The sequence below is a fragment of the Odocoileus virginianus genome, chromosome 11 (genome assembly GCF_023699985.2).
Source record: "Odocoileus virginianus isolate 20LAN1187 ecotype Illinois chromosome 11, Ovbor_1.2, whole genome shotgun sequence".
In the NCBI taxonomy this organism is placed as follows: domain Eukaryota; kingdom Metazoa; phylum Chordata; class Mammalia; order Artiodactyla; family Cervidae; genus Odocoileus; species Odocoileus virginianus.
In genome coordinates this window covers 27154537-27264767 of record NC_069684.1, presented here as the reverse complement: position 1 = coordinate 27264767, position 110231 = coordinate 27154537, and the positions used below count along the sequence as shown (strand labels likewise).

General features: G+C 46.6%; 1 protein-coding gene and 1 pseudogene across 2 annotated transcripts; both read right to left on the bottom strand.

Annotated features, from left to right (window-relative positions):
• Positions 1 to 13241: 13241 nt before the first annotated feature.
• Positions 13242 to 68709, bottom strand: TMEM51 (transmembrane protein 51). Of its 2 annotated transcripts, XM_070474082.1 has the most exons (4): positions 68490 to 68709; positions 23386 to 23453; positions 17431 to 17956; positions 13242 to 14388 (listed from the first exon to the last, which is right to left on the bottom strand). In XM_070474082.1, exons 3-4 carry the CDS (start codon positions 17766 to 17768, stop codon positions 13980 to 13982), a joined length of 747 nt encoding a protein of 248 aa, XP_070330183.1. In that variant the 5' UTR covers positions 17769 to 17956; positions 23386 to 23453; positions 68490 to 68709; the 3' UTR covers positions 13242 to 13979. The 2 variants fall into 2 exon arrangements, with proteins under 2 accessions (XP_070330183.1, XP_020729420.2); XM_020873761.2 differs by lacking the exons at positions 23386 to 23453; positions 68490 to 68709 and having other exon boundaries at positions 17431 to 18001.
• Positions 21431 to 21489, bottom strand: LOC139037573 (U6 spliceosomal RNA; annotated as a pseudogene).
• Positions 68710 to 110231: the final 41522 nt, after the last annotated feature.

The following is a 110231-nucleotide window of genomic DNA, read 5'->3' as shown; positions in this document are numbered from 1 at the left end:
AATTCAGGAAAAAAAAATTTTTTTAAGCTTTCCTCTTGCCAGGTGTATAGCATCTTTGAGGGTGCCAACTTAATATGGGAATCATAGACTTGGCTAACTCACTTTGCATAGGCCCCAAGCTTAATCTCCTGCTTCCTGCACTTATTTTTTTTTAAAGATATTTTATTTCTATTTATTTATTTAACTGCTCTGGGTCTTAGTTGTATCACATTGGACCTAATTTTCCAACCGTGCACTGAAGCCATGAAGTCTTAGCCACTACCACTTAGGGAAGGGGCTGGTGGTCACTCCCTCCCACACTTATTAACCCCTCAAATTGGCAGAGGCATTTTTTTCTCAGGAAGCCGTGGCTTCTTCATTTTCTTCTGCGTTGGTTGGAGCTCACTCTATTTGTTTTGTGTCTCTGTCTGTTCCTTTGAGATTGCCTGCGTAAAAATTGTTTTTTATTATGGGATTTTGGAAATACATACAAAACTAGAGAAGAGTGCAATTAACTTCATGGATTCATTATCCAGCTTCAACATTTTCCCAATCTTCTTTCATTTCTATTTTCTTCATTTTTGATTTTTTTTTTTCTAAAAGGTAAGAACCATTTCAGGTTCAACCTCTTCCACACAACTCTTCTGTAGCCTCCTATTGAACAAGTTTTTTTTTTTTCCAATCACCTTCTAGCATGTAGAAAGTACTGAGTCTGTTGGAGATGAATTGTGTTGTACATCATTTTTAATTTTTTTCTAGATTAATTTTAAGCAACTTGTGTCATTTCACCCATTTGTTGTTGTTCAGTTGCTAAGTCGTGTCTGACTCTGAGACTCACCAGGCTTCTTTGCCTGTGGACTGGCTCCTTTGTCCTCCACTATCTCCCAGAGTTTGCTCAAACTCATGTCCATTGAGTCGGTGATGCTGGCTAACCATCTCATCTTCTGCTGCCTCCTTCTCCTCCTGCCTTCAGTCTTTCCCAGCATCAGGGTCTTTTCCAACGAGTCAGCTCTTTGCATCAGGTGGCAGCTTCAGCATCAGTCCTTCCAATGAATATTCAGGGTTGATCACCCATAGAGCTTGCCTAACAGAAAAGAGGGATTTTTTTTTTTCCCTTTTGTATTATCCACACTTCAACAGCATCACAGCTAAAAATATAATCATTCCTGAATACCATCCAATATTCTGTCCATGCTCACATTTCCTTGATTCTCTCAGAGATATCTTTTTAACCGTTGGTTAGAGTCAGGATCCAGACAGGATCCACATGCTACATTTGGTTGTTTTGTCTCTGAAATGTCTTTTAATCTATAACAGCAACTCCTTGTCCCTGACCTTTTTGTCCCCCAGCCACTGATGTGTTGGAGAAACTGGTTCCTTTGTTCTGTAGAACATTCACACCCTGGATTTGGCTGATCGCTTCCTGTTGGTTTCCATTAACTTGTTCTTCTTTTCCCCTTGTTTCCTGTTAACTAATAGTTAGATCTAGAAGTCTGATTAGATCAAATTTCACTTAGCTTAATGTCCTCAAGTTTCATTCATGTTGTAGCATGTGTCAGAATTTCCTTCCTTTTGAGGTTTAATAGGGTCTTCCCTCATAGCTCAGTTGGTAAAGAATCCGCCTGCAATGCAGGAGACCCCGGTTCGATTCCTGGGTTGGAAAGATCCCCTGGAGAAGGGCTAGGCTACCCACTCCAGTATTCTGGCCTGGGGAATTCCATGGACTTAGGGCTTCCCTCGTGGCTCAGATGGTAAAGCGTCTGTCTGCAATGCAGGAGATCTGGGTTTGATCCCTGGGTTGGGAAGATCCCCTGGAGAAGGAAATGGCAACCCAATCCAGTACTTTTGCCTGGAAAATTCCATGGACTGAGGAGCCTGGTAGGCTACAGTCCATGGGGTCTCAAAAGAGTCAGACACGACTGAGCGACTTCACTTTCCCTTTCCCTTTCCCTAAGGCTTAATAATATCACTGTTTCTACGCTGTGTGTAGACATCTTATTTTGTTTATCCATTCACCCATCAGTGGGCACTTGAGCTCATCAACGTTTTACCTAATAATTTTAGCATCCTTTGAGGACTATTCCTTGGATCTGTTATTTCTTTTGAGGTCACAAACTTGTGATTTTTTTTTCTGATTGTTATTCCTTTGGTAATTATTAGCTAAAGTCCTTCATCAACCATTTGTTTATCATAAAATAAGATTGGTTCAAGAAAGGCAGGCTAAGAGATTGGTTCTTTCCTTTTATGTGTCAATATGCAAAGTAAGAAGCAACTGCCAAAGTGAGCAGTGAGTTTTTCAAAAACATCATTAGGAATCTTTGATTTAAAAAGGTGTTGATGTGCTTCAATCCACTGAAGTCATTGTTTGGTTTGAGGCTCACACTACGCTACCTCAGGGGTTGATGCAGGTTGGCTCCTGTGTTTTTTGTTTTTCCATGTGGAAGCCACATGGTAATGAATTGTAACCACCTATGTTTGTATTGCATTGATGTGTACTTTAGACAAACAACTCTGTGTCTTGGTTTTCCTTCCCGGTACAAGGAAGTTGGACAAAATAAGCTCTCGCACCATTCCCACTCAAAACTCCATTTTATAGCATTTTCACCACATATAACATTATAGTTTAGTCACATGTGTATCCAGTCATGTCTGATCTTTTGCGACCCCATGGACTGTAGCCGGCCAGGCTCCTCTGCCCATGGAATTTTCCAGGCCAGAATACTGGAGTGGTAGCTATTTCCTTCTCTAGGGGATCTTCCCGACCCAGGGATCAAACCCACATCTCTTGCGTCTCCTGGAGTGGCAGGTGGATTCTTTATTACTGCACCACCTGGGAAACCCTTCCAGTCTTGTAACTAAATGCAGTTACCAACATCTTTCACAACCTTTACAACCTGGTGGCTCAACTGGTAAAGAATCCACCTGCAATGTGGGAGATCTGGGTCCAACCCCTGAGTTGGGAAGATCCCCTGGAGAAGGGAAAGCCTACTCACTCCACTATTCTGGCCTGGAGAATTCCATGGACTGTATGATCCATGGGGTTGCGAAGAGTTGGACAAGACTGAGTGACTTTTACTTTCTTTCTGATTTTGCAAATATGGAAATTACTACCCAGTGATACTATTTTTTTTCTACTTCTTCTTACTTCATTTTCCCCCAGTAGACTTAAAGCTGTAGTTCTCAATTAGGGATATTTTTCCTCCAAAGGGACTTTTGACATTGTGTAGAGATATTTTTGATCGTCACACCTGGGAGGGCTACTGACATCCTGTAGGGAGAGGCCAGGGATGCTGCTAAGCAGCCTGCCACACATAGGAGAGTCTCAGCCCTTCATATAGATGCTGTCCAGCCCCAAATGTCATTAGTGCCAAAGTGGAGAAACCCTGACTTGAAGCAATCCCTAGAGATAAAATCATATTTCTTTTACTGCTATGTTTATTCAATAAAAAAAAGTACATATAAAAGTGTACACATCTGAGCATTCAGCTATACACGCAGAAGGACGATGGGCCAGTCTGCTTACAACCTATCTATAGAATTTGGTCATTTGATGTACTTTTCCTTACTGTTTCTCCTTCAGTCTTATTTCTGGCTCCTATTTTTCCCCTTGAGACCTTTCTATTATTGGCCTAAGGGAGATTAATGGACAATTTTTACTGCTTTCAGGTCAACGGAAAAATCTTAGGTCTCAAACTTTTTTTTTTTAACTTGGGAAATAAACATTAAAAACAAATTTTATCCTAAATAGCAGTTAGTTTTTTTTGGGGGGGGGTCTCAATTCCTATTTGCCATTTTAATTAATTGAGTGGATAGTTTCAAAAAACTTAGCATTACCTTTCAAATTATTGTGCTCTTCTGCTCATAGCATCTCCTGTAAGATGTATATTCCTATATCTTTTTCTCTGGTGTATTTGTGCTGATTTAAAAGGAACCATTTGGTGCTAAAATGAATTTATCATTGGCAACTGCTAGAACAGTGTGCCCTTTTCTGTTCAGAAAGTCAATTTATGGACTCATACTTTGAATCTGATTTTTAGAACAGACAATTTGTCAGGAACAAAGAACTGCAGCTTTTGTCTTTTTTGTGGTTATTGTTCAACTTTGAAAGAGGCAGCATCTAGATAAGGCAGGTACATTTATTCACTTGTTCATATCAAGTATTCACACAATTTCTTTTATCAACACATATATCCACAGCTTGTCAAATTTAACCCAAAATGTGAAAGAAAGAGCTTGCTATCACATTATATTATTTTTCTCTCTTTTGTGGTTTATTAAAATAGATGCTGATGATTTTTCTTCACTGGACACAATTGTCAAGGATGCATTCTGAAATAAGACATCTTGAAGACAAACACTAAGAACATTTTCTTGAGTCTAAAGTTCCCACCAACCTCCCAAATTGTATACAGTATTGAGCCCAGCTTATGGTAAAGAATCTGCCTGCAGTGCGGGAGACCTGGGCTTGATCCCTGGGTTGGGAAGATCCCCTGGAGGAGGGCATGGCAAACCACTCCAGTATTTTGGCCTGGAGAATTCCACGGACACAGGAGCCAGGCAGTCTATAGTCCATGGGATCTCAAGGAGTCAGACACAACTGAATGACTTTCACTTTATCTCTGAGATGCATGCTGTATTGTTTGACATTGTTTTTGTTTTTTCCCTGATAAGGAAGAGTATTGCCATAACTTTTGCTTCCCAAAATGTATTCTAGTTGTTTTGTTACATACCCTTCCATTAGTTCTAAGTAGGCTTTTAAATAATTTTAGATTTCTCAAAGTTGACTTGAGTTTGTAACTACTACTGACTTTATTTTCTTTCTCACATTTTTTATATTACGGTTAATAAATTCCAGGTTTCAATGCACAGAGTTAGGACTAGGGAATAGAGAAAAGGAGAAAGGGAAGAGATATTTGTTTATATCATGCCCTGGAGAATTCAATTTATAGTCTGCATTGGGCATGGATCAGAAAACAATCTTTGTAAATGTGACAGTTCTTTAAAGTTCTTAAAAATGGTAAGTACCACCCTCAGGCTGATCTCCAAGCATGATTGTTTCCTGCTTCTTTTAAAAAATATTTAAATTTTATCTGTTTATTTATTTGGGGCTTCCCAGGTGGTGCTAGTCATAAAGAATCCACCTACCAATGCAGGAGACGCTGGAGACATGGGTTCCATCCTTGGATCGGGAAGATCCCCAGAAGTAGGAAATGGCAACCCACTTAAGTATCCTTGCCTGGAAAATTCCATGGGCAGCGGAGCCTGGCAGGCCACAGTCCATGGGGTCCCAAGGAGCCGGACACAATGAAGTGTCTGAGTGCGCGCGCGCACACACACACACACACACACACACACACTTATTTATTTGGTTGTACCAGGTCTTAGCTGTGGCATGTGGGATCTAGTTTCCCACCTAGGAATGGAATTCAGGCCCTCTTCTTCGGGAGCACTGAGTCTTAGCCACTGGACCACCAGGAAGTCCCTCCTGCTTTTTTTTGATGTAACTGACACTGTGGAGCCAGGCTCTATGACCAGAGTCCTCACTGCCCAGGAGGATGGATTTTCCTTTGTCCAGAGCGGAGTTTTTCAACCTTGGCACTGTTGACTTTGGGGTAGAACAGCTCTTTGTTGTGGGGACTGGCCTGTGCATTGGTGAGTACGTGGCAGAATCCCTGCTCTCCTAGATGTCAGTCAGAGTCGGACACGACTGATGCGACTTAGCAGTAGCAGCAGCCCCGCTCCAGCCATGAATTTGCCAAATGCCCCCTGGAGGGGAGGTGCAAATCAATCCAGTGGTTAAGAACCACTGATCTAAGGTAAAAGCATTCAGTTCTGGCATTGGCTTGAATCCTTAGCAGTGTCACTGGGAGCTGAGAATCTTTTGTCTCATGTTGCATCTGGGAGTGGGTCAGCTTGTATCAGCAAGTCATCCACGTAACTGCCTTCCTGGAAACTGCAGAGTTCCAGGGGGTCTGACGAGACACAGAGCAGTCAGCTGGCTTGGCCCCGAGGAAGCTTCTGCTGCCAGGGCTACATTTTAAAGGTGTCTGGTGTGCGTGTATATGTGTTATCTTGGGTGGCTTTTCTGGATAAATTTGTATCTATGTATTGCACAGTCTGTATTTCTATGTCTTTCCCTTCCTCTCTTGGTCAGCTTGCTTCACAGTGTCCAAAGAGAACAGGTTTCCTGACCTCTGCCCTCTGTCGATTATTGGAGGATCTGAGACTGATGTGTTGCTGCTCATGGTCAGGTACCATCCCAGTTGCAGGTACTCTAGGATATCATTTTCTAGACCAACTACATTGCTGCAAAGAGATAGGGGAATGGCTTTCTCCTGTTGGCTCAATGTGAAAAGTATCTCTTAATGGTCTGACTGTGTCTTGCGAACTACCACCCTCACAGGTGGCAAGAACTTTGGAGAGTATCCACCGCCCCAACCTGAGGCTCTAGCGAGGGGATGCAGGCTTCCCATCAGAGGCACAAGTTTCCCTACTGGGAAATGGACATGAGGAGGTCTGTGCTGGGTGTTCTAAGCACAGGGACCCATCCTGGACCCATCAACCTGGTTCTCCCTGCTGCCGTCAGGTGCTGGGACATCTTGGTAGCTTGCCTTTGCTGGTGATCTGTGATCTGAATGCACACAGAGAGAAAGCTGATGGACAACTTCATCAGTGAGCTGTAGGACTTTGGCCAATCCTTGTCTGTTCTGGGTCTGTTTCTCCCCCTAGAGAATATTGGGTTTGGTTCAATCACTATTCCTTGAAGGATGTTCTGTGAAAGCTGACCCTGAAAGATGCTTTGTGGGGAGAAAAGTTTCAATGGCCAAATGGGTTTGGGAGATGCTGCAGCATCTGCTTGGAGATTCATAATGTGCGCAAGTGTAGGAGAGATTTTTCTGAAATTCTCTGCACCCAGATATCTATGTGGTTCACTCCCCACTTTTCCTCAATGTTACTGCCCTCGGAGACTTTTCCTGATGACTCAGATTGGTGATCCTGTCTCTCCTGTCCCATTTTTCTTCACATCCTTCTAGTTTTCTGCCATGACATCATATTTTGATTTATTTGTTTATTATCTGTCCTCCCTCCACCCAGAATATGGCTTCTGTGTCAGCCGGAACTTGATCCACTTTTTTTTTGCAGATTATCCCTACTGTATGCATGTGGCACATAGTAGGTTCTCCATAAAAATGTGTTGAATGAATAGACTTTGCTTAACTTGGGGATTCCCAAACACAGCTCATCAAGGATGTTTTCCCCTTCTACCCATTACAATTCAGGGAAATATGGTTGGGGACTCAAACAGGAAGAGGGTGGCTAAAACCCTTAGAGCTGTGCTCACTTTCTTAGTACCAGCCACTCAGTTCTGAATACACTGACAACTCAGCATTAGACTGAAAACAAAGTGGACTGATTTGTCCACTCTGTGCAATGGGAGTTGCCATCATGTGCCTTGAAGAGTCAAGTCTTGTGCAAGGCTGACCCCAGGACTTCCTCAACTGGCCTTACCTATGCATCCCTGCAGCTGTTTCCCTGGAGATGGTTTTCTGCGAGGATTCCTTACAAACTATTGGTGGCGCCTAGTGAATTTTCCCCAGACTTGTTTTCGGAAATGATTGTGAGGACTGTGTGCTAATGCAGGGGACAGATGTTCAATCCCTGGTCCAGGAAGACTCCACAGGCTGTGGGGCAACTAAGCCCATCTGCCACAACTACTGAGCCCATGAGCCACAACTACTGAAGCCCGAGAGCCCTAGAGCCCACACTGCAATAAAAGAAGCCGCAGCAGCTAGAGAATAGCCCCCACTCACTACAACTAGAGAAAGCCTGCCCGCAGCCACAAAGGCCCAGCACAGCCTATTATTTATTTAATTAAATAAATTAAAATCTAAAAAAAGAGAAATGATTGTGAGGCTCACGCTTGTAGTAGTGCTTGGATCTTCAAGTTCTCCATCAGGGGACAGTGGTCTAGTCATAGCCACCACGTGGCTCTCACTGTCTGTGCAGCTGTAGCTTTGGCACTTTACCTGTGTGTTTCTCCGGCACCCATCTCAAAATGAGTCACCTCCATTTTGCTAATGTAGAGATCAAGGCTCAGAGGGATCCAGTTATTTGCCCAAGATCATCCTTCTAGTGATAACCCGCTTGCCAATGCAGGAGACTTAAGATATGTGGGTTCGATCCCTAGGTTGGGAAGATCCCCTGGAGGAGGACATGGTAACCCACTCCAGTATTCTTGCCTGGAGAATCTCTTGAAGTGAGGAGCCCGGTGGGCCTCAGTCCCTAGGGTCGCACAGAGTCGGACACGATTAAAGCAACTTAGCACACATGCATCCTTCTAGGAAGCAGCAGTGCTTGGATTAAAACAAAATCCTCCCTGATAGAAAGCCCATCTCTCACCCTCTGAACTTGCAGACAGAACAGAGGCTGTCCTTTCATACATCTACACTTAAATACTTAGCGCGATTTGTCCTAGAAGCTAAATGGGCCTTGTCAGGGCCCTTAAGGCAAAGAATGAGACCATTAATCCTTAGAAGGGCTCTTTGAGTACTGTCCTTTGTGGCCTGTGGTTTGATTGATCCACCCATTTCCAGGGATAAAGCTGTGTTGCATTTTCAATTTTGCTCTGCACTTGGGGTTTATTTTGGCTTTGCCATCTCACACGTGTCCATCTAGAACCAAGGCTTTGTTGTCGTTCAGTCGCTAAATCATGTCTGACTCTTTGCGACCCCATGGACTGTAGCCCTCTAGGTGCCTCTGTCCATGGGATTTCCCAGGCAATGATCCTGGAGTGGGTTTCCATTTCCTCCTCCAGGGGATCTTCCCCACTTAGAGTTTGAACCTGTGTCTCCTGCATTGGCAGGCAGATTCTTTACCACTGAGCCACCTAGGAAGCCCAGGAACCAAGGTATCTCAGGGCATTTGGCAGCAAGTAGCAGAATCCCACTCCAACTCATTTCAGCAAAAATAGGACTTTACTGAAAGCAGCCTGGGGCATTCTGTAGACCCAAAGGGCAGTGAATGAGGCCAGACAAAGGAGAACCCAGGAGAGGCCAACCAGCTGATCTCTTTTTCTATGGACCATTTTTCACGAGTCTCTTCTTGCAGACCAGCATTCTCTGTGCACCTGGCTGCCTGGTGGTTTTCAAGTTTATTATACCCAGAACAAGTAGCCAGTCCAAAGTGAGCATGATCATTGTCACCCAAGGCCATGGGACCCACTTTGGGAAACGCTGTCCAAGCGAGAACCTTTCCCATGGAGAGCAGGGCTTCATGCTGTATCCCCAGAGCCCAGAATGGTACCTGGCTCATAAGGTATTTGTGGAGCTCGATATGTATTTGTGGGTGCACCCAGCTGACTTAGCTGTGCACACACACACTCCAGGCAGTGCTCTGGGCTGCAGTTACAGTCATGTTCCAACGTGATCTTCTGCCTCTGTCATCTGCTTGTGGCTCCCCTTCATCAGAACTATAACCAGTCTGAGAAAAGTGAAAATCAGAACCGAGACCAAGTGGAGTGTCCACTGTGAGACCAGTACTGCCTACAATGCAAAGGCAGTGCCCACCTTCAAGGACTTGGGCTAAATTTAGGATCAGAGCTTAAAAGGGGGAATTTACTGGCATGACAAAGCATCTTTTGTGGAACCCAGGAGCAGACGTACAGCAGGGCTAACCAAGGGACCAGGACCAAGGACCAGAGAGTCATCGAGAGACAGTCATCTCTGAAGTCTCATCTTCACCTCTGCCACTTTCAGCACTCAGCTTCTCTCTCTGCTGAGCAACTTGCCCTGCTTCACTCACTTGTGACCCCCTAATCCCTGAGACCACATCGCCCAGCCAGCCTCTCCATTCCAGGACCTGGGAGAGATGAGCCTAGCCTAGCCCAGCTTCTGATTGGTTCTCCTGGGTCAGGTGAACACACACCTACCAGCTGTGACTTGAGAGGGTGGAAATCACAGGACAATGACATGGCTGCTGAGATTCTTGCTTTTGGGTGGGGTGGGAGTGCTAATGGGGAATTTTCTTTGCTCTTTCCTAGCCCTGGGACCAGTTAGGGTCCAAGGACAGGTGGGTGGCTTCTTGACTTTCCCCGCTTGACCTGCTTCTCTGCCTTTCTTCTTCTTTTATAAAAGATTATTTATTTGACTGCACCGGCTCTTAGTTGCAACATGTGGGATTTTTTTTTTTTTTTAGTTGCAGCATATGGGATCTATTAATAGATTCCTGACCAGGAATGAAATCTGGGTCCCCTGCATTGGGAGCGTGGTGTCTTAGTCATTGGACCACCAGGGAAGTCCCTGCCTTTCTTATATTTTCCTTAAGAACAAAAACACAATGGAGGGAAAAGGAAGGACCAGGGTCTTTCTTCTGGTTTTCACCTTTTTAGCTCTTTTTTTTTTAATAGTCAAAAGATAGAGAGCTCTGGTAAGTCTGAACCAGTGAACAAACAGGATGAGTGTGCCCTGGGGAATTTTGAGGTGAAAGTGACTTCCTGCTTTGGTTTTAATTTAATATTGTAGAGAACTTATTGCTACATTCCTAGCTAATATTCTGCCTTGCTTTTAGACAGATGTGCATCCATGCTCCATAGTTTACCTACTAAATATCCACGATCTATTCTCTGAGCAACATAAAATAATTTTCTACTTGATCGTTTCCAAGCATACAAAACAAATAGGGTCATTGATGAAATTTCCATGCGCGCTCGTGCGCGCGCGTGTGTGTGTGTACGCATGCACTCAGTCATGTCCGACTCTTTTTCAACCTCATGGACTGTAGCCCATCAGGTTCCTCTACCCATGAAATTTTCCAGGCAAGAATACTGGAATAGGTTGCCATTTCCTTCTCCAGGGGACTCTTCCCGACCCTGGGATCAAAGCCACATCTCTTGTTTCTCCTGCTTTGGCAGGCAGATTCTTTACCACTGTGCGCCACCTGGGAAGCCCCCAATTTCTAAAGCACTCCTGCCTTATAGGATCAGTCCAGAAGCATTCAGATCAAAGCAAGGGCTAGTCTCTAATGAGTTGAAGATTGAGTCCCTTGTTGGTTTCCTAAAGTCACTATAATGAATTCCCATGAGCTTTGTGGTCTAAAACAACAGACTTACTCTCTTAATGGTTCTGGGGGCTGAAAGCCCCAAGTCAGCATCAGCTGGGCTGAAATCAAGGTGTTTCAGGAGGACTGAACTCCTGTGAGTGCTCTAGGGAGGAATGATTCCATGTCTCTTCCAGCTCTGGGTGTCCCTTGACTTGTAAGTGCATCACTCCAGTCTCTGCCTCTGTGGCTACTGTCTCCTCCTTTCCTGTGTGTATAATCTCCTCCTGTCTCTCCAAGCATACTTCTGGATGGGTTTAGGACCCACTTGGACAATCCAGGATAAGCTCAACTCAAAAATCCTTAGTTTCATTGCATCTGCAAAACTTTACCTTGTAAGGCAACGTTCTTGGGTCCTAGGGATTAGAGCCTGAGATCTTTGGGGCCACAGATCAACCTACTGCAAGCCCCAAACGTCTTTCTCTCCTGAGGAGGGTCTAGGCTGGGCAGACCCTCTGACAGATGTCTACCAGAGACCAGATCAAGAGCCCTTGTAGAAGGTCACTTTTTTTATTTTGCTTGTGCTAGATCTTCATTGTGGCACGTGGGTTTCTCTTGTTGCAGGCCATGGGCTCTAGAATGCAGGCTCCATAGTGGTGATGCATGGGCTTAGTTGTCCTGTGGCATGTGGGATCTTAGTTCCCCAACTAGGTGATTCAACCTGTGTCCCCTCCATTGGGAGGCGGATTCTTAACCACTGGACCACCAGGGAAGTCCCTAGAAGGTCATTTCTCAGCTCATTTGGAACCTTGCTCCTCCCTTTTCTTTTTTCCTCCTGTTTGTCCTCCAATCAGGGGGAAGCATTAGGAGTAAATGAAGAGCAAGTTCAGCCCAGAGATACACGGAGAGGCCCTGGGTGGCTCAGGGGTGGACTGGGACCAGACCAGGCCTCTCGGTATCCCAGGCCACCAAGCAGACCCTTGTAGCTCCCTGTTTATAGATGGATTTACACGAGGAAATGAAAGGTTGGGATTTCGGCACTGCTGCCAATTCTGTTATAAGAAGGTGCTTGACCTTCTAATGGTTGCTCCTTCCCTCCCACAGGAGCTTTTAGGAAAACATTCGGGGCCTGAGAATTTGCTCTCCCAGCCATGCTCCTAGCCACACAGACCCCTAGCAGCCAGCTCCAGGCTCATCAACACCAGGAAGGGAACTTGTTTTATTTTCGGTTTTGTGGATTTTTCTGGCCATGCCACATGGCATGTGGAACTTCCCCAACCAGGAACTGAACCCATGTTTCTGATGTTGGAAGCATGGAGTCTTAACCACTGGACTTAATCACATCCCAGAAAGGGAACTTTGGACTTAGATCTGACTTCCCAGACTCCCACTCCACGGTCAAGACCCTGACCCTAGATGTCCCCTCGTTTAGCCCAGCCTCAGCAGTCCACTGTCCCCTTGTGTGTTCTCGTTTGTTGAATTTCTCTCCTGGACTCCACAGGTAGGCACTCTGCCTTTTCTACGAGGACACCTGCACCCTGAATGATCATACAGCCCATCTGGGTCAGTTCTCAGGAGAGGAGCTCTCATAGGACGTTTAGACAGGTAGAGAGCTGCAGTCTAAATATCCAGAACTTTCTGCTGGGCATGTGGGTTGACAGGGACACTCTCAGCTCTTGGGACACACAAGTCCTCATTTAAAGTCTGAAAGAGCCCTTTCCACTGAGTGGCACAGTAGATTGTGGAAGAACTCAGGCCCTGGGGGCCTAGGTTCAAATCCCAGCTCTGCCACTTATTAGTGGTGTGACCTGGGGCCCCTTAATTAACCCGATTCTCCATGAACTAACCCACAGTAGGAATACCTGGCTTGTGTGGGTGTGGGCTCTGTGGTGTTCGGCCACATAGATTGTAGCCTGCCAGGCTCCTCTCTCCATGAAAGTTTCCAGTCAAGAATATTGGAGCAGGTTGCCATTTCCTACTCCAGGGGATCTTCTCGACCCAGAGATTGAAGAATCTCTTGCATCTCCTGCATTGGCATGCAGGTTCTTTACCACTAGCACCACCTGGGAAGCCCAATACCCGGCTTAAATATGTGAAGTGCTTAGCACAGCACCTGGCGTATACTAAGTGTTCAGGATATATTAGCCAGTATTGTTCTCATTGGTGAGATTTCTCCCTAAGCAAGTCAGTGTTGGAAGAGCTGTTAAGGTAATTTAGCACCAAATGTATGACATATAAAATATTTTATTACAAAAAGCTCAGTTGCACGGCATTTTAGAAGGAATAGAACATCTCAGATGGCTTTCCTTTTTTTTTTGCCAATACATAGGAGAGACTAGTAAAAGTCTACCAATAAGACTAGGATTTTATGCATCCTTAGGTCTTGAGGCCACAAAACAACTGATGGCATCAGGGGCTCTGAGAACCCCACCTGGGTCTCACCCCCATGTAATCATCCAGCCTCTTGTTCAGCTTAATTCATGACATGGGCATGTCCTTTCTGCAAAGCTGGTCATCTTTCCTACCCACAATGCAGGACTCCAGGGAGAAAGTGAAGGCATAACTTATTTTCTTTTGGAAACAAAACAGTCCTAGTGGAAGCAAAACAAAGCCATGATCTAAGCCAGTTGCTACGTATCCTTTCCTAAGTAGAAGGAGTAGTATTGTCCCCAGCAATTCAATGTCAAGGAAGGACAAAGGGGAAGATGCCGGCACTGCTTCCCTGGATGGGGTCACAGCTTCACAAGATCTGAGGCAGCAGCTCTTTCCAATGCACCTGTGACTGGAGGTCCTAAGGACCGCAGAGTCACTCCCCAGTCCTAGAACGCCCTCAGCTACTGGCCCCATCCAAATAGCTAAGTACACACCTGGCCCCTCCGCTTCTCAACTGTGGCTGAAGTGGCTTCATTCAGGGTCTGTTGGTGCAGAGGACGAGAAACAGGAGGGAATCCGCCTGGGAGGGGCCGTCAGTCGGGGGGCCGGGCGTCAGGGGCCTTCTCCTGGACCTCATCATACTGTGGGGGGGGTGTCAAGGGCTCGATGGAGGGAGGAGGCACATTTTTGTCTGGCAGGTTGATCCTAAAGTCTTTGAGGTGAAGCTTTTCGGATTTTATCCTTCTCACTTTCAGCGGCTTCAGGCGTTTGGACAACTTGGAGTTCTGCCTGTCGGGGGGGTTCCCTGGGCTGGTCTCCACGTCGGCCCTGGTTGTGGTGGGGCTTGTCTCATCCAGCCCCGTCAAGGACTCGTATGAGGGGAGAGAGATGCTCATCCGGGGGTTCTGGTCCACATCCCTTGTTTCCAAGTAGTTTGCGTTCATCACTTCCTCGTAGCTAGGGACATAGTACCGTGAGGAGGCCTCCTCCTCCTCCTCCTGGCTGCAAGACAGCAAGCACAGACATGGAAGGATTAGCATGTGTTTGAGTCACTTACAATCACGAAGAGATGGATCCCAGACCACATGTTGCCACTGGGACCTGGTATACCAGCCTTGTTAAAAATAGGTGTATCTAAGGAGGAATAAGAGCTATCACTTCACCTGTTGGCTACAAGCCAGACACTGTTCTAAGTACGTATAAACTAATGTCATCTTCCTAAAGACACTATGAGTTAGGTACTGTTGGGTTGGTCAAAAAGTTTATTTGGGTTTTTTGCATTGGATAATATGGAAAACTCAAATGAACTTTTTGGCCAACCCAATATTGGTATATGCATTTTATGGATGGGAAATTACAGAATAATTGGAGATACATGTAAATTTTATATTCCAGATATTCTTAATCTACCCAGGAACAACCACTTTGCTTCAAATTGGCACCTGTTTCATGTATGTTTATGTTGTCTATGGTCAAAGGACGTCCATCTGGGCATCAGAATAGCCCACCTGGCATGCTGTTAACATATGAGGCTAAAAGGCAGGGGAGGTTAACACTTTTCATTTTATGGATGGGAAAACAGATACATTGAGGTCAAGTGACTTGGTCATAGCTTTAATGGTATGGATGACTAGTTTTCCTTTGTTCTTTTTTGTATTTCCCAAGTTTTCTAGAATATGCTTGATTATCTTTTACTTTCAGAAAATTTGTTTAATTTTTCCAAAATAAAAACAACTCTCTAGATTGCTGGGAGAAATATCAGCAACCTCAAATATGCAGATGATACCTAATGGCAGAAAGTGAAGAGGAACTAAACAACCTCTTGATGAGGGTGAAAGAGGAGAGTGAAAAAGCTGGTTTAAAACTCAACATTAAAAAAACTAAGATCATAGTATCTGGTCCTATCACTTCATGGCAAATAGATGGAGAAAAAGTGGAAACAGTGACAGATTTTATTTTCTTGGACTCCAAAATCACTGTGGATGGTGACTGTAGTCACAAAATTAAAAGACGCTTGCTCCTTGAAAGAAAAGCTATGACAAACCTAGACAGCATATTAAAAAGCAGAGACATCACTTTACCAACAAAGGTCCATATAGTCACAGCTATGATCTTTCCAGTAGTCATGAATGGATGTGAGAGTTGGACCATAAAGAAGGCTGAGCACTGAAGAATTTATGCTTTTGAGTTGTGGTGTTGGAGAAGACTCTTGAGAGTCCCTTGGACAGGAAGGAGATCAAACAAGTTAATCCTAAAGGAAATCAGTCCTGAATATTCATTGGAAGAACTGATGGTGAAGTTCTAATACTTTGGCCACTTGATTCGAAGAGCTGACTCATTGGAAAAGACCCTGATGCTGGGAAAGATTGATGGCAGGAGGAGAAGGGGGCAACAGAGGATGAGATGGGTGGTGACATCACTGAGTCAATGGACATGAGTTTGAGCAAGTTCTGGGAGACAGTGAAGGACAGGGAACCCTAATGTGCTGCAGTCCACGGGGTTGCAAAGAGTTGGACACGACTTAGTGCCTGAACAATAACAACATTTTGCTATACACCTTTCCAGATCCTTCTCTAGTCCCATAGCCACAATGTCTGATGTAATGAAGACCTTAACATGCTGTGTTACAAACCTCCTTTTCTCAGAGATACAGATCCACATTAGCAAATATAGATTGGCAGTGGCTGCAGAGAATTCTACTGAATGGGCATGTTATAATTTAGCTTGACTGATGGATATTTAGGTCGTCACATATGTCTATGGTATTTTCAGCAAGGCTCTGATAAATCTATGAGTACAGACCCCTTTGCACTTGTGTGACTGTGTCCAAAGATAAGCTCTTAGGAACAGAATTGATAGGTGCACACATCTTTAAATGGCCAGTTACAGTGAATTCCCCTTCAGTAAGGTTATGTCAATCAACCCCTCATTAGCAACTCACTTCCTTACAAATCTTTAACCCGGAGGACAGTCTATCTTGGCCAGTAGGTAGGCAAAGAATTACAATGCCTTTTGTTGGTTGTTTGTATTTCCTAACTAATGAGACTGGACAACTATCATTTGAATGTCTATGAAATGCTTGTTTGTGTTCTTGGCCCATTTTCCAACTGTGTGTTCTTTAACATTCATTTGTAAGGGATCTTTAAAAAAAATTTTTTTATTGTGATAAAAGTCACATAATATAAAGCATACTATTTTAACCATATTTTAACTGTACATTTCAGTGGCACTAGTACATTCACAGTGTTGTGCATGTCTCACCATCATCCATTTCCCAAATTTTCCACCTCTCTAAACTGAAACTCTCCCCATTAAACACTAAGTCTCCATTCCCCATCCCTACCCCTATCTCCCACCTCCCCAACCTCTGGGCCCTGGCATCTACCAATGTACTGTCTAATTCTATGAATGTGAGGTACTATTCTAGGTACCTTGTATAAGTGGAATCAAACAGTATTTGTCTGCATTTGCTGTATATTGGAATGCATTTTTAAGGTTAACTTAATATCTGTCCTACAAACAGACTGTACCTTCTTCCCCCGACCCCACCCCATGCTATATAGTAGGTTCTCATCAGTTATCTATTTTATACACAGTAGCGCTCTTTTTATACTTGGGGTATCAACTTTTATCTTATGCCCCCAATTTAGCAATTGCTTTTTAAATGTGTTCGTAGCATTTTTGGTCAAATAGAACCTAGCTTCCCAACCTTTCAACTCAAAGCATAAACATCCAGGGCACTGGGTAAATGGACAAGCTTCCAGTGGGGAGGCTCTGGCCACCCCAGGTGCCATGCAGGTCCCCTGGGGGTGTGTGTCAAAATCTTGACACAACTGTAATCATCCATTCAAACCGTATTATTTGGGAAACTCTGGGATCAAAAGATAAAGTCATTTGTAAAACAATGAACTGTTTCACAGAAGTGGTCATGGGAGACAGCCCCTTAGATTAAAATGTTCTCACCATCGTTGAGCCTTGAGCCCGTGTGTATGCATGTGGGTGTGTGTGTCCATTCCCTATCTGGGTCCAGTTGGCCATCCTCACCTGTCCTCCTCGTGGGCGTGTGGTTCGACCCCCGGGTGCTGGATGTGTGCCAGCTCCTCGCCCTGCCGCTGCTTCCTCTTGTCCCGGATACTCAGGCAGATGGAGAGCAGGAGCAGCATCACGCCGGCCCCGACCAGCACGTAGGCCACAGAGAAGGTCTTGCTCTTAAGGATGCCGCTTCCTACCTCTGTCTTGTTCCCCTGAGCCGCCGGCTTTTCCGCAGTGCTGAACCCAGGGACCAGGTTCCACATGGCCATGATGACCCCAAGGACCAGCATCCCAAGGCCGATGGCGGTCAGCGCATAGTGCGAGCCATTGGCTTTGGACTGGGCCATCATGCCAGCAGGAGTGGGGCAAAGTCCAGGTTCAAAGAGAGAAAATAAATAAATAAAAAGTAGCAGCTGCAACAAAACGAAAGCCTGAACGAAAGCCCTAGTGCCACACTAAAACAACGGCAGCTGGGCTCTCGAGGGATGGTTGCAAGCCAACGTGAGGCATCCTGTGTGGACGGCTGTGTCCAGGAGGCCTGCGAGGAAAACAGAGAGGAGAGAGCAAAGTCATTTCTGATTCAAGGCGCTCTGCTGAATGCGGTGGCTGTGCTCCTGAATACGGGCGGGGCAGGGGGGTGTTGCAGGGGGGTGGGTAGGGGGAGGCAGGACTGAGTCATGGTCCGGGCTGGGCTCGCCTCTGATGCATTCCAGATGTCTTACGTGCTCATGCTCCTTCTGTGATCTGCCTCCCCCACCAGAAAAGGAGAAGTTAGACCTTTCCCTGCAGGAGGCCAGAAAGGTCAGAGTTGCAGGTCATCCAGATATTTTGTGGGATTTAGTGAAGTGCAGTACAATCTCACCCTCTCACCAGGTACGGCGAGAGTGAACCATGGCCTGCCTGAGCCATGTCAATATTGCCTGGCTGACTGGCATCAGTCATGATATGACCCATCGAAGGGGCCTTCTGTGATGTGTTCACCACCCTCAGTGGCTTCCCATTGTCGGCAGCACAAAATCCAGGCTCCTTGAAATCCTGCTCGTGGTGTGCTCAACCTGACCCTGCCTCTCCCACTCATCTTGCACCTTGCCCCCCTTTGCAAACTCCCTTCAGCGTTTCTGTCCTTCTCTGATCAACCCTGCTCAGCTACCCTTCTGTGTCTCCCGCAAGCCCCCAGCATCTTCTGTGGCAAATCTCTTTCTTTCTGGCACCACATCTTTTTCACTCTGCTTCTGGAACATAGCAGCACCCTCCCTCCCCCAATGTCTGCTGAATCAAATGAATGAAATAGCCAGATGAAGCTGTCCTGCAAGGCATGCTTCTTTTCAGCCACATGGAGTTTTACCTTTTTTTTTTTTCCTTCTCTCTTAAAGGGTGCTTTTCTGTTTATTTTTGTCTGGCACAGCATGTGTGGCTTGCGGGATCTTACTTCCCCAACCAAGGAATGGAATCTGTGCCCCCTGTATGCGGAGCAGGGCGTCTTAACCACTGCACTGCCAGGGAAGTTCTGAGTTTTGCTTTTCTTAAAGGGGCAGAAACCTGCACATCCATCATCTTAGCTGTTGTGCCCAGCTGGATGAAAAACCCTCTCCTGTGAAGCAGCTCTGAGACCTCTGGCTCATGGGATCAGTCAGCTGGGAGTCCATAACAATTTGCTGGCAGGGAGAGGGAGCCTGATAAGCCAGTGACTTGAAGGTTTGAGATTAGAACACTTTTCAGGGGGCTGGAGGACCAGCGAGTGAGGCTCCTGGCTAATTATTCTGCAATACATTATCCCTGCTACAGCAATCTTTGCAGAATAGTAAAACTTTACAGCTGTTTAGATGGCCAGGGTCCTATTTGCCTTTCCACATTCTTTCCGCCGCTCCTTGCAAAAAGACGGCTAACCAGGCCATGTGAAATCTGATGCTGCCGAGATATTGTCTCATCAAGCACTGGGCTCCATCTGAAACTGGCCGCTTTGTTCAAAAATACTCTAAAAATAATTGGGATAACATCCTCTATCGGCTTGAAGTCCATTCCTTCTTTTTTCTTCTCCCACTCAACAAATATTTCACATGTACCTGCTAAGCAGTGTTCAGTACTAGAGAAATACTGATGAACAAGTTAAAGATTAGTGGGGAGGTTTCAGGCTAGCAGGAAAACAGTCCACAGGGAATAACAATAAAGTAGGAAGAAAGAGAGGGAAAAAAATAAGGCATAATCTGTTTTTAGGACATATATTAAGTTAATCTTAAGGCATTCCAATATACATTGGGAGCTAAGTTGTTTGAGTCATGTCTGACTCTTTGGGACCCCATGGGCTGTAGCCCACCAGGCTCCTCTGTTGGGATTCTCCAGGCAAGAATACTGGAGTGGGTTGCCATGCCCTCCTCTAGGGGATCAAACCCATATTTCTTACATCTCTGCACTGGCAGGCAGATTCTTTACCACTAGCACCACCTGACTCCACTTATATAAGGTACCTACAAGAGTCAAATTCATAGAGTCAGAAAGTACATTGGTAGATGCCAATGGGGACTTAGTGTTTAATGGGGACAGGGTTTCAGTTTCAGAAGATGAAAAATTCGGGAGATAGGTGATGGTGATGATGGTGAGAACTGCACAACAATGTGAAAGTACTTAGTGCCACTGAACTGCATAGTTAAATATGGTTACAACCGTATGTTTTATGTGACTTTTATCACATTAAAAAATATTAAAAAGGCTTTCCCTGATGGCTGAATGGTCAAGAATCTGCCTGCCAATGCTGGAGACATGGGTTCGAGCCCTGATCCAGGAAGATCCCATGTGTCATGGGGCAACGAAGCCCGTGGGCCACAAATCCTGAGCCTGTGCTCTAGAGCCCAGGAGCCACAACTACTGAGCCGGTGTGCCCTAGAGCCTGGCTCTGCAACAAGAGAAGCTACTGCAATGAGAAGCCTGCCACATTAACTAGAGTATCCCTGTCTCACTGCAACTAAAGTCCCTGCAGCATTGAAGACCCACAAAATAAAACCATTGAAGACCCACAGCTAAAAATAAAGTAATAAAATTTTAAAAAATTAAAAAAATAATGAGAAGAAAGTACAGGCACTGTGGCACTAGGTAGCCGGGGGTCCTAACTCAGGCTGGAGGGCATATGGAGAATCTCGTGAGAGAGAAGACCCACTTCACACATTAGGGTCTGCCTCCTGAATGTGCTATACTATATGGGTGGACACAAGTGCGTACATACATGCACACACATGCCCGTGTGTTGGTGTAGGACCATGCACGTGTGTGCATGCAGAACACTGAACAAGAATCCTGTTAGAGACACTTGCAGTGAGGCCAGCTGCTAACAGCCTACTGTATACACAAGGCTGTGTGCTTCTCACATCACTCACGACCAGTGAAGGGAAGGATGAGGGGTTTCGCAGCCCGAGAAATGCCTTAGTGCTGCCAAATGGATTGGAGACAAAGGTCAGACCTGGGGGGCTCAGTGGTAGAGAGGTGCAGCCTGAGCCTTGTGCTGGAAGCAGGGGAGATGAAGAAACTATTTACTGAGCACCTGCTCAGGGTTGGACAGCCAGGCCTCTTAACCAGGAGGCTGACAACCTGTTTATTAAAGCAGTGTTGTGGCCACGTTACCCAAACTGGCTCCTTGCTCTCATTCATTCTCTCTCTCTTATTTTTTTCCATTTATTTTTATTAGTTGGAGGCTAATTACTTTACAACATTGCAGTGGTTTTTGTCATACATTGAAATGAATTAGCCATGGATTTACATGTATTCCCCATCCCGGTCTCCGCTCCCACCTCCCTCTCCACCCGATCGATCCCTCTGGGTCTTCCCAGGGCACCAGGCCCGAGCACTTGTCTCATGTATCCAACCTGGGCTGGTGATCTGTTTCACCCTAGATAATATACATATTTCGATGCTGTTCTCTTGAAACATCCCACCCTCGCCTTCTCCCACAGAGTCCACAAGTCTGTTCTATACATCTGAGTCTCTTTTTCTGTTTTGCATATAGGGTTATCATTACCATCTTCCATGCTAATCTTCTCTGTATCATTCCAATTTTAGTATATGTGCTGCCGAAGCGAGCACTCTCATTCATTCTCAATTCAAGGTCTGCCTTGTGCTGTCACATGAGTACAACAGGCCCCTGATGACGGACACGGGCAGAGATGAAAAGGTCAGAATGAACACATTTTTGGCCTGTTGTCAATGTCTGAAAACAGGCACTAATACTCATTGTGGGTGAGGGTGTTGGGATGGGTTTTTCTGGGTGGCAAGTTTTGGCATTTAGGGATCAAAAGTTTCAAAAATGTTTATACCCTCAGGCTCTGTCATTCCAACTTCTAAGAATTATGTACAGGGCAAGGATATTCATCATAACTTGATAGTAGTGAAAAACTAGAAACTATTTAGACAGCCAGTAGTCTGGATCTGGTTAAATAAAATATGCACTTACTGACTTATGGTCTCAAAGCAGCTAATGATACATTTTAAAATCAAATAAGAATATGTTCAGTATGATCCTAATTTTTACAAAGCTCTATACATGGGCATGTATTATTCATATGAATATATAGGGGGAAAGGCTGAATGATTTTACTTAAGTTAAAATAAAGAGGCAATATATTTTCATATATGTAAACATATATGCAAAATCCCAGATGAGAGACACATTCCAATTGTGCCAAAGATTGTTTCTGGGGATGAAGGGGGCCTAGGAAGTGTAACTTTTACTCTATTTCTGTATTTTTTTAGAGACAAAAGACCGGCACACTCCATTTCTATAGTTTGAATTTTTTTACAGTTAGAATGTGTTGTCTTAAGGCAACACAGCTTGGTGGTTAAGTGTGAGCTGTGGAACCAGGCTGCCTGGGCTCTCTGCACCTTCCGAGCTGAGTGACCTTGGACAAATGACTTAACTTCTCTGTGCCTCAGTTTCTACAACTGTTAAGATGCAGATAAAAGTTCTCTAGGATTCAACCTCATAGGAGAGTTATGATAAGTCAACAAGTAAATGTACATAAAGTACCCAGAACAGTATATGACCAGCACACAATGAGTTCTTACAGGAAGATTTGTTATTTAATATTATTTAAAGCCTGCATTCTCCATGGGGTGAGCTCACCCACAAGGGGGGGGGGGGGAAATTAGCTCTTGGGGATGGTATAAAATAATCTTAGTTGTTACAAAAGTTTGTGGTCCTCCATGGTACATAGATACTCAGCCTATCTGGTATTAAAGTTTTATGGAGTGGTGGGGTGGGGGAGCATTACAAAAAGAACATCTAAAAAGAAAGAACGATAGTGGGGAATAAAAGGCTGGGAGAGACACCACTGAATGTGTTATATTAAATTTCAAAACACCACAATGTTTATAGTTATTTTCTCTGGGTGCTGGGATCAGAATGGTTTTTATTTTCTTTTTCTTCTTAGGAGGGTAATAACTGGAAAACACAGAAATGTGTTGTTTTTCGCATAAGAAAACAAAATGAAGGCATTTGTTTTTTGGGTTTGCGGCAGAGTTTTGTGTCCAATGGTAGCTTCAAATCGTTTGCTGGTTCCTCCCACCCTCTGGAAACCAAGACCTCGAAGGTTCACCAGGGTGGGGGGTGGGTGGAGACCCAGCTCCCCAGTGTGCAGGGGGGTGGGTGGAGACCCAGCTCCCCAGTGTGCAGCTGGTGGCTATTTATCTTGTTTCTGGCTTGTTGATCCACGTTATATTTAGCATGGTGTTCTTTCCCTTTCAAAAATAATGGAAAGAAGCTAATTTTGTGCTTAGAGGATTTGGGCCACATAGTTTCCAAGATGTCCTTAAAACAGAGCAGCCTTGGTGAGCAGCCTGCGGTCCCAGCTGGCTTAGACTCACCTCGGGACCCAGGAATTGGATCTGTCACAGCTCAGGTTCGAGGCAGCCCTAAGAGATGAATGAATGATCCTGTATTTAGGTTTTCAAGAAAGCTGTGAACCAGTTAAGAGAGGCACCTACCTGTGGTTAGCTGGGGAGACAGGTCTGACAACAACTCTTCATGCTAAAATCTTGTGTTAAGGACCCATCTGTAAAAAAACAGAAATGTAGCTTTCTAAGTAGGCTGTGAGCATGTCAAGTTGAGGTACTCATGGGGGAGGCACATGTTTTCTTTGCTTTTGGGGGAGAAGGCACATGCAAGAAAAGTTGTATCAAAAGAAGCCAAGACTCTGAAACAAAGAGTGGGGCTGCAAAATGATGGTGATATGGCAGTCACACTGATGAAATCTTTCCATGATTTTCTCCATCTTACACAAGTGCTCTGGCAAGTAAAAGGAGAAACACTCCCCCGGTCACTTTATGGGGAATGTGCAATCTTGACCCCAAAAGCAAAAAGGCAGGAAAGAAAAATGACAGGTCAAGCTGATCTGATAGCGCAGAAACAAAAATCCTAAACAAAATATCAGCAAATGGAATCCAACCACATTTTTCAAAAAGATTTATCCCAATAATGCAAAGTTAATTCAACATTAGAAAATCGAATAATGTCATGTCCCAGGAGAAAAAATAAACCCTGACAGTAGCTGACTATGCAGTTATAGTCCAGTGGAGTACAATGCAACAGAGAAAAGGAATAAACCACAGTTACATGCACCAGCATGGACCATTCTGACAACATGTGAGGTTGAACAGGAAAGGAAATTGCAGAAGAACACACATAGCATGATTCTATTTATATGTAGTTCAAAACCAAGCAATGTATTCCTTTATCTCTGTAATTATTAGGGAGAAAGGCAAAATTAAGAATTAAAATTGAGGACAATAGGTATCTCCCTGGAAGAGTGAGAAATGGTGTCAAGGAGGAATAGTGAAGGGTACCTGGGTATTCATTAAATTATTAATTAAATATCACATATATCTACACCTATATATACTCTTTTGATTGGCTGGAATATTTTACAGTAGGAGATTCTAAGAGTTGATATTGTTCCATTATTCTTAGCATAAAATTCAAATTCCTTTGCTGTGGCCTTCAAATCCCTCCAGATTGGACTGGGCTCTTGCCTCTCTCATATCTTATCTCTTGACTCACCAGCTCTCAGGGGGCTTCCTGTCTGTTTCTAGTCACATTAAACACATCCTGCTGCAGGGCCTTTGCACTTACTGTTCCCAAAGCCTGAAACTCTTCCACCTGTCTCTTGCTTTATTTTCTCGATTTGAACATGATATATTTTTTTTTCTGGATTTGAGCATGATGTATTTATTTTTCTAGTCTTCCTTTTATAAACTTCCTCCCCCACCCCTTTTAAAAAAATCCCTTTTTAAAAAAGTTTTTATTGCAAGATATTTGCTTTATAATAATGTGCTGGTTTCTGCCATATATCAACATGAATCAGCCACAGGTATACATATGTTTCCTCCCTCTTGAACTTCCCTCCCATCTACCTGCCTTTTTTGTTTATCCACTTTCTTACCACTTCTGTTTCTTAGTTCAAATGCCACCTCTTCAGCGAAGATTTCCTTGATCACACTATAAATAATGTCCCCTCCCCTCCCTTACCCAGCTACTCTCAAGCCCTGTGCTTTGGTCCTTATGACATTCCTTCCTATGGATGGATGATGTTACCTCAGTCTACAGCAGCCTTGCTTTGCTTTCCTATTGTCTCCTTGTCTCCCCATTGGAGTGTAAACGCCTTGACAGAAAAGTCCCATCTGCCTTGTTCATTTCTGTATACCCAGCACTCAGCACCTTGTGTCAAGACTGTAACAGGTGCTTAATAGCTATTGTGGAATGAATGAATGACTACCTAGCAAGTTAGAAAGTTTAACTGATGTCCTGTAGGGAAAAGGCCTAGTCCAAGGTTGGCACCGAGGGGGACAGGATTAGATAAAGCTAATTTTCAGGATATTCAAGTCTTGTGTCCTTATGCAAATGATTTCCCAACAACACAGGAAAGTCACCCAGGTTAAATGTGACTTTCATTCTGACCCAAGACGGTGACTCTGTCAGTATTTCCTGGTGGGGTTTGAGGTTTCAGCCAGTCCCTGGTCTTCCCAGCAGATAGGTGAGCACCCTGAGCCTTGCTCCTCCAAGCTGGGCATCTGCTGTCTTTATTCCCACACACATCCTTGGCCAACTAACTACAGCCAGAACAAGGGATTTCCCTGGAGAGTTGAGGGGATGAGAGGGCTGAGCCCCACCATGGCTGTGACATCTGAGTGCTCACCTGGCTGAGACCCGATTTGTGGAGGGGGGTGGATACTTATCACCAGTCCACACTTAGAATCTCTTTCTATACAGACGCGGGCTTCCGTGGTGGCTCAGTTGGTAAAGAATTTGCCTGCAATGTGGGAGACCTGAGTTTGATCCCTGGTTTGGGAAGATCCCCTGGAGAAGGAAAAGGCTACCCACTCCAGTATTCTGGCCTGGAGAATTCCATGGACTGTATAGTTCATGGGGTCGCAAAGGGCTGGACATGACTGAGCGACTTTCACTTTCACTTTCCAGTATATAGACAAAGAGACAGTAGGTTGTGGTGGTGTAGTTATTAAGTTGTGTCTGACTCTTGTGAGCCCATGGACCTGCCAGACTCCTGCATCCACGGGATTTTCCCAGGCAAGCATACTGGAGTGGGTTGCCATTTCCTTCTCCAGGGAATTTTCCTGACCTAGGGATTGAACCCGGGTCTCCTGATGGCAGGAGGTCTGCTGCATTTTTTACCAGCTGAGCCACCAGAGAAGTCCTAGAGACAGAATAAAGATAACAATTTAAATAAAATCGAACAACAGAAAACAGCACTGCTCTGGCTGAAACAGCACAGTGTCCCAAGTGTTGATGGGCAAGCCTTCCCTTGACCCTCTCCCACTGAATCCCAGCAATTCTCCGGAACACAGTTTAGAAACCTAGGCTGTGATCTAGACCCTCATGTGGCCTCTGAGCTCTGCTCTCAGGCCCCGGAAGGCACAGTTCCAGAAGTGTCCAGCCCGTCCGGGTGGCTTTAGGGGGAGGAGATCTCGGCAGTCGGAGGTGTCTGGCAGCATAACCAGCCCCCGTGACAAAGAGGCTCCTTGACCATTCTCCCTGTGCCCCAAGCTCTCTCTGCCAAGCTGCATAATTGGGAAAGGGATCCCCGGCTCCATTCGCAGGGACCAGGCTGTGCTACATTTCCGTCACAAAGGAAGAATTCAGTGAAGCCCTTTCTGCCAAGTTTCAGCTCACAATCACTTTGGTCACCAAGCTCCAGTCCTCTGCCGTGGGGAGGGGGTAGGGGCTGGAAGAAAGGCTCTGAGAAACCTCTGCTGCTGGCTCTGTCCCTCCTGGGAGTTTCAGGCCATCTCCCTAAGGTCAAAGAGTATCAGGTTCCTGTTCTTTTCGGACAGGTTCTTGGAGACTGGGTACTTGGGAAAAAATGAAGAGCACTGTGCAAGTGAGTCATAAAGGCAGAGGAGAGGGGAGGGCTGCCTGAGCCAGAGAGAGCTGATAGGGTAATGAAAAGGAAAGGGTATTGAGTGAATTGAGAGACAGAGTAAGGGTAATAATAGGAGCAGTTCAAGAAGGAGACAGGTACCCTTTCTAAAGGCATCCAAACCTCAGAGGTGCCCTTCAAAGAGGATTAGCCCCAGGACCTCTGAGTCTCAGAGAGGTGAAGCATTTTGCCCTGGGTCACACAGCTGTAAGCTGCAGAGTCAAGATGCACAATCACATCTGACTCTGAAGCCCACCTCTTTCCCCTTGTATCACATCTGTTCCCACAAGGCCTAGTCCCTGTGGGCCACTCCCGGGGAGGGAGGGAGGGGGCGCACACAGGCCAGAAATGGGCAATGTACAGTTGAGCCCTGGAGATACTTCATCACCAAAGCATCAGGGGTAACATGTGCATTTCTTTTAAAATGGCTTTTTAAAGAATCTAGTCCCAACAACTCGTGGGTCCCTACTGTGCGCCGGGGGCTTTGGAGGACACATAGATGGGTGAGACTACTTTCACAGTCCAGCAGAAAGACAGGTTACTCTTCTTCTTAGAAGGGAAGTCAGCATCAGGTGAGAGGGAACGTGTGTTGAATGCCGACTCTGTGCCAGGCCCTCTGTTGAGATCTTTCTGTGCCCAATCATTTAATAGTTAGTTATTAGTTCCATTTAGGACAGTGAGGTTCAGAGAGGGAACATAACTGGTCAGACGCCACACAGCTAGTACAAGGCAGGAGTAGGTTATGTCTGATTCTAAAGCCCATGCTTTTCATCACTACCCAGCACTGCTAAAACAGGGCATTTCCAAAGAGCCTATAGAAAGAGTGACCGATTCACTTTGAAGGGGGCTGGAAGGAGGAGGATAAAGCAGCAGTTCTGCAGGGCCTGGAGGCATCTGTAAACTTTACTGGGGCAAAGTCTGGGGACAGGAGGAGGTAAAGTGTCCTGTGGGAAGGGCTGAGTCTGGAAAGCTGCACAGAGATGGGGGAGGAGATGGGCTTTCCTGGTGGCTCAGATGGTAAAGAATCCACCTGCAATGCAGGAGACCGGAGTTCGATCCCTGGGTCAGGAAGATCCCCTAGGGAAGAGAATGGCTACTCACTCCCATATTCTTGTCCAGAGAATCCCATGGAGGAGGAGCTTGGCAGGCTATAGTCCATGGGGTCACAAAGAGTTGCACATGAATGAGCAACTAAGTATATATATATATACACACACACATATATGGGAGTAGATACATATAAGGGGGTGCAGGCAACTCCCAGGATGCACCACTTCTTGAAGAGAAAAGAGGCAGCTTCCCCTCCCCCACATAAGACATCAGTGATTTTTATAAGGTCTGATGTCCTCAGTCTCGTTGCTAATCCACTAAGTGTTGGTGAAATTAAGGAAGGAAATCAAGGAAGACTAACTCATTCTGAAGACTCCAGGAGCCATAAACAGAAGGAGCAAGTTAACAAACCGGGTATCTTTTCTTTGGGATCTTGACTTGGTGTCAAGAAACTAAGTTTTTGTCTAAGTTTCTCAAGAAACTTAGAGAAACTAAGCAGGCAGCTGGAATGTGATCCTACTTACAGGGCTGGCCCTGGGACCTGATCTCCAGGGCTCCCGCCACACTCAATATTTCTCGGGAAATGTGACATCTCCATGTGTTTCCCTGCCAGGATGGAGTCTGAGAGCTCTTGTCACCATCAAAGCGAGCCTGACTCTTTCTCCAGGCTCTGGGAATGAGCCAACAACAGCCTCCTGCTCTGGCAAGCAGGGCTGAACAAAGGCACTGACCACCTACCTGGCCTCCCCGACTTCAGCCCCAGCCCACCATCAGCAACTATAAAATATCTGCTGCTGCTTCCTGGACACTGACTGCATGCCAGGCTCACACTAAGTGCTCTGCACAAGTGAGCTCATTGATCCTGCCCCACAACCAGATGAGGCGGTCCCCACCTTTGTCCACATCATCACTGAATACACTGAGGCACAGAGAGGCTGAGAAACTTGTCCCAGGTCTCACAGCTTAGAGGTGGTGGCCCTGAGCACAGCTTCTTGTTCAGATCTTCCTCATCTGTGGGGTGATGGAAAAGCAGCCTTTTAGCCAAGCCTGATGAACTCTACTTAAGGCAGGGCAGCAGTGCTATTCTTAAGGGCTGGGTCTATGGTCCCACCACTGAGACTGTCCTCTGGGCACAAGGAGGAAGTTAAGTGAGACGTCACAGCAGACCTTCCGGGGACCAGAAGCACAGGCATCCGAGGTGCAGCTCTGAGTCTGGGAAGGTGGGAGGACTGGGGGGATAGACTAGAGCATGGAGCTCATCTCACCTCACTGCCCCCCACCCCCGGCTGCCAGACAGGCTCGTGTGAACCTGGGCACGGTCTGGACACACCGTTTGTCCTTGTGTAGCAGGCTGTTTTGGGCACCAGCTTGAGTCCTTTGGTTCTTCCTTCCCAAGAGTCATTTTGCAGCACATAGTAGAGGAGGGCAGAGGGGAGAACTTCTAAAATCCAGGACAATGGAGGGCTACTGCAAGGGTCAGGTCCACCCTTCACGTGGTGGGATTCCCAGAGTGGGCTCCGGGCCAAAGAATGCATCTGCATCTCAGCTCTGCTACTGAATCATCACCTAGAAAGGTGAATTCTCACCCCTCTCATCCTGTTGCCTCATCTGTAAGAGGATGGATAGACAGATCCATCCTCCTCTGAGCCTTACTTCTTGCTCAGAAGTAAGGAATCCACTTGTAATGCGGGAACCTGCAATGCAGTAGATGCAGTTTCGATACTTGGGTCAGGAAGATCCCCTGAAGAAGGAATGGCAACCCACTGCAGTATCTTGCCTGGAGAATCCCTTGGACAGAGGAGCCTGGCAGGCTACAGTCCATGGGGTTGCAGGAGTTGGACACGACTTAGCAACTGAACTACCAATGCCACCACCACACTGGGATCTCCCTCCCTGGGCTGTTACAGTGGGAAAGACAAGAACTGGGATTCTCCCCTGAGCTTCCAGAAGCAACTAGCCCCTCTGACTTTAGCAAGAGAATAAATCTGTGATGTTTTCCGTCCCCCAGGTTGGGGTAGTTCCTTATAGCTGCCACAGGAAATGAATACAAGCAGCATTCGTGTTCTATGGCACCTGCCAACACTCGGGCTGTTTACTTACCTAACAGTTGGTTTAATCAGGCACAGTTCCTTACTCTTGACCAAACCAATCACTTGGTGAATTTTGCACCCATTCCTTGTGGGACTGGGTTGGAGGGAGGCTGGGCATCCTGGCACTCTTTGACCTGGTTTACAGGATAACCCGCGATTCTGCTCGTGAGCCAAGTCAGCACCTGTTCTAACTCTGCTTGGCAGAAAGTGTGATAAAAGGCAAACACTCTCAGGCTTGTATCAGCAGGCTCTCCTGGTGGCTCAAAGCTAAAGTTCCTAAACTGTGAGGCCAAAACAAGGCAGATATTTATTTTACGTGGTATTTCTATGAGGGGGTTTTAACAACCAAACAGAGGTGTGTGGAGGAGACAGACAGATCTCTGAGGGTCGATGAATCCCGCAGATCCAAACCCGCCCTGTTCCCAGGCCTTTATCAGACTGGCCCTGATTCTGGAGATTAGGACACAGCTTGAGAAAGTTTATCCTGCCCATATCTGGACATTTTCTTTTTTAGCTACAGCAATGTTGCCTCCATAGAAGTGGTTCCCAAACCTTCTGCCAAGAGCCCTTTGGGAACATAGTTGAGCCATCCAACCCCCTCCCTACCCTCTCCTCTCCACTTTTCACCAGTGATTCCCACTGGAAGGATTTTAGCCAGAGCTTCCATCTTCAGCCCCGTCTCCGCCTGCTTCTGATTTTTAGGAAATAACCTGTCACACTCAATTCTTTCTCCAACAGTCACATTTTGGAATTGTCTCAACACCCTTGAATATTTCCTAAGCATTACCAAGTGCCCAGTAGCTCAGCTGGTAAAGAATCTGCCTGCAATGAAGAAGACCCTGGTTCGATTCCTGGGTCGGGAAGATCCCCTGGAGGAGGGATAGGCTACCATTCCACTATTCTTGGGATTCCCAGGTGGCTCAGACGGTAAAGAATCCACTCGCAATGTGGGAGACCTGGGTTCAACCCCCGGGTTTGGAAGATTCGCTGGAGGCGGGCATGGTAACCCAGTGCAGGATTGAAAGGTCGTTGCTGACCCACGAAAAGATGCTGGGATTCTTGGCTTCCGGAAGAAAGTAATTCAATCCAGGGCCAGTGACGAGGCTTGATCGCTCAGAGCATTTGTGCAATAGAGTTTTATTAAAGTATAAAAGGGATAGAGAAAGCTCCTGACATAGACATCAGAAGGGGGCAGAAAGAGTACCCCCTTGCTAGTGTTAGCAATGGAGTTATATACCTTTTAATTAGCTATTACAATGAATCAAAAGAATGTCTCAAGTTTGTGAAAATTTTACCAGACCTACTCCAGCAATTTACATTTTAGGATAACAAGATTAGAATTTAACAATAGAAAGATCCTCCAGACCCACTCCCATAATACACATTCTAAAATATCAGCATTACTCCTGGAAGGTTTCCAGGAAGGAGAAACTGTCTTCCAGCCAGATACACTGTTGTTGTATAATTCCTAGTACAGAGTTTAAACTGAGTTGTGTAATTGACTAAGACTAAGGAATGCAGAGGGAAAAAACGTTTGTCCTTTTCTCCTTCTTGAGAATTTCAGGCCCCCAATCTCCACTTCCAGAGCCCCAGACCTCTTTCTCCTCCTTGGGGACCCTGAACTTCTTATCAATCTGCCTAGGAATCGACTCTCTCAGTATTCTTGCCTGGAAAACCCCATGGACAGAGAAGCCTGCGACTCAGAGTCAGATAGGCCTGAGCAATCAACACACACACACACACACACACACACACACACACACACACACCAAGTGCCAGGCACTGTGCTGGCTGCTCTCCATGCATTTATTACTATTATGATTAATTTCAGGTTGGGCTTCCCTGGTGGCTCAGTGGTAAAGAATCAACCTGCAATGCAGAAGACGTGGGTTTGATCCCTGGGTCGGGAAGATCCCCTGGAGAAGGAAGTGGCAACCCACTCCAGCCTTCCTACCTGAGAAATCCCATGGACAGAGTAGCCTGGCAGGCTATATAGTCCACGGAGTCACAAGAGAGTCAGACATGTCTTAGTGACTAAACAACAACAAATTAATTTCATGTAATATTTTATTTATAAAATTTATAATTTTTGACATTAATATTGATAATTTATCATTTCTATTTAATATAACTACATTTTAATTTATTATGTACTATCCTGCTTTTTCCCCCCAAACTCTAATGAGAAAGTATCTAGAAAAATCCCCATTTCACAGGTGAAGAAACTGAAGTTCAGAGAAGTTAAGGTACCTGTTCCAGGACACACAGCAAATGGCACGGTAATGATTCAGACTGGTTATGTCTGACTCCAGAGCTAGCATGCCCCACCACCCATGGTCTCTCAGTCCCCACACTCCAACAGAGTGCCCCGTCCCTATACCCCGTTCACCGGAAGCCCTGCCTAGGCCGACCTCAGCCTCTGTAGTCAGGAGGTAGAATTTCTTGTTTTCCTTCCTCTCATTTCCCCTCCATAAGAACCAACTGCCCCCGTGTGAGTCACTCAGTCCCCTGCAGCCCTGATACTCATCTGGACAGACTGTAAATAATTGACACTGATGTTTAATCATAAAACTGGAATAGAGGTTAAAATAGGGCAGCCTGCAGGAGAGGGGAAGGAGAAAAACAGCCTGGGGAAGGGGGCTTGTTTTGGGGCCTTGACACCTCTTGTACGCTGGGAGACAAAACAAGAACTACCCCTGGTCAAGAGCTTAGTACCTTCACGACAAAGCTCATGCTTTCCAATGTCTTCTCCCTGTGAGGGCTGGGCTGCCTCCCCTACTCTGCAGAGAGGTCAAGGCATAATCAGTGCAAAGGTCAGAGTGAAAGCCATCTCTTTCTAGAGGTGATCAGAACAGACAGAATTAAGCTCACAGGGTTGAGGAGTGAATGTCTCATTCATGTTAAGTGTATTATGCTGGGTATACAGTAAGTGTCAAGACATGGTGTAGAGAGGGAAGGATGACATTTGGATTTCCCCAGCCTGTTACTAGCCCACACTCACCACCACCCACTCCCCCAGGCTTTTTATTTCTTTTTGGCTGTGCTGGGTCTTCATGGCTGAGCAGGCTTTCTCTAGTTGCTGTGAGCAGGGGCTACTCTTTGTTGCAGTGCGTGCAGGCTTCTCATTGGAGTGGCTTCTCTTTCTGTAGAGCATGGGCTCTAGGGTATACGGGCTTCAGTAGGTGTGGTGTGTGGGCTCAGTAGTTGAGGCTCCAGAGCTCTAGAGCACAGGCTCCATAGTCGTGGCGCATGGGATTCGTTGCTTAGTGGCATGCGGGATCTTCCTGGATCAGGGATCAAACCTGTGTCTCCTGCATTTGGCAGGCGGATTCTTTACCACTGAGCAACCAAGGAAGCCCCTCCCCCTCCCCAGGTTTTAAAGTCTCCTAGGAACTGAAAACTATCACAACGTTGTTAATTGGCTATACCCCAATAGAAAATTGGAGAAGGAAATGGCAACCCACTCCAGTACTCTTGCCTGGAAAATTCCATGGATTGAGGAGCCTGGTCCATGGGGTCACAAAGAGTCAGACACGACTGAGTGATTTCACTTTCCTTTCTGATAGAAACAAGACAAAACAAACCAAAAGATTGCTCCCTGAGTTGGGAGATACTTCTGGCCTGAACAATAACAATGGCCATGCAGTCACAGAGACATTACTTTGCCGACAAAGGTCCGTCTAGTCAAAGCTATGGTTTTTCCAGTAGTCATGCATGGATGTGAGAGTTGGACCATAAAGAAAGCTGAGCATTGAAAAATTGATGCTTTTGAACTGTGGTATTGGAGAAGACTCTTGAGAGTCCCTTGAACTGCAAGGAGATCAAACCAGTCAGTCCTAAAGGAAATCAGTCCTAAATGTTCATTGGAAGGACTGATGCTGAAGCTGAAGCTCCAATACTTTGGCCACCTGGTGTGAAGAACTGGCGCATTGGAAAAGACCCTGATGCTGGGAAAAATTGAGGGCAGGAGGAGAAGGGGATGACAGAGGATGAGATGGTTGAATGGCATCACTGACTTGATGGACATGAGTTTGAGCATGCTCCAGGAGTTGGTGATGGACAGGGAAGCCTGGTGTACTATAGTCCCTGGGATTGCAAAGAGTCGGACATGACTGAGCAACTGAACTGAACTGATGCAGTCACAAGTAACCACCACCACCAATAATTATAATGATGATAAGATAGCTGAGTGGCTCTGAAAGCTGGGCAGGGCTGGAGGGATGGTGCTGCCTGGTGAGGGTGGGCCCTGAGGGGCAGGAGCAGGGCCTGTGGTTCCCCTCCAGTCACTGACTCTGCAAACACTAACTGCATACCCACAACACACCGGGCAGTAGTCCAGGTGCGTGGGGACATGGCAACAGGCATATTAGAGAAACCAGCCAGTGAAAGGCATTGCCTAGGGATGCCCTGCCTTTATAAAACTCCAATATCAAATAGGAAAATCCCAAACAGGTAATATGAGTGGTGCCTATTGCTATTCCAGAAATCTCTACAGGGACCCTTCGAATAGTGATCCAGAGCCTGTTGCACTGGTCACTCCTGAAGAGGGTCACTGGAGGTCTGGAGGAAGAACCACACTGGGCTGGGGGAGCCAGGCTGCCCAGGAACACCTAGAGGGGTGCATAATGCTGAGTGCCCAACCCCTTCCTCCTGGCTCTAAGACTAGGTGTGACCAGGTCTGGCCAATCAGATCTTCCTATTTGCCAATGGGTGGGGCCTCACCCCAGCTAGGACCAATAAGACTCAGATGGCCACTGTTCAGGAACTACTGGTTGGGGGAGTCCTGTCCTCTCCTGAGGGGCCCTCCCCTGTCGTGTATGCTGGAAGGACAAGGTGTAGCGTCTTTGTTGGTGGCCATCTGGTCCTCCTAGGGGAGAGGTTGCTCAAGGAGGGGGCCAGCATGGAGGAAAGGAGACCTGTGACGCAGAGTGAGCAAGACTTGAACCCATGAGTCCCTTCCTCATCCAGGACTGAGTACCACCCACTCCTCTTCTTCCTCCTTTTCTGTTTCCACTGCCCTTCCAGGGTGAGCCCTCACACCTGCCTACCAATGTTTCTGCTACGTGAACCAATGCACACCCTTTTTGCCTGATAAAAAAAATTTTTTTAAATAAATAATGACTAAAAAATAAAACTAGCCAGTTGCCCTCAACCTTCCCTTTTTCCCAGGCAAGCTGGTGCTGACAGAGCCACCCACTCCTTGGACATCCCCCACCCATGTCCCCTCAGATAGCAGTGTCAGGCCACAAGTGGGAGTTCTGGAGCTTGGGGGGAGAGACAAGGCCTGATTCCAGGGTTACTGGGCCTGTTTCCTTGGCTGGAATGTTTTGATGATGCTTGTCAGAGTCAGTCACCAAGAGAGGCCTGTGACTGTGGGTGTGACCAAGGAAAGACACCATCACAGGGGTGAAAAGTTGACAAGTCTGTCCCTGGGACACGGCTGTGGAACATGCTACCTGGTAGATACTGTCATAAATCACTGGGCAGGGAATGCCTCTAGGTAGTCAGCAGGAAATAGAGGGCAGGAAAACCAAGCCTGCCTTGAAAATGTCACTGCCAAGGTTATAAGGTCCATCTTGCAAACGGATAAACACATGGGAGAAAAGAAAGGAGGAAGGGAATGCACTGGAAGGGCATGTGGGGACAGGGAACAGGTCGCCATGCCCAAGGGGACACCATCTGTGCCCTGTGGGCCAGGCGCTGTGCCGGGCACTTGCCACCAGCAGCAAGAGGAGGCAAAAGAGAAGAAAAACTAGGAGAGCTGACACATTGGGGAGGGAGACAGGAAGGAACAAAGAGGCATTAATAATCCAAAGGGAGAGAGAAGTGAGCAAAAATGACGTGCACACCGTGAAATCACAGCAAGAGGAAGACGAGAGAGGAGAGGCAGGAGAAATAAAGATCGGGTCCCCAGTGAGGCAGGCCAGTGGCGAGGAGACTGCTGGGGGCCGTGGGGCGGATGGGGAGCTGGGAGGTGGGGGGTGGGGGTAAGTTCTTTGGGAGGAAAGTTAGACCTGGTGCTGGACCTCATGTTCCCATGAGGCAGCTGCTGCCTCTCTGGTCAAACGGCCAGGCTTCTGCTGTCCCAGCAACTGTCGTAGCGGCCAGCCCAGGGCATGGTTTGTGTGCACAGACACAGTCACAGAGAGCCCCAGAGTGGGGTCGCTGGGACCCAGGCCTGCTACCCTCAATTCACCGGACTGGTTGCCTGTGCACAAAGGGGACAGAAAGCAAGCTGGGTCCTGGGGTGGGGGTGGCCATGTTCCAGGAGGGCCCATCACCTCCTGCTTAGCCCAGGCCGACCTCACACCTCAGCTGACAACTGGCCACAGAGGCTTCCTGCACTGCCCCCCCTGCCGCCCAGCCTGCCCTCTCTCCATTGCTCTCGGGGGCTGGTTCCCAAAGGCAAATATGATCATATCACTGGCTGTCAAGAGCTGTCCATGGACCCCCATGGCCCTTAGGACAAAGCCCTGCTCACAGCTCCCTGGAACCTGTCTGCTGCTCCCCTGCGGCCTGGGTGGTTTCCAGGCACACCTTCACTGCATACCCGTCTCCCCGCCTCCCGCCCGACTCCATGACCCGATCTCTGCAGATAATGTTACTGAGGCTGGGACAGGCTCTGTGACCTCTGCGGTCTCCCCCACTGGCAAAGCCACCATCCTCCCCATCAGCGCTGGAAACCCTGTTCATCCAGGGCCGGGGCTCTCCCTCACCCAGGCCTGAGTTCCGCCCACTCCTCTTCTTCCTCCCTTTCGGTTCCCACGGCTGCCACTCCAGAGGCAGCCCTCACATTTGCCTGTGCCCACCTAGCTTCCTGTTCCAGCTCAGACTTCCAGTCAAATTTCTGGAATTGGCTGCTGCCATTTTGAGCTCCAAGAAACAGCTTTTTTAGTTCTGTTTCTCACCTGCTCAGAAGCTTCAGGGGCTCCCCAGTGCCAAAGAGTCTAAGCCACACCCCTTAGCTTGGAGTTCAGGCTCTCCTCCAGCTGAGGGATCTGGGAAAACAGGTAAGGAGGATGCCCAGGGAGTCCTCCTAATGCAGCCCCTCCTCACTAAGGTTCCCACCTCTCTCACTAGCCAGTTGTTGTAGCCAGTTCAGTTGCTCACTCATGTCCGACTCTGTGACCCAATGACTGCAGCATGTCAGACCCCTCTGTCCTCCACTGTCTCCCAGAGTTTACTCAAGTTCATGCCCATTGAGTCGATGATGCCATCCAACCATCTCATTCTCTGCTGTCCCCTCTCCTTCTGCCTTCCATCTTTCCCAGCATCAGAGTCTTTTCCAATGAGTCAGCTCTTCCCATCAAGTGGCCAAAGTATTGGAGCATCAGCTTCAGCAACAGTCCTTCCAATGAATCTTCAGGTTAATTTCATTTAGGATTGACTGCTTTGACCTCCTTACCATCCAAGGGACTCTCAAGGCTCTTCTCTAGCACCACACTCCAAAAGCATCAATTCTTCGGTGCCCAGCCTTCTTTATGGTCCAACTCTCACATCCAGGCTTTCCTCACAACTCAGCTGGTAAAGAATCCGCCTGCAATGTGGGAGACCTGGGTTCAATCCCTGGATTGGGAAGATCCCCTGGAGAAGGGAAAGGCTACCCACTCCAGTATTTGGGCTTGGAGAATTTCATGGACTATATAGTTAATGGCATCGCAAAAAGTTGGACACGATTGAGTGACATTCACTTCACTTCTCACAGCCACATATGACTACTGGAAAGATCATAGCTTTGACTATATGGACCTTTGTCAGCAAAGTGATGTCTCTGCTTTTTAATACACTGTCTAGGTTTGTCATCACTTTTCTTCCAAGGAGTTGGCCAGGCAGGGGGTCAAATCCTTTGGGCATGGGGGAGGGGAGAGGGCTGGCCAATGAAGACCACAGCTAGATTCCAGGTGTGGGTGCCCTCACTGCTGCCAGAACTGACCTCTGATTCTATGGGGTCCTCACTCGGTGTCCTGCATGGGCGGTGATCACGCTTTCCACTTGGGGGCTCCTTGGAGCCTCGTAAAGGACAGGAGCTTGGTGATGGGAGCATGACCCCTGGGGGAAACACTCCATACCTGAGACTGCATTAAAACCCGACCTCCCCAAAGTTGTGAGGCTCCTCAGTGGGTGTTGGAAAATGACAGCAAGCCCTGCCCTCAATTCAGCCAGTGAAGGGATTAAACCAGTACTTCCTAGACCTTGGGAGTTCACAGACCAGTAAAATCCCTTCTGCTCTTTCAAGAAGACTGTCAATGGGTTGCAACCTTTCTTTTCCACCTCGTAAGGGCACTGAAACCAAACAAATCTGAACAGAAAAACTCCTCCCCTTTGCTATGGCCATCCTTTAAAAGCAGAGAGGGACTTTCCTGGTGATCCGGCGGTAAAGAATCCACATTCCCGAAATGGGAGGCATGGGTATGAACCCTGCTTGGGGAGCTAATACCTTGTATGCCACATGGCACAGTCAAAAAAAAAAAAAAAAAAAAGGTAGGAGATAATCTTGGAGTATAGGACACACTCAAAAATAATTCTGATTTCAGGGAAATTTAATACACTGTTGTTGTTCAGTCACTAAGTTTGTGTCCAACTCGTTGTGACCCCATGGACTGTGGCATGCCAGGCTCCTCTGTCCTTCACTGTCTTCCAGAGCTTGCTCAAATTCATGTCCATTGAGTTGGTGATGCCATCCAACCATCTCATCCCTTGCTGCTCCCTTCTCCTTTTGTCTTCAGTCTTTCCCAGCATTAGGGTCCTTTCCAAGGAGCTGGCTCTTTGCATCAGGAGGCCAAAGCCATTGAAGCTTCAGCTTCAGCATCAGTTCTTCCAATAAATATTCAGGGTTGATTTCCTTTAGGACTGACTGGTTTGATCTCTTTGTCAGAACTTTTCACTATGACCCATCCATCTTGGGTGGCCCTCCACAGCATGGCTGATAGCTTCACTGAGTTATGCAAGCCCCTTTGCCGTGACAAGGCTGTGATCCATGAAGGGGACATTGTCCTTAGCTTTCCAACTTTGCTAAATTACATCCCCTTTGTCAGCCACTGTAACCAACCTCACATATGCACATGTCCACGAAAAAAAATCAGGAACATAAGCTGTCACTGTGCATTACAGTGGAAGTCTGAAATTAAAAGTCCCAGTAAATGAAGCAGAGACTGATACAAGGATTTTTCTATTTACAAAAAGTCCTGGGCCTCAGTTTTCCCATCTGTGAAATAAGAGGTTGGGTGGGACTAGATTATCTCAATGTTGCATCCTGTGCTGAAATCCTGGACTCCATGAGTTAGTCCCATGAGTGAGTTAGAGAGGTTGCCTGCATAACAATGTGCAGTTTTCAGAGTTCTCTTTGGAGAAAAGAAAGAATATCACAGTTTATAGAGGTATAAGGCTTTAGGAATTCCAGATGAGCTATTTCAAATCCTAAAAGATGATGCTGTCAAAGTGCTACACTCAATATGCCAGCAAATTTGAAAAACTCAGCAGTGGCCACAGGACTGGAAAAGGTCAGTTTTCATTCCAATCCCAAAGAAATGCAATGCCAAAGAATGCTCAAACTACTGCACAATTGCACTCATCTCACATGCTAGCAAAGTAATGCTCAAAATTCTCTAAGCCAGGCTTCAATAATATGTGAAACATGAACTTCCAGATGTTCAAGCTGGTTTTAGAAAAGACAGAGGAACCAGAGATCAAATTGCCAACATCCGTTGGATCATAGCAAAAGCAATAGAGTTCCAGAAAAACATCTATTTCTGCTTTATTGACTATGCCAAAGCCTTTGACTGTGTGGATCACAACAAACTGTGGAAAATTCTGAAAGAGATGGGAATACCAGACCACCTGACCTGCCTCCTGAGAAATCTGTATGGAGGTCAAGAAGCAACAGTTAGAACTGGACATGGAACAATAGACTGGCTCCAAATCAGGAAAGGAGTATGTCAAGGCTGTATATTGTTACCCTGCTTATTTAACTTATATGCAGAGTACATCATGCAAAATGCTGGACTGGATGAAGCACAAGCTGGAATCAAGATTGCCAGGAGAAATACTAATTGCCTTAGATATGCAGATGACACCACACTTATGGCAGAAAGTGAAGAGGAACTAAAGAGCCTCTTGATGAAAGTGAAAGAGAAGAGTGAAAAAGTTGGCTTAAAACTCCACATTCAGAAAATGAAGATCATGGCATCTGGTCCCATCACTTCATGGCAAATGGATGGGGAAACAAAGGAAATAGTGACAGACTTTAGTTTTTTGGGCTCCAAAATCACTGCAGATGGTGACTGCAGCCATGAAATTAAAAGGTGCTTGCTCCTTGGAAGAAAAGCCATGACCAACTTAGACAGCATATTAAAAAGCAGAGATATTACTTTGCCAACAAAGGTCCGTCTATTCAAAGCTACAGTTTTTCCAGTAGTCACGTATGGATGTGAGAGTTGGATTATAAAGAAAGCTGAGCACCAAAGAATTGATGCTTTTGAACTGTGGTGTTGGAGAAAACTTGAGAGTCCCTTGGACAGCTAGGAGATCCAACCAGTTCATCCTAAAGGAAATCAACCCTGAATATTCATTGGAAGGACTGATGCTGAAACTGAAACTCTAATGCTTTGGCCACTTTATGTGAAGAACTGACTCACTGGAAAAGACGCTGATGCTGGGAAAGATTGAAGGCAGGAGGAGAAGGGGATCACAGAGGATGAGATGGTTGGATGGCGTCACTGACTTAATGGACATGAGTTGGAGTAAACTGGGAGTTGATATGGACAGGGAGGCCTGCTTGCTGCAGTCCATGGGGTTGCAAAGAGTCGGACATGACTGAGCGACTGAACTGACTGACTAAGGCTTTCGGTCACTTCCCCACCCCTCCCCTGGCTGGTGTGACCTTTGGCGGGTGAGAACAGGTTAGATTTAGCAAAACAAACAGATGCCCTGCTCCATGCCCATCTCAGTGCCCTTGGGTTCTAAGCATTTCCCTAGCATCCCTTCTCAGGTGAGACCATTTACAGGAAATCTGTGAACTGTGTATGCACAGAGTACTGCCTGGGCAGTTGTGCAGCAAACTGGTAACGGTGGTTCTCTTTGGGGTGCAGGGCTGGGGTGAGAGGAGGGGGCTATGCACATCTGATTTTCTATGCCTCTACATTAGGGTTTCCACCCTCAGCACCATCGACATGTTGTATCCAATAATTCTTTGCCCAGTTGCCCAATAATTCTTTGCTGGGGTGCTGTCCTGTGCATCATAGGCCTTTTAGCAGCATCTCTGGTCTCCACCCACTAGACACCAGGAGCATCTTTTTAAAAAAAATATTTATCTTTATTTATTTACTTAGCTGCACCAGGTCTTAGTTGTGGCACGAGGGATCTTTAGTTGCAGCGTGCAGGCTTTTAAGTTGCGGCACTTGGTGCGGGATCCAGTTCCTTGACCAGGGATCGGACCCCGGGCCCCTGCTTTGGAAGCCTTAACTGCCGGACTGCCAAGGAAGTCCTGTAAAAAGCACCTGATCCCAGCTGGGACATTGCCAAATGTTCCTTGGATTAGGGGTGGGGGGAGGGTGGCAGAAAACCCTTGGCTGAGAACCACTGCTCTAGACTATTGAAGTAAAATATTTTAAAATAAAGCACACATTAAGAATATTTATTAAGATTATTAAGGAAAAAAAGATGATTAAGGATATCTATATTCAACACTGAATATAGAATGAATATCTGTATTCATTCAAGTATTGTCAACCTACTTGTCCAAAGTGCTCAAATAAACCTACGTCCTGCCTCTTCCGACGTAGTCTAAGGACTGTATCACCTCCTGCTGGGCCTACCTGCTGCCACCCTGACCCCAGCAAGTCTTCTCCACACAGCAGCCAAGATGAGATTCTGGAAGTGTCCTTCAGCCATTTCACTCTCCTACCTGCCTCCTACTGTCTTCAGGAATGAAATCCAGCTCCCCACAGGCCTTCCAGGTGCTCTGCCACCTGGACCCTGGCTTCCTCTGTCTTCCGGTCCTGGCCACAGTGCGGTCCGTGGACCAGCGGTCTTGGAGGCCCTGGGGTTGGTTAGCGAAGCTGAACCTCAGGTCCACCTGGGCCCGCTGGAGCAGCACCTGCATGTCCATAGGTGATGCAAGCTGCATCTCAAGTCTGTGAGGAGCTGCTCCAGTCTGCCCCTCGCCCCCACCCCATGTTCCAACCACCCTGCCCCTCAACCCTGGCTCCTTCTCGTCTGTCACTTAAACATCGCTATCACACTGAGGTGTTCAAAGTCCACTGTTTTCAAGTAGTTGCCCTACATGATCCTGCATCTTAGCTTCCTGCTGGTTTGGGAAATAGCTATGATGGCAACCTGAATTCATCTTGTTTGCTTATGTTTTGCCTGACTTTTGCCCCACCCCAACCATATCCCACACCCTAGAATAAGCTCCACGAGGGCAGACACAGGGCAGAGAGCACCAGGCACATAGAAGATGCTCGGTAAATATTTTTGGAATTAATAATAGCCACAAGTATTGTGCTCCTAGTATGTGGCATTAACTTTTCTTCACATGGGTTATCTGATTTATTTCTCATGAAACTTATGAGGTGAAATAGGTATTGTTTATGATAATCCCTATCTTGCAGATGAGGAAACAGAGGCACATGACACATGGTCTCATGGGTGGTAATAGGCAGAGTAGGGGTTCCACCTGGGAAATCTGACCCCATGACTATACCCGCTACCACTGCACAATCTTGCCCTCTTATTTATAAATCAAACCACATTTTACATGCATGAGAGGCATTTGACATGGAGAAGAATTTCCTTGAGTGCTTCTATAAAGTAAAGAATTCTGCTTTTGGGGAATCCTAATCCCTTCATGTGCTTTTTGGGTAAATGACATCTTTGTATTCAGAATCCATGTAAGCAAGTTCTGTCTATCCATATGTTCCCAAAGACTGCTGCTATAAAACATTTTACTTCCAGACATGAGTCCAGAAACAAGCCCAACACAGAAGTCCCAGTGGCCACCCAAGCTAAGGAACGGTTGCTATTTCCGTTCCTCTGTCGTCTGGCACTCCTTTACCCCTCACCATCACCTGGTAAGTGCCCAATGTTCATCCCTGGAGATTAGGGCTTTTCTCAGGCCCTTTGTGCCTGGCCTCTCCCTCACTCTAAGAAGCATCAACCCAGTTCCTTCTCACTTGGGGCTGGACCAGGCACCCCAGCATCACTGGGGGATGCTTATGACTTTGTTCGACCTCCCTGAAAGTCAAGGCCATGTATCCCCAGCATTGCATGGTCAGCACAATCACTTGAATATCCTAAGGACAGTGCCAGGCTGCCTTTAGGAGTTATCTTCCTTAATTTAGTCCTCAGGACAAGCTTTTACATAGGTGTCATGGGGTCTCACTTTTGCTAAGAACCTGAAGTTCAGAGAGGTGAAGTAATTAGCCCAAGATCACACAGCCAGTTGGTGAGATATCCAGAACTTGAACAGTTCAACCCAGAGTGGGGCTGGCAAATCGATAATCCCTTTGGCTCATGCTTGTTGAGTCTGTACTGTGTGCCAGGCACTGTGCTAAGACCTTGACAGCCTGACCTCACAGCAGCCCCAGGATGTGGGTGCCACAGCTGTACCCACTTAATAAATGGGGAAACTGAGGCTCTGAGAGGCAGACTGGCCCCTCCTCAGGCCAAGAAGAGCACAGGGGTTAGAATTCAGAAGAGATGTACCGTGCTGTGTGGCCCCTCTGCTCTCAGCTTAGTGAGGTCACACATTTTTCAATATAAACCAGTCCTCTCGGAGTCTCGTGCAGGCATCGGGATGTTCCGGTTTGATGGTCTGCCTTTTATTGTTTTCAACCCAAAGGAAACAGAACAGCTAAAGAAACCCACACTGTGGTTCCCAAGATGCAGGCAAAAAAAAAAAAAAAAAAATCCACAAAGTCAATGAACAAAAGGGTTGTCTGTTCACCTTGACCTCAGTCCTGTCCAGCACCTGCTATCACCCCATCCCCCAATCTGAGAACCAGCGTCAGTGAGGCGAGAAGCCTGTCACCGCCCATTTAGACATGACGGTGACTGTCAGCCCTGAATCTCTTCCAGTGGAGTAAACATGATGGTTAGGACCCATGGGACAAGGCTGGGAACAAGGCTTTGAGTATGTAAAATGAGAGAATCCACGAGAGGGTTCAACCACAGAACCTCAGATTTCCTGCACGTGGCTTTTGACTCCTCCTGTTGCCACAGGCCGCCCTGCAGAGACGTGCGTGCTCTCACAGTGGCGGTAAATAAAGCTGACCGGGCTGATGGGCTGACCACGTGCAGGGTGCCCTTCTGGGTGACACACACATGCTGACTCATTTCATCCTCACAGCAGCCTGCTGAGGTCAGGATTAGCACTCCCATTCTAGAGATGAGGAAACTGAGACGGTTAAGCAGCTTGCCCAGCATTCCACAGCTGCCCGAGCCACGATGTGAACCCCCTTTCAGAACCAGTACACACAGCCTTCCTGAAGGAGGACACATCTCTAGTTTAACCAGCGATGGATTCTCTTTCCAGGATGGGGGAGGGGGGATGCTTCTGCACTGATCCCCACAAGTCTGATGGCAGACTGACTTGACCTCTCTAAGCCTCAGTTTTGGCTCTGTAAAATGGGCATACAAATAGCACCTACAGGTTATTATAAGCATTAAGTTAGGTATTAATAGTTGTAACAGTCAACATTTACTATGCTTCCCCTGCTCAAGGCACCGTGAAGCATTGCCATCTTCTTCATTTCACAGATGAGGAACAGAGAGAGTTAAGTCACTTGCACAAAGACATAGCTAACTGTGGAGATGGGGGACCTAAGCCAGGCTGCCTCTGAGCTGAGGCACCTAAGAAACATCCTAAGAGCATCTTCTTACAAAATTCAACGAGTACACAAAACACTATAACACAACAGCTCCTCAATACACAGCCAAAGTCATGATTTTTCTGGCGGGCAGGGAGACAGAACCCAGAGAGGGCCTGTCGAGTTCTGCCTGATGTCCAGCACCAGGCAGATGTCTGCAGCCCTGTGCAGGAGTCCCGCCCTCTTGCCCCCGCACGGCAGACCCTGTGATGCCTGGCACACAGCCAGGATCAGTCCAGCAACTGAGGGTGCTTTGTACACGGCTTAGAGCTGGTCTTGCCAATTATCAGGAGTCAGCCCCAGGACCAGACTTTGACCCGAGTTAGGTTTACGCTTAGAAACAGACCAACAGTAAATGCTCGACATCTTCTAAGACTCAACTGTCCTGGCCAGAAGAGATTTTAGCAATGAGAGTCCGGGGTGCCCACCCAGGGCTGAGTCTGTCTGTGGCAGGTACACCTAGACCCCACCCAAGACTGCTGACTCTGAGTTGCCAGGGCTGGGGTGGAGGCATCTGCTCACTTACTTGATTACTTAAGGTGTAACTTGCATCTCGTAGATGGCATAGGTCTTAGTGTACGGTTTGATAAGTTTTAACAATATCTGTCCTGTAACTACCACTGGGATTAAGACACAAGCCATTCCCAGAAAGTTCCCTGTGTGCGCTTTCCTCCAGTCAACCCCTGGCCCAGGTAATCACTGATTTGCATTCTGTCACTATAGGTTAGTTCTGCCTGCACTAGAAATTTACATAAATGAACCAAGAGAGTGTGTGTCTGCTCCTTTTGTTCATCCACAATGTTGCCTGTGTCTGTAGTTCATTTGGTTCCTCTCTTTGACTCAGAAGTCCATCGTGTGGTTGCTGCTGTTTAGTTGCTAAGTCGTGTCCAACATTTTTACAACCCCATGGACTGTAGCCGGCCAGGCTCCTCTGTCCATAGGATTTCCCAGGCAAGAATACTGGCATGGGTTGCCATTTCCTTCTCCAGGGGATCTTCCTGACCCAGGGATTGAACCCGGGTCTCCTGCATTGCAGGCAGATTCTTTACTGTTTGAGCCAGCTGGAAAGCTCAAAGCCATAAAAGGGGAATAATAAAAAGTGTGTCTGTCTGCTGGAGCTGCCAGAGGAAGTCATGAGCTCAAGTGTGTAGGGTATTTACCACCATCACCTGGTACTGATGCAGCACTAGGACTTCATCTTGGGTTCAGGGATGCAGTGGGTGACTGCTGACAGCTGAGAAATACTCCTCAGTGCACAGAATGTGGGCACAGAAGACAAGGCTCTCTTGTGCACCTGGCTGTTCCTTTCAAGTATTTTCTCCCTCCACTGGATCTCAGCTTGAATCCACTCTGTCCACAATGCTCCTAATAATCCATGTGCTTAGCTCTCTAGAGCTAAACAGTGAGGTATCCTGAGAGTCAGGGGGGCCCAGCTTCTGCAACCCAAGAAGGAAGGGGAGCAAGCTACTTAACTGAGTCTCAGTTTACTCGTCTGTGAAGTGGGCATCATAAGAGAACAATCCTTAGTGTATTGTCATGGGACTTAAGTATCCACTCAGTTCAGTTCAGTTGCTCAGTCATGTCCAACTCTTTGCGACCCCATTGGCTGCAGCACACCAGGCTTCCCTGTCCATCACCAAATTCCGAAGCTTGTTCAAGCTCATGTCCATCAAGGGTGTGATACCATCCAACTATCTCATCCTCTGTTGGGAACAAAGGAACAGAACAACAGAGTTGTTCCCTTCTCCTCCTGCCTTCAATCTTTCCCAGCATCAGGGTCTTTTCCAATGAGTCAGTTCTTCACATCCGGTGGCCAAAGTATTGGAGCTTCGGCTTCAGCATCAGTCCTTTCAATGAATATTCAGGACTGATTTCCTTTAGGACTTACTGGTTTGATCTCCTTCAAGAGTCTTCTCCAGTACCACAGATCAAAAGTATTCACTACCTTCTGCCATTTTTCAGGCGACTTCACAATTCCATCTTTCCAAAACTTTCTTTTTGAACAAAGAACTGTTCCTGGTGCCTTTTACAGTCTTCCAAGGAATTAAAATTTTTTTCCAGTAAGAGAATTTTGTAAAGACCACAATGAATGGAAATCTGAAAGTGCAATGTCTGGTAAATTACAGTGTGATGAATCAGAACTTCCCAGTCAAGCTATAAGTGTTTGCCTGGTCATCAAAGAAACATGGTGTAGAATTATGTGTTTTCTGTTGACTGATTCCAGATGCTTTTTGATGAGTTCTGCTTTCAGTTGGTCTAATTGGAAGCAGTACTTATTTGAGTTAATCATTTGGTTTCCTGGAAGGAGCTCATAATAGAGGACTCCTTTCCAGTCCCACCTATACACAAGATCACCTCCTCTGGAAGAAGACCGACCTTTGGTGTGGATGGGGGTTCATATTACTTGCCCCTTGATCTCTTCCTTTCCACATTATTGTACAGTATCCACTTTTCATTGCCTGTCAAAATTCATCTTAAAAATGGAACATCTTTGGTACATTACTAATAAGTAGAGAACTGCATGCATAAATATGGTCAAAAAGGGTTTTTTCACTTAACTTATGTGGAACCCAAACATCAAATTTATTAATATAACTAAGCTCAGTGCAAATGATTTTCAAGGCTTGCTTTGGATATTTTGAGTATGTCAGCTATTTCCTATGTGGTGTAACATTGATTGTTTTCAATTAATGTCTCAATTTGATTGCTATCAACTTCATCTGGTCTACCCAACCATGGAGCATCATCTAGTGAGAAATCGCCAACACAAAACTTCACAAACCACTTTTGGTATGTTCAATCTGTCACAGCAACTTCTCCATACATTGCACAAAAACTTTCTTTGCTTTTCAGTTTTGTTTTTACCTTTCCTGAAATAATAAAGCAAAGTATGCCAAAAATATTGCTCCCCCCTCCATTTTCAATATTAAAACATCTATGCAAATGTTCACCAGTTTTGATAAGCTTTTTTTTTAATGCACGTTGATATGAGAGTGGTCACAATGCAATCTAACAGAACTGTTTCGAATGAAGTCAAGGACAACTAAACACTACTAGAGCCATCTTCCAGAAAAAAAAGCAAATGAACCTTTTCGCCAACCCAATAAGTACTCAATAAATGTTACCACACACACTGTCATCTGGTGATAGTCCTGAGTAGCCTGTGGCAGCTTCCATCCTGCCAGAGGCTAGAAGCTCCATGAAGACAGGGCCCTTGTCACATAAAACTAACCCGGAATCGGTGTCCACAGCCTCAGGATGTTCTCCAGCTACCTTGAACCAGGAGGAGGCCACTCACTGCTCCTCAGGACCCCTCCCGGGGGCGCTGAGTCCTCAGCAGTAAAAGGAGTTTCTTCTGGATGTCGAGGGTGAGCCATGGCTCTAGGTGGCTGAGGGGGCAGCCCCACTGGGGGAGGGGGAAATTCATGAGGCCCAGACGGGATGAAGGGAACCAGGAAGGACCCTGTGTGCACCCCATCCGAGCCCCTTGTTCCAGGAGAGGACGCCGGGGTCCTGGGGAATGAGGGTTGCAAGAAAACAACTATTTTAGTACTCTATGTGGGGCAGGGGACCTGGGGAGGGAGCTGGGGACACTTCCTCCCAACCCATCAAGGCCAATATTATCATCCACATGGGATGGAGATCCTGGAAAGGGGGCCCCTGGAGAGACTCCACCCAAGGTACTGGACAGCCAGGGGCTGAGCCAGGATTTGAACCTGTGTCTCAAAGGCTGTAACATAGCATTCTTACGTTCACCTCGTTGTTTAGTTGCTAAGTTGTATCTAACTCTTTGCGACCCCACGGACTCTAGCCGGCTAGGCTCCTCTGCCCATGGGATTTGCCAGGCAAGAACACTGGAGTGAGTTGCCATTTCCTTCTCCAGAGGATCTTCCCCACCCAGGGATCAAACTCACATTTCCTGCATTGGGAAGCAGATTCTTTACCACTGAGCCACCCAGGAAGCACCCTTTGACTCCTCAGTTCAGTTTAGTTCAGTCGCTCAGTTGTGTCTGACTCTTTGCGACCCCATGAATTGCAGCATGCCAGGCCTCCCTGACCATCACCAACTCCCGGAGTTTACCCAAACTCATGCCCATCGAGTCGGTGATGCCGTCCAGCCATCTCATCCTCTGTCATCCCCTTCTCCTCCTGCCCCCAATCCCTCCCAGCATCAGGGTCTTTTCCAATGAGTCAACTCTTCGCACGAGGTGGCCAAAGTACTGGAGTTTCAGCCTCAGCATCAGTCCCTCCAATGAACACATAGCAGGGTGCAAATCATAAATAAACCTTCTGCCAAATCCAAAACATAATGATCCTCTTATAGAAGGTCCCAGAGAGATCACTGCCATACCCATCACCAAATAACCACACTCACAGGCCCTCCCTCCAGTCTCTAACCAATGACCTGGGTGATCTAGCTGTTTCCACATAAAAACTCCTTTTGCCAGTCTGAGTCCTCCTGTGTCATTTGACGTCCACAGCACTTCACCTCATCTTGAAAACGTTGGCCTCAGACTGGTATCTGAACCCATGTGGCCAGGACTCGAATCCAGCCAAAACCCATGATCTTTCAACTAAGATCACAGACCTGGTTTCAGGATCTAATGAAGTTCAATTCTTGATGTCTCATTGCAGAAAGTATTCAGTGAGAGACAAAGTGATAGGTAAGAAGTGGATTTATTTAGAGAGAAACACATTTCACAGACAAGAGTACAGGCCATCCCAGAGGGTGAGTGCAGCCTCAAAATGTGGTGGGGTCAGCTTTTATGTGCTGGGTAATTTCATAGGCTAATGAGTGGAAGGATTATTCCAGCTGTTTGGGGCAAGGAGTGAAGATTTCCAGGAATTGGGCCACCACCCACTTTTTGGTCTTAGAACTGTAATGGTGCCTCTGGGTGTGTGATTTACCTTGCTGATGTGTTATTGCTGTTGTTCAGTCACTAAGCCGTGTTTCACTATTTGTGACACCATGACTGTAACATGCCAGGATTCCTGGTCCATCACCATCTCCCAGAGTTTGCTCAAACTCACATCCACTGAGTCTATGATGTCATCCAATCATCTCATCCTCTGTCATTGCCTTCACCTCCTGCCTTCAATCTTTTCCAGCATCAGGGTCTTTTCCAATAAGTTGGTCCTTTGCATCAGGTAGCCAAAGTATTGGAGCTTCAGCATCAGTCCTTCCAATGAATATCTAGGGTTGATTTCCTTTAGGATTGACCGATTTAATCTCCCTGCAATACAAAGGACTCTCAAGAGTCTTCTCCAGCACCACAGTTCCAAAGTATCAATTCTGAGGCACTCAGCCTTCTTTATGGTTCAAATTTCATATCCATACATGACTACTGGAAAAACCATAACTTTGACTATACAGACCTTTGTAGGCAAAGTAATGTCTCTGCTTTTTAATATGCTGTCTAGGTTTGTCATAGCTTTTCTTCCAAGGAGCAAGTGTTTTCTAATTTCATGGCAGCAGTCTCCATCCACAGTAATTTTGGAGCTCAAGAAAATAAAGTCTGTCATTGTTTCCATTGTTTTCCCATCTACTTGCCATGAAGTGATGGGACCGGATGCCATGATCTTAGCTTTCTGAACGTTGAGTTTTAAGCCAGCTTTTTCACTCTCCTTTTTCACCTTCATCAAGAGGCTCTTTAGTTCCTCTTCACTTTCGGTCATTAGAGTGGTATCATCTGCATATCTGAGGTTACTGATATTTCTCCTGGAAATCTTGATTCCAGGTTGTGATTCACCCAGCATTTCTTATGATGTACTCTCCATGTAAGTTAAATAAGCAGGGTGACAATATGTAACTTTGATGTACTCCTTTCCCAATTTTTGAACCAGTCCATTTTTCCATGTCCAGTTCTAACAGTTGCTTCTTGACCTGCATACAATTTCTTAGGAGGCAGGTCAGGTGGTCTGGTATTCCCATCTCTTTAAGAATTTTCCACAGTTTGTTGTGACCCACACAAAGGTTTTAGTGTAGTCAAAGAAGCAGAAGTTTTTCTGGAATTCTTTTGCTTTTCCTATGATCTAACAGATGTTGGCAGTTTGATCTCTGGTTCTTATGCCTTTTCTAAATCCATCTTGAACATCTGGAAGTTCTTGATTCATGTACTGCTGAAGACTAGCTTGGAGGATGTTGAGCATTACTTTGCAAGCATGTGAAATGAGTGCAATTGTGCAGTAGTTTGAACATTCTTTGGCATTGCCTTTCTCTGGGATTGGAATAAGACTGGCCTTTTCCAGTCCTGTGGCCACTGCTGAGTTTTTCAAATTTGCTGGTATATTGAGTGCAGCACTTTAACAGCACCATCTTTTAGGATTTGAAATAGCTCAGCTGGAATTCCATCACCTCCAGTAGCTTTGTTCACAGTAATGTGCCCTAAGGCCTACTTGACTTCACACTCCAGAATGTCTTGGTCTAGGTGAGCGACCACAATATCATGGTTATCTGGGTCATTAAGACTGTTTTTGTACAGCTCTTCTGTGTATTCTTGCCACGTCTTCTTATTCTCTTCTGCTTCTGTTAGGTCCTTATTGTTTCTGTCCTTTATTGTGCCATCTTTGCATGAAATGTTCCCTTGGTATCTCTAATTCTCTTGAAGAGATTTCTAGTCTTTCCCATTCTGTTGTTTTCCTCTATTTCTCTGCATTGTTCACTTAAGAAGGCTTTCTCACTTCTCCTTGCTCTTCTTTGGAACTCCGCATTCAGTTGGGTATATCTTTCCCTTTTTCCTTTGCTTTTTGCTTCTCTTCTTTTCTAAGCTATTTGTAAGGCCTCCTCAGACAACAGTTTTGCCTTGTATTTCTTTTTCCTGGGGATGGTTTCGGTCACCATCTCCTGTACAATGTTATGAACCTCTCATAATCCTTCAAGCACTCTATCAGATCTAATCCCTTGAATCTATTTGTCGCTTCCACTGTATAATCATAAGGGATTTGATTTAGGTCATACCTGAACGGCCAAGTGGTTTTCCCTGTGCTGTGCTTAGTCACTCACTTGTGTCTGACTCTTTGCGACCCCATGGACTATAGCCTGCCAGGCTCCTCTGTCCATGGGGATTCTCTAAGCAAGAATACTGGAGTGGGTTGCCATGCCCCCCTCCCGGGATCTTCCCGACTCAGGGACTGAACCCAGGTTTCCCGCATTGCAGGTGAATTCTTTACCATCTGAGTCACCAGGGAAGCCCAAGAATATTGGAGTGGGGAGCCTGTCCCTTCTCCAGGGGATCTTCCTGACCCAGGAACTGAATTGGGGTCTCTTGCACTGTAGGTGGATTCTTAACCAGCTGAGCTACCAGGGAAGCCCATTTTCTTCACTTTAAGTCTGAATTTTGCAATAATGTTTTCATGATCTGAGCCATAGTCAGCTCCTGGTCTTGCTTTTCCTGACTACATAGAGCTTCTCCATCTTTGGTTGCAGAGAATAGAATCAATCTGATTTTTATATTGACTATCTGGTGATGTCCACATATAGAGTTGCCTCTCCTGTTGTTGGAAGAGGGTGTTTGCTATGACCAGTGCATTCTCTGGCAGAACTCTGTTAGCCTTTGCTTTGCTTCATTTTGTTCTCCAAGGTCAAACTTGCCTGTTACTCCAGGTGTCTCTTGACTTCCTACTTTTGCATTCTAGTCCCCTGTGATGAAAAGGACATCTTTATTTGGTATTAGTTCTATAAGGTCTTGTAGATCTTCATAGAACTGTTAAGTTTCAGCTTCTTGCGGCATAGACTTGTATCACTGTGATGTTGAATGGTTTGCCTTGGAAACAAACGAGATCATTCTGTCGTTTGAGACTGCACCCAAGTATTGCATTTTCGACTTTTGTTGACTATGAAGGCTACTCCATTCCTTCTAAGAGATTCTTGCTCACAATAGTAGATATAATGGTCATCTGGATTAAATTTGCCCATTCCCGTCCATTTCAGTTCACTGATTCTTAAAATGCCAATGTTCACTCTTGCCATCTCCTGTTTGACCACATCCAATTTACCCTGATTCATGGACCTAACATTCCAGATTCCTATGCAGTACTGTTCTTTACAGCATTGGACTTTACTTTTACCACCAGACACATCCTCAACTGGGCATCGTTTCTGCTTTGGCTAAGCCTCTTCACTTCTTCTGGAATTTCTCTGCTCTTCCCCAGTAGCACATGGGACACCTACCAACCTGGGGGGCTCATCTTCCAGTGTCATATCTTTTTGCCTTTTCATGGGGAGAAACACACTTCACAGACAAGAGTGAGGGCTGTCCCAGAGACTGAATGCAGCTGCAGAATGAGGTAAGTTAGATTCTATCGGCTGGGTAATTTTACAAGCTAATGAGTGGAAGGATTATTCCAACTGTTTTGGGGAAGGGGCAGAGATTTCCAGGAATTGGGCCACTGTTCACTTTTTGGTCTTTGATGGTTGGTCTTAGAACTGTCATGGCGCCTCTGGGTATGTCCTTTAGCTTGCTGCTGTGTTTCATTGAGCGAATCCTGAGGAGTTGACTTCTCTGCCATCATGGACCCATTCAATTCTAATCAGTTTATGCTGCATCCTCAGCCTATATCATTCTCTCAAAGGTTGTACCCTGCCTGCTTCCCTCCTGTTTCAGTCCTTCCCCACAGACTTCACCTCCAGACTTCCTAATTAGTGTGAAAGGCCACCATTCTCCCAGTCACTTGGCCTGGAAATCTCAGTGTCCTTGAGCCTTCTCTCCCCTCCTCACCCCATTCCCAACCCACACACATACCAGGTCTCAAACTGGCAACCTGGGGGGTGGGGGGGGGGGTGGCTGTATCTGGCCCACTAATATATCCTATTTGGCCCGTGAAGTTTTATTTATTTTATATATTATAGAGTAGCTGCCCAATATTGAAACCATGGTGATCTCATACATAAAACTTGAAAACCTGGCAACCCGCCTGATTCTCACATGTAACAGGCAGCTGGTGCTGAGTTGCAGCTGTTTCCTATGCAAGGCGCCTGCCGTGTGCTTTGCCACAATCCCCACCACTCCCTGCCGCCTCACCTCTGGCCAGACACTCTCAAGGCCAGCTGCTTCATCCTTTCAGACAAGTGCATTTGTAGCCGCTGCCCACTTCCACATTCCATTGGTCCCCAAACTTGTTTCTTTTTTCTTCTCAAAGCCTCTCTTTGGAGTGATTCTTCCTGCCCTACCCACCTCCCCCTCCTATTTCTCAGGGCTGGTGGATTTCAAGAATGACTAAAAACCTGCTTCTCTAAGGCTTTCTCAGCCTATTAGCGCAGCCACACAGCCCTCCAGCTATCCTGTAGGTCAAACCATCAAAGGAGTCCCTCATAGCCTACAGAACAAAGTCCAAACTCCTGGGAGGGTGTGGACTGCCCCAAGCTTACTCAACCTTACTCCTGGTGTTCCTGAATGAATGAGCCTTGGGTGCAGGGCTCTGTACCAGGCACCAGTGGTATCGGCATGGAGTAAACAAGAGCAAGATCAGTGCAATGTCAGGGACACATCCAAGGGAGAGAAACAGTCCTGATGTCAGCCTTCAGGTCACGTGGGTCTGTCTCCCAGCCTCTGCACATGGAGACTCTGGGCCTTGGCTTCCTCCCCTCCCTGCAGCTAACCGGGAAGGCTAAGCCTCTTTCCACATCCAGCTGATTCCCCTCCCCCACAGCCAGCAGGAAGCAGCTCCCCTCTGAGCCATTGATGGGAGGCACTGGTCTCAGCCAACTGCAACTGGCCACACACACGAGTCTTGAGGAAGTCATTTTCACCCCTACTTTCTGTCTTTTGTTGTTCAGTTGAGTTCAGTTCAGTCACTCAGTAAAGGAAGAACATGGTGCTTCAGGCAAGGTGATGTAGGAAGATCTCTCAGAAACAGCGACATTTCCGCTGAGACTGTCAAGGTAGCAACCCAGCAAGATGGGGAGTCCTGGGCAGCCCTGAATGGCTTGGTGGATCTTAAGTCATCCACCCAACACATTAAGTCCTGACCTACTAAGTCTCTTAAGCTGCTGAGATGTGGGGTTGTTTGCACAGTAGCTGGCATACTCCAACGTCAGTTTCCCCATGTTGTAGAACTATTACAAAGATCAAGGAGTTAGGGGTTAATATATGCAAAATGCTTGCAAGAGTGTCTGACACAATTGCTACAAACATTTAAACTAATATTAGAAATACCTTGTAAGGTCAGACCTGGCCAGCCAGCCTACCAACCCAAAATGGGGGTAACGTAAAACTTGCTTACCTTTCCTACCATCCCTCACCCCCAAAACTCCATCAAGGATATTGATCCCATGAAGGATATTTCCCCAAACATTTGGGACTTTCATGACCCACCGGATATGGCTCTGCCTCCCAGGAATTTCCCTAAACTCATTTTGAATTATTTTTCAGCCTGAAACTCTCTGTTAGGAAACAAGTTGTCTTGCTCCTGTCCGTGAGAATTTCCCAGTAACTGGACAACTTCATTCCAGTTCCGATTAACTAGGCAAGAGCATACAAGTGTTCTAAAGCCTCAGACATTAACTTCCCCACATGCGATGAGTTAGCAGTAACACCCAGGGCTGGAGAACTCCAAGAATTTCATCCCTGGTGGCTCAGCCAGGCACACTTCCCTGTTCAACCTATGGCTCCATCAGCTTCCAACCACAAAGTTAATCACCAATGATCCATAAATTAAGAACTTGTATCCCCCATTATCTTCTGTTTATCTGTAAAAGGTTGTTTCTCTTATACCATTGGCCTTGCTTCTCCCCACCTCCCTATTTTGGTACATGCTGCTGCTGCTAAGTCGCGTCAGTCGTGTCCTACTCTGTGCGACCCCAGAGACGGCAGCCTACCAGGCTCCACTGTCCCTGGGATTCTCCCAGGCAAGAACACTGGAGTGGGTTGCCATTTCCTTCTCCAATGCATGAAAGTGAAAAGTGAAAGTGAAGTCACTCAGTCGTGTCTGACTCTTCAGGACCCCATGGACTGCAGCCTACCGGGCTCCTCCGTCCGTGGGATTTTTCCAGGCAAGAGTACTGGAGTGGGTTGCCATTGCCTTCCCCGATTTTTCCCCTTTAAAAAATCTTATGGAAGCTACTGACCTTCCACAAAAAAATGCAGAGATGGAAGGTCTGACAGGAAATTTCAGATGGTTACTGGGTCCTTAAACCTCTTCTGAGGATCATGATATGAGTTATTACAAGTCTAACATTACCCAACAATTTCAAAGTGATCCAGACAACTATAATGTTTGATTTCCAGGAGAATATCCAAAACCTGCCTTTACAAACATCATTATATGCATAGAAAATTTCTGGAACCATATTCAAGAAATTATGAGCCATGGTTCTTTTTGGGAAAAGGCATTGGGGTCTGGGATGAGAGGGAGATTTACATTTTTTCATTGGGTATGGTTCTACACTGTTCAATTTTTTTTTATCATGTATAAAAATATTTTCCAATAAAATGCTAATCAAAAAGTTAGTAAAAAGTTGTTTAAGCTAGGAACTATACATATAAGCCATTGTCACTTCCTCTTCTGTGACACACAGGGAAGGGGGAGGTGGTCAGCAGGGAAAAGTTGACTTACTTCCTGGCAGAGTTGACTCCACATCAGTTGGGGGAAAATGCAAAATATCAGTCAAGGAGAGATGGCAAATTGTTTCTACTGGGTATTCAACCCAGGTCATTAATGTTCCACATTGCAGAGGAGGGTGCTATTAATATTTCATTAGGTGTCAGCAGATTTGTTGTCTGCTGAGGCCCCACTTCCTGGCTTGTGGATGGCAGCCTTCTCACTGTGTCCTCATATGGCCTTTCCAGGAGATCTCTCTCTTTTTCTTCATGTAAGGACACTAATCCCAGGAGGACAGTCTCACTCATGACCTAATCAAAACCTAATCATCCCCCATAGGCCCTGTTTTCTAATACCATCACATTGGGGGGTTAAGGCTTCAGCATGTGAATTTGGGGGGAACATAGACATTCAACCTAGAACAGACAGCTTTCATAGTCACAGATGAGTGAGCTGCGGTGGTTCCTGCCTAACTCCTATCTTGGCTTCCTAAGCCTCCCGCACAATTGCACTCATCTCACACACTAGCAAAGTAATGCTCAAAATTCTCCAAGCCAAGCTCCAACAGTATGTGAATCATGAACTTCCAGATGTTCAAGCTGGATTTAGAAAAGGTAGAGGAACCAGAGATCAAATTGCCAACATCCGTTGGATCACTGAAAAAGCAAGAGAGTTCCAGAAAAACATCTACTTATGCTTTATTGACTACGCCAAAGCCTTTGACTGTGTGGATCACAACAAACTGGAAAATTCTGAAAGAGATGGGAATACCAGACCACCTGACCCGCCTCTTGAGAAATCTGTATGGAGGTCAAGAAGCAACAGTTAGAACTGGACATGGAACAACAGACTGGTTCCAAATCAGGAAAGGAGTATGTCAAGGCTGTATATTGTCACCCTGCTTATTTAACTTACATGCAGAGTACATCATGCAAAATCCGGGCTGGATGAAGCACAAGATGGAATCGAGATTGCCGGGAGAAATATTTAATAACCTCAGATACGCAGATGACACCACACTTATGGCAGAAAGCGAAGAACTAAAGAGGCTATTGATGAAAGTGAAAGAGGAGAGTGAAAAAGCTGGCTTAAAACTCAACATTCAAAAAACAAAGATCATGGCATCTGGTCCTATCACTTCATGGCAAATAGATGGGGAAACAATGGAAACAGTGAGAGACTTTAGTCATGTATGGATGTGAGAGCTGGACTATAAAGAAAGCTGAGTGCCGAAGAATTGACACTTTTGAACTGTGGTGTTGGAGAAGATGCTTGAGAGTCCCTTGTGCCGCAAGGAAATCAAACCAGTAAATCCTAAAGGAAATCAGTCCTGAATATTCAATACTTTGGCCATCTGATGTGAAGAACTGACTCACTGGAAAAGACCCTGATGCTGGGAAAGATTGAAGGCAGGAGGAAATGGTTGGATGGCATTACCAACTTGATGGACATGAGTTTGAGCAAGCTCTGGGAGTTGGTGACGGACAGGGAAGCCTGGCATGCTGAAGTCCATGGGGTTGCAAACAGTCGGACACAATTGAGTGGCTGAACTGAACTGAACTGAAGCCTAGGAAAGGAGACCCAGATGCTCAAAGTTAAAAATGGGAAAGGAATCACCTGGAATAATGGCTAATATTTGCAAATCCCCCTTGTGGCTCAGCTGGTAAAGAATTTGCCTACAATGTGGGAGACCTAGGTTCGATCCCTGGGTTGGGAAGATCCCCTGGAGACGGGAAAGGCTACCCACTCCAGCATTCTGGCCTGGAGAATTCCATGGACTGTAGAGTCCATTGGGTCACAAAGAGTCAGGCATGACTGAGCGACTTTCACTTTCACTTTCTATAGCTCACACAGTACTTTACCTAGGAGTGACCCTCAGGGGATCTGCAAAAACCCTATGAGACTTATAAAAGTTAAATATTTTCTCTTGTCATAAAACACTGCTTGTTTATTAAATAAAAACGAATAAATCTATTAAAATCATCCGTTGAGTAATGGGTATTCTATTAACTACTGATACTATCTATGATGTGCTGGACTTTGAGTTCTTTGCAAATAGACTTATTTCTTTTACAAAAATGACATCAATGCAATATGCTTTTGTGACCTTGAAAAATTTTTTTGATGTATAATGAATAATTTTTGCACATCATCAGTATTCATCTAAACTGTAATTTTTAGTGGTTGAGGACTATTCCAGTACATGGCAGACCCCTAATTTATATAACCAATTCTCTACTGCCAGACATACAGTTGGTTTCTAATTTTACTGCTATTATAAAAAAAATAACTGTTGAAACTAACTTCTTATACAATCATGTTTCCTCTAGATAAATTCCTGGTATTGAAACTGCTATGTTTCTTCAAGCTTTGATATGCGTTTTCAGAATGTCCTCCAATTTATATTCCCTCCTCAGCTCCTGAAAGCACCACCTCCCCATATTACCATTCCCTTTTTAGTTTAAATTTTTTTAATTTTAAAAACATGCAAAATTTTAAGATGGCATTGTTTTAGTTAGCAATTTTCTTCCTTTTTTAAAAAAAATTTTGGCTGTGCTGGGTCTTTGCTCCAGTGAGTGGGCTTCTCTAGCTGTGGCGCACAGGCTTAGTTGCCCCATGGCATAGAAGAGTTTAGTTCCCCAACCAGGGATCAAACCTGCGTCCCCTGCATTGGAAGGTGGATTCTTAATCACTGGGCCACTAGGGAAGTCCCAGCCTTTTCTTAATATGATGAGGTTGAATGTGTTTCTTTCTTATTCCTCCTCTTTTTTCCTCCTATGTGCTTATGGGCCAATGGCAATTCTTTATTCTATTTCTTGACTAGAGCATTTAGCCTTTCCTTGCGTGGGATGTGCTCAGCCACTTAGTCATGTCCAACTCTTTGAGACCTATTGGCTGGTGGCCCACAAGTCTCCTATGTTCATGGAATTTTCCAGCAAGAATACTGGAGTGGGTTGCCATTTGCTACTCCTGGGGATCTTTCTGACCCAGGGATGGAACTTGCACCTCCTGCATTTCAGGCAAATGCTTTACTGCTGAGCCACCAGGGAAGCCCATAGTCTTTTCTTTCTGAATAGAAAAGATCTTGTCTGTGTCCAGAAAACAGCCTCTTGTCTGGTTGTGTTGCAAATATTGCTGTAGTTTAATATTTGCTATATCAAAGTTTTTTAATTTTAGGAGCCCAATCTATCAACCACTTTCTGGAATTCCTTTTATAATTTGACCTTTCACTACAATGCTTTAAAAGCCTTTTCCTAAAAGGGGCCTGAGTAACTTTACAGTGGAGAAATCTTGTATGCATCACTTTGACCAAATGATCATGGTTAACATTCCCCAAAAGTCATGCTGATACTGTGGAAATCCTGACATGATGTCATGAGAACACTTCATCCCTGCAGTAATCTTTCTGCAAACCTCAAACCCCAGTCTAATCATGAAAAGATATCAGACAAATCCAAAATGAAGGACATCCTACAAAGCACTGATCAGCACTCCTCAAAGTTTTCAAGGTCATGAAATTCAAGGAAAGACTGAGAAATGGTCACAGATCAGTAGAGAAGAAGGGAATGTGAGAACTGAGTACAAGGTGGTATCTTGGACTAGATCCCGATACAGAAATGAGACAGTGGGAACACTGGTGAGAGCCAAATAAAGTCATTTAGTCAGTAGTAACGTTAATTTCTTAGTTTTGAAGTGTGCACTTTGGTTATGTACAATGCCCCCCACCATCCAGTTTTTCCTTTAGCTTTGATTGGGACAGAGAGCAGTCCAGGCAAGAAAAGCCACCGAAGTCTGGGCTATGGGTGGAGGTGGGGGAGGAAAGTGAGTTAGGGAGTGGTTCCTGGTTCCTTCTGACCAAAACACTGGGGCTGTGGAGTCTTCAGAGCTTTGACAGAGAAGAGGCCTAGCCCAGACTTGATCTTGCAGACAGTAAAGTGAAAGTGAAAGTGTTAGTCGCTCAGTCTCGTCTCACTCTCTATGACCCTATGGATGGTAGCCCACCAGGCTCCTCTGTCCATGGGATTCTCCAGGCAAAAATACTGGAGTGGGTAGCCATTTCCTTCTCCAGGGGATCTTCCCAACCCAGGGATCAAAACAAGGTCTCCTTCATTGCAGATGATTCTTTACCATCTGAGCCAACAGGGAAGACCAGACAGTAGCGAAGTGGCAAAGATTTTAGTTCCCTGCCTGATATGATTATTGATTTATTTCATTTGTCTGTTTCTTAACTTCCTGACCCCTCCCCTCACCCAATAAAGTGTAAGCTCCAGGAGAGCAGGAAGTGAGTCTCACTTATGGAACACTTTACCCCAAAACCCTGAACCTGTGGCCTGTAGAGAGAACTCAGTGAATACTGGTTGAATGAAAGAAATCAAGTAAATGGTTTTCCCCACTCCTCCCCATTCACTAGATGTGAATTTAGTGACAGCCCATGTGAATTAAACTGTTTTATGCCACTGGGCCTTTGCACAGGCTGTGCCTCCACCAGGCACAGCAGCTAACCTTCTGTTCCCCCTCTAGGCTTCAGCTTAGACTCAGCTCTTTCTGAAAATCCTTACTTGACTCTCCAAGTTTGGGTTAAACTGTCTCCTTCAAGCTCTTGGGCTTCCTCATCACTGGTCAGCTGTATTGTAATGGTGACTCCTGGGAAGACTGGTCTACCTATGGGGGCAGAGCTGGCCTCTTCGGTTCTCCACCAGTTCTGTGATCAAGACATAGTACTCAGTTCAGTTCAGTTGCTAAGTCGTGTCCAACTCTTTGCGACCCCATGGACTGCAGCACGCCAGGCCTCCCTGTCCATTACTAACTTCTGGAGTTTATTCAAACTCATGTTCATTGAGTTGGTGATGCCATCCAACCACCTTATCCTCTGTCGTCCCCTTCTCCTCCTGCCTTCAACCTTTCCCAGCATCAGGGTCTTTTCAAATGAGTCAGTTCTTTGCATCAGGTGGCCGAAGTATTGAAGTTTCAGTTTCAGCATCAGTCATTCCATTGAATATTCAGAGTTGATTTCCTTTAGGATGGACTGGTTGGATCTCCTTGCAGTCCAAGGGACTCTCAAGAGTCTTCTCCAACACCACAGTTCAAAAGCATCAATTCTATGGTGCTCAGCTTTCTTTATACTCTGACTCTCACATCCATACATGACTACTGGAAAAACCATAGCTTTGACATGACTCTCAGTACTTTCACAGTACTAACAATACATTTCTGTACATAACAGCCGGTGGCAGCCAAAGACAACTTCCTCTCCACCCCACACAGTAGAATTTGCATCTGTCAGTGTTTTAAAACAATTAACCAAGGACAACTCCCATACATATCCTTACCCACCACACTGTAGCTAATGAAGCTGAATATTTGGAGTCAGGGTGTGAGTGTTTTTTTTTTTTTTTATCATATTCCCCCCATTCCCAAGTTTCAAGAAACCATGCCCACACCCTAACCAACACAAGCCCAGCTGGGCATGGGGAAAATATGGACCAACAGTAAGGTAAGTAAACTCTGTCTCTTTCAGACCAGCTGTGAAAAAGAAAAAGTGGCAAAGACATAAAATCCACCAAGCATTAGAGCCATGTGGTTCTAGGTCTTGAATAGAAGAAACAGCAGAACCTTTTGGAGACATCCAGAGCAATACATCACATAAGTTGTTTAGTTGCTAAGTTGTGTCTTCTTTTGTGACCCCATGGACAATAGTCCACCAGGCTTCTCTGTTCATGGGATTTCCCAGGCAAGAATAAGAGTGGGATAATGGCGAACTCCTCCAAAAGGACTTATGCCAGCAAGCCACGCCTCCCGGGACTGCTACAGTCAGTGTCTCTGACCCCACAGTAGGCCACTGTTGACCTACGCCTTTAAAAAGGATCACGATCTTTAAAAAGGACCTCACTCACCCAGTGAATTCTCATCCTGGTTCTGCCAAGATTTGCTGAGTGACCTTGGGCCCACTGCCTATAGGATGTTCCCATTTGGGAAGCTCTGGGGACATCAAAAAAAGAAATGCCAAAAGGCTTAATGAACCCTGGTTTAGTCACTAAGTTGTGTCTGACTCTCTGCAGCCCCATGGACTGCAACACGCCAGGCTTCCCTGTCTTCACTATCTCCCAGAGTTTACTCAAATTATGTCTGGTAATGCTAGCTAACCAACCCTGTGATGTGTTTTAAATGCTGGTATTGAACAAGTGCCTGTTTTGTGCACTGTGACAATTTAAGCTAGACCGTTGGCCTGACAGTTACAGGCTTTATGATAAACATGAGCTCCTAGTGAACATACCAGTGTGACTCAGGGGAGACTCAGGCTGCAGGGCCAACCTGTCTTCAGCCAGGAGCTCTGACTTGTACTGACTTCAGCAACTCATGGAGACCCTTGTCAAGTGAGCCTGAGAGCCCACCTCACCCGCAAAGGCCACTCTGTCTTCTGGCCTCCGTTTCTTCTTCTAAGAATCAGTCAAGGTTTGATGTATGATACAGGGTGCTCCGGGCTGGTGCCATGGGATGACCCAGAGGGATGGGATGGGGAGGCAGGTGGGAGGGGCGTTCAGGATGGGGAACACATGTACACTCATGGCGGATTTAAGTCAATGTGTGGCAAAACCAATACAATGTTATAAAGTAAAATAAATAAATTAATTAAAAAAAAAGAATCGAGGCAGCTTGACCAGCAGCAGTTTTCTTTATTTAAAGTTGCAGAATCTCTTTAAAGGGATTTTCGCACAGTGACATCTGGAATATTTGCAAGCAGAGTTTCTCTCAGCTGGCCCCTCATAAACCCCTGAGTTGCTTCTGGGAATCTGTCCAAGGAATCCCAAGTTTTCCAGGATCACAGTATAAAAACCGGTGAACCAGAGCACTGCTGCCCAAGGTTCTTACCCTGCTGCCGAGCTGCCTACAAATAATTGAGATGAAAGTTTCACTGAAGAATACTTCTCACGGCAGGAGGTGCATTGCTTACTAGTTTACTTTCTTCTATTTCACTTCAAAAGAGCCAGTGGAAAACCGTTTCACTGAATTTCAAACCCACAAATAAATTTCTGCCTGTAGTCTGTAAGCACAGCCTAAGGAACCTCTGAGAACACTTCTAGTATTGATGATCTCTAGTATTGAGATCACTTCTAGTATTGGCATCTAGTAAAGCGTTTAGACTTCCCAGGTGGCTAAGTGGTAAAGTGTCAATGCAGGAGATGCAGGTTTGATCCCTGGATTGGTAAGATCCTGAAGAGTAGGAAATGGCAACCCATTCCAGTATTCTTGCCTGGAAAATACCATGAACAGAGGAGCCTGGCGGGCTACAGTCCATGGGGTCACAAAGAGTCAGATATGACTGAGCAACTGAGCATGTAGCCGGCATGCAGTAAAGCTGTGATCCTATTAGAGGATGAGAGATGCCAGAAAATCCTGTCCCCAGGGTGGAGTGCCTGACCTTATCATCTGAGTAACACATTTTCTGCACATCTTTGCCACTGAAACACCTACTCTCCAAGACGCAGGCTTGGAGACAGCAAACCAAATACTGACTTCTAGGGACCCACACTTGCCACCCTGGTGCCTAGTCCTGGGGAGATCTGGGGAAGGCTTGATGACAACAGGGTGGGAGCACCAGGCTAGGTTAAAACCAACACAGCCAAGGATCGAAGAAACAAAGCTCTCTCCCTCCCCCTATAATCTGTGGATCACATCCACCCTACCCTACCCTGATAACTGATGTCCTCCATTTCTAAGAGGCTGCTGACAATCAGTGTTTGCTTTAGATCTGGTAAACACGACCCTTTTCCCAACACCCACGGTGATGCAGAGAAATGGCCCCTGGAAGTCCTACAGTAGTGAGTAATTTGCATAGGGTTACAAAATTTGGGCTCAGTGGTAAAGAATCTACCTACAATGCAGGCAATGCAGGAGACATGGGTCGAGAAGATCCCCTGGAGGAAGGCATAGCAACCTATTCCAGTATTCTTGCCTAGAGGATCCCATGGACAGAAGAATCTGGCAGGCTACAGTCCATAGTGTCGCAAAGAGTTGGCCACAACTCAGCAACTGAGCACGCATGTGTGCGTAGGATTCAGGCTCCTGGAGTGTTCTGTCAGAGCCAACTCAAAATTCTGGCCTCCTAAGTACCTCCAGCCATCAGATAGTAGGAGCACATGAGACTGGCAGGTTAGAACCAGTGTGAAAAAGTTGTCACAGGAAAGTACACATTATGATTATGAGTTGAAAAACCAGAGTATGAAATAGAGCAAGCAAACTAAAAAAAAAAAAGTCTGAATAAGACACCACCGAATGGACAGTGGGTGTCCGCACCTCGTGATATATTCCTTCCAAGTTTTCTACAATAAGCATGTACTTCCTTTGTAATCTGGGGGCAAAAATAACTTTAAGAGCCTGTCTCTCCAGGGGCACATGATAAAGTATGGTTCAGGGAGCAGTAAGTAAGTTTAATCACTAGCTTATTCCCTGGCATGAATGTCAGTTTGAAGAGATAGGTCCTGAAAATGTCAAGATACATATATTCCTTGTTTTGGGGCGGGGAGGGGGGCCCTCAGCATTTACTCCTGCTGAACATGTGACTGTGGGTGTCCCCCTAAATTCCTGGCAGTGTGGAGTATACAGAGAGAGGGGTTCTTGGAGGGGGTGTGTGCTCTGCTTTTCTTTTTTTCCCTTCAAGAAACATCCTTAAAATCATTCAAGGCAAAATCAGGAAACTTGAGCTCTAGCTCTAGCTCTGATCTCAGGCCTGTCCCTTCCCTTCCTTGGGCCTCAATTTCCCCATTTGTAAGGCCCCTTTTGGCTCTAATATTCTAAGAGCTAAAGGAACCAGCACTCAGATTTAAGGGTTGCTAAGCCAGATGAATCTAGGGCAAGAGAGAATAAGGGAACTTTCGGCTGCTCAGGCTGAGTAAACAACTCAGAGTAGAAAGCGAGGGCCCAGCCTAGTGTCCTGACACAGGGCTTGGGGCCGAGAGGAGGGAGGAGTTGAGAATCAGCCCGAGGTTCTTAGCAAGCCCCCTGCCCCCAGAGCATGGCCTCTGGTCAGTGTCTTGGGGTTGTCTCCAAAGGGTAGGGCAGTCTGGCCCGGAGTAGGCAAAGCCAAACAAGTGACCCATTTCTTTGTGGAGCTGGAGTTCCCAGCAAGGGTGGCCAGCGCACCAAATGCTCAATCCAGAGGGAGGAAAAAGCATCACAAGGCTAAACAGGGCCACCTGTCCAAACTGGGGAGGAGTGAGACAGATGTTGAGACAACCTCCTCCCTGGACTAACCCAGGGCCTGGAACAAGCCTTTGACCTGACTGTGGCCAATCTCCTGGGATAACAGGTTCCACTGCTGACTTTCTGTGTGCCCTTGGGTGAGTTCCTTCTCCTCTCCTCAAATGAGAGGACATGCCTAGGTCCTCCTGTGGCAGGTGAAAGACCATGCATGGTCCACTTCCAAGTAAAGGAGACTTAGAATCGGAAGAAGGATACCCTTACAGCTGTCAACTGCAAAAAGAACTCCTCTAAGATTCAGAGCGGACAACAAAAGTGAAAGCAAAAGCCAGGAGCCAGAAGCGGACCCTTCACCTCGTCCGCAGTCAGAAGGCATCTGAAGTTCGGGAACTTCCCCAGCATTTAGGGAGAAAAGTCTTCTCAGTGCCTCAAATGAGAAGCCCAGAGTCAAAGGCCCTGGAGCTCTGACCTCCTCCAGCCCCAGGGCTCGGAGGGCTTTACAACCAGCCCTGTAGAAGGAGGGAAGAACATTTACCAGAACCATGACCCAGAAGCCCCCCAAAGGGGCAGGCTGTCCAGTGTAAATGTCAACAGGAGACGGCCTGCTGGCTCTGCTTCCAGCGTTGCCATTCCTTGCACACAGAAACTCCTGGGCCCCATGACTTCTGGAGATGGAGAGCTGGAAAGCCACAGCTGGACAGGCTTGGACCCTGCCAAGATCCCACCACCTCACTCTGGCAGGAGACAGGCTGGCAGTCTGAGCCTCACCCTACATCCACAAATCTCACTCTTGACCAGTGGTCACGTGTTAAGAGCACATGTTAATCTCTGCCTCCTGACTGGGGCTCCATATCAGCCTCCTTTATCACCCCCTCTGCCCCCACAAACCTGCAGGCCAGCCCCCTTCCTCTCTCTTATCAACCTTCTCCAAACTCCCACCTAACTTCTATGCAGCTAGGTTTATCTTCTGAACGCATCAACAGGGCCGAATCACTCTTCTGCTTCAAGAACTTGAACGGAATTTGCATCTTTCTTTGTCTTTCCTGTCCAGTGATGTATGCTGAGCACCCAGGACGCTGTTTGGTCCAGACAGGCATGCAGTCGACATCTGTGGCTCCAAGATGTCTACTGAACAAAGTCCCACCTGTGATGACCTGGCACTGCCTCTCCAGTTCAGTTCTTCCCAGATCCTCCACTCCCTTTACTTCCCCCCGTCTTCCCACAAACCTGCCATGACCTGAGCACCTCCTAGTACATCCCGTGCACCTTCATACCTCCATGCCTTTGCCTGTGCTGTTTCATCTGCCCAGACACCCTTCCTACCCCATCCCTCCAGGAGACTCCACTTCACTATTTAATATCCCAACATTCTTTTCTTAGCAGGATCTCCTGGCATGCCTCACCCTGAGTTTCTTTCTTTCCTCTCTTCCTCCCTAACCTGGCACCACAGCTTCCCACAGAGAACTTGCCATGTGCTAGGCATGAATGTCCCACACCCTAGGTTATCATTCCCATTATACAGGTGAAGAAACTGAGGCTCACAGAGGCTGTGACAGCCCACTGTGGGTCACACTGCCAGGAAATGGTGGGGTCTGACTATATTGCCACCTCTTTAATATACTTGCTATTTACTATTCACTAGACTGGTAGCTCTCTGAGGCCCCTTGACCTTGTACCCTCGGGGCAGGCCTGGGCCTTTGTCATGCCCAAGAAGCCCTAAGCATTGAAACACTGTCAGTTCAGGACACCTAGAGGAACAGATCACAGTCAGCTCCCTCCCCTTCTTCTGTCTTCTGTGTTTTCTCCCGGTCTGGGCAGTACTTCTGGCAAGTTGGGGAGGGACACATTTGGAGGGAAAGGGGCTCCCTGCCAATTCCATTTGGCCCCATCAACCTAGGTCAAGATCCCCGCGTGACGTCTGCAAAGTGCGAAGGCCTTTCACAGGTCCCAGAGCCGACTAGGAAAGCCATCTTCAAGTGATCCCCTCAAAACGAAAGCCAGAAGCCAGCAATATCAGACGCCAATCCCTCTCCAGCGGCCCAACAGGCTGGCTCCGGTCCCGCCCACCGCGCTCCGGCTAAGCCTCGGTTCCGCGCTTCTGGACCACCGGCAAAGACAGGAGGGACCCGACCCGGGACCACACAGGCGTCTCTGGGCGCAGCACAGGTGCCCGGGGCCGCTACCCGCCTGGAAAGTCTCGGGAGGGGCCGGGGAAACCGCAGGGACGTGCAGGTCTCCTGCACCCTAGACTTCGGCTAGGAAAGCTTTCTTTCTGAAAGTGACTATCCCTGTTAATCAGACCTGGAGTTCGGGGCCACAGGGCTCCCTTCAGGGCGCAGACTAGTGATGTGATTCGAATCTGAGCAGTACTCGCTCTGTGGCAGGCACGAATGCCCCACCTCACCCCATTTGTAGATGAAGAAACCTGGTCACACCTACTCTGCTCACACCCTATTCGTCACCCTTTGCCTCTAGTACCTAAAACACACACACTCACGAACCTAAATCCCTTAAAAGTCTCCATTTCCAAAAAGGATTAAGGGATGGGGGAAAGGGCCTCGTTCGGGCAGCGCCAGGGTAGTTTCCTGGGACCTAGTGAGAAGTTCTGCCCTAAGCACCGGGGGAAGATGCCTCTTTGGCTACGGGTTCGGAACTGACAGGCGGATGGCAACTGTCCCCCCCAACAGGAGCCCGGAGGCCGGCTGTCTCCTCTCAGCCGAAGCCAGCTGGCCCCAGCGCGATGACCGGGAGCTGGGTGGTCCCGAGGATGCGAGTACGGAGTTCCTCCGCCGCAGACCCGGGGCAAAAAGCTCTCAGACGATCCTACAGACAGACCCGCACAGCCGTCGACTCCCTCCGGGGCCCCGTGGGGAACAGTCCCTCCGCCCGGCGCGGCGGTGCGGAAGGCGCAGACTCACCGGTGCGGCGGCGGTTCCAGCTTGGTCTCTGTCGGGCGGCCGGGGGCTGGGGGCTCCACGACCCCGGCCCCCTCCCCTAGGCTGCCTGCTTAGGGTGCCACGAGCCCGGGGCTGGGGGATCAGGGGAGGCTCGGTCAAAGGAGCACGGTGGCAGAGAGCGCGCCGCCAGCTCTCGGACTCGGATGGGGACGCAGGAAGCGCGGCCCCCGAGCGGCGGCGTGCGGGAGGGAGGGACCGAGAGAGGCGGAGGGCGGTGCCGGCCCCGAGTGGCCTCCGGCCCCGGGAGGCACCGCCCACCAGTCGACCCTCCCCCTCGGCCCTCCGGGCCACCTGGAGCCCCAGGGCACCGAGCCCCAGCTGCGAAGCGAAGACACCCACTCCCCGGATCGGCTGGGGGAGTGCGGGCCGGGGGAGTTGGACCCCACGAAGTTGGCTGACCCGAGATGTGGGGGAGAGAGCAGCTTGCGCCTGCCCCCCGGGGCACAGTTCCTGTGGCGCCGGGTGGGAAGGGCGTGTCGGCCGGTAGTCCGGGTTTTAAGTGTTAAGGGGACCAGACAGTCCCTACCAGACCCGGTGCGAGGGCAGAGGTTCAGCTCCGCCGGCCCGCCCGCCGCGCCTTTCCAGGTGGGGCGCTCACCTGGCCAGCCGGTGCGCCGGCCTCCCCGCCTCCCCTCTTCCTCCGCGCCCTCCTGGGGAGGCTGCCCTTCCCTCTTCAGCCTCGGGCAGGGTCTGGGCGCTGGGCCCCGCGCGCAGCTCCCGGGGCTGGTCCCTGCCAGGTGACTGATGGGCGGAGGTAGGAAAGGAGGAAGCGAGTTTTTGAAAAGCGAGTCATCTCAGGCCCTCGACCTGCCCCCACCCCCCACCCCGGGTCCCTTGAGCGCCCTCCGGGTCGCACACTTAAGCCTTGGTCGGGGTGGAGCCCATTCCAGGAGCCTGCACCCGGGCCCTGGATGGGGGCGCCCTGGCTCGTGCCTTCCCAGCTGGCGTCTTGTCTCCAGCTTTGCCCAGAACTTGAGCATGGAAGCTCCGGTTGGTGTCTTGCCGACCAGGTGGCAGGCGGGTGGACCGCCTCTGCTCAGATCTTCGGAGCTGCTGCCCGAGGCCTGGTTCTGGGCAGGGTGAACCACAGCTCGGAGGGCACCTCTGCCCCCTACCTGGAGGTTTAGCCTAGAACTGCGCTTCTGGGACCCAGCCCGATTCTAAACACGCAGGTAGCCGTCCTCCTCCTCCTTCAATCTTAGATTGTTTTGCTTTCCAAGAGAGGTCAGGTCAGGGTCCATTTCTCCGAGTGTCCAGCCCTTTGAAGTTCAAATCCTGAGAAAAGCTGATAGACCAGGTGTCAGAGAATCTAGCTGAGGACAGAAGGCGCCTCCTACTGGGAATCTGCCCTGTCCAGGATGGAAAACAGATACCCTGGTGGAAATTGCAATCAGGTTCACTTTCAAACTGCCAGCTTCGTGGGTACACAAGATTCGCATGTGTGTATACCTACAGAGTGGTTACACGTTGGTATTTTTTCCCATTGCTGCTTCTTCACATGCATGTGTGTGTGTTAGTCCTTTAGTCCTGTCCGACTCTTTGCGACCCCAGGGACTGTAGCCCACCAGGCTCCTCTGTCCATGGAATTCTCCAGGCAAGAATGCTGGAGTGGGTCGCAGTTCCCTTCTCCAGGTCTTAACATGCATGATAATAGTTCGATAGGACCTTAGTGTCTACGAAGAGGTAATTTTGGGGCTGTCTTGTGATTTTGAGGAGGGAGAGGCATTTAGGGAAACTAATGAGTCTCCCTAAGTATATCAATAACTGATATTCTTCATTTCCTTACTGTGGACCAAGAACCCAGTTACCACCTGCTTCCCTTGCACCATCTTATTTAATCCTTAAAACAACCCTGCAGATGGTTATTGGTTATGCCCACTTTATAGAACAGAAAGCTGAAGCTTGAGGGGATGAGGTCATTTGCCCAAAGTTACACTTTAGGCAAATCAGGAATATAGGGAGCTTGACCCAAATCCATCCCCTCCAGAGCCTCTCCTCTCCCTACTATAGAAAAATCACCCATCAGGCTCTGGGCCCTAAGACAAGTTCCCCTGTGTCTCCAGTCTGTCACTCAGGAAGAAGACATGATTGTCACACTCTGCATAGTGATGTAATTCTTTACAAGTCAGTCTCCTCTTCTGAGGACAGCGGCCACTGTGCTCCCAAAAGTCTTTGCTTGACTCCCTGCAGGTGCTTAATAAATATTTACTGGATGATTGAAGACTCCAAATAATATTATTTTAGCAAATGGGGAGAACATATGTGGAGAAGGGACCTGTACAACAGGTTCCCGTTTGAAAACTGTGTGTATCCATTGCAAAGTTTGGACAATGAATTTGGGAACCTTCCAGGCTCCAAAGAAGTGATGGGAAACAGTCACATAGTCCTCAGATAAGACCAGGGATCTGGTTTTCATTTCACTCTGCAAGACTAGCTTTGGAGAGGCCTGGGCTGGGGGTGATCATTTCAGACAGCTGCTCTAGCTTCTAACCAGAGGCAAAGGGCCTCAGTACTTTTCCATGCCAGGATCCAACTCTGGGTCCGCCCTGCTCTGCTGCACACCCAACTGGGCAGGTCTCATTTATCTGAGAATATCATCTTCAGAGTGTTCCTTTTAGTCAGGCTCAGCCTGGCTAATCTGGGGAGAGGCTGGAGAAATTCTCAAAGCTGAACCACAGGCAAAATCCAGAAGCTGGCAAAGGAAGCGTATTTCTCCTTGCCATCATCCCCTCCAAGCCTTTTCCCTCTAGGTGGTGAGCGTCTCTGAATCTTCCCAGGTTCTCTGTGTCCCACCGAGGAGCCTGACAATGTAACCACCACCTGATCCCCCTGTCAACTGACAAGGGCCTGAGAAATGCCTTTGGGGAAAGAGCCAGAAAAATAAATCTCAAACAGTGGAGTTTCTGTTACTGTTACCATAATAGGCAGAGGGGACGATGACAGTTGCACCATATACTGAGCCTTATGTTTCAAGTGCTCTACAAGCACTGTGTTATTCAATCCCTACAACAGCCTTAGAAGGAGAATTTTATTATTCCTGTTTTTCAGGTGAGGCTAAGACTCAGAGAAGTTATGTACCTGGATCCATTAGCAAGTGGTTGAGCCAAGAATTGAACCAAGGTATGTATTTGCTCTTAACCGCTATGCTAGGAACCCTGTGTGGTAGGCAGAGCAATGACTGCCCAGAGGTGTTATAGCCTGATCTCCAGAACTGTGAATATGTTACCTTACATGGCAAAAGAGACCTCGCATATGTGATTGAGTTAAGGATCCTGAGATGGGGAGACTGTCCTGAATTATCCTGGTGGACCTCACAAGATCACAAGGGTCGTCATTGTTGCTCTTAGGCTTTCTCTAGTTGCAGTGAGCCGGGGCGACGCTCTAGTTGTGATGCACGGGCTTCTCCTTGCAGTGGTTTCTCTTGTTATGGAGCAAGGGCTCTAGGGCATGTGGGCTTTAGTGGTTGTGGCACACCGGTTTAGTTGACCTGCAGTATGTGGAATCTTCCCCAGTCGGGGACTGAACTATGTCCCCTACGTTGATAGGTGGATTCTTAACCACTGGACCACCAGGGAAGTCCACAAGGCTTCTTATAAGGGAGGCAAGAGGGTCAGAGAAGATGTGACGCTGAAAGCATAGGTCAGAGTAATGCAATGCCCCCTCTTGCTGGAGGGGACCATGAGCCAAGGCATGTGGGAAGTCTCTAGAAGCTGAGAAGGGCCAGGAATGGATTCTCCCCTAGACCTCCAAGCAGAAGCACAGCTCTGCTGACACCTAAATTTTAGCCTACTGAGACCAATTTTGGACTTCTGACCTCTAGAACTGTCAGGTAATAACCTCATGTTCAGAGATCAAATTGCCAACATCTGTTGGATCATAGAAAAAGCAAGAAATTTCCAGAAAAACATCTGCTTCATTGACTATGCTAAAGCCTTTGACTGTGTGGATCACAACAAACTATGGAAAATTCTTAAAGAGATGGGAATACCAGACCACCTTCCCTGCCTCCTGAGAAATCTGTATGCAGGTCAAGAAGCAACAGTGAGAAACGGACATGGAACAATGGATGAGTTCCAAATTGGGAAAGGAGTACATCAGGGCTGTATATTGTCACCTTGCTTATTTAACTTATATGCAGAGTATATCATGCAAAATGCTGGGCTGGGTGAAGCACAAGCTGGTATCAAGATTGCCATGAGAAATATCAATAACCTCAGTTATGCAGATGACATCACCCTTATGGCAGAAAGTGAAGAAGAACTAAAGAGGCTATTGATAAAAGTGAAAGAGAGGAGTGAAAAAGCTGGCTTAAAACTCAACATTCAAAAAACGAAGATCATGGCATCTGGTCCCATCACTTCATGGCAAATAGATGGGGAAACAATGGAAACAGTGACAGACTTTATTTTCTTGGGCTCCAAAATCACTGCAGATGGTGATTGTAGCCATGAAATTAAAAGACATTTGCTCCTTGGAACTAAAGCTATGACAAACCTAGACAGCATATTAAAAAGCAGAGACATTACTTTGCCAACAAAGGTCTGCCTAGTCAAAGCTGTGGTTTTTCCGGTAGTCATGTATGGATGTGAGAGTTGGACCATAAAGAAAGCCGAGTGCTGAAGAATTGATGCTTTTGAACTGTGGTGTTGGAGAAGATGCTTGAGAGTCTCTCGGACTGCAAGAAAATGAAACCAGTCAATTGTAAAGGAAATCAGTCCTGAATATTCATTGGAAGGACTGATGCTGAAGTTGAAATTCCAATACTTTGACCACTTGATGGGAAGAGCTGACTCATTGGAAAAGACCCTGATGCTGGGAAAGATTTAGGAAAGGAGGAGAAGGGGACAATAGAGGATGAGATGGTTAGATGACATCACTGACTCAATGGACATGAGTTTGAGCTCTGGGAGTTGGTGATGGACAGGGAAGCCTGGCATGCTGCAGTCCATAGGGTCACAAAGAGTTGGACATGACTGAGTGACTGAACTGAACTGAACTGAACCTCATGTTATCCTATGCCATAAAGTTTGTGGTTATTTATTACAGTAGCAGTGGAATCTAATAATCCTGCAAACTCAGCCAAGTAGGTAGATGCTTATTTCACGCATCTCTTCAGCTAACTATTCACTGTAAAATTCTTCTCATACGAGGCACCGTGATACAACCTGTATCATGGATTTAGAAAGAAGGCAGGATTACATCAAACCTCTCTGGTTTCTAATCCTCTGCCACTTATGAGCTGTGTGACCTTGGGCAAATATCTCATTCTCTCTGAGCCTCAGTTTCTTTGTCTATAAACAGAGTGATGCCAGATTTTTCAGGACCAATATGAGGATCAGGTGAACCAAAATGTGGGAAAGTGCCTTATAAATGGTCCAGTGGCATCTGAACATGAGTCATTTGGGGCATTAGTCTGCTCAGCTCTGAAAGTCTGGATTTTAGGAGGATTGCATACTGTTCTGAGCATTCCTGGCATTCATTTTGACTTGCTTTGCCTGAATGAACAAGTAACTAATTTAAAGTGTTAGGCTATCTCTAATTGGTGACTAGATCTCAGTCAGTTATAAAGTAAGCTGAATCCACCTAGAGGAAGCGATCCTCTTGTAGAAAAACTCACATGTGTGCTTAAGAAGGTGTGTTCAAAGATTTTCATTCATGATTATTTATAATGATGAAAAATTGCTACCAACCAAAAGGAGATATGCTAAATTAATTACAGCCCAGGCTCATACTGGAATGCTATGCAGTCATGAAGAGAGAAGGAGCTAGAGTTATCTCACAGAGACGAATATCTAAGATGTATCATTAACTGAGAAAAGCAAGAGACTAAGCATTTTGATGCCACACAAATGACTTTAGAAAGAGATGGAGAGGGCTTCCCTGGTAGTCCAGTGGTCAAGAATCTGCCTTGCAATGCAAGGGACACTGGTTCAGTCCCTGGTCCAGGAAGATTCCATACACCATGGAGCAATTAAGCCGGTGCACCACAATTCCTGAGCCCTTGCTCTAGAGCCCAAGGTGCACAGCTACTGAGCCTGTGTACTGCAGGTGCTGAAGCTCGTATGCATAGAGCCTGTGCTCTGCAACAAGAGAAGCTACCGCAATGAGGAGCCCACACACTGCAATGAACAGTAGCCCCTGCCTGCTCCCACTCGCTGCAACTAGAGGAAGCCCACATGCAGCAACAAAGGCCCATCACAGTAAAAATATAAAATAGATAAATAAATAAATCTTTTTTAAAAATAAAAGAGATGGAGACACATATATATGATTAAGCATAAAAAGTGTTCAGGAGGGATCAACCCAAAGCAAAACATAATTATCCTTAGAAATTTAGGAGAGGTGTGTATGTGTGTGTGCGCGCGCACGTGCGCGTGTGTGTGTGTGTGTGTGTGTGAGAAAGAGAGAGATGGGGAGGTAATTATTACTTTTTCAGTAACAACATATTTAATAATAAAACTTAGAAAAATAGAAGGTCCAGGAACCACCTGTATGGTTCATCAAGAGCACACACTCCTTAGTCTGCCCCTGTGTCTTCTCTTTCTTGCCATGGTCTTTCCCCACCGTGACCCACTCACCTCACCTTTTTACTCATTTATAAACTCTGAGAATCTAAGCAATGTCTTCACCTTGTGACTCTTACCAAAGTCAGCAGTAAATCACACATCGGTCCTTGTAACCTGGCCTTCGCCTAGAGTGGCTCACACCCACCAGGAAAGGATGTGTCTTGTGTGAGTGTATCATCTATGACATACCAGCCCAACCTCTCTGAAGGTTGAATCAGGTCTGTGTAGTGAGGAATTGTGCTCATATAGTACAAAGTGAAATTGGATCCTTGGACCATTTGTTTAATTAAAACCATTTCATCCCATTTCCTGAAATTTTTTTGTTTGAGAAATACACATCTCCCTGAGTTACCTATTTAATGAGGTCTGTGTAAACAGGTCAGATGGTCCAGAATGGAGCTGTTGAAGATATGGCTTGGAGTGCAGGTTCTTGCGACCCCTGAGCACAGAGAACTGGCAATTCTTTCTCCTCTTCACCCCATATTCTTCTGTGCCCCCACCCTGCAGAAAAGCTTTCTCCAGATCTCATAACCAGTCAGTTCATCCAGCTACTTCCTAACTGGGGTCCTGTTCCCAACTCTCCCCTTGGATCCATTCTCCCTGTTGAAGGGTCAGAAGTGTGAAACACAGATAGGGGCACTGGTTCCCCTCTGCCATTGGCATTAAGTCCAAGCTCCTTGACAAGGACACACAGGGACTTCATAATCGTGCGGGCCCTTCTGATGCGCTCAGCCTCGTTACTCATGCTGCCTCAGGCTCCCTGCTCTGTCATTCTCTTATGGTGGGTCCCTTTTCCAACAATGATGAAACCTTTCTCAGAAGCTCCCAGCAAACTTCCTTGATCACTCCATTCCTGGAGCTGGGTCACGTGTGTGCGTGCGTGTGTGCTAAGTCGCTTCAGTTTCAGTTATGTCCAACTCTTTGTGGCCCTGTGGACTGTAGCCCACCAGGCTCCTCTGTTCATGGGATTCTCCAGGCAAGTATACTGGAGTGAGTTGCCATGCCCTCCTCCAGGGGATCTTCCCAACCCAGGGATCAAACCCTCGTCTCTTAAGTCTCCTGCCTTGGCAGGCAGGTTCTTTACCACTAGTGCCACCTGGGAAGCCCAGATGAGTCACATGCCCACTCCTAAATCCATCACAGTGAGGACCCTCCAGACTGGAGTAGATGTTCAGAATGTACCTGGAGTCAGTTGAGGCTGGTGCAGACACCTGAACCAAATGAAGACTCTGCCAACAGAAGGAAGTCAGTGGTGGTTGGTAGCCCCCAGCAGGCACTATAGCAGCCACCGTCAGTACAGGAAGGTCTCTGTGTTGGGCTGGCACTTGCCAAAGCAGGAAAACCCTCTGCAGAGAAAGAGGGAGAGATGCTTCTGGGATTCCTGCTGGCCTTCCAGTTCTTAAGGCTGAGCAGTATTCTTGTTTCACCACGTTTCCTTTTTGTTTAAACTAGTCTGATTAGTTTCCGTTTCTTACAACAAAAGGACCCTAAGAGAATCCTTTTGAAGCTTTTGCAAGCAGCCTGGAAGAGGGCCAGAGACCAAGCACAGATGTCCTAATCCTATTCCTATTAACTAACTGCTTTGAAACCATGAGCAGCAAACACAAGGGCCCTGTGGGACTTGGATTTCAAGGAAAAACATTCACCTCTAGGATAAGTAAATAATAATAGCAGCCACAGAGCACTGACTATATGCCAGACACTATTCTACCCAACTTACAAGTACTGTCTCAGTTCAGTTCAGTTCAGTTACTCAGTTGTGTCTGACTCTTTGCAACCCCATGGACTGCAGCATGCCAGGCTTCCCTGTCCATCACCAACTCCCAGAGCTTGCTCAAACTCATGTCCATCAAGTTGGTGGTGCCATCCAACCATCTCATCCTCTGTCATCCCCTTCTCCTGCCTTCAGTCTTTCCCTGCATCAGGGTCTTTTCCAATGAGTCAGCTCTTCACATCAGGTGCCAAACTATTGGAATTTCAGCTTCAGCATCAGTCCTTCCAACAAATATTCAGGACTGATTTCCTTTACGATTGACTCTCAAGAGACTTCTCCAACACCATAGTTCAAAAGCATAAATTCTTCGGCACTCAGCTTTCTTTATTGTCCAACTCTCACATCCATACATGACTACTGGTAAAACCATAGCTTTGACTAGACGGACTTTTTTTGGGAAAGTAATGTCTCTGCTTTTTAATATGCTGTCTAGGTTTGTCGTAGCTTCTCTTCCAAGGAGCAAGTGTCTTTCAATGTCATGGCTGCAGTCACCATCTGCAGTGATTTTGGAGCCCAAGAAAATAAAGTCTGTGACTATTTCTATTGTTTCCCCATCTATTTGCCATGAAGTGATGGGATCAGATGCCATGATCTTTGTTTTTTGAATGTTGAGTTTTAAGCCAGCTTTTCACTCTCCTCTTTCACTTTCATCAAGAGGCTCTTCAGTTTCTCTTCATTTTCTACCATGAGGGTGGTGTCATCTGCATATCTGAGGTTATTGATATTTCTCCTGACAATCTTGATTCCAGTTTGTGCTTCATCCAGCCCAGAATTTCACATTATATACTCTGCATATAAGTTAAATAGGAAGGGTGACAATATACAGCCTTGATGTATTCCTTTCCCAGTTTGAAACTGCCTCATTTAATCATCCTCCTAACTACATAAGGAAGATACTATAGTTCCCTCATTTTACAGATGAGGAAATTGAGATGCAGAGAAGTTAAATGACTTGATCAAGCTCACTCAGCTGGTAAGTGATGGGGTCTGCCTATGACCCCAACATAACGGGAGCCCATGCTCTCACCTACTTCTCCACCCCGGCTCTCATGTAAGTGGTGTTTATGATACCCCGAGGGACTCCTTGATTCAGGTTTAGAAGATGAAAGATGAACCTGGGGACAGAGATTCAGCTTCCCTAGAGGAGGTGGACCCCAGGAGGAGCACATCAAGTCTTCCACACCTGCCAGGGTCCTGGTGGCCCATTCATCTCGCCCAGGCTGCTGCAGTGGGCTGATGCTTAGTGACACTGGTTTTTCTCCCTTTTGCTCTTTCCAGATCTTGGTGCCTTTTACTTTGGGAAAAGCTTAGTTCAGCAGAAACACTTGTGAATTTCGAGAGTCAGGAGTTTGAGTTGCAAGAATGTGGACTTTGAGTTTCCAAAACAGAAGTCCTAGAGGCCCCTGGGTATAATGTTTATGTTATTAACAAAAGGTTTAGAGATTGAGACCCCAGAGCCATTTCCCCCAGCCCAGATAAGGTCAAGGGTCCGTGGGTTGGGGGATCAGGTAGAGGGACAGAGCTCTATCTGGGTCTCCAGAGAAGTGAGTGGTGGCTGAAACAGCGACCCTGTGCTGTCTGGGTGAGAGAGTGTGGGTTGGGGGCGAGCCTGGGAGAATGTCTCCGCTTACCCTACATGGCAAGGGAGCAGGGGGGTGGTCACATGGAGTGATGGGCAGAGGGGCCAAGACAGCCTTGCAGGGGGTTGCCAGGCCCTGCCTATGCCTCCAGTGTGCCCAAGAGGGCAGAAGAAGCAGAGAGAAGAGAGAGAAGCTGGGCCCAGAGAGCGCTTCCAGGAGGCCTAGGATGGAAAAACTGTCTTCTGAGAGACAGAAACAAGGCGACCTCAGCAGGTGCCAGAGATGAGATCGCCGCTGCCCCCTGCCCAGGTCTGGTCCTTCGTGAGAGCTGCTGTTCCTCACAGGGCTGTCTGGTTCAGCTTTGCCCTTCTGTATATTTCAACGTGAAGGAGGGTAACAAGGGTCTTCAGGAGACATAGAGGAGGCAGAGTGTGGAGCAGAGAAATAATACTCCTGCCCTTTCTGTATCCTCTTTTTTATTTATTTATTTTTGACTGTGCTGGGTATTCGTTGCTACTCACAGGCTTTCTCTAGTTGAGTGAGTAGAGGGTACTCTCTAGTTGGGGTTTGGGGGCTTCTCATTGTGGTGGTTTCTCTTACTGAAGAGCATGGGCTCTAGGTGCTCGGGTTTCATTGTGGTGCAGGGCTTAGCTGCCCTGCAGCACGTGGGATGTCCCCAGACCAGGGATCGAACATGTGTCTCTGCATTGGAGGGCAGATTCTTAACCACTGGACCACCAAGGAAGTCCATCTTTTAAAAAAATATATATGTATTTAATTAATAAACGACCCAATCAAAAAATGGGCCAAAGAACTAAACAGACATTTCTCCAAAGAAGACATACAGATGGATAACAAACACACGAAAAGATGCTCAACGTCACTCATTATCAGAGAAATGCAAATCAAAACCACAATGAGCTACCATTTCACGCCAGTCAGGATGGCTGCTATCCAAAAGTCTACAAGCAATAAATGCTGGAGAGGGTGTGGAGAAAAGGGAACCCTCTTACACTGTTGGTGGGAATGCAAACTAGTACAGCCACTATGGAGAACAGTGTGGAGATTCCTTAAAAAACTGGAAATAGAACTGCCATATGACCCAGTAATCCCACTGCTGGGCATACACACTGAGGAAACCAGAATTGAAAGAGATACATGTACCCCAATGTTCATTGCAGCACTGTTTATAATAGCCAGGACATGGAAGCTACCTAGATGTCCGTCAGCAGATGAATGGATAAGAAAGCTGTGGTACATATACACGATGGAATATTACTCAGCCATTAAAAAGAATTCATTTGAATCAGTTCTAATGAGGTGGATGAAACTGGAGCATACTATTCAGACTGAAGTAAGCCAGAAAGAAAAACACCAATACACTATACTAACACACATATATGGAATTTAGAAAGATGGTAACGATAACCCTGTATGCGAGACAGCAAGAGACACAGATGGATAGAAGAGTCTTTTGGACTCTGTGGGAGAGGGCGAGGGTGGGATGATTTGGGAGAATGGCATTGAAACATGTATATTATCATATGTGAAATGAATCGCCAGTCCAGGTTCGATGCATGAGACAGGGTGCTCGGGGCTGGTGCACTGGGATAACCCAGAAGGATGGGATGGGGAGGGGGTTAGGAGGGGGGTTCAGGATGGGGAACACATGTACATCCGTGGCAGATTCATGTCAATGTATGGCAAAACCAATACAATATTGTAAAGTAATTAGCCTCCAATTAACATAAATAAATTTATATTAAAAATATATATGTATTTATTAATTTCTTTATTTGGCTGCACTGGGTCTTAGTTGCAGCACATGGAATCTTTAACTGTGGCATGTGAACTCTTAGTTGTGGCATTCGAGGTCTAGTTCTCTGACCAGGGATCAAACCTGGGCCCCTGCATTAGGACTGTGGGGTCTTAGCTACTGGACCACCAGGGGAGTCCTTCTGCATCCTCTTTTAGGCAGCCCACGTAGACGTCTCTGTCTTCCACCATTTCAGCTCTCACTGCACCCTCGTTTCCTGCAGAAAAGCCTCCTAGTACTGAGATAGTGGAGGTGATGGTTCTTTGTAGCAACTTGATAAGGACCCCCCCCCCCCCCCCATCAGCCTCCAACCTGCTCTAACCATACTTGCCAAGTACATAATTGTGTCTGTTTGGGTGGAAATTCAATACGACACTGTTGCCCGGGTGACTGTTACCTTTGTCCGTGCCTCTCACGGCTCTTCAGCCCAGAGCTCTGCACTGTGCTGGGCACTGCAGGATGTTTAGCTGCCTCCCTGAGACCCTACCCACTAGACGTGAGTGGCTGCCCTCTCTCACGCCAGGACAACCGACCATGACTCCAGCGTCAAATGTCCCTGCGGGTCGGTCAGCCCCAGTTAAGGGCTGCTGCTTAGAGCCTTACATACAAGATTTCCAGCATGTGCTTTTTGCTCTGATATTGATGTCTGATAATGATAGCCAGAGAAATAGAATCAGAAAAGCAGTGGCCCAGAAATCAGAAGACCTGGGTTCAAGTCCAGTTCGGACATTTCTTACCTGTGTGACCATGAACAGATCACAGTTTTCATCTATGTGTAATGGAAATAATAAATAAGGAGAGGGGTTTTAACTGGTTTCATTCACTATTGTAACTCCAATATCTAGAATGATGCATGGTGCATAGTAAGTGTTCAAGAAAATTGTGTCTATTGAATGAATCTCTGCCCTGCCTTCCTCCTAGGACTTCCAATGAAAAAGCCTGTGCAAAATTCTATGACTAAGGGGCCAGAGAAAACATTGTACCCTGTCCAAACTCAGAACACAGCTTCCCTGGCTGACAGTTCCTAAACTAGCTTTATATTCACTAAGGATCCATAGTAACCCCAAATTGGAGACAATCTAAATGTTCTTCAATAGGGGAATGGTTAAACTCTAGTATATCCATACCAGAGAATACCATGCAGCAATCAAAATGAACAAATTGTCAATATATGCAACAATTTGGACAGAGCTGAAGGAATCACGCTGAGTAGAAAGAGCCAATCTCAAAAGGTTACTTAGTATATGATTTCATTGATATAATATTCTTAAAATAATTAAATTAGAGATGAAGATCATTGGCAGGGGATAGGGGAGTGGAGAAGGGGGAGGAGGGGATGACAGAGGATGAGGTGGTTGGATGGCATCACTAACTCAATGGACATGAATTTGAGCAAGCTCTGGGAGTTGCTGATGGACAGAGAAGCCTGGCATGCTGCAGTCTATGAGGTCGCAGAGTCGACGTGACTGACCGACTGAACTGAACTGAGGGGAGAGGATGAGGGAATGGTTGTGTAAAGGAGCTTCTGGTGATGAAAGACTTCTAGATCTTGACTGATCACATGTGATCATACTTATTTACACGTGTGATAAAACTGCATGGAATCACACACACACACATACAAATACATGTAAAACATGAAATATGAATAAGCTCCATGGATTGTACTAATGTCAACTTCCTGATTGTGCTATTATACCATAATTATGCAAAAGGTTACCATTGGGGAAATCTGGGTGAAGAACACATAAGATCTTCCTTTACATAAAAAACCACAACAAAACTTTCTGGGACTTCCCTGGCAGTCCAGTGGCTAAGACTCCATGCTCCTATTGCAGGGGTTCCAGGATCAATCCCTGGTCAGGGAACTAGATCCCACATGTCGCAACTAAAAATCCCACAACTGAGACCCGGAGCAGACAAATAAATAAATAATTAATTAAATACAAATATTTTAAAAAAATTCCTGTGAATCTAATTATTTTGAAACAAAGACTTTAACCCAAATAATATATAAATAAAATAAATGAATACATAGAGACATAAGGAATAAAAGAATTCTCAAAAAAAAAAAAAAAAACCAAAACCCACATACAGCATAGTATTAGTATTAGTTGGTCAGTAGTGTCTGACTTTCTGCAACCTCATGGACTATAGCCCACCAGGCTCCTCTATCCATGGGATTCTCTAGGCAAAAATACTGGAGGGGGTTGCCATTTCCTCCTCCAGGGGACCTTCCCAAATGAACATAAAGGAAACTTCATTAATGTGCCTTAGAGGATACCCCAGGTTAAACTGTTATAGAAAACTGTCTCTTGAGTCTTTAAATTCTATACCAATCTATACCTCTGATTGGCTGATCCAAATCACCAGAGGAGATGAGACTCAGACCACAAACTCGAGCTGGCAGGAAATGTAACTATTTTTCCATGACTCAGCCTAATTTATGATCCAAGCCCCTGTTCTGCCAGGTGCAGACATGTTCACCTCCCCTCTTTTGCTGGGGTTGCTTCTAGGTTCTAAGAGCCTGTGTAGCGCTGCCCCACTCACCCCACTCTAGAAGCATAATGGGGGTCAATGCTTTCCACCTAGACTGGCTGCTGGCTATTGGTCCCTGCAAATCCCTGCTGAGCCATTCCTCATCCCAACTCCCACCCCATGCTGGGCCCAGGGAAAACCTGGCAGGGAGACCAGCCCCTACCTGGCATCTTCTGATTCATATGTAGTCCACAGTTTGATTTGGCCCATATAGTATTTTTTTAAAATTAATTTCCTTGTGTCTGTATGAGATGATGGATGTTCCCTAAACTTATTGTGGGCATCATTTAATGATTATGTAAGTCAAATCATTATGCTGTACACCTTAAACTTATCCATTGCAATGTATGTCAATTGTATGTATGTCAATTTTATCTTTTTAAAAACTCTTCTTAAAGTTTTTTGTTTTTTTGATGTGGATCATTTTAAAAACCTTTATTGAATTTGTTACAGTATTGCTTCTGCTTTATGTTTTGGTGTTTTGCCCCCAAGTCATGTGAGATCTTAGCTTCCACACTCCTTACATTAGAAGGCAAAGCCTTAACCCCTGGACAACCATGGAAGTTCCTGTCAATTGTATCTCAATACAAGTGGAAGGGGGAAAAAAAGAAAGAAAGAAATAGCACATTTTCAAAATTTTTTTTACAAAAAAATTAGTTGCCAGTCTTTGAAAATTTAGGAGTTTTCATATAAGGATCTAGCTATCCGAAGCTGAGGGTTCTGAGCACTGGTCCCAATACGGCAACAATCTTGAAACTGTGTCACGGCTGCCGCTTTAGACCGGGCATGTGATTCACTGCAGGTTTCCTATTATGCATCCACTCTGGATTCACTCATTTATAAAAACTGCCGGGCCGTGTAAACACTTGAGATGGCAACCCGCACTCTTCCATACTTCTGCCACTTTTGGGTCCCCTGGGACGAGTTTTCTCCTGCCCTTTCTGGTGCAGAGAAACATTATGGAACTCAGATATACCTGCCAGATAAAATCTACTGTTCTGTCTAAGGTTCCACTGCCCTCCCTGGCTCCACAGGGAAAGAGACACCATGGGACACAACCCAGGGCCCTTATTCTCGGTTTCTCTTGCTTGCTTTCAGACTCGCCTTCCTCCTGTTCTGGGAAGCTTTATTTTTGTCTTAAGAGGCAGGAAGCCTTGCTAGTCCAGTATTTTGGTTGTCCCCCCGGCCCCTCCCCTCAAGCTATTCTGTTGTCTGCACACACTTGTCCATTCTGTTTCCCTGACTTCCTAGGCTTTCAAAATTCAAAAGCAAGGACTGTTTAGCTCTCTTTTTTCGCTATGTCATCGCTTCCTGCAGACCTATGATAACAGCTGCCTGAGTTTTATGGGTGGAGAGGATCTTGAAACAATAAGAAAAACTGGGACTGAAGAGTACCATCCGTTAAACCATAACCCTTCATCATCTTTGTACATGCCAGGTGCTGTGCTAAACACTTTACATGCATTATCTCATTTCAACCTCAAATTGGAAATGGAGTGTTTGTCCAAAGTCAACAGCTAGTGGGGGGCAGAGCTGGAACTTGAACCTTCTCACAAAGGTATGGCTTTGTTTCACGAACACCTTTCCTGCTTCCTGCACCCCGTGTCCCTGCCCTTCTGCACACGGTCACGGCCAGTCACAAGTTCACCTGGGCGAAAGTGAAAGGCCATTGGCCGAACTTTTCCAAGGCCCGCCTATCCCCTAGACGATTGGCAGAATGGCTGTGACTGATAGGAGGCCGTTACTGACATAGAGACGTATATTGACCCCCGTCGCGCCACTTTAACCCGCAGTGAGAGAGTCCAGACAACAGGGGCAGCTTAACTCCCTGGAGAAGAGCAGGGATAAAAATGGAAGGCTGAAACAAGAGGCCGAGTCTGAGAGTTGGCAGATCCAGTTACAGGGAAGAGTAAATGGTGGCTGAGGTCAGTTTGTAAATCAGCAGCTTGAAAAGCTGGACAAAGCCATTTCTTGGAAAATCCAATTATAATGCAGAGCCTAGAAGGTGCCCTGGGTTTCTGCTCAGCTCTCTGCAGAGCCTCACCCTATGTCCCTTGGCTGTCACCTGTCAAAGGGCCCTGAGCAATCCAAGAGCTTGCTAGTCACTGGGGCTCAGAGAGCAGCTGTTTTCTCTAAGCGCTTGGGCAGGAAAGGCATTCCTTCCTCATCTCTGGTGAGGAGCACCTGATAAACCATCTATACCTCCAGCCCTCCACTCAGCCAGGGGCTCTGCTCTGAGGCTTTCTGCAGCCAGTGGGCTGGGGACTATAAGTCTGTGCAACGCTGGGAAAGACAGACCTACCCCATGGCTGTGGATTTTCCCAGAGGTTGCATTCTGCTAGCTTGGCTTGAGGACCTGATTTGGACAGCACCATCAGGCTAACTGGTCCTCTGGCCAGAAAGGGAGAAAGTGGTTTTCTCTACACAATTCAATGTAATTCAGAGTTTCAAATTTTGTATTAACTGGGATCATGATCTTTTCCTGTTAGAAATATACCCATTTCTTTCACCTTATATTGTTTAGTCACTAAGTCATGTCTGACTCTTTTGAGACCCTAAGGACTTTAGCCTGCCAGACTCCTCTGTCCATGGATTTCCCAGCACTTATATTTAGACTTGTGCCTGTGTGAGGTAGTCTAACTTGGTCCTGAGCACATGGCCCTGTAGTTGAGCTGCCTGAGTTCAACAGTTCTACAGTCCTGGTTCTACAGTTACTGACTGCAGTTTCTTGGGTGAGTCATCTATCCTTTTGGAGTCTCAACTTCCTCATCTGTAAAATGGGGTCAGTAACAATCCTGACAAGTTGACATTTGTGAAATGAAGCCGCAAGCAATGAAAAGTTGCTCTGTACAAAGAGGCCCTTATTGTTATTGGAGAGAAATTCCCAATGTGAATTAAACCATTCTGGGTCAGGAAGGGAGTGAGTCAATAGGGTCTCTGCCCTGAGGCAGGAGTCACTAGTCCCAGCAGACCTCTGATTTGGGTATCAAAGACCTAGTCCTGGTAGCTGAATTAAACTCTCCAGTCTTATTTATTCATTCAACAGGCTGTGTTGGGTCTTAGTGGTGGAACTCCAGATCTTTGGGACGTTATGCAGGATCTTTCATTGTGGTGCACAGACTCTAGTTATAGTGGTGGACTCCAGAATATGTGGGCTTCAGTAGTTTGGATACATGGGCTTAGCTGCTCGCTGGCATGTGGGATCTTCGTTCCCTGACCGGAGACTGAACCTGTGTCCCTTGCATTGCAAGGGGGATTCTTAACTACTGGATCACCAGGGAAGTCCCTTTCAAGTGTCTTGGTTGGTACTGGAGAACCAACTGTAGATGCTCTGGAGGATTCACCCAGAGACCCACAAAGTCCAGGAGGAGAGTGCCAGGCTGGGATTTTCTCTCCATCTCATCCAGGATTTGGAATACTGTGTGGGGTGGTGGGGAGGAGGGAAACCAGCAAAAGATGGAAGAAGGGGGCCCTCTCTGGGGCTTTGGCCCTCAGGAAGGAGGATGGAGGATGGGAAAGAGTAGGAGGGTGGTGGGTGAGTGACACAGCTTAGACCCAGAAGCAGCTGTGCCCTATGCCGTCTTGGCTTCTGGGGACCAGGCTTCTCAGAAGGGGGAAGCAGTGACCAGATATGCTGAGTTCTGAGTTAGTGACCCTATGAACTGACAAGGGTGGTGGAAATTGCCACCCAATCTGTGGAAATCCCCTACAAATGGGTGGCTGAGAATCTCCTTGTGCTGGAACCCTCCTTTGTTCCAGGCCTTTTGCTTATATTTATTTCTTCTTGGGCTTCCCTGATAGCTCAGTTGGTAAAGAATCTGCCTGCAATGCAGGAGACTCCGGTTCGATTCCTGGGTTGGGAAGATTTGCTGGAGAAGGGTTAGGCTACCCACTCCAGTGTTCTTGGGCTTTGCTTGTGGCTCAGCTGGTAAAGAATCCGCCTGTAATGCAGGAGACCTGGGTTTGATCCCTGAGACGGGTTACTTATATTTACTTCTTCTTTTTTTACTGAAGCATAATTTATATTCAGTGAGGGTGTAAAACTCTTAAGTTTTTAAGTAAAACTCAGAGATTTTACTTAAGTTCATGTCCATGGACCCAAAACCCAGATCAATCAAGAGCATTTCCAGAACCCAAGAAGGCTACCTTTTACCCTGTCCCAGTCCAAACAGCCCCAAGTAACTTTAATTCTAATCTCCATCATTGTAAATAAATGTTGCCTGTTTTTGAACTTCAAATAAACAGAATTATACAGTATGTACTCTGTTTTGCCTGACTTCTTTCATTCAGTATTGTGTCTTGGGAGAGCCAGGTAAGGTTTTTGTAGGGCTGTACTTTATTTCTTTTCCATTGCTGTATAGTGTTCCATGGTCTGAATATACTATAATTGATATTTTCATTTTTCTGTTGACAGACTTTAGGTTTTTTTCTAACTTGGGGAAATTAAGAATAAAACAACTATGATCCATTTTGTACCTGTTTTTTGGTGCATAGAAGCTCTCATTTCTGTCAGGCATATACTCTGGAATGAGCCCAGGCCTTATTGACATTCTGTTTGAAAATGCTTCAAAATAAGGGAAAAGGCACTACTGTGTTTCCCTCCCACTCCCTCCTCTGACATAGGCACTCTGAGGTTGCAGGTGTGAGGGTATAAGAAGCCGAAAGGAGAGAAAGGGCACCCCACCACAGCAATCCCATTAAAAAGATGTGAAAAGATGTTGGTTACTTGCCAGCAGCATTTCCCCTTTCAAAATGTCATCTGATCTTTCCTGGCAATATGCATGAGAGATTCTCTGAATCTTCGAAGAAAGTATCCCCCTTCCCCTGCTGATGGTGCCTGTTGAAGTGTTGACTGTCTTATAGTCTTCAGAGATGATCGAATCCCTCCTTCCTATTTTACAGGTAGGGAAAGTGATGCCCAGGGAAGTGATTTGATGAAAACCTCACAGCTGGTAAATTAAAGGGCCCAGAACATGAGTTCTGGCTTCTAGGGGCCTCATCTATATATTGAGAGAAAGGGATTATATTCAGGACTGCAAGAAGATCAAACCAGTTAATTCTAAAGGAAATCAACCCTGAATATTCATTGGAAAGACTGATGCTGAAGCTCCAATACTTTGACTACCAGATGTGAAGAGCTGACTCATTGGAAAAGACCCTGATGCTTGGAAAGATTAAGGGCAGAAGAAGGGGATGACAGAGGATAAGATGGTCACTGACTCGATGTACATGAGTTTGAGCAAACTCCAGGAGACAGTGAAGGACAGAGGAGCCTGGTGTGCTGAAGTCCATGAGGTCGCAAGCATCTATATTCTTCTGCATGGAGAATATAGATGAATACAAGGACAGAAGTAGGGAGACACCATTTAGGAGGCTATGATGATAGTTCAGTGACAGATGATGGGTCTTGGTCAGGCAGGGACAGTGGAGGGAGACAGGTCCTGGTAATGTTTTGATGTCACACCAACAGGACTTCCAGCAGTTGAGCATTGGTCCTGGCAAGAGACCTTTGCACCTTAAATGCAAAGCATATGCACTTTGCGCAGAAGGCTACTACTGAGTTTCAGGTACAAGGTCTTTCTCTTTCTTCTAGGTCCTTTTTTCAGTTTCCCTTTCCTGTAGTCAGCAGGGAAAGTCTTACTGTGTCTCCTTCCAACATGGGATGGAGCCCTTCAGCCAAGGAAATGTCAGTGTGCATGTGTGTGTGCTTATGTGTGTGTGTGTTGGGGTGGAGAAGTCACTTTTTTTTGCCATGCTTGGTCTTCATTGCTGCGCATGGCCTTTTCTCTAGTTGAGGCAAGCGGGAGCTGTTCTCGAGCTGTGGTTCTCAGGCTTCCCACTGTGCTGGCTCCTCTTGCTGCAGAGCGCGGGCTCTGGGTGCCCATGCTTCAGGAGCTTTGTGGCATATGGACTCTTCCCAGACCAGGGGTTGAACCTGTGTCCCCTGCGTTGACAGGTGGATTCTTAACCACGGGACCACCAGGGAAGTCACTATGAGTCTGTCCCTTTACCTGCTCCCCCACTTTCTCTTCTCTCATTTTGACAAAGCTCTCACTGCTCGCCAGGCCTACACGTGCCTGCCCAAGGGCACTTCCTCTAAGGATGCTCCCTGGTTGCTGAAGACACTCCAGCCGCACGGACCTTCCTCCTTTGGCTCCTGCCAGCCTGTCCCACCTCTGCGCCTTTGCGTGCGCTGCTCAGCCCTGCTCTTTGAGTGGAATCTTTTTCCTATTTTTCAGGTCTCAGCTCAGATGTCACCTCCTCAGAAAGGCCTTCCCTGATATCCTTACTGGAATTCAGTCACCCTAGGTACAGTTGCTGCTTTCTTCAAACATACCCTGATTTGTAATGATTTATATATTTGCTTTGGCTTTCCATGTGGCTCAGTGGTAAAGAATCCTCCTGCCAACGCAGGAGACGCAGGTTTGATCCTTGGGTGATCCCTGGAGAAGAAATGGCGATCCACTCCAGTATTTTTGCCTGGCGAATCCCATGAACAGAGGGGCCTGGTGGGCTACAGTCCATAAGATTGCAAAGAGTCGGAAATGACTTAGCAACTAAACAACAACAACAATTTGTTTACTTATTGATGGTTTCGTCCCTCACACTGTAAGGTATTAGAAGATCAAGGAGGGAGTTAGTCTTGTTGACTATGAATTCCTCAAGTACCAAGCTCAGGACCTAGAGGGCAGATTAGCAGGAAAGTGTGGTAGAGCCTCTGGGATGGCCTGAGTGACCCTTCTTCCTGGTATCCACCGCCCTTGGGCCATTTCCTGGACACAAGAGAGGGCTGACCCTGTGTGACCGACAGTGGGGGGATGGTGGAGGTGACAGCCTGTGCCTTCCCTGCTGAATACATGTATATATATATATTTAAAGCAGGGGTCCCCAACCCCTGGACCATGTTCCCAGTCCATGGCCTGTAACCAATTGGGCATGGCAGGAGATGAGCGGCTGGCAAAATTGAAACCATCCCCTCCTTCCACCTTCATCTGTATGTATGTACATACATATATACACACATTATGTAACATATATGTTATATATTGTATATATAACCTCTTACTGGTTCAGCTTCTCTGAATCCTGACTGGTACATAGGCCATCAAGGATATGGATCTTAATGCCAAACTATCTGGGTTCAAAGCCCAGGTCTACCAGTTATCTACTCTGGGATTGTGGATACTTTTTTAGTTTTTTTGCCTTGATTACCTCATTATAAAATGGGAATTACACCTACCCTCCTTTTGTTGTGTGTATTAAATGAATTAATAATTTAAAAGGCAGCTAGAAGAGTACCTGACACATGGAAATGCTATGTGAGTGTTAGCTGAAGTTTTTGGTACTTAGCATATAATAGGTGCTGAATAAACATTCTCCAAACTCATGGCTGTCTGATATATGAGAGGGGCCACCAGTCCTTGGGGCTTCTCAGGTGGCACTAGTGGTAAATAACCCACCTGCCAGTGCAAGAGAATAAGAGATCTGGGATCAATCCCTGGGTTGAGAAGATCCCCTGGAGGAGGAAACGGCAACCTACTCCAGTATTCTTGCCTGGAGAATCCCATGGACAGAGGAGCCTGTAGGTTACAGCTCATAGGGCCACAAAGAGTCAGACATGACTGAAGTGACTTAGCATACATGCACCAGTCCTTATGTGCCGAGATCCTTCCCAGGGTTGCTTCAGAGCTCCAAGTCTTTATGTGCAGGAAGGCTTAAAGGATATTTCTTCCCCCTTCTTTCCTTCCTTCCTTCCTCCCTCCCCCCTTTCCTTCCTTCCTCTCCATCTCTTTCTTTCATACATATATTTAAAAAATTATTCATTGTTTATCTGAAATTCAAATTTAACAGGGTGCTAAGTTTTCCTCTATTTTATCTGGCAACACTAAACATGCCACATCTTCTCAGAGACTTAGTGAAGTCACTTCTGTGTGTCAACCTGGCCAGGTTCTACCCCCAGTTATTCAATCACATGCTAATACAGGTGGTGCTGCAGGCATGTTTATAGATGTTATCAAAGTTCATAATGATTGACTTTATTTTTTTTAATTTTTTATTAGTTGGAGGCTAATTACTTTACAATATTGTAGTGGTTTTTATTATACATTGACATGAATCAGCCATGGATATACATGTATTCCCCATCCCGATCCCCCCTCCCACCTCCCTCTCCACCCGATCCCTCTGGGTCTTCCCAGTGCACCAGGCCCGAGCGCTTGTCTCATGCATCCAACCTGGGCTGGTGTTCTGTTTCACCCTAGATAATATACATGTTTCGATGCTGTTCTCTTGAAACATCCCACCCTCGCCTTCTCCCACAGAGTCCAAAAGTCTGTTCTATACATCTGTGTCTCTTTTTGTTTTGCGTATAGGGTTATCATTACCATCTTTCTAAATTCCACATGTATGTGTTAGTATACTGTAATGATCTTTATCTTTAATGATTGACTTTAAATAAAAGTGTGTTAGTCGCTCAGTCGTACCCAACTCTTTGTGACGTCAGGCTCCTCTGTCCATGGGATTTTCCAGGCAAGAATACTGGAGTGGGTTGCCATTTCTTTCTCCAGGAGATCTTCCTGACCCAGCGATTGAACCTATGTCTCCTGCATTGCAGGCAGATTCTTTACTGTATGTGTCACCAGCAAAGCCCCTTAAGTAAAAGAAATTATTCTAAATGGTCTGGGTGGGTCTGATTCAATCAGCTGAAGAGAGTATAAGCAGAGCGGAAGCTTCTCTGCTGAAGCAAAATTCTACCCATGGAACCTGCGGACAGCAGCTTCTGCAATTGATTTACCGCTTTATTGTTGTCTTTTCCGTTAGACTGCAAGCTCCAGGGACTTTTTGATTCAGTGAAATATCTCCAGTGTCTAACACGGTGCCTAGCATGGAGCAGGTGCTCAATTAAATGCTTGCTGAATGAGCATACAGTAGTTAGGCCTGAGGGAGGCCGACTCCAGAATAATGGCTGACAGAGTCGGTCTTCATGAGCTAAGTTTTGGGGTTTCCTCTCCTGTAAAATTAGGACAATGGCAGTACCTACCTCCTGAAGTTACTGTGAGGATTAAGTAAGTCGATATCATGCAAGTATTTAGAATAAGAGCTGGCATATAGGGAGCACCGTAAAATTAGTGCTCATTGTGGAAACAATCAATTTTTGTTTTGAGCAGGAATGTTAGCTACCATCATTATTTAAGGTTCACAGCATACCAGATACTGTACTGAAATCTTCAAAAAAAATTTTTATTATTGGAGTATAGTTAATTTACAATGCTGTGTTTGTTAGTTTCAAGTATCCAGCAAAGTGAATCAGTTATACATATACATATATCCACTCTTTTTTAGATTTTGTCCTATACAGGCCATTACAGAGTATTGAATAGAGTTCCCTGTGCTATATAGTAGGTCCTTACTAGTTATCTACTTTATATATAGCATTGTGTTTGTCTTTATATATAGATTGTGTTTGTCAATCCCAATCTTCCAATTTATCTCCCCCCCCTTACTCCTCAGTAACAAGTTGCTTTCTATATCTTTAACTCTATATGATATCTCTCACATGTGAGATATGCTTTATTTGTTTATTTTTTATTTTTTTCCAATTATTTTTATTGGTTGGAGGCTAATTACTTTATAATATTGTGAGATATTTTTAAAGGGTACAGATGAACTTATCCACCAAACAGCAATAGAGTTACAGATGTGCTAAAATCTCTATATACATGATCTTGTTATTTTTAACACCTTAGATTTTCCAACCCAAAATAGATTGCCTTGTGAGGAAGTGCGTTTCCCCTCAGTGGGAAGGATGCATTTGTGTGCTATTTGTACTGTGCTTGCTTTCTTAGGGGTGGCCGTGTCAGGCTTTGGCGGGTGTTGGTGTTGGTACAGGCTGGCAGGATGAAAGGTCTGGTAGAGTTTCCCTGCCCCCTGGTATGGGTCAGCCCTGGGGGGCAGCCGCAGCTGTGTTGGCAGCTCATAGAGCCCAACATCCAGTGGCCCCAGCAGTTTCTGTCCAATACAGAAACTGGCCAATCCTCCTTGATTTGTCTGGGACTTTCCCAGTTTTAGCACTGCAAGTCCTGTATCCTGGGACCCTCCCTCAGTGCTGGGCAGATTGCAACAGTTGATCATCCTAATTCAAGATGACCCAGAGGTGTTCTGACATGTGAGCTGAGCACAGCAATGGAGAAAAAATGTAGCTTGGCAGGTAGTTAGCATCGGAGACACTTGTAATCATGTAGAAATGCCTTATTCACCAGTAGGAGGCTCAGGGACAGAAGCCCCCTTCCAGGCTGATACCAGTCTGGGCATGCTACAGTGAGTGAGCTGGGATGTTAGGTAATATAATAGGATATCTATGTCATTTCACGTCTTAGAAAACCAATCAGAAATTGACTCAAACAGAAAATGAAATGTAAAGTCTGTGACTATACCAGCTTCAGGTATGGCTGGATCCAGGGCATTAATGACATCATCTAGATAAGGTCTCCATCTCTTGACTTTCTGTGTTGCTTTTATTTTTTTTTCATCATGGTGTCCCTGGTTGCTCTAGGGCTGACATCTTCCAGGGTACAAGGGGGAGAAAGAGAGATTCTCTTGGGCAACAGTCTCAATATAAATCTTTTTGGCTCTGACTGGGCCAGATACTCATTCCTGAACCAATCACTGGGGGAGAGGGGGGCAGGTAGGAGAATGGAACAATACTCTGATTGGCTTAGCCTAGCTCCCATGTTCCATCCAAACCACAGGGTCATGGCACCTGGGACATGGGGCCAGGTGGGTTGAACTTGCAGTTATGACCAAATAATGACAATAACAATAGCAGCCAACATTTACAGAGTACTTAATCTGGTCTCAGTGGCAAGAAAGAGGGAGGATGTCTGGGAACTCAGCTACATATACCTGTTAAGGCATCTTAGGAAACTCTGAAATTGAGAGGGAGTTTGGATTGAAAAATCAGTGGTGTCCAACTCTGACTATATGATTGGATCACCTTTTAAAGAGTAACTATGGGCCCCACTTCAGACCAATTGAATGAGAATCTCTGAGTTTGGGACCCTAACATTAGGGTTTAAAAAAAAAAAAAAAAAAAAAAAACCTCTTCAGATGTTTCTACTGCACCTAGCCTCCAGGACTAAGAACCACCGGTTAGCTCATTGCGTCTCAAGTTAGGCGTCTGTAGGTCTAACAACCAGCCAGGTGTTTCCTATGCTTATTAGAGCTTGAGGGCCCCCTGCTTTCCATTGTAGCTTGGCACCCTGGGGTCGACAGAGAAGGCTGCTTGCTCCTGGGCAGAGGTGAGCAGCCTGGGTATACCTGCTGGCCACCTGAAGTTTGTGTGGATGAATATCTCAGCACTGTTTTACCATTCTGCAGTGTGAACCAGATCCAAGTTCTCTTTTATGCCTCTGTGAATCTTTAAAATTGTGATACCCCCTGTAGAAGGACCCCAGTTTAATTATTTGATAGTCTCATGTTCCTATGAAACTAACAGCGTCTTCCCTGGAAGGTTTTAAATTAGACTTTGCCTCTGCGTTGACTTGAGAATTATTTCTCCTCTCCTAGGTGTGGACCTTCTTGAACAGAATGGCTACCTGGGGGAGGAAAAGTTATTCTGTCCTTATTCACCCAATGATACTACCAGTCACAATTGTACACTGAATTCTCTTGATTGTAATATTCAAGAAAGTTTTATGCGAGCTAGTTCTATTCCAAAGATTGCTTGATAGGTGGGTGACTGGGAATCAAAATTTTTTTTCTTACAGCGACCATGTTATTAAAACCAAGGTGATTTTCTAAGCTAGCTCACAAAGATCCATTCAAGTCCTATGAATGTAGAAAGTGCTGAAATGGAATAATAGGAATAACTTATCACTTACATAACTCATCTAACATTTTAGATAGGAAAAAAAATACTTATTAAGAGTTAATAGAATTTGTGTCATTACAAAAATACTTACATCTCTTTCCTAATCCATAAGTTTTGGGCATATAATGCATTTATCTTTTTTGTTTTTCCATGTTCTGTCTTCTGCATCCATTGTATTTCCCAAACTAGGATAATATTAGAACAGCAAATGAGTTGTGTGGGACAAGCACATTTATCAGGTGGCAGGGAGGAGTACCATCCTGATAATGACTGTCCCTCGTGGCTGACATGCATAACGGGGCTTACAGTCTGCAGCCCGACTGTTCACCCTCAGCTGAGCCCAAGGTGGCAATCACACACAGGTCATTTCTGCCCACTCCTGACTGTGCTAAGTGACCTGGCAGCCCCACGTGCCGTGTGTCATAAACATTAATTACCAGGGCCACCGTTTCTCATGAAGAGCTACAAGGAGATGTTGGGGCTGAGCTTTGTGCGGAGCAGAGGACACCTCAGGACAAAGGCATAGAGCTGAGGGAGGGGCTGCCCCTCACCCCCCCACCACTGTCTCCCTAAGGAATGCAGTCCAACTGAGCCATCAAATTCAGGGCTTGCTTGGTCAAGCGTCCTAATCGTAACATCACCATCTTTTCTAGAATCCCCATAGTTGGGACTGGAAAGGCTGCGTTGTCCAGATGCTCTCATTTCTGGGTGAGAAGCTGAGGCCAGCAAAGGTTGCGACTCCTGCGCTCAGGGTCACCCAGCTGATCAGAGGCGGCACTAGATTTGAACTCACCTGCTCTGACCACCCGGAGAAGGCAATGGCACCCCACTCCAGTACTCTTGCCTGGAAAATCCCATGGATGGAGGAGCCTGGTGGGCTGCAGTCCATGGGGTCGCTAAGAGTCGGACACGACTGAGCGACTTCCCTTTCACTTTTCACTTTCGTGCATTGGAGAAGGAAATGGCAACCCACTCCAGTGTTCTTGCCTGGAGAATCCCAGGGACGGGGGAGCCTGGTGGGCTGCCGTCTGTGGGGTCGCACAGAGTCGGACACGACTGAAGCGACTTAGCAGCAGCAGCAGCAGCAGCAGCAGAAACTCTGACCACCAGTGCATAGCCCTTTTTACTCTGCCCTGACACCCCTCGCCTCTTGCCTTTCTGTTTCTCAAATTCTGGTTAAAGAAAACAGCTGTTCTGTCGCCCCAGGCGTGCATATGAGGCACACCGGAGAGCCCCAGAAGGCCAGGCCAGCCCTCTTTTTTTTGTCCTTTTCTGAGCCTTGGGACCCTAGGACAGCGCCCATTACTCTCCAGGGAATTGATTTGCCCACAAGTCTTTTTCTGGTAGAACATAAACTCCTTGAGTGGAGAGGGACTGCATCCCATTGGTTTCCTTATGCCCATGACAAGCTTGAGATCCCACCCAGAGAAGGACATCTGATAAGCATTTGATGAATGATTGTGTGAGTATCATAGTATGAGTGTGTGTGCCTGCTTAGTCATGTCTGACTCTTTGTGACCCCATGGACTGTAACTTCTCTGTCTGGGATTTCCCAGGCAAGAATACTACAGTGGATTGCCATTTCCTCCTCCAGGGGATCTTCCCAACCCAGGGATCAAACCCACGTATCCTGCATTAGCAGATGGATTCTGTACCACCTGGGAAGCCCTCATCACAGCGTGATCTACTTTCATTCCAAATAGAATTCCAAACTATATCTTTGCCTTCATCTGCCCCTCTTCTCAGCTAGAACCACTCCCCACTCTGAACTCTAGTGCATGGGTGGCTACATGGTGAACTCAGCCGTGATTATTTTATGCTGGGATTTAAAGGCTTTGCTGCTCATAATTCTCCTTTATGTGAGGCTTATTCCCCCTCAACCCAGGGAGAGAAAGATACAACTGTTCCTAAGTGCCTTCCAAATGAGGCAACTGAGCTAGGGTTCTCCTCTACATCAACGCCATGCAGGAGGTAAGTGGTGAAGGCAGGTCCCTGGGTGCTGAATACCATCCCCTTTAGCTGTGACTGAGCCTCCACAGACTGTCTAAAAGTACCTCCTTGTCGGGTGAGCTGTGGATCACATGTTCCTAGATGGTTTGCGGGTTTCCTCAGAGCCCTCTGGGGTTCTGCAGAGCACAGTGTGAGCACCACTGCTTTAGGGATTTTTTCCTTAAGCGATGATTGTAGAGCCCTTTTCTCTGCCAGGACTAAGAGGAGTAAGGACCAAAGTTGGAGCTCCAGTCCTGGCTTTTTTTTTTTTTTTTAATACCTGGCTTTGACTCTTGCAAGCTGTGTGAACTTGGCCAAGCCACGTATCCTCTGTGGACCTCAGTCCCCTCACCTGTGATGTGAGGTTGTCAGGCCACATGCCCCACTGTCCATGAGAAAGTCAGGGGCCCCACTAGCCAGCTCCCATGTCCCAGGGATGGCCCAGACAAGAGACAAAGCGCTGGTCCCAGGACACTCTGCTGCTTTGGCTGGTGAGGGGTCTTCCTGTCTTGGATGATTCTGAGATTCCTGAAAAGCATTGGTTCTCTGCCTGCAGCGGCTCCCCGACAAGGCCACTTCAGCTGAGGGCCTCAGAGGCTCAGGGCGCAGCTGGAGAGGAGCCAGGCGCACGGAGGTGCTGAAGACGGAGCAGGAGGCCTGGGCGAGGGGTGTTGGTGGGGCCACCCCAGGCCGCCTCCCAGGCCCTGCCCCTCCTGGTCGACCCGCCTCCCACCTCCTCTCGTCACAGCCCTTCCTGAGGAGCCCAGAGAACCGCATCTTGTTTTCACCTTGCTCCAGCTCTTTGGCCTCAGCCTGGAGATGACCCCCACAGTCCCTGAGGCAGGAATTTCCCAGCTGGTTACAAGGGCTCACTCGGAAAACAGTACAAGGGTGAGAAGAAAAATTACAAGAGCTGTAACTGATAAACCCTAACAACCACCCAGGGGAGACCGTGTCCCAGGGTCTATGGGTCCCTTACCATTTCATCCTCATGACAACCTGGGAAGGGTTACTGCCACCCCATATTACAGATGAGTAGACTGAGGCTCAGAGAGGTAACATACATGTCCAAGGTCCCACCGTCGGTAAGAGGCTGTGCAGACATTTGAAGGCAGGCAGGCAGGCTCATGGGCAGGGTCTTAGTTGCCACAGATCCTCTAAGGAGAGGCTCATTTCCCTCAGAATCAGACCTACAACCAGAAGCTGCAATTCAGAGGATGCGCTCCAGTGGCTGCATATGCCCAGCTAGGGCAGGGAAAAATATGCCTGCATAGCCTTGGGACCCGTCATTGCTAACTGTGTTCCCGGCCACCATTTGTAAGTGGTTCATGGGGCAAGAGTTGGGGGCGGAAATCAAGAAAAGAATGAAAAGTATTTTCTCCTTTTTGAAAGGTGGAGTTCAGACCTGCTGGGTTGTGCCTTGGTGACATTTATCCCAAATGTCATTTGGATAAATGGGAGATTAGGAGTGACTTAGATACACGATTATATGGAAAACATAACTATAAAATAGATAACTAATAAGGACCTACTGTAGTGCACAGGGAACTCTACCCAACACTCTGTAATGACCTATATGGGCAAAGATTCTAAAAAAGAGTGCATCTATGTGTATGCACAGCTGATTCACTTTGCTATACACCTGAAACGAATACAACATTGTAAATTAACTATACTCCAATAAAAATTTAAAAAAATAATTAATTGGAAAACTTGAGGAAGAAAAAAACCTTGGTACCTGTTCCCTCTCTGTTGTCAGCTGCATGGGGGTCACTCTTGTTCTCTCGATGAAAGGCCAGTGCCCATCACAGTGCCTGGCATGACGGAGGTGACTGACAGATGTTGGCCAGTCTTTCCGGAGGGAGGAGGATGCCTCTTTAACATTAAACACAGGGCATGCAGCATGGTGTGTGGGTTTTCTCGGGTCGGGTGCTGAGATGTTAACCTAGAGCTCTGCGACCTGCCCCAGGCTCCCTCGAATGTCCTGTGTTTCAAGCCTGGGGTGTTTGTGCCTCCAGCCTTGTGCTGTGAGGGTGGGTGGCCTCTGTCCTGGGCAACAGCTTCCCACAGGGCAGCAGCTCACCTGTGGCTGGAAACCCCAGGCTCCATGTGATGCCATGTCTCAGACTCTACCCTGCCGGGAACAAGGTGGGGCCCAGAGAAGGATGGGTGCCCCCGGGACAAGGGGCAGAGCTGGAGCCACATCCTGGCAGGCACAGACTTGCTGTGCAATACTGTGGTTTATCTTAAACAAACTCCTGCAGCTTTTCCAGTCTTCTCAATAAGACACTCACATTTGTGTGCATAAAATATTGGGACTTCCCTGGTGGTCTAGTGGCTAAGACTCTGCACTCTCAGTGCAGCACTGGTCAGGGGAATTAGACCCCCACAGGCCACAACTAAGACCCAGCACAGCCAAATAAATGAATTAATTTTAAAAAATCAGATGTATTGATGGATTGATAACAGGCATAAGAGATAGATATGTGATAGAGAAAGTATAGAGAAAAGGTAAATAGTATAATCCAGATGGCGAATATACCTATGCTTGTTATCGAATTGTTTCACAATGTCTGTTTTAACATTTTCACAATAATGATGATCTGAATGGCAATGTACTCACATTTGCTTTAATATATACAGTACAACCTAACTTTTTCTTCATCTGTAAAATGTGATACTAAGAATGCTTGCTTGTGGTTATGCTGTGAGGACTGAATGAATTTTATTATATTTAAAGAACTTAGAAAAGTGCCTGGCATTTAGTAAGCACTACATAAGATGAGCTATTATTATTTTTAATTTCTGTTAAGTGATACAAATGGACTTACCCACAAAACAGAAAGAGACTCACAGACTTAGAAAATGAACTCATGGTTGCCTGGGGAAAGCGATAGTTGAGGACTTTGGGAAGGTCATGTACACACTGCTCTATTTAAGATGGATAACCAACAAAAACCTATTGTACAGCGCACGGAACTCTGCTCAATGTTATGTGCCAGTCTGGATGGGAGGGGTGGTTGGGGGAGAATGGAAACATGTATATGTAAGACTGAGTCCCTTCACTGTTCACCTAAAACGCTCCCAACATTGTTAATTGGCTATACTCCAATACAAAATGTTTTTGGTGTTAAATAATAATAATAAATTTCTGTTAGCTACCAGTTGGAGTAGGAAGTGGCAACCTGCTCCAGTATTCTTGCCTGGAAAATTCCAAGGACAGTGGAGCCTGGCAAGCTACAGTCCATGGGGCTGCAAAGAGTCAGACATGACTGAGTGACTGAGCGCGCACACACACACATACACACCCCAATTCGATTTTTTTAAATCAGTTTTTATCAAACTTTTAAGTAAATTTTGGAAGGGAAGTGCTATGGTCTTGTAAATCATTATTCCCTTGGTGTATTAGTTATCTACTGCTGTGTAACAAATTTTCTCCAAACTTGGTGGTTCTGGGAAAAACAACAGTGACTATCTCACAGTTTCTAAGGGTCAGGATCCAGGTGTGGCTTAGCTGGGGGACATTGGCTCAAGGTCTCACAGGCTGCAATGAAGGTGCCAGCTGAGGCTGCATCAGCTCAAGTTTCCATGAGGCAAGAGCTGTCTCCAGGCTCATTCATTGGTAGGATTCAGGTCCCTGCTGGCTGTTGGTCTGAGATCGACCTCAGCTCCTTGCCACGTGAGTCTGTCTGTAGCTCAGCTTACAACTTGGCGTGTGGCTCCGCTGATGAGACCAAAGAAGGACCAGAGAATGAGAACAGAGGTGGAGAGTGAGTGAGTTCAGTCTTTTATAACCTAACCTCAAGAGTGACAGCCCATCCTTTTTGCTGGATTAGATAGTTAGATAGCATCACCAACTCAATGGACATGAATTTGAGCAAACTCTGGGAGTTAGTGAAGAACAGAGGAGCCTGTTGTGCTCCAGTCCATGGGGTTGCAAAGAGTCGGACAGGACTGAGTGACTGAACAACAACGATATTCTTAGAAGCAAGTCATGCTCCGGGGAAGGGGATTTGGTCAGAGCCTGAATACCAGGAGGTGGGGCCATTGGAGCCATTTTAGGAGCTGCCTGCCACACCTGGGCATCAATTTGAGATCAGGTGCATTAGAAAAAACAGGGGCAAAAAAGAAAGAAAGAAAGAAAAAACACAGGCTTAGAGTGAGGCAGAAACAGTTTGATGCCAGCTTTTCCTCTATCTGTGAGGTAAACCTCACATGTTTCTCAACCTCACTGAGCCTCATCTGTAAAATGGGGGCCATTTCATCTGCCCCACTGGGGCTGAGATGTTAATTAAGTGTGATCCACCATGGCATGCTGCCTTGCCCAGTGTACTAGATTCCTAGGGCTGGTGTAACAGTTGCCAAACTTAGCAGTTGAAGAAACCGAAATGCGTTATTTTAGAGTTCTTGTCTGGTGGCCCAGTCAGTAAAGAATCTGCCTGCAATGTGGGACACTCAGGTTCGATCCCTGGGTCGGAAAGATCCCTGTAAAAGGGAATGGCAACCCACTCCAGTATTCTTGCCTGGAGAACTTCATGGACAGAGGAGCCTGGTGGGCTCCAATCCATGGGGTCACGAAGAGTTGGACACGACTGAGTGACTAACACACACAGAGTTCTGTAGGGCAGAAGTCTGACATGGGCCTTTGTTGTTGTTCAGTCGCTAAGTTGTGTCTGACTCTTTGCGACCCCAAGAACTGCAACACACCAGTCTTCCCTGTCTTTCACTATCTCCCGGAGTTTGCTCAAATTCATGTCCACTGAGTCAGTGATGCCATCCAACCATCTTATCCTCTGTGGCCCCTTCTCTTGCCCTCAATCTTTCCCAGCATCAAGGTCTTTCCCAATGTGTCAGCTCTCCTTGTCTGTCTCTCTCATCATCTTTTAAGGCCCCATAGGATTACAGTGGGTCCACCTGGACAATCCTAAAATAGGATAATCTCCCTATTTTAAGGTTTCCTGATTAGCAATCAGTTCCACCAGCAACCTTGATTCCTTATTTGTCACATAAGGTAACACAGCCACATGTTCTAGGGATAAGGAGGTTTGGAGGCCATAAATTCTCTTATAGGCCTTCCACATACCTGTCTTCATTTGCCCCAAGGTGTCCCTCCCCACACCCAAAACCCCACACCCCACACCCCATACACAGTTGCCTGATTGTCCCTGTGGCATCCTGGCACCCAAGAGGCAGAGGTTCTCCTTGGCACACCCAGAGGCCAGGAGGAAGGCCTATTCATTCTGCAGGAACATGAGGAGGAGGCAGGTGCTGGAGAAGGTGAAGTTTATGGACATTTCTCAGGTGCCCCAGCTGTGTGTCTGACTCCCTCCAGGTTGCTTACATAGTCGCCAGAGGCTGTTTTTATCCCTCTTGCCCTGGGAACAATGGATGGCTGCTCTTCACTTGCTTCACCACAGGTGTCCAGCTCCTGGAGGCCACCCATCTGGGACTTTCTCGGGGAAGGGAAACAGCTGGTGCCTCATGTTGAAGCTGCATCACAGAGGCAGGCCTCCTGGATGGTACTGGCCCCTTACTGCAGCTGGACTTCTGCTGGGGGGGGGGGGGTGGTCTCCTGGGTGGGAGGGAATCTGGGTGGGTCAACAGGTGGCAAATTTGTCCTGAGGCCAGCTTCCAAATTCTGCTTGTCCCGCTGAAGATGTGTTCCTTGCCTTCCGTGTGGAAAGAAGAGCCGCGCTTTTCGGGCTGCAGGATGGAGCAGGGATCCTAGGCCTGGATTGCTGGGCAGTCTTTGCTGGTTCGCTCTTCCTAGGTTGGGCGGGGCTGTGGTGAGGAGTGTATCATCTTGCCATCTAGTGGCGAGTTGTGGGACTGCAGGACGTAATGGCCCAAACACGATCTCAGGTTCAGTTTGACTCTTTGCGACACCATGGACTGTATGCAGCCTGCCAGGCTCCTCTGTCCATGGGATTTTCCAGGCAAGAATACTGGAATAGATTGCCGTTTCCTTCTCCAGGAGATCTTCCTGACCCAGGAATCGAACCTGTGTCTCCTGGGTCTCCTGCATTGGCAGGTAAATTCTTGACCAATGTACCACCAGGGAAGCCCAGCATCAACCCTGGCTGTTAACCCAAGGCAGTGGTCCCAACCTCTGGCGGTGCCACAGAATCACACAAAGAGGTTTTGAAAAATACATCTGCTCGAGCCCCACTCCACACCTCCATCAGAAAACTTGCCATTTAGCTTTAGAGTATAGATCCCCAAGCCCTACCTCTAAATTCTAAATTACTAGGAATTTGGAATAAGTGCTCGGAATCTGAATTCTTAACCAGACTTCTCCAGTGACTCCAAAGGGCAACTTGACTTGAACATGACTAATTCAGCAGCTCATAAGATAAATGAGCCAACTGTGGGATGTGGACTTAAAAAAACAAAAACAAAAACAATGCTCTATTCAGTCATATTATTAGAAACATACCATCTAGATTAAGTAAGGATATAATATAGTGGTTAAAAACATCTAGGTTCGTGTCCTACTTTTGCTACTGCTGGTTTTGTGACCTTAGGCCAGTGTCTTGTCTGTCGGGTTTGTTGGGAGACTTGATACCATAAATAATGTACAGAGCGCTTAGCACAGGGCCTATGTATGTGCTAAGTCACTTCAATGGTGTCTGACTATGCAACCCTATGGGCTAGACACCTACAGGCTCTCTGTCCATGGGATTCTCCAGGCAAGAATACTGGAGTGGGTTTCCATGCCCTCCTCTAGGAAATCTTTCCAACTCAGGGATACAACTTGTGTCTCTTAAGTCTCCTGCATTGACAGGCAGGTTCTTTACCATTAGTGCTACCTGGCCCTTAGGAAATGGGCCCTGTGTTAACAGTCTACTGGACAGATTGCTCAGATCTGTTGGGAGTTTCATTTCAGTGACATATTTATGAAGGGGATGTCCAGGAGAGGAGGAGATGGAAGTGAGGGGAGAGGAGACCTTGAGGAAGAACCAAGGGGAAGGCTTGAGCATCTGTACCTGGGAGGCAGAGGTCTTGGGGAGCAAGGTGTGGGTACTGCATAATAATTACCGGGTTGCTGTCATGGAAACCTTCACTTACTGTGTAAGAACTCTGTGCAATAGAACATGAGTGGTTCCCAGTGCCTTACCTGTACCCCTCATTGAGTGTGCTCTGACCATGGGGGACACACAGACAAACATTTGTTGTGATAGCCATTTACATAGTTTGGCATACTTGTTGCATATACGTACATATATTTTGTACATACATGTACACATATATGTATGTATGTATGTTGATATATTAGAAAAAATAAAGTCAACATCCCAGGGCAGGACTTCCCTGGTGGTTTAGTGGTTAAGACTTTGTCTTCCAATGCAGGGAGTGTGGATTCAATCCCTGGTTGTGGAGATAAGATCCCAAATACCTTGAGGCCAAAAAACCAAAACATAAAACAGAAGCAATATTGTAACAAATTCAATAAAGTCTTTATAAATGATCTAAATGAAAAAAAAATCCCAGGGCTGTGGTTTCACAGAGATAAGTAGTAATGTGGGGCCTGAGCCATATTTAAAATACACATCTATATGTTACAGACTGAATGTTTGCACCCCCAACCTAATCCCAGTGTCTTGATATTTGGCAGTGGGGCCTTTGGGAGATGATTAGGTCATGTGGAGCCATCATGAATGGGATTAGTGCCCTCATTATAAGAGATCCCAGAGAGCTCCCTTGCCCCTTCTTCCTGACAAGGATGCAATGAGAAGACACCTGTCTTCCACCTGGAAGAGGGCTCACACCAGAGCCTGGCGGCATCACCACCCTGATCTTACACTTCCAGCCGTCAGAACTCTGAGAAACATATTTCTGTTGTTTTGAAGCTCTCCTCACCCCTGTCTGGGGTTCTTGGTTATCGCAGTCCAAATGGAGTAAGATGTGACATCACTAACGTAGAGCTGGTTTGAGGGTGTGGCAGACACAGTCCGAGTGATATTGGGTAACCTGGCCTCAGGGGAGCTGTCCACTCGGGTTTGGAGGCAGACTTTGATGATGCTCCTGGTTGTTTTCCCATGGGGTACACTGCACCCCATGATTCCACATACCCAAGGGGCTGCATCTGTGAAAGGGGAGCCATCTTTAGCAAGTCAGCCTGATGCTGCTGACCACTTCAATGCTAGAATTCCTTCAGTTAAGTGGCTGCAAAACCACAACCCTGGGCAGTTCCAGAGAACGAAGTTGCCAATGAACCTGCCTGCTTGGCCCCCTGCCCACCTACCAGGCATCTCTTGCAGGTTTCTCCCCTTCCTGGATTGTTTGTTTTCCTCACAGACCCTGCTTTCATGTTGTTTCTTTTATGTCCACTTTTTTAGACATTATTTTTTAAAAATATTTACTTATTTGGCTGTCCCGGGTCTTAGCTGTGGCACGTGGGATCTTCAGTCTTCCTAGCAGCATGCGGGATCTTTTTTAGCTTTGGCATGTGGATTCTTAGTTGTGAGGTATGGGCTCTAATACCCTGGCCAGGGATGGAATCTATGCCCCCTGCATTGGTAGCTCTGTTTTAGCCACTGGAAATTTTAGCCCTGAACCACCAGGAAAGTCCCTTCTTGTCCATTTTTTGAGGTCAGAGAGCTTATTGGGTCCACCATCTACTTCAGACGATGCCATCTGCCTGGAGTGCAAGGTTCCAGGTGATCTCAGGCTCAGTGTTGCCAGGGCAATGCTGGCTCTGCCCTCTGGGCTCTAGGCTGAACTCTGTGCTGAGCCAGAGCTGAGTGGTTCTGGAGAAGACCCTGCTGAACAAAGAGGCATTGAGACCCATCAAGAAATGAAAAGTGGGGTGACATCCCTTGGGGTGTCCAGACAGTGGGTGGCAACAAGGAGACACAGGATAACAAATGCATATCCCCCGCAAATGCAGTTCAGCCTCTGACTTTGCAATGTCAGAGGGAGGGCATCTCTAGCTAGGAAGATTGGGTCAGTTAAAAAAAAAAAGATTATTTCATCTTTCCATTATTCTATGTAATGCAGGCAGAATGCTTGAAATGCAGGGGGAGGTTGTGTGTCTGCATGATGTGAGCATGTGTGTGTGTGTGTGTGTGGAAAGTAGTGGGTGTGAAAAAGGACAGGAATTGCTTTGGGGTGAAGCCCAGTGGGTGGAGGGGTCTCTTTTAGGGCCTAGAGATTGAAACCCAATTCCAGTCGATTTAAGCAGGTGGCAGTGGGCCTGTATGGGAGTGTCATGGACTAAACTGCATGCCCCCCAAATTCATATATTGAAATCCTAAACCCCGTACCTCAGAATGTGACTGTCTTTGGAAATGGGAGTCTCCACCCGCCCTTTTTTTTAATTGAAGGATAATTGCTTTACAGAATTTTGTTGTCAAACCTCTGTCAAACCTCAACATGAATCAGCCATATGTATGCATATATCCCTTCCCTTTTTTTGTGTGTGTGTAATAAAGTTTTATTAAAGTATAAAGGAGGTAGAGAAAGCTTCTGACATAGGCATCAGAAGGGGGCAAAAGAGTACCCCCTTTTGCTAGTGTTAGCAATGGAGTTATATACTCTCCAATGAATCCAAAGAATGTCTGGAGGTTGCAAAGACCTCACCAGACCCACTCCCATATTTACATTTTAAGATAACAGAGTTGGCTAGAAGGTTTAATCCAAAGATTGTCCTCAAGCAGGATACATCCTTGTAAAGACCAGACCTACTCCCATAATTTATGTTTTAAGATAACAGAATTAGCCAGAGACTGTCCTCAGGCAGGATACATTATTGTTATATAATCCTAAGGAATGTAGAGGAAAAAAAGTAAAAAAGTTTGTCCTTTCTTCCTCCTTGAATATTCCAACCTCTCTCTCCTTGGGGACCCCTAGACTTCTTATCAACCTGCCTAGGAACTGACTCTCTCATTCCCCCCTTTCCTTTTAGGAGAATTATGTTGCCTAGGGAAAAGGGGCGTCATTCTCATTCCATAACTGCTTCAGAGCTGACAAGGGGTGTTGTCCCTAAATTGGTGAGGCAACATATTCTCCTAATCCTCATAGTGAGGATGTCTGATCCAGGGGCTCCAAGTAATAGTTGGAGGAGGCTGTGGCACTCATAGGAGCTCGGACAACTATTTGTAAATTAAAAACTTTTAGACGGTTAGAAAAACCCCATTATACAGTTACAGATGTAAGGCAAAATAGTCATTAAACCAAGTTAAAATCAAAATGAAAAGTCACATTATGCCCATAGTTACATCAGTCCATCTTAGTGTTCTTTAGATGTCATCAGTTTAAGAAGAGGCATCACATGTGATTGTTGTTGAAGGTATTTGCAGACTTGGAAAAAGTCCTTTCCTTGAAGTGGAGATGTCCACCACGGGAAGCCTTCCACTGATGAAGAGGGGAGTGCTCCGCAGACCCAGCAGTTAGACCGATTGTGGAATGCAGCATAGGAGTGAGCCCAGGACAGGAAGGCATTGTCTTGAGGATCAAATGGCAGACTCAGGATTTTTGGAGTCAGCAGAAGTAGGCTCACATAGATTATCAGGCCCATCTGAAAAGTACAAAGCCAGAGCATAGAAAGTAAAGACATAAAATGACATCACTTAGTTTTGGTCAGGGTGCCATCTCTTGACTCGAGTGTGATGCACCCATGAATCAATTCCTGGCACTTTGACAGCTGTGGGAGAAGAAAGAATAACCTGGTAAGGGCCTTCCCAGAGGGGCTCGAGGGATGAGCCCCCAGATCCCAATGTTTTTATAAGGACCTCAGTTCCTGGCTCAAATAGAGGCTTGCTGGATTCAGAGGCTGGGTCAGGAGTCGTCTCTTGGAGTTCTGTTAATGCCTGTTGAAAAGCTGAGAGCTGGGTTACATAATTAGTTAACTCCAAGGCTTCAGGATCTATAACAATGTCTGTGCATAAGAAAGGCCTTCCATAAATACATTCAAAGGGGGACAGCCCCTCCTTTTTGGGGGCAGTTCGAGCCCTCATTAAAGCTATGGGTAGGACTTTAATCCAGTTGTCCTGCGTTTCTTGAGTTAATTTGCGCAGATGTCTTTTGATAATGTCATTAGCTTTTTCAACCTTTCCTGAGGATTGGGGTCTCCAGGAGCAGTGTAAGTGATACTCTATTCCTAGAGCTTTAGACACCCCCTAAGTTACAGCAGCTTTAAAGGCAGAGCCATTGTCACTCTGAAGTCTCCGTGGCAGCCCAAACCTGGGGATAATTTCATGGATTAAAATCTTTATAACCTCTTTAGCTTGTTCACTACGACAGGGGAAAGCCTCAATCCATCCAGTAAAAGTATCCACCCAAACTTGTAAGCAAGAATATCCATTAGCTTTTGGCATATGAGTAAAATCAATTTCCCAGTCTTCTCCAGGATACTTTCCCTTTCGTTGTAACCCAGATTTGGCTAGCTCTTCAGATCCCTTCCCTTTTGAACCTCCCTCCCATCTCGAGATGGGAGTCTTCTAAAGGGTGATTAAGTTTACATGAGATCAGTAAGTTTATATGAGATCAGGGTGGACCCTGATCCATGTGACTGGTGTCCTTATAAGAAGAGGAGATTAGGACACCCCCACGCAGAGGGGCGACAGGGAGAAGAGGACTGTCTACAAACCAAAGAGAGCCTCAGAGAAAACCCACCCTGCCAACACCCTGGTCTTGGATTTCTAGACTCTAAAACTGTGGGACATTAAATTTCTGGGTTTTAAAAAGCCCTGATGTTAGGATGACCCTAACAAACTAATATTGGGAAGGAGTGAGGGAGGTGGGAGGGGTGAGGGTGTCATTTAACCAACCCCCCAGGAAGCAGGGTGGACTTGGCTTCAGGGACAGTGGGATCCAGGGTATATGACAATCCACCCTGCTCCCTCCCTCATCTTATATGGGGCTCTGGTTTGGCCTCCTTCTCTTGGGTATCTCCTTGTGGGAGGGACATGGCAGCCTGCACTCTGGGGACAATTTCATAACTCAAGATCCAAAAGAAAAGCAAGAGCTAACCTTCCACTCATGATCTGAAACCATCCAGGTAGGGATTCTGATTCTCCCTTCTTAGGTCTCAGCGCCCACTCCTGAGGCCATCTGCAATGGCTGGGGTGGGGGGAGTGGGGGTGCAGGGCTGGGTTAGGGTTCCAGCCTGGATCATCTGCTCTCCCCAAAGGCAGGGGTGGGGCTGATGGTGGAGGCCGAAGGGCAAGAGGGTACGTGATCAGCAATCCACAGGGCCAACAGAAGAGGGGAACATGTGCTCAGCACAGATCCTGAGGCCCCGCCAGGGAAAGGAAGTGGCCCTGGTCACACGGCCTGTGTCTGTGGCCGAGCCAGCAGGGGGGAAAGTGGGGGGAGTGGAGGGAGGCAGGGGGCATTAGTCCTTGCCAGGTCTACAGCTCCCAGCGTGGTTGAAAGAGAAGGCAAACTGGCACATCAGCTGCTGTCAGACTCTATCACTAATTTTGTTTCATGTTTTGTTTGTTTGTTTTTTTAATAAAACGGGAGGATAGAGGAGGATGAGCCATTATAAGTACTCGCTCAACCAGACCATTCTGATCCCTAAATTGTTACCTTGTTTGAAGTCAGGAGCTCAGGAGCTGACTTTGCCCTTTAAACCCGTAATTTACAGAGCAATTTTCTGCTAGGCAGAGGGAGTGGATCTCTCCTTCCGGTAATGCCCCCACTTAATCTTGGGAAGTCTCTTCAGCCCCACAAACATCTGGCTTGAGGAATGTTTTACTGTAAGCAGCTGGGTGTGGCCGGCCAGCCTCAGAGCAGTGGGTATCAGCGCAGACTCTGCAGAGAGCCCGTCTGCTGTGCTAAGATCTCAGCTCCCACGGGCCAGCTCGGGACTCTGGGAATCTATGTAACACCTCTGTACCTCAGTTTCCCTATTTGTCAGATGAGAAAAGTTAGTGTTAGTCACTCAGTTGTGTCCGACTCTGCGACCTTGTGGACTGTAGCCCCCCAGGCTCCTCTGTCCATGGGATTTCCCAGGCAAGAATACTGGAGTGGGTTGCCATTTCCTTCTCCAATGGATCTTCTTGACCCAGGGATTGAACCCTGGTCTCCTGCACTGCAGGCAGATTCTTTACCATCTGAGCCACCAGGGAAGCCCAGATGAGAAAAAGTGTCTATTGGAAAGGGGTTCTGGGAGGAGTAAATGGGCCAAACCACATAGATGTGATTCTCAACTACAGATGATTTTGCCTCCGTGGGTGGTATCTGGCAATGTCTGGAGAAACTTGGGGCTGTCATGTCTAGAGGGGGTTACGCTCTTGTCTTCTAGTGAGTGGGGGCAAGGGATGCTGCTAAACATCCCGCGATGCACAGGACAGCATGCCAACCCCCGAAGTACCTCCAGGGTGTCAGCAGTGCAGAGGTCGAAAAACTGCTGTGAAGGGCAAGTGTCCAGTCAGTGTTGGCTATTAGACCCGATCTCTGAATTTTCACTTCTGTTTCTGGTGCTGTCAGGCACCTGGACTCACGATTCTTTTTCCTCTCTGAATATCAGGGGCTCCACTTCCCTGGGGGAGCCCTGCCCCACTTCGAGGAAGAGAAAGCATCTCTCAGGAAAGACGAATCTCCCACCTCTCCCACCTCGGGCC

Bases quoted from the DNA above. Each gene is read 5' to 3' on its own strand.
- TMEM51 (XM_070474082.1), bottom strand. From the start codon at position 17,768: ATGATGGCCCAGTCCAAAGCCAATGGCTCGCACTATGCGCTGACCGCC. The intron at 14,389-17,430 runs GTGAGGATGGCC...GCTGTCTTGCAG, and splicing joins CACGCCCACGAGGAGGACAG to CCAGGAGGAGGAGGAGGAGG.